At 37.0% G+C, this 144,179-nt stretch overlaps 6 protein-coding genes and 2 long non-coding RNA genes across 8 annotated transcripts; 2 read left to right on the top strand and 6 right to left on the bottom strand.

The window, feature by feature from the left end:
• Window positions 1-1,625: 1,625 nt before the first annotated feature.
• Window positions 1,626-2,051, top strand: LOC115925283. Its single transcript, XM_030988952.1, has one exon. The coding sequence runs from the start codon at window positions 1,626-1,628 to the stop codon at window positions 2,049-2,051; it is 426 nt and encodes a 141-aa protein (XP_030844812.1).
• Window positions 2,052-5,270: 3,219 nt separating this feature from the next.
• On the bottom strand, window positions 5,271-6,455 carry LOC105439169 (ankyrin repeat domain-containing protein 50-like). Its single transcript, XM_011667855.1, has one exon. The coding sequence runs from the start codon at window positions 6,453-6,455 to the stop codon at window positions 5,271-5,273; it is 1,185 nt and encodes a 394-aa protein (XP_011666157.1).
• Window positions 6,456-35,430: 28,975 nt separating this feature from the next.
• Window positions 35,431-53,529, bottom strand: LOC105439167. Its single transcript, XM_030989720.1, has 12 exons — window positions 53,395-53,529; window positions 49,839-49,996; window positions 49,352-49,435; window positions 47,785-47,971; window positions 47,332-47,391; window positions 43,354-43,515; window positions 42,198-42,545; window positions 41,118-41,365; window positions 39,411-39,542; window positions 38,627-38,807; window positions 37,043-37,112; window positions 35,431-36,341 (listed from the first exon to the last, which is right to left on the bottom strand). The coding sequence occupies exons 1-12, from the start codon at window positions 53,507-53,509 to the stop codon at window positions 36,056-36,058; spliced, it is 2,031 nt and encodes a 676-aa protein (XP_030845580.1). The 5' UTR covers window positions 53,510-53,529; the 3' UTR covers window positions 35,431-36,055.
• Window positions 53,530-53,666: 137 nt separating this feature from the next.
• Window positions 53,667-67,709, bottom strand: LOC115925282 (probable serine/threonine-protein kinase roco6). Its single transcript, XM_030988951.1, has 11 exons — window positions 67,692-67,709; window positions 67,051-67,141; window positions 66,053-66,168; window positions 62,698-62,796; window positions 61,046-61,147; window positions 59,880-60,080; window positions 58,363-58,476; window positions 56,737-56,871; window positions 55,415-55,621; window positions 54,169-54,417; window positions 53,667-53,687 (listed from the first exon to the last, which is right to left on the bottom strand). Exons 1-11 carry the CDS (start codon window positions 67,707-67,709, stop codon window positions 53,667-53,669), a joined length of 1,353 nt encoding a protein of 450 aa, XP_030844811.1.
• Window positions 67,710-67,799: 90 nt separating this feature from the next.
• LOC105439166 lies at window positions 67,800-70,879 on the bottom strand. The gene is made up of 3 exons (XR_971181.2): window positions 70,695-70,879; window positions 68,927-69,060; window positions 67,800-67,865 (listed from the first exon to the last, which is right to left on the bottom strand). It is a non-coding gene; the product is annotated as an uncharacterized LOC105439166 (long non-coding RNA).
• Window positions 70,880-75,929: 5,050 nt separating this feature from the next.
• On the top strand, window positions 75,930-78,015 carry LOC105439168. The gene is made up of 2 exons (XM_011667854.2): window positions 75,930-75,952; window positions 76,386-78,015. Exons 1-2 carry the CDS (start codon window positions 75,930-75,932, stop codon window positions 78,013-78,015), a joined length of 1,653 nt encoding a protein of 550 aa, XP_011666156.2.
• A 20,646-nt stretch (window positions 78,016-98,661) lies between these two features.
• On the bottom strand, window positions 98,662-101,739 carry LOC115925577. Its single transcript, XR_004064825.1, has 3 exons — window positions 101,575-101,739; window positions 100,242-100,397; window positions 98,662-99,749 (listed from the first exon to the last, which is right to left on the bottom strand). It is a non-coding gene; the product is annotated as an uncharacterized LOC115925577 (long non-coding RNA).
• An 18,055-nt stretch (window positions 101,740-119,794) lies between these two features.
• LOC753833 (ankyrin repeat domain-containing protein 50-like) lies at window positions 119,795-120,637 on the bottom strand. The gene has a single exon (XM_030988950.1). It carries the CDS (start codon window positions 120,635-120,637, stop codon window positions 119,795-119,797), a length of 843 nt encoding a protein of 280 aa, XP_030844810.1.
• Window positions 120,638-144,179: the final 23,542 nt, after the last annotated feature.

Raw genomic sequence — 144,179 nt, 5'->3', positions numbered from 1 at the left:
TTTTTTCCTTTTCCCTCTCTCTAATGGTATTGTATGTGGCGCGTGTGCTAGTATGACGAAACATTTAAGACTAATCGGTCATTTAGACAAAGGCCTAAAATTAATGGACAAAACTGGCAAATATACCAATCGGCAATTATACAAAATGAACTTTATGGCTGAATGATAATTAGACCAATCGATGATTAGACCATATGATTTTTTTTAACGAAATGGGACTATACGGAAATAAAATAGACCAAACAAAATCAAAGACAAAAGGGAATATAATGCTTGGACCAACACTTGATATTAGAAGAAAATGCAATTGGACCAAATGATTATGAATCAAATTTTCATTGGACCAAAAGGCAGAAAATGTATATATTTGACGTTCTATTAATTTGTTACGGACAAGTTGCTTTTGGCCCGGCCCGTAAATTGACTAGCATGATGACTGGATGTAGACTAAATGAAGTTAGGGAACTGGGTTTTGGACCAAGTGGCATTGGACCAAATGGCGATAAACAATTTATTTTAATACAAATTCGTTCAGTTATAATTAATAAGTATTTAGTAGGATTAATGCTCCTTGGACATATTTATACATCACTGCCTGAAAATCTGCAAGTGCTATTTACTTTTAACAAAAACACTCGTCATAGAGAGAAATTTCATATATTCAAATGTACAAAAAACTTTGTGTCCTTTTCTTTTAAACATACTGCACCTCTTGTCAGGAATGCACTCCCTCAGGAATAATGTCAAACTAGAAATTTTAATGGATTTAAAAGGAAACTCAAATCTTATTTATTAGCGAGTACGTAACCCCTGTATACTATTTTGTGTGATAGAAGAGAATTTCATTTTTTTGGTTTGTTCCTTCTTCACTTATATATATTTGTTTCGTTTTGTATTGTTTTGTTATAGTCCAGTAAACTATTTATGTACATAGTTATCCATTGCAAAAATATTTTAATTCAAACCTTTGGCACAGCCTCGACAAGTTCAAATTTATTTGAACTTTTGCAGTGACCCAAATTCCATTTGATTCTTTTACCTTTAAATGTACTGATCAGTGACATTCTGATGTTTGTATAACTTGAATAAATCTTGAATCTTGAATCATATAGGATTAGGAAAATTTGCTGAATATGGTTTTACACATTCGGGTAAGGAAGGCGGGGTAAAAAGTTCATCCTGTAAAAGAGAAGAAACTATTTACATGGTATTAATCTATGCAGGGAGGTGAAAGAAATGAGTGGAAACTCTTTATTCAAAAGCATTCGTGAGTGCTAATAATGAGATTTGTAACATGGCCACTTGGCTCTGAAGTTCCATACTCCGAACCGCGCTCCTACTGTCGCGAATTTCGGAGGCCAGGCACCAGTTTCATATTTATTACAAAATATTAAATTACGGGCAAAGTTTCGATGTAAATGTAAACTTTATGGATTGTAATGGGAATAGTCCATCAAACAATTTTTCAAATTTAGTACTCCGCCCTTCCTATAATTTGTGTGCCAGAAAACTTGCATTTTTTAACTTTGCGAAGACTGATGGAAGGTATTAAAGCAAAGCATCTGACAGCAGTGGTTACGTTCGTGGATTTTAAGAAGGCCTTTGATTCAATCAATAGGAAGAAGATGTTAGAGATCTTAAGAGCCTATGGAATACCACACACAATAGTTACAGCAGTAGGAGTGATGTACACAGATACCACAGCTCAAGTACGTTCACCAGATGGAGAGACTGACTCCTTTACCATCTTAGCAGGAGTGCTTCAAGGAGATACCTTAGCAACATACCTATTCATCATAGCATTGGACTATGGTCTAAGAATGGCTACTGAAGGGTTCGAGGATCTAGGCTTCACCCTACAGGAAAGGAAAAATAGCAGATATCCTGCTGAAATGATCAAAGATACCGACTTTGCTGATGATATTGCACTAATCTCAGACAATCTGGAAATGGCACAGAAGCTCCAAGAACAAGTGGAGTCTGCAGCAAGCCAAGTCGGTCTACAAATAAACAGTACTAAAGACAGAATTCATGATGTACAACCTTCGTGAAGGCGAGATCTGTACTGCTGACAGGACAAAGCTGAAGCAGGTCCAAGACTTTCAGTACTTTGGCTCGTGGGTTGATCAGTCAAAACAAGATCTGAATATCCGAAAGGCAAAAGCCTGGACGGCTTTGAACAAGCTGACAGCCACTTGGAAATAAACTTCGGTAGAAAACTGAAAGTCCGTTTCTTTAGGGCTTCAGTGGAAACTGTACTGCTCTATGGATCAGAAGCCTAGACATTGACAAGTAGCCTGGCAAAACAACTGGATGGTTGCTATACAAGACTCTTGAGAGCAGCACTAAATGTCAACTGGAGGGACCATATTATGACCAATATTAAACTGTATAGGGACATTACACCGATCTCAGCCAGACTGAGAGACCGTCAACTCCGTTTCAGTGGGAACTGCTGGAGGAGCAAGAGTGAAATCATTTCACAAATGCTCTTCTGGGAGCCCTCAAGGGGCAAACGCACCAGAGGTCGCCCAGCAATGACTTAATACATTGACCAGTTAGAAAAGGATATCTGTCTACCAAGGCAGGAGCTCCCAAAGATCATGGAGAATAGAACTGAATGGAAAAAAGCCTGTCAAATCAGTGCGAGTACGCTCGACCTAGAAGTGCCTCCTTCACCTCCGATAATTTCTCTTTTTAATCTCTGATAAGTGACCCTTTTTACCTCTAATGACTGCCCCTTTTATTTCGACAGGTGCCCCTTTTCCTTTCTAATAAACGCTCCTTTTCCTTCTTATAAGTGCCCCTTCCCTTTATCATAATCACCCCCTTTTCATCACTGATAAGTGCCCCGTATATTTTGACATGTGACTATTTTTCTTTTTAATATAATCTACTTACCCCTGCTCATAAAAGCGCCCTTACACCTCCGATATATTCAAATTTTCTTTTATCATAAGTGCCCCTTTTTATTATCATAAGTGCTTCTTTTTCATATCTGGTCAATGTCTCTTTTGAGGTGCGTTAAGTGCCTCTTTTCACCTGTGGTAATTTCCCTTTTTACAATGATACGTGCCCCTTTCTATTTCTAATAAGGGACCTATCCCCTATTCTCTTCTTATAAATGCCCCTATCAAAATCAGATGGGTGCCCCATTTCCGTCAAGAAATGCCCATTTCCCATTTTCATAAGTGCTCTTTTTCATCCCTGGTGAGTGCTTCATTTTCACCTTTGATAATTACCCTTTGTACTTTGACATGTGCTACTTTTTTCTTCTAATAAGTGTATTAATTCTTCTAATAAGTGTCTTAATTTATCCCTTTCGATAAGTACCCCCTTTCCCTCTCATCATTAAACGTGCCCCTAATTTAAAGCGACTAAGAGCAATTCCCCCCAAAGTTCGCTTGCTACGCCCGTTCGCATTTATAAATCATATAATTGTTTTACTTATCAAAGGTCATTTCAGTCTTCCGTTATGAGAATGTGCCTATAACCCCATTATGATTGTGTTTTTCCTCTTTATAAGATGTAATTTTTCGCACTGCGACCTCACAAATCATATTAAGGGTGCGTTCAATCGATTTTTCGATGCTAGAATCACAAACATGAATCACAAATCAAAACGCCGTTACAAAAAGCAAGGTCACTGCGGTTAGCGTTTAAGCGATTTTTCATCAACGCTGATTCTAGCTCATTTCGAGCCCAGCCACTGAGGATCACACTGCGCAGTTTGAACCAGGAACTTCGGCGCGCGCTTTCTGGAATTGTTTACGGCCGACTGTCAACTGCTGTTTTGAGCATAGATCGCAATAATAAAACAAAGAATGAGAAGGTGATAGAAGGAAGGAAACAAAGAATAATAACATAAGGAAAGACAGAAAGAGAAAGTGATAGAATGCTTAAAACAAAGAATTACATAAAAGGTGATAGAAGGAAAAACAAAGCATAACATAAGAATAGAAGGAAGAAACAAAGAATAACACAAAAAAGAAAGTGATATATAAAAACAAAGAATAACATAAGAGAAGGTAATAGAAGGAAAACAAAACAAAGAATAACATAAGAATATAAGGAAGAAACAAGGAATAACATAAGGAAAGACGGAAAGAGAATGTGAAAAAAAGGAAGGAACAAAGGATAACATAAGGAAGAACAGAAAGAGAAAGTGATAGAATGATTAAAACAAAGAAAAACATAACAGAAGGTGATAGAAGGTAGAAACAAGGAATAACATAAGGAAAGACAGAAAGAGAAAGTCGATAGAATGATTAAAACAAAGAATAACACAAGAGAAGGTGAAAGAAGGAAGAATAAAAAATAACATAAGGAAAGATAGAAAGAGAAAGTGACAGAATGATTAAAATAAAGAATAACATAAGAGAAAGTGATAGAATTATAAAAAAAAGAATAACATAAGAGAAGGTGATAGAAGGAACAAACAAATAATAACATAAGAATAGAAGGAAGAAACAAAGAATAACATAAGGAAAGACAGAAAGAGAAAATGATGGAAGGAAAACAAGGAATAACATAACAGAACAACGCAAATTGCATGAAAAGCAAGCGCGCGTTTTTTGCCCAAACCGGAACAGGCCACGATAATGACGCAATAGAATCATGATTGAGACTACGTTCGTTCAATCGAATTTTAGCGACCGTGATTCTGCAGAATCATGATACAAAACCCATCTTTTTCAGCTTTTCATGTTTGTGTTTTTAAACACATTTATTTTTACGACCGACGAAAAAATCGCTTGAACGCATTGCGTTTTAAACTAAACGTCTTTAGAAACCGTGATTCTAGGGTGAAAAATTGTCGATTAAACGCACCCTTAGTTTCCCCGCTCGCTTCGCTTCCTCGCAAGTGAATATTCAGACATCACACCCAACTGCAAAGTACAATCCTTGGGCAATTCATTGTATGATGTATAAAGAGAAATAAATATTAAAATCATCCCTGATAATGTAATCACAATGTACTCATGTAAACTGGTTGTAGACTAATTGAAGTTGAACGAACTGGCTATAGGACCAAGTGGCATTGGACCAAACGGCAATATATAATTTATTTTGTATACAACTCGTTCAGTTATAGAATCAGGAAAATCAGGAATATATAGTATTGTAATTTGGGTAAGTCGGGGTAAAAAAAAGATTGAAGAACAAAGTATTACATCGCATTAATTTAAATATGGCAATTTACATATTCCTCTAACAAAATGAAGAGGAAAAAACAACTCAAAACTAAGGGTATTATGCCAGTTCTGTCCCTATAAATTCATCCCTTGTTCACATGAAATAGTGATTACTGTTAAAATGCGAATTTTACCTTCAGGTGATGCTTCTTCTTTCTTTTCTTGTTCACTCTGGAGATACCGAACTACATCAAGATGACCATTGCGTGATGCAACAACAAGCGGTGTCTCACCATCATTATTTCCCCTCTTTAACTGTGCTCCTTGCCCGACGAGGTACTGAACTACACCAAGATGACCATTGCTTGATGCAACAAGAAGTGGTGTGGAACCGTCCAGGCCATCGCTATTAACCTGTGCTCCTTGACCACAGAGGTATTTAACTATATCAAGATGACCATCGACTGATGCCCAGTAAAGAGCTGTGAAACCAAATTTCTCACATCTCTCTACCAGTGCCCCTTGACTAACAAGGCATTTAACTATATCAAGAAAACCTTCCATTGATGCCATATGAAGTGATGTTATAGCATCGTCATTCTCAATCTCTACCTGTGCTCCTAGACCAATGAGGTACTCAACTACCTCAATATGACCTGATCTTGATGACATGTGAAGTGCCGTCAAACTACCCTTATCATTAGGCTTATCAATCTGTGCTCCTTTACCAACGAGATACTTAACTACATCAAGATTACCATAGAATGATGCAAGATGAAATGGTGTGGTTTCATTTGTATCACCACTCTCCACCTGTGCTCCTTGACTAATGAGGTACTGAACTACATCAAGAAAACCTTTCTCTGATGCATGATGAAGTGGTCTTCGACCAGCCATATTGCCCCATTCTATCTCTGCTCCTTTACCAACGAGGTAATGAACTACATCAAGATGACCGGAGATTGATGCATTAAGAAGAGCGGTGTTACCACGGTTACTAGGCTTATCAAACTGTGCTCCTTGACCAACGAGATATTGAACTACTTTGATGTGACCATTGTGTGATGCAAAATGAAGTGCTGTTTGACCATCATTACTACACGTGTCAATCTGTGCTCCTTGACCAATGAGATACTTAACTACATCGAGGTGACCATCGCGTGATGCACAGTGAAGAGGTGTCTCATCATCATTATCACGAGTTTCAATCTGTGCTCCTTGACCAACGAGATACACAACCACTTCAAAACGGCCATTACTTGCTGCCGTGAGAAGGGCTTTATCGACCTCAGCAGGCTCATTTACTGCTTTTTCAGCCATGTTTTGCTATGTCCGTGGGCCCAATTCTGAAGCGAATCTTATGGATATTCCTTCGTTCTAGACCTAATATTTCGAGTTTGTCAAAGCATGGTCAAAGTCACCTTTGCGTTCTGTGAATCGCTCCGGGAAGAGACTAAACACATCAGTAAAGTTACCCGCTCTACAGCTTGAGAGGTATATATCTTTCTCTGTTACCCTGCAGTTTAAACTATTCGTAGCTCACTAACGCGTATGCATTGGAAAATACGGCACAGGAATTATTTTAATTTGATAAAGTAATAATTGCGAGCATAATTCAAATGTTATAATGAAATAATCCGTCTGGGACAGTCCTGGCGCTGTCGGTACAAGTTTGATAACTCCACTTTATTCGTCTGATTTCCTTCACATAAACCAACGTGCTCCGGTTCATTCAAATATAACATCAACGATCCCTTGCTTCAAAATGAATTGTAGATTGTCAAATCAGGTCACAAATCAGTGCATAAAATTGTTCGACGATAACACGCTAGGAATTTCTCTCAAAATTTAGCTCTCTGTTTTTTATCGGAAAGTTTACCTTGTGTTTGATGGTATATTACACAAACGTTAAAGCTAATTAATTCATTTGTGTGTGCCTACAGTTTCCTGGAACAAACTAACCGATGGAACACTCATGGCGAAAATGGCGGAGCCGTTTGTGAGAAACGGGCGTTGTTTTGTAAAACGTCATCATGATAGAACGTCACCGTGACCGGTAACCTGACCTCAGCTTTGCTGCAATGTAATGCAGTTTTACCTGAAAAGGGAATAAATGCACGGTTGACCAATTAGAATGAGCCGAAACCAAATAGTCGCAGCGTTATTTGTTGGCATAATATCTATTGATCTTACACACTTGATCGCATACAAATTTTTCATTTGCCCATAATGCGTCAACATAAAAACGAACTGAAATCGCGTCAAACTGTGTGTATTAGTTCGAAGAACGCATACATAGATGTATCATTTACAATAATTATTATTCAATCATCAGTAAATATGACTGTTTGTACCATTCTAATCACAGAATCTTTCCTGAAATCTGCCTCCAAAATAACTGTTCTTATTTCTTGGATTCGCAAGAAAATCACCAGATAGGACAATTTTATAAAAGTTGTTTTGGCATTTACTTGAGCTAATTTGTCTACATTTCTCGATGTAGACTACAGCCCAGGAGACCAGTATTTTTGTTTCTATCTTCCCCTATGTATTTTTTGTTTCATCAGTCTAAAGGGCTGTCGTCGTTTTATATCATCGGCCTCGTGGACCTTTTGATACACTCTCCATTTTTATATGTTCTCATGCATTTTTTTTTGTCGGTCTCGATCGTATATCAAGTTGGGATTCGCGGTCTTGTCAATATTGGTTTCTTGAAGCTTGTGTCATTGTCGGTCCCTGGGGCTGTCGCTCTAGTGAACTGTCAGTTATATATATGTAGTGGTATGACTACAGGTGCTGTACACATATGCAAATATGCACATACATGTACATGTATCTACTAGTTTCTTGAGTGTGTGTGTGTGTGTGTGTGTGTGTGTGCAAATATGCACATATCCACTGCACCTTGTGGAAGCCATGACTTAAACAATGGTAAACACTTCAATGACCAAGCATGGGCAATAGACCAGTTCACGGTTAGCACCTTACTGCAATGACCCCGAATATCCACAGATCTTCAAAACATAAAGAGGTCCCACTTTGTACATTTGCAATAATCACTCCTACAGCGATGGAGGTGCTATAAAATAGCCTTTGTTTCCCATTTTACAAAGAATACTTCCACCTGTGTATTATGGAGTGCATTAATGAATAATGATTACATAACTTTCAAGAGCACGTATCCAATATTTCGTCTCCGTGTATTTCAAAATTTGTTCTGCATTGACCTTTATCTGCTCAAGCTCAGACTGCAACCGTGAACTGGCTTATTGGGCATGAATATAATATAAATAAATGTACATGGCAATGTATGCAGAGAAGGTATGTTGGTTATGTTGGTATGTTAGTAGAGAGACATATGTTTTGATGGGCTCTGAGAAAGGAGGTCTTTAGAGACAATTTAAGAGGCTGTTCACACCGGCAGAGATAGCGCGCGCCAGACCGCGCTATCTCCGCGGTTTGGAAGGTACAACGTCGTTTCGGTCCGCCCAACAGCGAGCCACGGCGAGCCAACACTGGAGCACCTCTTGGGGGTGGTCCACGAGAGATAGCGCGGGCTAGCGCGCGCTAGAAAAAAGGGGGTGCTACGATAGACCGCGCTATCTCATTGCGGTGTGAACAGCCTCTAAGACTCCATGTTGGATTTGGGTGTGTCCCTTGTTTAAGTCTGAACCAATAAAGATGGAACCAAATTGAATCATTAAATTGAATCCTCCGTATTGCTTGGCTCGTTACATGTATATTTTGTTAATGTTGGTGTCGTGGGCTTTCGCACAAGTAGGCTGACCTGAACTGACCGAGGCGATCCTGCGAACACCCGCTGCACCCGGGGTCGGCCTTTAGTGAAGCCTTCACTTTTGTCGGTGTGTTCTTTTAAAACTCACATTACATAGAGTAGGAATATAATGAACAAATGTTTTCTGATACACAGTTTTTAGATATTTTTACTTTGACACAAAGCTTTATTCCCTCCCTCGATGTACGTATCAGCCCCAATCCCTCCTCAGTTCTCAACCGGGTCAATTTGACACAATTTACATCAAAATTTACATCAAAATTCCTGCTGGATGCCTGTCAAAATTGCGTCCTAACATTTGAACTACACCTCATATACTCTACCGCGCTAACACCCTGGCTTATCTACAGCTTCACCAGTCAAAAATTTGAGTAAATTTTGTACGAATCTCCCTGTTTTTCCATTGTCTTCCCGAATTTTCCCCCAAGTATAAACCAACCCGTATTTGCACTCTAAGATGTGCTTCAACAATAAGAACACAAATGAGAACACAAAAGTGGCATGAATCTTTTTTTTTTCGAGGAGGGCGTGGGATTGGGGGAGGGGCGTCTATGGAGGAGGGAATTCATGATCGTAATCAGGCGCCGAGACTTCTCACACAAACACATACACAAGCACACGCACGCAGCCAAAGGTCTATGCTCACGCATAGGCCCGAATTCACAAAGGAGGTTTGTCGATAAACGTCCTTTTGTTTCGCCAAACCTCCTTTGGTTCTTTACAAACCAGGTTTGTAAAAAACGCGTAAAAACGCGTCATACGACGTACGAAAACCAAGGTTTGTCGACAAACCTCCTTTGTGAATTCGGGCCATAGTGTGTAGGCACAATCCATTGTTGGTGTGCGCAACGGTGTCAGCACCCTAAGACTAGTTTTCATATGCATGTACTTATGCGCACACTGACAAACATCATGCATTTGTACATATCCTCCATTTTCTGTACATGTTCTCATGCTTCATTCTGAACTCCGAAAGAATACTTAACAAAAATCAATCAGTCCATCAGTTTGTAACAGAAAAACTGATTAATTTCATCCTGCTGACTCATGGACTTCAAAACAGGTAAACATTTTCATGTTAAGCGTCCATTAATTGAATAATTGTAATGTCGAGAAAAAAAAATGACAATACAGATATAATGATGATGATTTGTAGCAAAGTAGCGCTATGTATTGATGCACCTATTATCATGATTAGCACTCGCAGAAAACACAATTGTAATGGACATAGATTGGAGATTTTGAAGGGGGAAAAACACATTTTTTTAAAGAACTTCTTAACATATTGTTACGGCCCTCCATCCTAGAACGGGTCCTGGATGCTGGAGGACTGGCCTGTCCCTTGCCTCTATTACCGTCATCTGACGAAGAATTTGCCATCCTGAATAATGCGAGCGGTTTCTATTTGGCTTGTAGTTTAGAGGCCCTGACGTGGCTCCGTTTTCCCAAAATATATGAGTGTGGAGATGAGAGGTGTTTTGGATAGCTGGACGTGTATTCTCTATGAGAGGATTATATTACATCAGTCTATGGAGACTCAACTAATTACACGTTATGAAACGATGGATTGTTTAACTGTATACTTTATTAATACAAACATAAGTCAACTTCTCCAACACGTTATCATAGTTAACACCGACACCAATTATTTGTATTAATCTCAACAAGTAGTAAAGGCAGGGATTGCCTTTTGTAGGAACTCTATTTCTCGCTTCCAATCCTTTTCCTTACTTTAGCTCAGCTGGAGCAAAGCGGAGAGTTCGCTATCTGACTAAGACGAGAGCCAGCGTCGAAGTGACGAAACCTGTGCTCGATACCGCAATTTATAGCATCTGAGACCCTCTGAGAGCTGCTTTACGCATGGTGCGTCCGTAATCGCGCTCTGAGCCCTTACGCCCCAAAAGCTTACTGCCCTCTACGTTTTCTGCAAGATAACTACCTGTAACGGGCTGGTCCGTTACACAGCACCCCTCTTCAAGGAATGTGTCCTCACATTGTCACCCTCACATTAATACGAGAGGTTTCAAAAAAATATCTATAATCACTAAAACATATTGAATTAAGCATCGCTGTATTAACCATACTGAGAGTTAGGTCCTCTACTCTTTAAGACTACTGACATGCATATAACAATGAATGCCCTCTATATCTTTCATAATCTCTTTCTATGAAGTTCTCATATAAAAACATGTTCATTCTATGGACATTAACTCTGAATATAACCATTACAGCGAGTGCTTTCTATGCCAATTATTTTCATGAATTTTTGTGCATTATGACACATCCTTGAATTCTCCCAAAAAGATAATGGTGTGGTGTTTTACAAAGAAATGAATAGCTTACACTACGACATAAAAATGATAAAAAAATATATCCATGTATAGATATAAACAATAAGGATGCCTTTTGTTTCCTCCTGAAAGGTTTTGTCTTATTAACAGTTCATCTTTGTTTTTACAGTTAGTTCGTTTCCTGTCCTTCTAGGTATCCCTGGTAATACGAGTGGATACTGTTCCATCTGGCAGGTACAGTGACTCGTATCGATAGGTGATCTTCATCCCTGGTGGAAATGTTCTGTTTTCTGCGTCACCTTACATCCGCCTCCAGCTTGACGCAGGCTTCTAGTGGCTTCGAACAGTTGTTCACCATCTGTTTCCTCCTCCGTCTCAGTGGCGACGTCTTTCCTGTACTAAGGCTCTCTCGTCCTGCAGGTACAGTCTGCATCTCCGTAGTTACAATGCGGAAGCAGGTTGCGGTATTGCCTTCATGGCGACACTGAACTGATCCCCATTTGGTCTCTAGAGTAGCCGTCTTCAAGTCAAGCTTTGCTCCTAACAATAGTAGATTATCCATGCCCAAGACTCCATCGCCGCATACATTAGCGATAATCAAAGTAACCCTTGCCTTTCCCTGGCCTATTGTCACTTCAGTGTGGATCTTGCCGTCCACCTTCATATTTGAGCCGTTTGCAAGCATTATTCTCTCTGTAGTAGGTTCAATAGAAGGCTGCTCTATCAGTTTCACATATCCTGCTTTGGAGATGTATGTATCGGTAGCCCCAGTGTCTACAAGAAAATGTAACTGTTGCCCGGCGATGATAACTGGTATATACATGCCCTTTAATGTTCCTTTGTGCATCTCGCTATTGTGCTTAGATGTGCCTATTGGTTCTGTGGTATTTGTTGTTGTGGGGCTGTCAGATCTTGCTGCATTGGCCGCACCATGCACGTCCCCCTGAGGCGGCCTTTCCTCGTTTGTTGAGACCTGTTGTTGCTGTTGTTCAGTTTGCCTTTGAGCCTCACTCTTCAGCCTTTTTCTGCACTTTTTCTTGATGTGCCCCTTCTTTCCACAGTAGAAGCAACAACCATCAGATACAGCTGATTTCTCCCGTTGCTGCTTTCCATCAGAGTTAGCGGTTTGTTGAGACGCCTGAAAAGCGCCCTTTAATGCCGCCACCGATCCTACAATTTCCTCTTTCAGGCTGATCAGGGTGTTCACCACTTCAGAGGTTGGGTCGGCTGGCTGTTGATCCATTTCCTCTTCCTTTGTCATTCCCCTACAGTACTTTGATGTCCTTCTAGTGCTCATCCTCTGATCTTCAGAATTGTGAAAGGCCTCAGCTACTATAGCTACATGAATCACCTCGTCTAGTGTCTTATCCTGAGAATTAAATATAGCCTCTCTGAGCTTGGGTTTCAGTAGAGCATCCATGAAATGCCCTTTCGCCAATCTCTCTCGTACAGCATAGTCTAACTCTGGATAAGCTAAGGAAGTTAATTCTCTGATGTTTTGCCCTAGCTCTTTGAGTGTTTCGCCCTCACGTCTCTGCCTTTGCTTAAGCTCCAGCAAATGATTTTCGGCTTGTCCGTAATCCGAAAACCTGTTAGCCAGCTTTTTCTTCAGATCATTGAAGCTCATTCTCTGTTTCTGTTCCCGCAGCAATCTCAAAGCCTGCCCTCTCAAACATGATGCCAGAATTTTTCCTGCTTCTTCATCATTCCAGCCGTTCACTGCACGGCAGGATTCAAAGTGCTCGCAGTAGTCGATCCATGAGGTAGACCCATCATATCTGTCAGGCGTAATAGAGATGCCTCTATTCCTTGGTATAGCTGCATGCAATGACTCATCCTTCCGATGTAGCCTCTTTATCCGTTGCTCTTTACTTACTTTCACTGCCTTGCTTGACAGTGAAGAAGTCTGGATCCCTTCTGTATTCAAGGATTCTTCTTGTGACTTTAGTTGTACTTCATCCGAACTTGACGTCACATTACTGGACATTTGCGTGTTGGTACGCCTTTTATGTTTCTTCTTCTTCGACCTTCCGTCGGTAGCCTTTATGTTTGAGAACCCTTGTAATAGCTCCTCAATCCTTGCATTAATTGCCGATATCTGCTGCCTCAATTCGGCGATTTCCATCAAAGCCGTCGCCTTCTGCTTTTTCATACTTGTTGAACGATGTACTCCAGAGTTAATGGAAACTGATTCATCTCTCGAAGTAGAATCACTGCCATCTGTTCCAGTTTTCCTCTCGTCCTCCATCCCACTTCTGACACCAAACGTGTTACGGCCCTCCATCCTAGAACGGGTCCTGGATGCTGGAGGACTGGCCTGTCCCTTGCCTCTATTACCGTCATCTGACGAAGAATTTGCCATCCTGAATAATGCGAGCGGTTTCTATTTGGCTTGTAGTTTAGAGGCCCTGACGTGGCTCCGTTTTCCCAAAATATATGAGTGTGGAGATGAGAGGTGTTTTGGATAGCTGGACGTGTATTCTCTATGAGAGGATTATATTACATCAGTCTATGGAGACTCAACTAATTACACGTTATGAAACGATGGATTGTTTAACTGTATACTTTATTAATACAAACATAAGTCAACTTCTCCAACACGTTATCATAGTTAACACCGACACCAATTATTTGTATTAATCTCAACAAGTAGTAAAGGCAGGGATTGCCTTTTGTAGGAACTCTATTTCTCGCTTCCAATCCTTTTCCTTACTTTAGCTCAGCTGGAGCAAAGCGGAGAGTTCGCTATCTGACTAAGACGAGAGCCAGCGTCGAAGTGACGAAACCTGTGCTCGATACCGCAATTTATAGCATCTGAGACCCTCTGAGAGCTGCTTTACGCATGGTGCGTCCGTAATCGCGCTCTGAGCCCTTACGCCCCAAAAGCTTACTGCCCTCTACGTTTTCTGCAAGATAACTACCTGTAACGGGCTGGTCCGTTACAATATCTTTAATATTTTTGTAGCATTATAAAACAGTTTTTCGTCAGCTATAAGAGCTACCTTTTCGAAATTTGTCACAATTCTCAACTGCTACGGCTTTTTCATCTACAATACCTATTTTACCAGGAACCTATAATATACAAGCACTGCTTTTTAATAGGTTCCTTATATTCTATTTAATGTATTATATCAATTAAGAATTATTGAGACATGCTCATATATACTACATGTATTGTACATTTGTTTATATTTTGTATGTATGTCTATATTTTTTGTAAAATGTGGAACAAATTGAAACTTGAAACTATTTCCAGATGTTAAAATCAGGTCAAACCTTAACATTGTGTTTCAATGTATTATATTATTTACAATAATTGTATTGCACATTTTAAAAAGTTGTGTGTACCCCCAATAGCAAGACGGTAATCTGGATTTAATTTGTATTTTCCTTTTTTTTCACGGGGGGATATTGAACAAACAAAAATTACACATTCAAGATATTTCAGTATGCCACGGTTTGGTTAATAACTTGCAAAGTGGTAAATATCCCATTAATCATTTACATTACAATGTCTATCCCATTGGCGGATCCAGGATGGGTTTTGGGGGTGGAGGGGGTATTAGTATTATAAATCAAATCAAATCAAATTAGTCTAAAAAAAAATATCAAGCAATCAAAATGAATTTTTAAAAAAATACAATAAATGGTCATGAACTCAAATATTAAGTCTTTCCTTCCCCTTTTTCCTAGTTCTCTTATTTTCTGGTTGCAGGGGGGGGGGGAGGGGTGGGCTAGAAGTAGGTGATCCCTGGTCCCTGGATCAGCCACTGGTGTTCATGCATAACGATGAAGAGATATCTTTGTTAACCTGCTATTCAAACCGCCCCACAACAGCAGGCGCGGATCCAGGATTTCTTAGGGGGGGGGGGCCCAAATTTGAAATTATGCGAGCCAAATATTGGTACGTAATATTGACCAGCAGTGACGTAATGCGGGGAGAGGGTGGGTGCAGGGAGGGGCGAGTTCCCCCTCCCTCTTGACGTTTCATTGAATTATTAGAGAAAGAAGACGTTTCGTTGTACCGTTTTCGAAAATAATCCTCGTCTAAATTCAGTTTTTCCCCGCCCGCGCAAAGCGCGGAAGCTTTTGCGATTCATTAAACCATTAGAGAAAAACGACGAATTGTCGTACAGTTCTCGACTCTAAATCCTCGTCTGAATTCAGGCCCCCCCCCCCCCTCCCGCGCGAAGCGCTGAAGCTTTTAAGTTTCATTAAAAGCATTAGAGAAAGAAGACGATTCGTTGTACCGTTCTCGAAAAAAATCCTCGTCTGAATTTAGTTCCCCTCCCCCACTCTAGCGCGAAGCGCGGAAGCTTTTACATTTCATTAAATCATTAGAGAAACAAGACGATTCGTATTACCTTTCTCGACTCTGAATCCTAGTCTGAATTCAGTTTCTCCCCTACCGCACAAAGCGCGGAATTTTTGACGTTTCATAAGATTATGAGAGAAAGAAGATGATTCGCTGTACTGTTCTCGACTCTTAATCCTTGTCTGAATTCAGTTCCCCCCTCCCCTCCTGCGCGAAGCGCGGAAGCTTTTAAGTTTCATTAAACCATTAGAGAAAGGAGACGATTCGTTGTACCGCTCTCGACTCTTAATCCTTGTCTAAATTCGTTCCCCCCCCCCTCCCGCGCGAAGCGCGGAAGCCGGCGGAAGCTTTAAGTTTCATTTAAATCATTAGAGAAAGAAGACGATTCGTTGTACCGTTCTCGAAAATAATTCTCGTCTGAATTTAGTTTTCCCCCCCTCCTGCGCGAAGCGCGGAAGCTTTTAGGTTTTATTAAAATCATTAGAGAAAGAAGACGATCCGTTATACTGTTCTCGATAATAATCCTCGTCTGAATTCAGTTTTTCCCCTTGGACGTTTTATAAGATTGTGAGAGAAAGAAGACGATTCGCTGTACCGTTCTCGACTCTTAATCCTTGTCTGAATTCAGTCCCTCCCCCCCCCCCTCCCCTCCTGCGCGAAGCGCGGAAGCTTTGACGTTTTATTAAATCATTAGAGAAAGAAGACGATGCGTTGTACCTTTCTCTACTCTTAATCCTTGTCTGAATTGCAAAGATGTTATTTGTCTGCTCCTTTTTATTCCTACGCCCTCTTTTTTTCTCTCCTCTCTTTTTTTATTTAGACGGCGATTTTCGGGGACCGCCCCCACAGCCCCCCCCCCCTGGTTACGCGCCTGCGGTCAGATAAACACATTTTGATAACTTGTCCGACCCCAGAAGCTCAGGGGCTATAAATTACGGTCAGATAAGCATTCAGGGGCCCGCCTTAGGGCCCCTGGTGGGGTCGAGGCGGTTGAGCCCCCGGAGGCTCAGGGGTTTTAGACATTAAATTACCGTCAGATGAGCATCTAAGGGCCCGCCTTAGGGCCTTAGGTGGAATCCAGGGGGCAGAGCCCTTAGGATTTTAGGCATTAATTTTAATCACGGTCAGATGAGCATATTTTGATGCCTCATTATTTTTTGACACTGGCAGTTAACTCTTTTTTCTTTCTTGCTCTCTTTCTTTTCTTTTTTTCCCGTTAATATACCTTTTCAAAAAAAAAGTGGGGGGGGGGGGGGCTCGAGGCTCTCGATCCCCGCCGTTCCTCGGGCCCTGACATGTAGGAATCTCAAGAATCACATTTCTTGCCTGGCTGTAAATTTAGGAATTTGTCACATAAAAACTTATAATTTACTAAAAAGTGAGGAAAAATCTCTGAAATTATGTCATTTCAGCATTATTTGTAATTTACCGTTATGGAATTAGAAATAAACCACGTTTAAATTTGATTTCCCACAATCCCCTACCCCTTATCAGTTCGCCAGTATCTCCCCTTTTTCTTTTTTCTTTCCCTTTCCTTCCTTCTCTCTTATTTTTGTGATTGGGGGGGGGGGGGGGCAACAGCCTGGGAGGCAAGGCCCTTTCGGCCCCGATCTTTTTCTTCCCCTTTTCTTTTCTTTTTCCTCTTCTCTCTTTCCCTTTCTCTCCTCTTTCCCTTTCCCTTCTTTTCCTTTCTTCTCTTTCTCTCTTTTTTTTTTTTTTTTTTTTTGCGGGGGGGGGGGGGCAAGGCACGCTCGGCCCCCCCCCCCTGGATCCGCGCCTGCACAACTGCACAACTGCACAACCAGCGAACTGTAATAATAACAAGCAGTGTCTGCATTGCTTTCATGGTAGTTAGGTTCATAGATTGATCCAACGGGGAAACGGAGTTCGCTTTTTTGAATCATGGATTCCAGGGTAAAATTATAATTTTGGTCAAAATAATGTGCCAAAAGTGCTTGGTTGACATTTGATACTCCCTTTTGGAAAACAACTTGTCGTACAGTATTCAAACTTGCTCCGAATATACTCACAAACAGAATAGTTAAAAATTCAAAGTTTATTCAACTGATAAAATATAATGAAACATGTTTACGTCTGAAATGTTTACCTCTGGCGTTTTTACCTGTCCCCTGTGAAATATTTCTTTTACTCCGATCACATTACTCCAAACCGAGACGTTTCATTTTATCAAAGCTATATTTCAAAAATAAGTTAGGGCCATGTTTGGGAATAATTGCAAATAACATTGCAATGTTATTGTATTATGTTTTGCATGGGAAATAAAATCATTTGAATCTTGAATCTAATATTTAAAGTCAGAAATTCAGTTAGTGTACGATATTGACCAATGGGCAATGGTCACCGGAGCATGAGTCATATGCACACGGCTAATTAGGGCATTCCTATCTTTGTAACTAGTCGAATTGTATGAAAGTGAAACAAAATAAGAAAACAGAATGGCGAAAGTTAGAAATCAATCAGCTTTATAATAGGAAAGATATGAATGTTTGACATATGAGATCAGTGTAGCTATGCGATTATCAAATTGGCAATTTTGTCAGTGGATTATTACGTAGTCTTAACAATACTCCCGTTTGTCGTGTACAAAAATATTATTAATTGCTGTTTGTTCTAATTGTTGTCTCCCTTGGGTCACGACTCAAAATATAGGCCTTTTATAGATAGCTTATTATGATAAGTCCTCTAAAAGGAAAAAGACCATCACAAGTCATTCCTTTTTGAGAGATGGATCTATATTTTATGAATGTTGTGTTTCGGAATAAATGAGAAAATTGTCTGGCACTGCATCACAGAGACATTACCGATTCAGAAAATGTTTAAGTTGAGATACGTTAACTGATTACAACTTTCCAAAAGTCAAATCTATGTTAGTTTTTGTTCTATTTTATTCCAATTTTCACTTGTCTGCTTCCCTGATTTTCCTGCTTTCTATGAAAGTTCTTTACTATGAAGGTTGGATTTATATTCATGGACAAACACTAAGGACGCTCTCTTGCGCTCAAAACTTATTTAATGACGACACTAATGTCAGATTGACATGAAAATTATAAACCTTGTGACCCCTACCGTGAGATCAAATTTGCTTCTCTTTGTAAATTGCCTTAATGTGGGATTTTACCGCTCCGCTGAAGTAATACCCGGTGTAATTAATTCAGGCACTATTTGCTATTAATGGAAGAGATGAAAAAAATCGAATGAAATAAAGTCAATTGTCTGGCTTGTGGTCTAAACTTTAACCTAGGAGAGCTTTTGTGGACGAATTGGAAAAAAATGAAAAGAAGAAATATTTTCATCGTTATGCATGAACACTAGAAAGATATCAGTGACGTATCGAGGGGCCGGGGTGCTATATAGTGATATATTCATCACAGCATTCCATAGCACGCTTTACTGAGCACCATTGTATCGAACATGGCATGTACAAATCCCTTTGAGCCAGACTTTGGGGAAAAAAGCCCTGCAAATGTTAAAATCATATGCAAGTAATACCTTAATGAAATGTAAACTATAAAACTCAATGAGTGATAGTTCCCATACGTTTCTTAATAATGGAATTCATTGTAATGAATAAAGATTTCTGCATTTTCAAAAATGGAACTTTTTCAGAAGAGCAAGGCATTTCATCGGAATATAATTTTTCCCTCTCGGATGTTCATATGCATACGGTTAATTAAGGCATTCCTATCTTTGTAACTAGTCCATTTGTATGAAAGCGAAACAAAACAGGAAAAACAGAATGGCGACAGTTACAATCAATCAGCTTAATAATAGGAGAGTTATAAATGTTTGAAATATGAGATCAGTGTAGCTATGCGATTCTCAAATTGGCAATTTTGTCAGTGGATTTTGACGTAGTCATCAACAATACTCCCGTTATTCGTGTACAAACATATCATTAATTGCTGTTTTGTTCTTATTGTCGTCTCCCCTGGGTCACTATTCAAAATATAGGCCTCTTATATATAATATATTATGATAGGTCCTCTAAAAGAAGAAAAAAACAACATCCCGAGTCATTCCTCTTTGAGAGATGAATCTATATTTTATCAATGTTGTGTTTTGGAATAAATGAGAAAATTATCTGGCATTGCATTACAGAGACATTACCGATTCAGAAAATGTTAAGTTCAGATACGTATACTGATTACAACTTTCCAAAAGTCAAATCTCTTTTAGATTTTGTCCGATTTTATTCCAATTTTCACATGTCTGCTTCCCTGATTTTTCTGCTTTCTTTGAAATTTCTTTACTATAAATGTTGGATTCCTACTCATGGACAATACAACAAGGACGCCCTCTTGCGCCTAAAATTACTTTAATGACGACACAAATGTCAGATTGACATGACAAATATAAACCGTGTGACCCCCACCAAGAGATCAAATTTGCTTTCTCTGTGTAAATTGCCTAAATTTGGGCTTTTACCGCTCTGCTGAAGACCTATCAATTCAGGCACTACTTGCTATTGATGGAAGAGAAAAAAGAATCGAATGAAATAATGTCAATTGTCTGGCTTGTAGTCTGAACTTTAATCTAGGAGAGCTTTTGTGGACGAATTGAAAAGCATGTAAAGAAAAATATTTTCATCGTTATGCATATACGTATCTGTAAAGCGCTTTGTGAGGGCCTCCGGTCCTGAAAAGCGCTGTATAAGAACGAGCTATTATTATTATTATTATGAACACTAGAAAGACATCAGTGACGTATCAAGGGGCCGGGGTGCTTTCATGTGATATATTTATCACAGCATTCCATAGCACGCTTTACTGAGCACCATTCACCATTGTATTGAGCATGGCATGTTCAAATCCATTTGAGCCAGATTGTGGAGAAAAAAGCTCTGAAAATGTATTGATCACATTCAAGTTTTACCTGTATAAAATGGAAACTATAATTAAACCCAAGGACTAGGCGTTGTGGCGTGCGCCTGTAATCCAGCTAACAGTGGAAGTTACAAATTGATTCAGCCGAGGACGCAGGTTCGAAACTGAGTCACGTCTTTCGGATGGTGACGTTAAAGGTCGGTCCCAGACGTAAATAATCATATCTGATTGATACACGTCTGTTAAAACCCAATTACACACACACACAACCCAAGGAGTGGTAGTTTCCATACGTTTCTTTAAATAATGAGGGCATTAATTGTTATGGAAAAAAAAAATTATGCATTTTTTCCAGAAATTAAACCTTTTCAGAAGAGCAAGGCATACAGTCAGGTGAATGTTTAGCAAGAATCAAAGTAAGAAGGACAGTAAATATTGATAAAGGGAGACTTATATTCCAATGGGGACATGCAGGCACAACATGACCTAGCGGAATATGTTTCTTTTTATTATTGGATGGGCATCCTTTTCAATAACAAAAGGGACACATTGTCATTGTTCTAATGTGAATAATTGTTTTGGGGGAAAAACTATGGATGTATGCCACTGTCTTCCTAGTTCAGAGTCTGGCCTATTTAATTTTGATTTCCACCACACCATCGCTACCTCCCTGTACTTACTTGCAGCCGAAGATGGCGTGATCATTACATGTGGACGCCCGGCGTGTTATCAGGCTGGGCTGGCGAGCATTATTCTTAGTAGGTCCATGCTTGAATCAAGTGTGAAGGCAATATGGAGAACCGGCCAGATTCTGGACTACTGTCATCTCGGAAATGGGTATTGCTTATTTAACATGCATATCGCCACACAATGGATATCTGTCATGTTCGCATGAGATACCAACTTTTCGCTGTTTTACCCAAATGTGGGACGAAACGGATCTTGACATGCTAATTCCAAATGTTGCTTGTGAAGCGTTTATACGTAATGTAATCGCAGTAAAAGAATCTTGTTTTTACCTAAGGAAAAGCAATAAGCTATTTCTATACAGCTCTATCTTTGCTCACAATAACCGTTTCTTTTCGGGTTTCATTTTTTGGGGGACGCACTATATGTATATATATATATATATATATATATATGTATATATTTAACGCATAATTGTTATGATTGAACTGACGCTATTTGAGAACAGTCTTTGTCATAATCGACTCACAACAGAATATTTTTACAATGCTTTTTATCAAAATGGTGGTTTTGTTGTTACACCAGATCAAACCTTGACTTCCATGAAATTATGTAAATATTATGTACGCTTTATAGGAAAACTACAGAAACTGTCTCACTGCTCTCGTAACAATATGTTTACACTCAGTCTTTCACAATGCATTCTCTCTCATTTTGTACAAGGCTCTAGTCTCCCTCGAACATCAACCACACAAGACCATAATTGATTATAACTAGTAAAAAAGAAAGATGAGTCGATGGATTTCAGTTCCATTCATTAACTTTTATTTTAGGAAGAAAGGCAGCTCAACCTTTAAAGTTGATAATGTTACAGCAAATCGTGCTCTTTAGCCCTTGTCTTAAATTAGACAACAAAGAACAATAATGTATCTATAAAAACCAGGAAGCTTACAGTTGAGAATCGTACTTCGGACAATACAAAGTTAACACAAATATAATCACGTCTCAGGATCTGGGATATACCAGCGCTTCGACAGAAAATGTAGCAATGTCCTCAATATGTCACATCAGACACAAATCATGCGTGATTATTCTTGATTAAACTCATACCATTGTCAACAGTTCACAAGGTAATAATTATACAATGCTGTTCTTTAAACAATGATAATTTGTTTTCACGGCATATCTTGACTTCCATAACATGATCTATTTAATAATGTTCACTTTAGATGTATAGCATTATGAATTGGATATAAATGAGAATTTACACCTCGAAGTCCCTAGGTAACCCACCATATGTTAGCACTAGACTGATAAGTAGAAGGATACGGATACTTGTTTAAATTATATGTAATGTCAACACTTGAAGAAAAACATAGAAACATGCTTAAAAACACGCTTTAAAAGAACTAAAAAAACGATTCTGAGTAAGTGCTCCTAACCTTTCCAGTTTAGAACAATCTAAAATTTCATATTTGAACAAAATACAACGATTTGTGAATAAACTAATTGATGATCATTTGTTTTTACACTGTATAAAACTTTGATGTTCAAGTAGGTATAGCATTGCTCATCGGACATGTCGGATATGCACAGAATAAAATGAGACCATAGAATTATCAAGTATAAACCCATCACCTGTTTGTAAATAAATGGGTAATTAGAAATGTACAATGATAACAAGCACTTATATGACTATCTACAATTTTAACGATTAAATGAAAGATACCGAAAAATGAAACCATGTTTTTAAGGCAAAATATATGTTATAGGTTTGATTAAACCTGAATTATTCTCCTTCTCCGCGATTCTAGTACAGTCTGTGTACAATTTTGTTAAAAGAAAGGAAATTTACAATAATCTACAAATAAGGCACTGTAGTCAATGAGATGATTCTTTGTTTTCAACGTTGCTAGGTGGAACCTCTATGTATTCAGGGAATCTACACGCATTACTAACATGATATGAATAAGACTAGTATTGATACCAAATGAACATAACCATTGTTGCTACTGTTCAATTGTCCATGTGATTTTATTGATCAAGGTGTCAAAATAAAGAAAAGATGACAGGCTGAAACTTGTGCATAACCGAATAAATCAATAATGATGTTGTGATTACATCAATATTTGATACGATAGCAACTACTTAAGTAATATTCACACCTAAGGCAGTTTCAATAGCCTCGTGCGTCACCTATTGAAATGTGACGAACATGACAATGACGTATTAAGCTGATTATGATTTCCATGGGACATACAATGAATTGAATTTTCTAAAGAAGGTTTCGGTTGTGTTATTTATAGCATTGAATGTAGGTGTCCTTGTTGTGACTCACGCTGTACATATGTGATTAGTTATACATAGACAAATTACATAATGAAATTCTGATATGAAATAAACACAACTCCGGTTTATTATAACCTTAATGTGTACAAATATATAACGTAGGCCCTTATTGACAGTTGTAAATCTTCCGCAATACTCACTAGGCGTGTTTATACAATGTAGATAATCAAAAGAGAAGCAAACTTAGAACACTCGTTTTAAAGTTAAGTATACATTATTATTATATATTATCACCTCTCTCTCAAATCAGTTTAGTCTATGTACAATTCAGTCACAAGAAAATAACATTACAAATATTTTGTGAATGATACTAAATTTATGAAAATAGCCCTGTACAGCTTAAGAAGGTATGAAACTGAATCAATTGATATTAAGAATTCGCATGAAGCTAACATTTATATAAAGATACATGTATATAGCAGTGGCAATCAAGAATGAGTGTGAGATCGTGTATAAATACAAGACAATACAAGATCGCAATTTCTTTGTTTAAAAATAGAAATCTGCATTCAATAACGTAATGCAAGATAATTGAATATTACACTAAAAATATATCAACAGATATCAAATTTTCTTTTTAAACACATCGAGAAAACACACATATGTAAAATTTTAATTTTATAATTAACAGGCTTCCTCTTTAACGAACAGGGGGTAATTATCGGGGGGTATTGTCCAGGGGGTAATTTTCCGGGGATAATTATCCTCGGGTTAGCTTTCCGGGGGGGGGGGGGATTTTCCGGGGGATGATTGTCCAGGGAGTAATTGTCCTGATACGTTCTGAACACTTGCAGACCCTACGCACCCATACACATCGTATCCATACACCTACCCCCTGGACACCAACCCCCTGGATAACCACCCTCTAGGACAACTACCCCTTGGACAACTACCCCCGGACAACTACCACCTAGGACAACTAACCCCAGCCAACTACCCCCTAGGATAGTTATAAGGGGGTAGTTTGCCCTAGAGGGTGGTTGTCGTAGGGGGTAGTTGTCTATGGGGTAGTTGTCCGGGGCTAGTTGTCCTAGGGGGTAGTCGTTCTAGAGGGTAGTTGTCTAGGGGTTAGGTGTCCTAGGGGTTAGTTGTCCTAGAGGGTGGTTATCCTAGGGATGGTTGTCCGGGGTGCTTGTCCATAAAAATAGGTGTAAATTACCATTCTTAAAATATATAGATAGTGATTACTCATCGAATTCCTACAACTTATTAAGTTTTCCCAAATGGCAAAATCATTATACAAACGATACCGGTGCCAAATTGTGCACACTGGATATACAATATATACAGTAGTCATACAAAGCGAAATAAGTTTTGCCTTCACCACAATTTAGCCTTAAGCACCCATTCAAGTATTAGTCAGGGCTGTTAGGGCTATATAGGGGTCGTTCGGTGCAGATTCTTCTAAAAGCACCAAATTTGGCCCAGAGGTAGCTTATACCATACTATCACGATTTCTGCCGGGCGCCAAGAAGGGCGCCCTCTGTGACCGCCATAATTGGGCAAATCCAAAATGGCCGCCGTCTGAGTTAAAGGTCAAGCGTTTATCCAAAAGGAAAAGGGCTAATATGATACAAATGTAAATATTTATGGGGTTTGGGGGTATAAGAATCTGATTATGATGTTATTTCATCAATTTGAGGTCTCCTTGGGGCTTTCATACTGGTCATATTGGTCAAATCCAAAATGGCCGCCATCTCATAGTTACAAGTCAAGTGTAGTTATGGAAGGAAATGGGCTAGTTTGTTAAAGTTTATCTGTTTATGGGGTTTGGGGGGTCAGAGAATCTGATTATGATGTTCTTTCATCGATATGAGGTCTCCTTGCTGCTTCCATACTGGTCATATTGGTCAAAAGCAAAATGGCCGCCATCTGAGTTACAGGTCAAGTGTAGTTATGGAAGGAAATGGGCTAGTATGTTAAAGGTTTATCTATTTATGGGGTTTTCGGGGTCAGATAATCTGATTATGAGGTTCTTTCGTCGATTTGAGGTCTCCTTGGGGCTGCCATACTGGTCATATTGGTCAAATTCAAAATGGCCGCCAGGTTTAGTTACAAGTCAAGTGTAGTTATGGCAAGAAATGGGCTAGTATGTTTAAAGTTTATCTATTTATGGGGTTTTCGGGGTCAGAGAATCTGATTATGATGTTCTTTCATCGATTTGAGGCCTCCTTGCTGCTGCTATACTGGTCATATTGGTCAAATCCAAAATGGCCGCCATCTGAGTTACAGGTCAAGTGTAGCTACGAAAGTAAATGGGCTAGTTTGATAAAAGTTAATATATTTATGGGGTTTTCGGGGTCAAAAAAACTGATTATCATGTTCTTTCATCGATTTGAGATCTCCTTGGGGCTGTCATACTGGTCATATTGGTCAAATTCAAAATGGCCGCCGTCTGATAGTTATAGGTCAATAGTAGTCTCAAAAGGAAAAGGGCTAGAATGATAACATTTTATGTATTTGTGGGGTTTTCGGGGCCAGAGAATCTGACTATAATGTTTTTTTTATCGATTTGTTATCACCAATCCTGTCCTACATGATAGGTTACAATGAAGTCCATTTCCTGGTTGAAGAAGATGAGGGAAGATGCGCCAAATTCACACTTGAGTCGGTATAAATCTTGGCCTGCGCCCATACTTTTCATCATTATGTTCTACTAGTCATTGCTGTCAATGTTGATGCTACATCCGCCATCGCATTTGCAGAGAATCGTTTCACTGTTAACCCCGACATGATCTAAACCCGACCAACCTACTGAGTCGCAGACATCCTTCATCAAAACTGTTTCAATTTTTGTCTCCCTTTTCTTCATATTTCTACTCACGTCTTATCTTTGAACTGTCATCATGCCTACTGACGATCACACCCATTCTTCAACTTCCGAAACTTCTGCTTGCCCTTCATCTGTCTCCAATTTTCAAATCAAACTTCCTCCTTTCTGGCACAATGATCCTACTATTTGGCATCACCCGACAGAAAACAAAGTTTGTCTACGTCGTCGCCTTCTTGCAGCCGGAATATGCCCAGGAAATTTGGGACTTACTGATATCTCTTCCTCAAGAACAGCCATTCGTTAAACTGAAAGCCGAATCGATACAAAGGAACTCCACCTCTGAGCAAAAACGCCTTCATCGGGTGCTGATTTATGAGGACTTTGAGAGATCACAAACCCTCCCAGTTACTTCGCAAGTTAAAAAAGTGCTGGGGTGAACAAGTTGGAGGAGAACATTCTGAAACAGCTATTTCTCTAGAGGCTGCTCACAAAATTATGTTCAGCTCATTTTAGCATCAACTGGGGACTCGATGAAGATCAAGAACCTCGCTGATTTAACCCCTCAAAAAATCGTTGTGACAAATTCCCCATCTAACTTTCATCCTGTCGGTCTTCTTTCTCGTCTTCTTCTTCTTCTTCTTCTTCACACCCTACTCTTTTCCTGGAAATGCAGCAAATGAAAGCGCAAATATCACAACAGAAGCAAGACCGTCAAGCGCGAAGCCCCAGCTCACAAGGGGATTGCTATTATCACTTTCTTTTTGTTAGCGAGCCAAGAAATGTACTCCTCCCTGCACTTTCAAATCAACCTCTTCAAACCAGGGATACGACCCAGCCAGCGACTAGAAGCGACAAGTTCGACTGCATGGCACCAGCCCAGAAATTTGCCTTTTCTACATTACGGGTAGGAACCAGGTATTAGATTTCTCGTAGACCATTGAACTGAGGTTAGCGTTCTTCCTCCATCCATGGACCTACTAGGTCCATGCTCCATCCAAATCCTAGAAACATATGCACCCTTCTTCGAAATTTCCCCTGCAAGTATCACTACTTACGGAGACCTAAGCCCGACTCTCGACGTCGGCCTACGTCGAGCTTCCAGGTGGATTTTCATAATTGCCAACATATCCAATCCTATCTTCGGGGCAGACTTTCTCCCTCACTTTGGTTTTCTGGTAGATGGGCGCAATCTCAAGCTCGTCGATTCTACTACTAATCTATCTGTAAGAGGCATCCTTTCTTCTTCTCCTTCTATCAGCCCCATGTCTGTCAAGGCAGACAGTCAAGCTGCTTCCAAATCTCTTCTTGACCAATGTCCAGACCTCACACGCCCAGTCTACAAGGGGGCAAAAATGCTAGAATTAGGCATCGTCCGACCTTTTGGCAGCAGTTCGGCATCCCAACTTGGAGCCCAAGAAAAAACCCGGAGACTGGAGACCAAGCGATGACTACCATGGACTAAATGGGAATACAGTGCCCGATAAATGTCCTATTCCCCATCTCCAAGATTTTACCTCAGCTCTAGCAGGCGATAGAGTTTTCTCCAAACTCGATGTCATCAGAGCGTACCACCAAATTCCAGTCGATCCAGTAGACGTACACAAAACAGCCATCACCACACCCTTTGGGTTACTTGAATTTATGCGCATGCCTTTTGGGCTATGAAATGCCGCACACTTTTGATGATCGAGGTAACCCGTGGGCTACAAGTTGTGTACGCCTACATCGACGACCTCCTCGTCGCGAGTAAGACAGGACATAGGAGGAACATATTCAACACCTCCAACTAGCTACTGTTCTTACGACTCTCGAAATACGTTGTATTCGCTCTCTTACCGTTTTGACATGAACGGACGTGTTTTTTAAAGCGCTCCGTCAAACCGATAGACCGAAAGACCGTGTATTATCCCTCGATATAGCGTGCATATCAGTGTAATTTGTAATTTTAACTACCAGCTCTAAGTGTTCACCTCCGTATGCTGATGTTCTTGGACTTGATTTTTATCTAATCTTTGGATTTTTGGAGACCTGTATATCATCTTTTCGCGATGACTACAACTCGCAGCTTGAAACTGCAAGCTGAAGAGCTTACGAATAGCATAAGGGATGAACTGAACAGAGCCCTGGAGAGTGACACTTTGATAAATAAGCTGGTGAGTGTACTTAAGAAAACTTTGATAGAAGAAATTACACCAATGATTACGAAGAAAGTTTCAGAAAACTTACGCGAATATATTGACTTTGAATTGCAGGCGAGAGACACTCAAATAACTGTTTTAGAAACAAAGATGCAATCGTTATTAGATCAACAGGATGAGTCGGAACAATACTCTAGAAGGAATTCCTTGATATTCAACGGAATAAAAGAGGAATTGAACGAAAACACTAACGAAACTATCATCAAAATGTGTGCCGAGAAGTTAGACATTGCTTTAGATGCCAGAGAAATTGACAGAAGCCATAGATTGGGTCAGAGTAAAGAGAAGAGAAATAGAGGTGTGATTGTAAAGTTCACAAATTACCATGTACGAGAGAAAATCTACAGAAATAGGAGAAAATTGCGTCATTGTCAGGATGAGGCAATCTATATCCATGAAAGTCTGACAAGAAGACGAACGGAGCTTTTCTGGAAGGTGAAAACGAAGTACAGGGAACAGGTTGAGGCATTATGGACCCAAGATGGCCGCATCCTTGCCATATCAAAACAAACGAAAAAGCGAATCACCATGACTACGGAAGGTGACCTACACAAATTGAGCAAAGCTTGAATTAGCCATCATCCTACAAGAATGAACTAAGCGCTCGTCTTAACGCTAAGCTGGTGTGGATGGATCCTCTCCATTATTCAGTTAGCCCCTCCTCTTTTGTTGGAGGAGAGCTTTTTAAGTGGCCCGAAGTTCATGCCTGTGTAATGATGCCAACTTAATTGGAGCTATCGCAATGTGTGTGTATAGACGTAATCTTCTTATCCTGGGTGTATAGCTAGTCTGTGGTTCACGCATCACTAAACCTAGGGAAGAATACAGTGACCCACTCGTCAAGTAACTATGGAACTAATCCGACCAACGAGCTTTACATCTCCGCGGCAATAGGTTTTCTCGGATCGTGAATCGCTCTACGTACAGATAGCTCTCGACGAACGGGTCAGTGCTTCGAATGACAACCACCGATTGAAAATACCGGACAAACTCTCTTTTTCACGCCACTCACCATGCACTGCTATAAGTGAATTAATTCTTTGCAGATACAATGAGACATGGTCTACGATCGATTGATTTCCTTATTCCTAACCGATCTTTTAAAAGTAGATTGAAGAACTCGAACTGACTGTATTTTTTTTTTTTTTTTTTTTTTTTTTATATTAAATAATATTGTATCTTTTTTTTAAAACTGTAATTTGAACTGTTTACGTATGGTCTTTAACGTCTACAATCACCCATGTGCCTGTTGTATGAAACCTGTTAAAAATAATCAAAAGGGATTGAAGTGTACTAAATGTAACCAATGGCTTCACATCATTTGTGCTGGTATTTCCTCCCAAATCTATGATGATCCGTCAGAGGATTTCTTTGGCTGGCAATATAACATTTGTATTCTTAAGGAATTACCTTTCCATAATGAACTGGGTCTTTCCATTAATCCAGAGTTAAATAATGTCCATGTTAAAGCAAATAGCACAAGAATGGACACCTCTAGGGGTTTATACTACCATGAATTGCAAGGTAATGGTCTTAAGATTGCTCAATTAAATGTTAATAGTCTTCTCAAACATATTGAAGAAGTAAGGACATTTGTAAAATCAAATAACATTCAGGTTTTTGCTGTAAATGAAACCAAAATAGATGCATCTATTTATGATGATGAAGTCATGATTGACAATTTTAACTTGTTTCGGAAAGACAGAAATAGACAGGGAGGCGGGGTCGCCATATATCTTCACAAATCTCTACATTTTGAGAAACTAACGCATGAAACTTTAGATGATTTAGAAGCAATTGTAATAAAGGTGTATCTTAAGCTTGCAAACCCCCTTGTCATATCAACTTGGTATAGACCGCCCTCTTCAGACGTTGGAATCTTTAATTTATATGAGCTGTTTCTTAGCTTTATTGACATAACGAACTGTGACACAATTTTAGTAGGAGATGTAAACTGTGACCTACTGGCCAAACCTTTATCGAGTATGAGTAAGAAATATATGGATATCAATGATATGTATTCTCTAGTTCAAGTTAACACAAATGAAGCAACCAGAATTACAAATGCTTCTGCTACATTGATTGATCATCTCTTAACTAATAACTCAAACGTAAAGAGTTATGGAGTACTTCATAATGGAATGAGTGACCATTCTATTAGTTTTTTAATTTGGAATGCCAATGTTTCATCACACCCCAGATTTATTAACTTTAGAAGTTGCAGCAAACTTAATGGTAATGAGTTTAGAAATGATATTCGCAACCAGAAATGGGAGTATATAAATCAGTGCAATTCAATTGATGAAGCTGTTGAATTATGGCAAAATCGGTTGTTACAAGTTGTTGACAAACACATGCCATATCGTTCAAAAAGAATAAGTACTAGGGGCTCTCCGTGGATGAATGCAGGCATTTATAAACTCATGAAAAAGCGTGACAAACTGAAACGGAGAGCGTGTAAACTTAAAGATGAAAAACTCATGTGTGAATATAGAGTACTACGTAATAAAGTTACTACTGATGTAAGACAAGCAAAGAGAAAATACTACTCTGATAAATTTTCACTTTCTAGTGCTAATCCAAAACAGACTTGGAAGACATTAAAATCTATCATTCCAAATAAGAAACGTGACACGCCAATAGTTGCGCTTAATTCAGAAAGTAATGTTGATACTGCTAATCTTTTTTAATACCTTCTTTGCTGAAGTAGGAAGTAATTTAGCAAAAGAAATTCCTGATACGCCTCTCCCTATAGAAAACAATATACCATTAATCAAGAGTTTTGAGTTTACCCTTGTAACCGAAAATGATGTGTTGGGAGTTATAAACAAATTGAAAAATACTAAATCTGTAGGTGTAGATAAAATATCAGTTTTTGTTTTAAAAGCATGTGCTACCGAGATTTCACAGAGTATTGCTAACCTGATCAACCGCTCTTTGTTGAGCGGTAAATTTCCTCAACAATGGAAAAGGTCCAAGATTATCCCAATTCACAAAAGTGGCGATAAGAGCTCTCCTTCAAATTATCGGCCCATCTCGATTTTGCCCTGCGTATCTAAAATACTGGAACGGGTTGTCCAAAGACAAGTTTTGGAGTTTCTACATGAGAACAATATCTTGTCAGCCGCCCAATCTGGTTTAAGGCCACGTCACTCAACTATTACCACTCTCCTAAAAGTAACTGATGACTGGCTTCACGCAACTGATAAGAAAGAGTATACGGGGGTTGTATTTGTGGACTTAAGAAAGGCCTTCGATACCGTGAATTGTGATATTTTTATTAAGAAACTCAATAACATAGGAATTTCTGGCACTCCATGTACATGGTTTAAAAGCTACATGTCAGACAGAGTCAGTAGGACACTTATTAATGCAGAGCTTTCTTTCGAATCAGTTATTGAGTGTGGTGTGCCCCAAGGTTCCCTTCTAGGGCCACTGCTCTTCATCGTATATATAAATGATTTAGTAAAATGTATAAAAACCTGTCAAGTTCAGTTGTATGCTGATGATACTGTTTTAGACTTCTCACATCCTTCTATAGATAGAATTGAATTAGCTTTGAACTCAGACCTAGAAAATATGTATTACTGGATGTGCCAAAACAAATTAAGTGTCAACTGTCAAAAAACAGTTTGTATGCTCATTGGAAGCAACCACATGATATCTAAAAAGAATGTCCTCCGAGTTTCATTGAATGACATCTTCATAGATCAAGTTCATCATGTCAAGTACCTTGGCGTCTTAGTTGATGAAAAGTTAAACTGGAATTTACATATAGACAATATGTTGAAGAAAATTGGTCAAATGGTAGGCTTTCTAGGAAGACTAAGGCGATTCCTAAGTGAATCGGTACTGAAATTAATATATAGCTCACTGATCCTTCCGTATTTTGATTATGGTGATGTTATTTACAGTGCAGCTTTCAGGAAATATACAGATCGCCTTCAAAAATTGCAAAATAGGGCAGGCCGGATTATACTTAAAATAAAACTTGAATCTCATGTCTCTGTTTTGGAAATGCATAACGCTCTTAATTGGCAACTCTTGGACAAAAGAAGAAATCATCATTCCCTTGTTCTTATGTATAAAATAATGAATAATCTAACCCCCGAGTATTTAAGAAATGAATTTGAGTTGAGAACCCATTCCTACCCTTCCCGAATTGGAGCTCAAATAAAATTACCCAAACCGAGAACAAATTACCTCAAAAGATCATTCAAGTATAGAAACGCAAAGGCCTACAACACACTTCCTCCTCATATCAAATCTTCCCCTAGTGTTAATACATTCAAATCTAAGATTGCAGAACTGTTACAGTAGCACATGGTCCCCCTCCTTATTCTGTTATGATTACTTGTTTTGTATGAATTTTTTTTTTTTTTTTTTTTTTATCCCTTTATTTTTATTACTTCTTTTTGTTTTCTTTCTTCAAAATGTATTTACTGTTGTTCATATAATGTATTTATGTTTTGTTTTGTTTATGTAATTGTTCCGGACCCCACGGAAGACCAGCTTTCCCATGTCGGGTTAGCTGAATGTGGGCTATCCATCGTATTTTATGCATTTTTACTATGTTTTTTATACGAAAATAAATACTACTACTACTACTATTCATTAACCCACTTAAGTGTGAATTTGGCGCATCTTCCCTCATCTTCTTCAACCAGGAAATGGACTTCATTGTAGCCTGTCATGTAGGACAGGATTGGTGACACAAAATGGATAAAAGAACATCATAATCAGATTCTCTGACCCCGAAAACCCCATAAATATACAAAATGTTATCATACTAGCCCCCTTCCTGTCGTAACTACTGTTGACCTATAACTATACAGACGGCGGCCATTTTGGATTTGACCAAAATGACCAGTATGGCAGCCCCAAGGAGGCCTCAAATCAATGACAAAACATGAAAATCAGTTTCTCTGACCCTGAAAACCCCATAAATATATAAAATGTTATCATTCTAGCCCTTTTCGTTTTGGAACTACTATTGACCTTAAACTATCAGATGGCGGCCATTTTGAATTTGACCAATATGACCAGTATGACAGCCCCTAGGAGATCTCAAATGGATGAAAGAACATCATAATCAGATTATCTGACCCCGAAAACCCCATAAATATACACAATTTTATCATACTAGCCCCCTTCCTGTCGTAACTACACTTGACTTGTAACTATGAGATGGCGGCCATTTTGGATTTGACCAATATGACCAGTATGTCAGCCCAAAGGAGACCTGAAATCGATGAAAGAACATCATAATGAGATTCTCTGACCCTGAAAACCCCATAAATAGATAAACTTTTAACATACTAGCCCATTTCCTTCCATAACTACACTTGACCTGTAACTCAGATGGCGGCCATTTTGGATTTGACCAATATGACCAGTATGAAAGCTCCAATGAGACCTCAAATCGATGCAATAACATCATAATCAGATTCTCTGACCCCCCAAACCCCATAAATATATGCATTTTTTTTATCATATTAGCCCTTTTCCTTTTGGATCAACGCTTGACCTTTAACTCAGATGGCGGCCATTTTGGATTTGCCCAATATGGCGGTCACAGAGGGCGTCCTTCCTTGCGCCCGGCAGAAATCGTAATAGTATGATATAAGCTACCTCTGGGCCAAATTTGGTGTTTTTAGAAGGATCTGCACCAAAATATCCCTAACAGCCCCGACTATATAGTATTCCTTTATATGACCAAATATCTATGAAATGTACCACTATTGAAAATGTTTAGCTGTTAGCACAAAGATATATCAACTTTTGTCTAATTGGTTGTAATTCCAATACAAACTTTAACATTAACAGTCAATTTGAAACTAAATAGTATTTTGTCAGGTAATCATCCTTATTTTCCTTTTCTCAATGACATCTTCATTTTCGAAATGACCCCCCCCCCCCCCCTTGAGAAAAAAAAATACGTGATTTTTACCTTTTTGGGGGGGGGGTTGGGCATGGTCATGGTTCAGTGACAAAGCAATGACGTCGTAACTGTGAGGCCCCATGATAAAAACCGTGTTAAACACCGTGTCGATATGCTATATTAGTGCCCTTTTGTGGGGCATTAATCCTCATTACTGTCATGTTTGACTTAAGGGCGTAGATCCCCTAGTTTATAAGCATATTAGCATACACATGCCCTTATCAGTCACGCAAAACAAACAATGGCAAATTATTATTCAATACAATCTGAGAATGTATTCTATTATCTAGATCTATTAGGATAAATCATTTTTGAAACATTTCCGTTAATTGGGGTAAAACAAAATATTTCAACTATATGAGCGACAGTGTATTTTCATATGGCATGGTAAAACGTATTTTAAATGTTCATCCATTTTCCGTAGAGGTATCTTCGTCGGATGGTTTGAACACTTAGCTGGAGATGCCAGGGTCTTGGGTTTGATATACCACTGACATACACTTATTACCAAACAATGCATTTTCTTTACATTGCTTCTCTTCTCTCTAGTGAGTAGGATGAGTGAGTTTGTATAGCACTATGAGTGTCTGCAAAATGGCGCCTGACTGGAATGCTCCCTATTGAGTGTAGAATGTGCACACATCGTGTGCAGGCAAGCCTGAATCCGATGTCAGGAGTAATGATATGTCTGTCAAGCGGTTAGACATTGTAGAGGTAATATATGCGACATCAACCCAAAATATCATTCTATTAAAGGTAAAGACCAGTATTGGAAACGCCCCAATTTCAAAAAATGAAATGGAAGCTCTCATTACCAATCATGTGAAAGAATATGTTTTGACTAATACATGATGATAAAAAAATTTGCCGGGAAACCGCCTACTAATTCATATATTTGGTAAATTTGTTTCTCTCATGGTCTGTGAGAGATATAGGGTAGTCCCATATACATCTTTCTGTGTATAGTGCTTGTAACTTTACGAAGAATGGGCCAAATTTCTTATCATTTTGATGACTCCAGAACCTTGCAGATGCTAGATGCTAGATGATCAACCTTTTTTGATCGATTCCACAACGTTTCTTTCACAATGCAATCGCATGGCCATAACTGGTCTTTACCTTTAATAATTAAGAAAGTTGGAATAATGCATACATACAAATTTAGAAAGGTGAATTTGAAATAAATATCATTGTACAATAATCTCACATCATTAAAAAAGTTGTCTGTCATTGCAAGATGCTTTCAATAAAAAATTAAAGTAAATGTAAGTGAGCCTTAAACAATGGATATGCCCAGGGACAACTAACGTCATAATTGGTCAGTTCAGATGACATGCATGATATGAATGGTGAACAACCTGAATTGGGACTAGCAAGCAAATAAACTTGTGTGTAGTTGTTAAAGAAAAGCATGATTATTTACCTGAGGCTGATATATAAAAGATAATAGTGATATTTGCTGACTCTACTTAGGGAATATGAATATGGACAATATCGCCCTTGAAAATCATGTCGCCCTCATCTTACGACTCGGGCAACATTATTCTGTTGCATACGATGTATTCTGATGTCCCTACTCAAGGCCATACGAAAATGGGGAACTTTGAATAAGCTATTTAACCATGCATTGTACTCCCATATTTATACATTAAATACACAAATATAAATATATGTATCTCTCCTTAGATCAATGTAGTCCTCATTGGAGAAGCATATTACTCGCATCTCATGAAATACCAAATAGCTCATCAGCGAGACGAATTTGATTAGCCTTTTTTAGAACACCCTTCAGGGCTTCACACTCTGTGGCCTTGGTTTGCTTTTTGCTCCAGTCTCGAAGCATTGACAGTGTACCCATATACGATACTTCTGAATTCTTCATGTAACGTTGGATATCTTCTGGTTTAAAGCCGAGAGCCTTCCCGAGATCGTCTATTCCTTCAGGCTTGACAACGCTTTGAGCAACAGCCTTCAGCTTTTCGTCGAAGTCTTCCTGTCTACCTGAAATATTCCTAAAATAAATCATATACTTCTAATTGCATGTCCTGACAACAGGAAGGAGGGGGGGGGGGGGGGGGGTTGCAGCAAAAAATCCTATCCAATGGCTACATGTATTTTAAAGCAAACAAGATCGATGTTAAGTCTCCCCAACGGGTAGAGTACAACGAACATTCCTTTTCCACGTCTCTTAATTCGAAATCTTATGGTTTTGATTTCGATATATCACATACATCATTAGTAACAGTGATATTATTATTTTTTTTAATTTGTGAGTGAGTCTCTACTTGTTTTAATTTCACAGCATACTAACAACATTATATATATATATATATATATATATATATGAATATATATATATATTCGATTATAACTATAACATATGTGTGCCCAGTTTCCCCTTATCTTTACTGAATGATTGTTTTTAATTGGTAACTTACTTTGCAACCAAGCAAAAAATATCTAAGGAAATAATGTCCACTCTTATCATAAAGTTCTTGCAGCAATTTGATTTACATTAATCTTGTAATAATTTCTATATTCAATAAAGTTGATTATTGAAAAAACAAAAGGCAAATTTGTTGGGGGAAAACTGCCCCTTGCCCCTCCCTCCTCCAAAGACATTCAGGTTTATACATGCACATATCCTGATCTCAGCCTGAATCTACTAACTATGTTGACAGTATTGAAGGTAAAAGAAATGATCATAACTTACTCTAGAGTTTCAGCTGCACCTCGATGTGATGACTGCAGTGCCTGTGAACTTGATGTACCTTGCAGTTGTTCTGCAATTTCGAGACCCAGAAAAAAGGAACATTGAACTACATGTTTCAGTCATTTCCCTATAATTCTGAGTGCTGAATAAAGTAAACTTCATATTCAACAACAATTTCCTTTTTTAAAGGGAGAACACAATCCTACAAGCATGCATCACCAATATAATTTCTTATATTTGGTATCAGGGCCAATCATTTTATTCGAAACTTCTCCCAGATTGAATTATTTAGCATTTCACTATTCATGGCATTAAGAGTTTGTTTGTGCTGGTATTACATTCTCTAAATTCTCAGAATAAAGAATAATTTGAAATTATATTACCAGAGATCAATGAATCTTCATGGAACTGTAATATTGTATGACTGGACAGTGTTCTAAAAGAGGTCTGAAATAATTTTCCTTTAATGAAATTCCATTTCTCTGGTATGTTACAATCAGCTAAATCAAAATGACAAATCAGCTAAGAAAATAAAAAACATGTTTTAGATGCATTTATACTGTCAATGGAAAATTATTTCCAGTTACATTGACTTTTTGTAGTGATTTAAAGCATGGACATTTCTTTAATGATTATCTATTTTGAGAGACACTGTTTTCATAGTTTTTTTTCTTTGGGACTCACACACATTGTAAACACTGGGACAGTAACTTTATTGTAAATGTTGAATCTCAGTCAAATGTAAGAAATGTGTATTTTGCTGCACTTAAATGGAAATTTAATCTAAAAACACAGCTACAGTTGACAGACCATAACCCTTTAAAAGTTATGGACCATTCATTAAATTAGGATCGATACGAGCCTATCAGACGTAGGAAATTACACCAACAAGAGTCTGATCTCTCCTTACTTCAGCCACCATAAGAGACATTGTGTAGGAAGGCATTTAGGATAGAATTTCACTTTGCTTGTGCGTCAATCAGCTGTAATGCACATCCCTAAATTACATAATTATTACGCATTGGGAATGACTGTACAGAGAAATACAGAGATATACAAATAATGAATATATAATAATATTAACATCTGAATTGCAATTTGTGTAGCGTATTTTATTTATGCCAAACTCATAACGGGACATGGAGATCATATTGTTTCTAGAGATAGTTTCTATAGATAATATAGGCAAATATGTGTCTGATATGGCAATAAATTTGCCACAGTAATGAATACATTTCAGATAAAGATGAGTTCTGGTCATGCAATAAGATTGTGAAATGATCTATCTGGAAGTAAAGATGGATTGTGGAGAACATAGGAATTAGTTGACACTGTCAAGTTTCGAATCATCTACTGGATATATTTAACGGATCTAGCTTGATGAAAAGCGCATGCGCTGCTCACAGAAATGGGTAAAAGGGACTACAAAAACACATGGAATGAATGTTTGGTCCAAACAAGTCAGCTTCTTCTTGTCATATTTTTTATTATGACTTTCTTCCAACCAATATTACAAAAAATAAAAAAATCACCAATTAATTTTTCATCTTCACCAGAACTCAACCTTCACTTTAAACCAAATACCTTGATCTTGTGGAACAGCTTTCTCTCTTTTGTCTTCCAATCGAAATAAGAAATTGACTTCTAGTTTCTCATGTTGTCCTACTTTTAGTGACACTGCAACACTATCAGACTGGTTGGGGAAGTCCAATTCAAAGGGCTCACAGATCATGGTTCCACTCATTAGTTTATCAAAGGAGACAACCTTAACAAATAGATTAATTGCACGGAGCTCATCAAATGAGTACGTTAACAAACTGACCTTAAATTGTTCCTATAGTAATCATCTGCTCATAAAGTTTGTATAAGACATTATTGTCCTGAATTTAGCTCCAACAACATTTAAGAGCAACTCTAGCATTTGGAAGATTACGTAATTCCTACCATTCCAAATTTAGAATCAGATTGTAATTACGTATACAGATCCATACATTTTAAGTATGTGGAAAGATTGATAACCCAAACTGAGAAAACTCTCACAAAACCCGTCGTAAAGCAGTAACATGGCTCTCATTTCAATTAAGCATAATTTCAAAATACTGTTAAGGACCTTTCAGTGCTCTGATTATGAGTCCTAGGCAAAGTATGCACCCTCGAGCAATCTGAAATCAGCTCAGAAAATGCTATTGCAGTATGAACAATGTAAATACGCAAAGTTACAAGTCATACCGGTACGATTTGATACACAGGTGGAACAATACACAATATCATCCGACCATGCATTGGTTTAATGTTCCTATTCAAAATCAGAGCTACCAGAATCTTTAAAAACATAATTTGAAATAAATTTGATTATCTATCTACTTACAGTAGGTCCTCCAATTACTGTCTGCTTTACGTAACAGGTCATTTTGAGATCACCTTCTGCTGTCTGAATAAGAACCTGTAGTTTTTTATGGGCAGGTATGAATTCTTGTTCACCTTCTTCGCTTTTTACCAACTGTTACCAAAGAAAAGAAAACAGACTTATACAGGACTGTATAAATATACAAGGTAAGAGAATATTGACATATCTTAATGAACAGTAATAAAACTCAAAAACATCAATTTAATGATGCATTATATTGGTAAATGGGATCTTTTTCAAAGCTTTAGAACAAGTTTTCACAAAAACTTTTGTCTAAAAGTGCTAAACTTGCAACAGTTGTTATTAAAATAATAAATAGTGAACAATAACATATTAGATATGGAAGCACTCTTAACAAAATTACTTTATTTGGTAATTTTTGATAAAAAATTTGCAATTAAAAACATGAAGGGGTAGTCCACTCAAATATTAATTTTTTGTTTTAGAAGCAGAACAAAAGAACAGGTCACTGAAAGTTTGAGTAAATTCCGATTCAAAATAAGAAAGTTATGATTTTGTGAAGATGTGATCAATCAAACACAAATTGGCAACTCTGTGACGCACTTTGCGAGCCTTCTTCCCATTTGATTTAAATTTCATGAACTGTCATTCTCTTTGTTATTGATGATGGAATATATAATTTTCTATACAGGGGTTTTATAGAAACATCAAAGGAGAAGAAGAACTACTAATGGAGATGTGTATCCCTGGAAGCACTACCTAATTTGACAGGAGCAAGGAGGTTGTCCGCCCCCCGCCCCCCACCACAACAACCTTAAGATAAAGAAATAATAACAGACTTTTGAATTCGCATGAGTGCGCATTATTGTAACGGCATGTTGGCTAAGTGGTTAGAGCGCCCGCCTCATGAACGGGAGGTCGTGGGTTCGAACCCCGGCCGAGTCATACCAACGACTTTTAACAATGGGACCTTCTGCCTTCTAGCTAGGGAAGGGAAGTAATAACTTATTCTTTGTTTTTTAGAGCTTAGATGTTCATACTTGATAATTAGAAAAATCTAAGGTTCGAATGTCCAAACCCAGTGGCCTAACAAATAAGGTCGCATCCTCTTCATCGATTGAGGATAAATGAAAAATAGAGAAGAAAGAGGGGAAGGCATTAAAGGAATATGATCATGATACCTCACTCGATGACTTTCTTCTTTCACATTTCATATAGAGTAACTGTCCCCCCCCCCCCCTCCCCTTCTCTCCCGACAACACCTTAGTGCACCAGTGCTGCATGGATCCATGCTGATCCACTGTTCAAATAAATAAAACAATTAATTTTCCCTTTTCAAACTAACTGTACAATTATTATTATTATGTTTATTATAAATCTTTGGTATGACTCGACCGGGGTTCAAACCCACGACCTCCCGTTCATGAGGCGGGCGCTTTAACCACTGAGCCACCATGTCATTACAACATTGCATGTTCTGAAGGTAGGAACGCTTTTCTGCCGACCTCTAAGGCCGTTGAACACGTTGCGGTGGTGATAAACACTCTATGGTGAAGATTTTACTTCCCGAGTAAAGGCATAGTTGATACTTAATGGGAAATTACAACATTTTTGGAAGTGCTTCCATATTTGCCACGAATATTGACACTTCAGTACATTGTATCAGATTCCTCAACTTCCAAATCAACTGATGAAACAACAATTTACCTCGCTATTTCCTATGATGTCGTCATAGAGGTGTGCATGTAAGATGACAGGTGTCTTCTGCAGGGCTAAGTTCTTTTCTTTAAACGGCTGACAGCACATCTTCTTTTCTCGGAAGAAGAAACTATTGATCCTGAACTTAATGGTCACCCATGAAAAGTGGTTCATCGTCAGTTTGAGTACAGATTTCGTGATAATGCAGCTAGGTGTTCCAGACCTCGACAACATAATACGTTCTTTAACAACTGCATCTATAATCAACAATTTGGTGGTAACAATCTGGAAAATTATGGACTCATTGAAGCGAGGGATAAACATGGTTGTTAAAGTAATTCACTAATAGCAAGCAAATGCCAAGGCCTCTGCATAGAGTAGTTGTGGGTTCATTCGTATTAGCACATTTTTAACCTATACACGTTGTTTACTCCAACATCTTCAGACCAATCTATTGGTGAGGGAAGCGCATGTGAGGCGGGAAAACAGCTGATGGGATTATAGCAATTTATTGTCAAGCTTCATTTCCCCCTTTTCTTTTTCTTTCTTTCTGTTCTTCTATTTTTTCACAATATAAATTATTGGGAGCGTTTTCCTCATACATCCTGTAGCAACGCGTTTTTTTGGGGGGTGCACTTCAAGAGTATGTCTTCTTAAGAGTTTCACTTGAAGTTTGGCCCAATTATTCTTATGCTACCAAATCTCATTATTGACCTTCAGACTCTCGGTTTAAAAATGTGGTCTGAATTTTCCTCTGTCATGCACAGTGGCGATTGCTTTGTTCTGGAAAATGGGATACACACACGACTTCGTCGACTTGATTTTTCACGTGGTGAAATCTAAATTAAATATTCTGAGCAATATGTTAAAATCAACATACATGAAGACCTCAATAATGTTTTGAGTCACTTACGATCAAAAGTGTCAAACGTTTTTTTAATACACCTAGTACTTTTAATGGAAAATGGAGTTACATCTTTTTATTTACCTATTGCTGAGTGTTTCATATATTTACAAAAAAGTTTTCACATTGATAACATTTATGAAATAGCATTGCTACATAATAGGCATAGGCCTACATGTACTTACCGGGTGAGTATTCTCCCTCTCCCGTGTATAAGACTGCCTCCACACTGGAGTATCGTGTAATCACAGCACAGTGAGGTATTGTGTAAGTCACTGGTAACTTCAGAACCAAGTCATCAGGGGCTAAACACTGTACACCAAAGCAGACTGACACCTCGGCTTTGCTGTGGCTAAGATTTGGAGTATCTGTCAGGACACGAAGAGAAATGCCTTGTGGCGCTGTGCTGTCAATTGCACCGGGAGGGATATCAAGTTCAATCCCAAAGGAATCTAGCTGAAGTTTGCCACCTTCAACTCCAACTCTCTTACAACATTCCATCTTGATTGGTTTGTCATTTACTACAGATGGTACTGAAAATCAGAAGAGATATTTCCATTAAATTGTGTAAACTCTCTGCAAACAATAGAATACGTAATTGTACTTCAACTTTCCAGCAAAATATTAAATATAGGTTAAGGAACACCAAAGAGCAATATCACTCTGAAGTACCGGTAAATATTTCATGACAGGTATAAGAGTAAAAGAATAATATTCTTAAACATTTTAAAGTTTTTATCTTTTAAAAGGCAATTTCTTTCAATTTCTTCTTAAATATTGCTTAGTTAAAGATTCTACGTTGTAGAAAGATATAGGCATTTAGATATACAATCTTTGGAATTTAGCAATTTACATGAATGATGTATATGTTTCAACCTAAAGGATTTAGCACAATTACTCTTTACCTATCTGTCATTAAATTTGTTGTAATATAATGAAATATTAATATAAAAGAAAAATATTGTGATTTACCCAGACGTTTTTTCTGCCTTTTGCCGAACAAAACAAAACTTGCTTCTTGCTAGAACCACGCATGGTAGGCCTACTGTCACTAAAACACATCTCTGTTAGAAAGTGTTGTATATTTTAACATAGATTACGCCATCCAGCGTCCAAAGTTTTATATATTTATAAATGAGCTTGTTACTACTCTCGCTCTCATGTCGTCGAATCATGAATACACTAAGTTATCAAATACTTTATTCTTTGTTTCGTGTCTCTGCCATTCCTGTGAATGAAGTGGACATGCAACAACACAAAGCACCAGAGAGAAACATTTATATTTCTTTCCTTACTCTCCAAATCAATTTCTGCTGATATTGTTCAAAGCAAAACATTAACCTGTTTCACGGGGCAGGCTTTCTCTGGCAATGTAATCCTCTGTTTCCTCCTTCTTTTCTTTCTCTTCTTCACCTTCATCCTCCTTTCCTTCTTCCTCAGTGTTCTGGGTGTCTGTCTGTTCTTCATCAACTTGGACCATTGCGCTGGCTTCAACAAGCTCATCTGTAAGATACAATCAGTCAATAATGGACTTAGAATATAGATCTTTTCCTGAGACTAGTAATAATTCAACCACTACATCACGGTTTAATGCCGTCTCGTCTACAACCAGTTCGTCTACCAACCATTAAGTATATTCCCATATGGTCTAGACCTAGCCCGTCTACTATTCACATGGTCTAATAATCACTTCGTTTGGTCTAGTGACGTGATTGAACATTCCCCCCCCCCCCCAAAAAAAAAAAAAGATGATACAAAAATACAAAAATACAAAAATAGAACAAAAAAAAATAATGAAATGATAATAATAATAACAATAAATATATTTTAAAAAATTAAAAAAATAAAACAACAATTATGGAAAGTGTGGATGAAACAGTAGCTGGGTGGAATTACGGTTAATTGGGAACTAATTTATCTATTCATTTCAGCACAAAATTATGCCGATTACTGTTTTTGAATTGTCTGTAGATGTATAGCTGGGGAAATAGCGTTGGATATTGTGTTAATAGCAAAGGTTTCAAGGTTGAAATCACAAACGCAGAATATTTACATTTTGTCTAACAGGCATGTCATATTCTAACGTAATATGTACGAAAACGAGTCGAGCTCTATACTATACATGCTCTATTTCTATTGGAGGGGTGCCATCCAATTTACATTCAACCATTGCATATTATATTGAAACACGCTGCAAACTTCTGGATAAGTATTTTTGTTAATAGTTTCATACAACAGACGGAGTATGTTTGGTCGACATAACGTTCAAATCCATTCTATTCAATGAGGACATGTTTTATTTAATAGTTGGTAAAGTTAAGTCAAGGCACAATAGGGCCTACCTAATCATTACCGACCTGAATAGTTGACAAGGTATTTATCAGTACAGTAATAACAAGTAAATAGCATCTCCCTGGTAATATCTATTTATTATTACTTTTTTGGGGGGAGGGGGTTAAATTATCAAAAAATGCTTTGGGATGATTACATTTGCGTACTTGATGTAATGTAAAGCAGAGAAGACAAATAAATGGAGATAGGAGTGAAAGATAGAAAAAAAATAAGGGGAGAACAGACAGATTTATGAATTTGTTTCCGTTACACTTTTAAAGGGAACATTTACCCAATTTAAAGGGGCAAGGATTACACCCCCTCCCGGCCTGGTCAATCTGCCCACTCAATTTTGACCATCTCGTACAGCGTCTTTCAACCGGCCGGTGCCGCAAGACATATGTAGGGATGCAACGACAGAAATGATGTTATATATTAACAAACATATATATTAATAAAATACCGTCGATTTCATGAACCGCGAGAGGTATGTAATTTCACAAGGATATAACATTTTGTTTTGAAGATAGTAAAGGGTATTTCTTCCTTGCTCGCTTCGCTCTCTGGCAACAGTAGAAACAGGATGATTTCAGGCCGCCAAGTGCCTGAATTTGGGCAACGATCTGCCCGAAAATCCTTATATTTGACAGCAAGATAACAAAAAAGATCTTACATCTTTTCTATCGAAATTACATTTTTACCACGCTCATTTTTTTCACTCACTTGCAACGTTTGGACGATGAGGTGACCGAATTATTTTTTTGTTAATATATATATATATATATATATATATATATATATATATATATTTTTTTTTTTTTTTTTTTTTTTTTGGGGGGGGGGGGGGGGTTACTTAATGCCATCGCGGTGGACGCCTTTGAAACACTTGCAGACCCTATATACACATACATATAGGTGCAAATTACCATTTAGTCCAATCTCCATATGGTCTAACATCATTTCGTCCAACAACATTTGTTTCCATCAACCATTTTGTCCTATAATCATTAATTTTTTCGAAGCGTCATGCGCTTTGACCCACAAAAACAACCCTTAAATGTTTTTCTTTGGATCTCTCTCTTTTCTCATTGCGTGTAGCTTTTATATAACAACATATATTGGTGTGAGCAAAAGACTTGACTGCCTTTTTCTCTCTCTCTCCCTCCCCCCCCCCCCCACTGGGATTAGTCTAATACTTCCAAAAAGGATTTAATTTTGTTATAGATGCACGTTGAATAATCCAAATCTCCAACAAAGTTTATATTTAAGTCCAAATTGATGACGAGTTTGCGAGGGGGGAATGTATAGTAACACACAAATCAGGGCTGTTTTTACAAAACTTGTTATCAATAACTGTTATGAGCTACTGAAATCATGGCATTTTATGTGCTAAGAGCAAAATTGTCTTAGAAATTTTGCATTTGTTATTGATAACAAGTTTTATGAAACAGGGCCCATAATTTATTGTCAGAACATGCTACTTTTTGGCATGAACTATCCCCTCCCCTATCCCCGGATAGAATATATGAATCAAAAAGAACAACGAAAGTTAATCTGAATATAATAAGAGAAAACTGTGGAATTATATAAGAACCTATAGTTGCTACTTGGTTTAAAAGAATTAGTTTAAAAGAAATCCAAACAAAAACAAATCAAAGATCCAAGACTAATCGGTTATTTAGACATAGGCCTAACGGTAATGGATAAAACTGGTAAACGGACCAATCGGCAAATAAAATATACAAAATAAAATTTATGGCCGAATGATGATTATATCAAATGTTGATTAGACCATATGGTTATTAGACAAAATAGTATTAGACGGAATCAAAATCGACCATGGACCTATTACGGATGGACATTCATCGTTTTCTTAACGAATTCATTGTGATTGTCTCCGTCAATGTCATCTCAATAACATTCCGTACATGTTTCGTCACTTTGATCTCATGATGGTCACCGCCAAAAAGCCGGGACAGAATCAAGATAGTGATTTTACACATGTTAATCTACATGCGCAGAAGATAATAACTAGCCTAAATCATGGAAAATAGATGTGCAGTTCTGGCTTATAATCGTAAATTGTTGTTCCGTGTACTGTACATGTATTTTGAAAAACATGTTGATATTACCAGATAGAGGTTGTTTTTGGATTTTTGGGTAGTGATTTAAAATCCGGTTTCCCCCTATTTCCTCATAATATTCCAGAGTTACAAAGCACATGGCTTATAAAGATCATGGTCTTCTAACTGTTTTATAAAAAAGGTCATGGGTGTGTGCGAAAGTATGCGAATCAGTAATCATACATTTCATATCACCAAAATCGTCTGCTTTTCAACTTTGCTGCTACCCATTGGGGATGCTTTCATTTAAGACACACTCTTACAGAGCACACCATCCAAACAAAACCCAAGAGAGGGAAACTGCTCCTTTGTCAATGACCGAAAATGCTTACGCAGTCGTTATTGTTAAAACAGTATTATAAAGATAGGTTTCACTAACCATAAAAGCCACCTAATTGAAATCTGTCACAATTCTCAACAACATTGTATTTTTCATTGATAACGAGTTTTATGAAACAGTGTTCTGGTTCACCCAAAAAAGTGACAGCCGACACGATTCAATTTATTGCCTTCCGTTTTTATTCTGCAACTCAACTCGCTGCTAAACACTTGGAGCAATTGAACACAAGTATGGTGTCTCTGAAAGAACAACACAACGCCATTCTGTCTGCAGAGGATTATACATTCATTGACAGTGTGTATTTAATACTCCTCCTGACACCAAACAGAATAACAGTATTAAAGCCCTATCTTGATTGCCACACAACATGATATTCTATACGAACTTAAATAAAATGGTAAGATACTTATAAGCTGATTGAATGGACGTACACTCCAGATTCAAAATAAGAAAATTAAATCCTACTCCTTACAACATCATTCTAGACAAAAATGATGAGAATGAGAAGATGAAGTGACTACTTACTTGATCTTCTAGGCACCACTTGACTCTTGTTCCATGACTCCACCCCTTCATCACTCATACCTGCATCAAAGTACATGAAGAAATAAATTCAAATTGAAAAGAGTTGAGATCTAGTGGAAAACATCAGAGGGCTGTGGATCCCAAGGCATTGGGTTGAAATCCCTGCCACAGCAATGCTCTCCACTGGCAAGAGATATATCCACATTCTCGGGTTCGTGAGTTTCTTTACACCAATCTAAAGATGTTAGGAAATATAAAGATATTGATTATTTTGTCACGTACAATTAGCGTGTACCTATTCCCCCTCCTGACACCACATCGAATAAGAGTATTCTCCTTCTGAATTGACACAAGACATAATATTATATATTAACTTATATAGTATGGTATGACATTTGTGAGCTTATAGAATAGACACTAAAGATTCAAACTAAGCAATCTGTATAGACATACCAAACTTTGACTTAATTGGAGCCGTACGGATCTTATGTTCTCCACACTTGAGTGACTTTCTCTTGAAGCAGTCTTGAAGCAGTTTCTTCTTACTGCACTTCGGGCACAGAAAGCAGACATCATACTCGATCCTCCTAGACCAGTGCAGAATAAGGTCATCAAGGGTTCTCCTTACAAAGTCCATTACCTGCCGTAAACACACAAACATCACCAAGAGAGATATGTTATTTAATTTTGTGTGTGGCTAATTTAAGCTTAATTAATGTGGATTCAAATTCACATCTCATAATAGACAGATCTCAGTTCGATGAAAATGTCATAAGGATAAAAGTGTCGTAGTCAAGTGGTTTCAGCACTTGACCTGAAATGCAAAGGTCATGGGTCCGATCCTCCAAACGGTACTAATGTCCTTTGGCAAGGCATTAATCTACAATTGTCACTTAATACCCAGGAGTGAAATGGGAACCTGGTAGGATGACGAAAGCATTTGCGTTGGTAATTGCCTAGTTAACATGTTGCCTGCGATTAGTCTACGGAGCCCATATCCTGGCCGTATCCCCTTTTCCGAGGCAGGAGGCGGCCGTGAGGTTTTCGTACGGATTCACGGGTTCCGCAGCCTCTTCGATTTTTGTTTGCAGGAAGTTATACAAATTTGAAAAACAAAATCGTAAGCCCGTAGCTCGTAGATGATGTGAACACAAACATCTTATCCCGTAGCCTCCAGTTACGATGCCCACAAAATCGCACGAAATATCGGAGACCACAAAACCGTACGGCGCCTGGGGCAAATGTAAACTAATGCCTGGATTATATTTGCCCCGAGACATACGATTAATTGGTCTACGATTTTTCGTGCGATTTTTTTTTGGAGGGTATCGTAGGAGGCTATGGGCTACGATGTTTGTGTTAACATTATCTACGAGCATCTTCCCCGCTTGCATTGACCCTCGGGAGCAAGCGGGGCAAATCCGCACAGAGGCTGCTTGGAAATTGTATGGAAATCGTGCAATTTCAGTGCAGTAGCCATGTAGTCTCCGCAGCCTCCGCACGGATATCATACGGAGCACGTGCAGTTCCACCTACCACATGTCTACGGGCTACGGGCTTATGATTTTCAAATTTGTTTAAGTTTTCGTGAAATCGTACAAATATTTCACAGCCGCCGCCTCCTGCCTCCGCGCGGAGGCCGCACGGAAAGGGGATACGGGCAAATTACGGGCTTCGTAGACTAATCGCAGGCCAAATGTAATCCAGGCATTATCATTATTCAAACTATTTGTTTGCAGTCCTGATCCTACTTATGCAAAGTAAACTGTATTTACTTCTTTCTATTATATATACGACACATTCAAAAATTGTTTACCAGTGACAGTTTCAATTATAATTAATTAATCATATGGTTCAGAGACCCTTTTCATATGTTCAGGCAGACTGCAACCAGCTACCAGTTTTCTAATCGCCAAAACAAAATGAACGTCGCATCGTAAATGTCAGATAAATGATATGCGCCTCCATCTCTGTTCATTCCTATTCGTACTAATTGAAACCATCCTGTTGAGCTACCTACCTCTTTGACAGCACTTGAGGCTGGTGGGTGGTGAATATCCCCATCATCATCAGAATCAGCAACCTCTCCTTGGAATACAGTGACCTAACATGTATAGCCACAAATGTTCGAGGGAAACAGATTTATAAATTAATTATATGATGGTGTGTAATTGTGTACAGGTTCCCTAAATTTTGACAGGGTTATTTATACATTAAATATATTTTTTATATTCTGTGTTCGTTTTACCTTCATGATAAATAGTAGTCAAAATTGTGAAGGTTGCACAATGTAATTCTGTCAAAGGAATACCAGCCCTGAAGAGCTTATGGTTCTTTAGGTATTGACAGTACGCTCTGACAGTACGTCTTCAGGAGAATTACTATAACATTGCTCGTTGGAGGCTATTCATTGCCTATGAAGGGATCCGATGCGCGGTCTCCAAAACTTGACATACAATTCAGTATCTCCACCATAACAAAACGTATCACTGACACTTGACTCAGACCTTGATAGTTGCTTCATGAGGGGGTAACATCTCTATTAAGGCATGATGCTCTTCATCAACCATTAGACTGATGTGACGATAGTAAAGATTGACGGGTTCTCCATCTCTTTCACCCATCCATCTAACTGCTCTCGCCATCAACCGATGAAACAGCCCATCTGTGGAAATGACAAAAAAGTGAGATGACCAACACATTATAGCTAGTGATGTTTTGAAAGTCAGCTAAAAAAATGTGTTAGCTGCAATGATACTTCAAGACAATTATATATTTCTGTGAAACAAAACATAAGTTTCTAACAAGATGGATTAAACTCGGACTATCAACAAATTCATAACTATGCCTAGTACACCTGGCCGCCCTGACACGTCCTTTGGCAAGACATTAATCTACATTTGCCACTCTCAACCCAGGTGTTAAATGGTTACCGGTAGGAAGAAATTCCTTGAATTGCTGGGAGCCACCTACAATCAGTAGCCCAGAAAGGCTTGGGTAATATTGGAGCACCTTGCGTGGTGGATATATGAACTCTGAAATTATTCAATATTGATATTTATCATTAAAGCAATAAAAAGAATAGTGTAGACTTATCTGATACAAACAAATTGTAAATAGTCTGTAGATTACCAGCTTTCTACTCAAGTTTGAAGCCAATCCTAACAAGTTTCAAATTCATATGTGAGATAGAGTTCTAGGACACCTACCCCCTGGACATCCATCCCAGTCAAGTACCCTTTTAGGACAACTACCCCCTAGGACAACTACCCCCTAGGGCAACCACCCTCTAGGACGACTACTCCCAGGAGAACTTCCCCCAGACAACTACCCCAGACAACTACCTCCTAGGGCAACTATATATGACAACTACCCCCGGAAAACCACCTCCCGGACAACTACCCCCTAGAACAACTACCCCCGGACAACTACCCCAACCAACTTCCCCTACGACAACCATCCTCTATGACAACTACTCCTTGAAAACTATCCTAGGGGGTAGTAGTAGGTATAGCACACCAAAAATAAGTACAACAAACACATGTTATTTGATGATTGCAAATGATCAAGCTTTATGAAAGCTTCAAAAAATAAAAAAACAGAATTGAAATCGGTCAATGCGTTGTGATTTTATACCATTTTTTTTATATCACAAAATTACCGAAAAACCTGCCAGAAATGGTCAAATTGCCAAAAATGGCAAAATTCGACAAAGTTGACAACTTAATTCAACATTTTTTTGGACACAAATAATAAATTAAATTATCAGACACTAAAATATCATCTTTGTGGTAAAAAATACAAAAAAGAAAATTCATATATCTATTTCCGTTTTAAAAACAGAAGCAAACAAAATAAGTAATGTTTGCCATTTTTGCGAATCTGCAGATATGAAAAAGTTGTGAAAAAAACTAAGTCCGTCTAATTAATATGTGCATATATAATCAAATCAAAACCGAACATGATACATTAATGAAACCTATGTATATCAGACAGGTATGGAAATATTTTTTTTTTAAATAAAAAATAAAAAATGAATATTCATCAAATATGCAAATTAGATCATTTCAGCTAATTATATATATATAGGAAAGTCAAATTGTTCATTTTGTTGGCATTTTTTTAAATCACATATTTATAGATCATATTTACACCAAATATTAACATTAAATTCCAAATATTTTTGCAGTGCCAATGAAATATGGCGATGGAAATTACTTTGATCACCGTTACAGCTATTTCTTCATATGTTTCACAATTTATTCAGAAAAACCGAACAAATGATAAGAATTTGCAGACCTTCAGCTACATCGCAGTATAGTTTTTTTTTTTTTTAATGTCAGATTTGAGGATTTATGACGATTTTCCGAGAAACCATTCAATTCAACAGGCCATATAATTCCACAGAGACTAACTTTCAGAAAAGAAAACAAATTTGGTGATCCCAATACAGTTGTGGCTACCTTGAGTGTAAATAACAAATTGATTTAATCAGTGAAACACATGAGGATATTTCATTTTTGTAGGGGAGTTTTATACATTGAAGTGCATTTTCACCACGCAGAATAACAGTCAATGGGTGATCAGCGAACCATGTCACACATGGCTGAAAAGACAATATTCTAATTAATAATTTAACATATTTTCCACATGCCTATAACAATGAACCTACACAGAATTGTAGTTAAAGGTATGCTTGAAAAATATGTGAAATAAATTTATTTAAATATTGTTCAGTTTTTTTTAAATAAATTTACGAAAATTGCTATTTCTACCACCTGACTGCTGTTGTGTGTGTGTATGTGCATGGGGCAGACTGTGTGCACAGGCAGTGTGGTCACCCTAGTAGAAGTCTGGGAAGTAGTTGTCCGGGAAGTAGTTGTCCTAGATGGTGATTGCCCTAGTGGGTAGTTGACCTCTTAAAAATAGAGCAAGTGGCCACTGTAAACAGGTGATTTTTCTAGATACACAAATATCTCATGAGGGAGACAAAATGCATGGCCATTCTTGACAGGTGGCATTAATAGAAAGGTGGCCACTTAGACAGCTTTGACTTTATACAAACCTTGTTCCAATCTAATTGCAATATAATCCAATCACTTTGAAGCAAACAAGGGCATTAACTCTACGACACATTTTATGTGTTTATATAGCCTACCTGTCTTTAAAAATCTAGCCATCTGATTGGTCGAAATAGGAGTACTGATTTTAGCCATTCCCGTTAATAAACGAATAATACCAGTACCGGTTAATAGTTCATGAGTGAGATTTCCGCAACATTCCGGGTACCGGAAAAATAGTACAATTTTGCTGCGATCCCCATTGGTTTAGGTGTTTAAACTTTGTTTGTGTGAACGCGGATTCCATACAGTGCTTTTCGTCTGCGATTCCCAAATGATTGTAACATTCAGTCATCTTTCTAGCGAAGAATAACAGACAGTATCTCAGATTTTCTGTGATGTTTTAACCAATCTTTACTCAAGAAAAGAATAAGGTAAGAATTATTGGTAGATTTGTTGTGTAAATTCGGTATATAAAAGACGAATCGACTGCTTTAATATTCGAGGACTGGCTGTTGGCTCTCAGACGCGCCGCCCACCCTGGCGCACCTCGGGGTCATGGGAGGATGCAACGTCCACTTGAGCTTATAAAAACAGCCATCCTCTCATAGCAGTCGATCATCCATAGTGATAGGTCAGTTTATGACAGTTTCAGTGACCCAATCAGAATTCTACTTCAAATATCTCTCTTATACCTCGGTCTTGAGCATTTCATATCATTTTGCTCCACATTATGTGATTAAATCATCTAGAAAGTCTTTGCGATGTCTTCCTCTCTTCTTCTTTCCGAGAATACGACCTTCTATGACTCTGATCATCAAGCCATCACCATGTCACAATGTGTGTCCAAGTCATTTCTCCTGCCTCACTCTGATAGTTTGAAGCAGCACCCGCTTTTCTTGAGCTCGATCGAACACCTCTTCATTCGAACTCTGTCCCTCCAAGTCGATATATCTATATAATACCTTTCTGGCTATAAACATAATGGTGAATGTTTCCTCACCTGGTAAGAAGCCCCTGAAGTCCACATAAAAGTCTGTAGATGATTTGATCTGCGCAATCTCTTCTGGGGAGCAATGGGGTGTCAGTCTGGAAGGAACGTAGTAGCGCTTCTTCATTACCTTCTCTGTTTCATTTGATGCCTAACATATACAAATACATCCAAAAACTTAAACTATGAATACAAAACAAAATACACCAAGATACTAAAAGAATACATTTCGAGAAATCCAAGCAAAAAACCAAAGCAATTCATGTTTCACTCATCATTTCATTTCACACATCCCACTCCTGCCACTAAATGGTGGCAAGTTTTACAACAACGTCAACCCATTGAGCAATTTTGATTCCAAATTTCAGAAATAGACATTTTGGTACCATTTGTACAAGTTTTCAAAAATCTACTTAGTACCTATATACATTTCACAGCACAAAACAACTTTTTGAAAGGAACATGTATGGATAGATATATATTTACAATTTGGACATTATTAACCCGTTTTAACCCTGAGTCAATTTCGGAATATATCTATATACAAAAGCTTGTATATATTCCTTGTTTTGCTCCTTTATTATCCGTATATTTCTAGTTACAATATTTTGGGGTTAACATAAAACATGATGTGTAGCTCCTGCGACAAATGCTTCGTGGTAATTTCCTACCTAAACCGAATTCCTAACTTCAATACTGGGCCAAACAATATACCCTAACCCTAACCCTAAATCGAAAACAAAGTTGCAACCATAACCCTAACCCTATATTTTTGATAACATAAACCCGGGGCATTGCTGCGGGAGCACGGGTCGGAGAACCATTTAGCTGGAGATTCACCTCAGTGTCTACATCATAATGTTGCTCTTGCTGGAGTCGTTCTACAGGAGCCTCACAGACGAGATCAAACTTGGTCATGAGCTTGACTAAGGCCTCCTTCTGCTCCAAAAAGCCTTGCCACATATGCTGAATCAACCTATCCTCTAAGATACCATGTTTCCGAAGAGTGGTCCAAGCATCACTCACGATCCCGTCCTGGAATTAAAACACAAGATCAACGTAATGGCAGTTGGAATAACTGTACATATGAGTATAGATTGTTAACCATTACTACATGGTGAAGTGAGAGCTTTGTTACATCAATGTTATAACAGATATGTCCTATCATTTCCATCAATATTCTAAAACTCCGTCTCTCAAGAGACTTCTTTACAGCCGTATCACATATAGGTCATAGTGCCGCAGTTTACCGCAATATGTTTTTAAAGTGTACTGTACTTTTAATGTTCTTTCTTTTAACACATAGATACACTGTGTCTGATTCCGACGAAGGGGGAAATGAAAAGCTTATACAGACATTGTTCATGTCTTAAGCCCTATATTAATCCAGAATACTATTTTAAGTGAAGGTGAAGGTTTCTACCCCTTTCTGCATAGCCCAGGATGGTATATTGACCTGCTTGAAGACATTCTATAGCCGTGTGTCCTACGATATCCCGTAGGACAGACTGCATAGGACCTTAAATATAAACTTTAGTACTGGTAATGTGATTGCATTGTGAAAGAAAAGGTGTGGAAAGGATCATAAACAGTTGATCATGTAGCATATAAGTATTGGTGTGCTCTGCAATGTTCTGGAGTCATCAAAATCATAATAAATTTGACCGAGTCTTGGTAAAGTAATAAGCACTGTACACAGAATTCTATATATGGGACAACACACATGGTGTCGGGGCTAGTACTACCTTGATTTCCTTGTCTTTCTATGCTCATTACTCAGCCAGTATCCATTTTCTTCCAAAGTTGTTTGGCACATGTCATTTATTTGTAATCTTGAACATTCAGTGTGAGTTTCGTTTGATTCTGTGAGAATTAATTTTCTTTTTTTTTACCAGAACTGGAGTTTATCTTTTATTGTGGTACGCAATAGTTTTGTTAATTCTCACTTCCCATTTATTTCGTAGATAAACAAATGCTGCAGCTTACCGCAGCATTCACGATTGAGGGTGTAAAAGAGTAAGGGGTTTCTCACCATCTTTGCAGGATCCAAAATGGTTATGACCTGCTTGAAGACATCAATTAGCCACTGAGGATTCAGGATCACCATGTCTCGTAGGAGAGACTGCTGGTCTTCAATGCCTCCGTAGTAGACTATGTAACCCAAGTCATGGTAGAAGGTCAGCATCGTCAGAAGTTCACGCTCTGATTCCATCCCGAATGGCTGCGTCAGTTTCTTGGTCTGGGAGAAAAAGAAGAAACAAAATAAGGGCTTCAAAATCATCATATGATTGGTGAAAAACATCCCAAATAGTGTATATCAAATAAATAAATAGCATAACAGTTACATGATTTACATTTGAATTACAAAAGGCATATACATAATATAAATATTTATGAAGTATTACTCTTACAGTAGGCAACATGGAGCTTGATTCTTATGCCAAGATTTTAAAGGCACCACATCGTTTAATTAACTGGGCCATTTACTAAATTGAAAGGGTATCATTGATGCCTTTATATTACATATTCCCAACAATCAGGGGAGTTTGAATAAATAAATTAAGTACTGAACTTAAATTTGCTTAAAAATGAAATACATAAAAATAAATTTGTTAGAAAATTCGGTACATAAAATTGGCAAATTTGAAAAAGAAAGTGTTTGGATTTAAAGGGATAGTTGAGTTCTGTTTTCAGACCGCAAATGCCTTCAAAGTGCATGGCTATTGCTCTTATTCTTATCTATGACATTTATAGTGCCCTTTTAGAACCTAAAATTGCTATGAAGGTAGTTTTAGACCCCAAAATGTGTGAATTTTAGCCAATACGATCATACCAATTCAGCTCCACTTTAAACAAGAACACGGTGACCGTTAATTTATTACTTAATGAAAAATAACAATACATGAGCCGGCTAATTGTGGATAATATAAGCAACACGGAAATGCCAACAAAAAAGCCTACATCGGCATCGGCTGAAATACGACGTAAAAAGCGTTATTTCGTTTTTTTCAACGGTTTTTTCTCTTCAAATTTTTCAAAATATCTAATATTTGTGGTGGTACACAAGTATTAGAAATCGTTATATTTCAGCAGTCTCTGAACCGATTTTGATTTTAAAAAAAGATGATTTTGTCATTAAGATATTATGTTATTTCAAATTTGACACTCAGTTTTTCATTATCTCACACAAAACCTATTTTGTGTAGCGCCCTCTGCAGCAGAACTCAACTATCCCTTTAAAAACTTGAATTCCAATTTGAACGACATGTATATACAATTGCTTACTAATTTTCTTAATAATATTCTTTTTAATAATAATCCACTAAATGGCAAGAATGATCGTTGCAGTCCTACCTGATCTAATGACATGAAATTGATGCTATCTGCAGCTAGAGCTTCCTCAAATAAGAGCCATCTAAGCGGAATCTCTTCCCCCATATAAGACTCTTTCATCGCTACTTTCTCAATATGTTTCCTCAATTCGACCAGCTACAAAGGAAAGTAAGTATTTGTTTATGTATTAATTGTAAAACTTTACAACTCGACATGCTGCTCATATATTGTCTGTTTCACAAAGTAAACAGATACTTGCAACATTATAAAAACATGAAAATACAAAAGCTATATCACCTCATAACAATGGTAACAATACACAGCAGTATTACAAAAATATTTAGAAAGGAGATAACTTGTTATCAAAATAATTAAGGCAATGCCATTAAATATTGGACGATAAATTCAAGTGAGCATGTTAAGGAATGTTAAAATTATTACACAAACATGTAACTGTTGAGTCAGAGGGAGGATAATACTTATAGACCGGTTCGTAGAAACAATATGCGCATGATGGGCAGATAAAGGTACAAAATAGTAAAATCCACCGAGACTAATACTGGATACATGCTCACGAAAGTTACGTAATCATTATGCTTATGCTTGCACCTGTGATACATTCTATTGAACAGTGGAGGCAATCCTTTTCAGAGGGCAAATAAAGAATGACCTCCATGGCTTTAGCTGTGATTATTCCAAAGGCACGAAGTGGGATTTATCTATGTTTAAAAGATCTGTGGATATGGGATTATCTGAACCATGTGCTAACTACGAACTGGTCTATAGCATTATGTAGCACATACATGTGGAGAAGAATCGACAATGGAAATGAATAAGTGATATCTATCTTCCACAAGGAATACAAACAAATATATTTGTGCAGTTGTATTATTACCAGAGGCAATTAAAGCATGAAGCTTGTGCCAAGTTTTCTAATAAGAATGACTACAAGTACTATCTAAATCAATGCCAGTTGATTTTACGTAGCAAATATCTATAGTTGGTTTTCGTCAAGTACAGTGGATGAAAACTAATTAATGTCATACCACATGTACTAGGATTTGTCGTGAGCAGTATATTTAAATGAATGAAATATTATTGTTCAGAATAACTTCTAGGGAGCTAGCATGTAATTGAAAGTGCTTTTGGAATATATCATAGAATCATATCATTATTTGAGTGAGGAAATATTTTAGGACAATCATTATAAGACATTGAGATTTCATGTCAAATGGAATAATTAAACATGTCTTAGAGTGAGCAGCTATTATTATGTTTGTAAAAAGTCAGATATTAACAGATGTTTATGTCGGATCTTTGTGTGTGAAGGAGCATCTCGATATATGCCATAGTTTAAAAAATCGGGACTATATTTAAGACAAAAATAAAAGTGAGTTTAAAAGTCCATCACATTTCATCCAAATGACACCAAGCTAAGAAGCAAAGTGTAGATTGTATTTTGTTACAGAACAATCCACTGCATTAGCTTAACTTTTTGAAATTATATATTATTGTTGAAGTGGTACAAACATTTGGAGCAATTTGTGCAGCACTTTGTAACTGCAAGGAAAAGCAACTTTACTGTTTGGATTGGCCGGATTTAATTAGTAATACTCTTTTTCTACAAGGTTACTATTCATGATGTACCTCTTCATCTTTGTCCTCTAAGCTGTTTTCAATGGCATAATACTTGGGGACCACATGGCATTGAAACGGTCTCTCCATGATAGATTCACGGATCTTCCCAAAGGCAGAGCCAATCTAGAAAAGAAATGGGAGTGAAATGAACAGAAAATACACATCTCAGTCGTAATATTAAACATGATAATTTATGCAAACAAAAACATACCGATGTGACTTATTATCTTTTGAGGTCCTCTCTCATTTGTTTGGTAGTGCCGATTTCATGAATGAAAGCAATGAGGCTGTGTAACAAAATATTTGTAATGATTACATCTAGGGCGCACGTATGACTAAACAAAATTGTACATATAAAATAAATATTCGTTTTAACTTATTTCCTTTTAATCAAATATTGCTCAAATTTTCACTAATCCATTTCATTAATAACACCAACATTATATCAGGATGAACCTTTTAAAATAATTTTTCATTCAGAATAAAGTGTAAATCCACATGTTGCAAAGTTAGTTTATATCTAGTAAAGCTGTTCTAATGCCATAGCCCAACTTTACTGCCAAACTGACTACTTACTGAATCCGCATGACCAATGTAATGGCCACAGGGTTAGACAGAAAGAACCGTCTGGTATGGGGAATTGTTTGATAATACTGGCATTGGTCAACCTGACAACGAATCCTGTTGATAAAAAGTCTCGAACTGAAAGTTAATTTAGGAGCCATAGGAAATATATGAAGACGTAAAGAGCGTAGAAGAAAAAAAGTCGTAGCATCTCATAATCATGTCGGTCTGCCAGATGTTGTCTCAGCGGAATAACTGTCGATATCAGAGACTGAAGTTTTCAGTCTAACTCGGGGTATGGTACTTTTTGCTCGTTTTTAGGCGTGGCAGCCGGTAGTCAATAGTCAGTAGTATAGCGATGTTATTGACAGCTAGCCCAGCTGTCAATAACATCGCTATAGTTAGGTGTAGGTGTTGATACCTTTCACTTCGGGTTTTTTCACAGTATATCATTAGCAATTATCTTTTTGTCTTACAAACTGAGTTGTCATTTGGAATATGGTGCGAAACTGTAAAGCTGCCGTCAGTACTGGTCGCACACAACTAAAACCTTCAGAGATATCCCTAAATGAGAAATGTGACTTGGGTAACATTTTCATAAATTCCTACACAGCGCACAACCTGGAAAAAGTTGCTCGATCCGAAGGCAAGAAAAGTTTGAAATCCCTGCACGATTGAAACACCTTTCAGTCTTTCAGAAACGTTTATTGCGCATATATAATGCGTGTACCACACGCATGCTACATGCATATGCACCGTGCAACTAAACGGAAGTATTTTAATTCCCAGAAGTGGCTCGAAATTACATCCAAGAGGCGCATGCACCATTCGGCATCTGGGGGTATTAGCGATAGCAAGAATTGCAGAACCGTCAGGAAGAACAGCTGATGCTGAAAGGAGCTTCCTGTGGTATTCAAAGTTATTAGTTTATTATCAAGATAATGTATATCATAAACCATTACTTTTTCCTTTTTCTCTTTTGCGTTTCCTTGCACACTGTCTCGATGGGTTCCAACGATGAATATTGGTGGAGATTTCTGAGCGGTTTTAGACGTATCCTTATTCCTGACCGAAGAGGGCGCCACAGCATGGGCGAAGATGGAACACAACCAGAAATTGATGAACTCTAGACATGTCAGTTCTGATTTCGCACCTCCTTTGGCCTGTGTTTTAAAAATGTAAACAATTACATATATGACAAGGCCAATGATAAAAGCGCATAGAAACACCATGCTTTGTAATTATTTTAACTGGATAACGCATACATGTCCCATTCCTCATATCCAACATAATTTTAATTTGTGTTTTCGTTGAATGACTTGATTTATTTATCTTCATTAACTCCCAAAATAACTAACAGATTACAGCATGATGATTAAATAATATAATAAAAAACATTATCACATTTATGTTTTACTTTGCAATATTACCATAAAATAATCATGAAGAAGAATTGCACCACAAACTAAGCTTGAAGGGAGGCAATTCTTTATAAACTTTCATAATCTGATATATGGTATTGAGGAAAAATACTTTATACTATACTAACAAAAATATAAATCATTAAAAGATGAGGGGTGAAATATGAGGTGTGTGAGCAGATTTCAGGAGGAGGTGTTTAATTAATCATAAAGAGATATAGCAGTACTCCTTGATTTTAAATTAAAAAAGCATTACCAGCTATTATGATTAGAATCATAGTATCATAAATTGATCGCTTAAATAACATGCCCAAGTGTGGAAGTGATTGGAAGGAAGACTAAGTAGGCAAACGTGTACTGAGATGGACTTTCACACCATACTCTCAAAGGGAAAACAAGTCTAATTTACGACTGATTTAATTGTACCAACAATTTACACATGAATTAATCCCGAAGGAAACAGGTAGTTGATTCTATAATGAAAGAGAGTTGAAATGAAAAAGAGCTATCATGGTATTTATACTTTAAAAAATACATTTAACTCGAGTATAATGATCAATAAGAATATGTAAAACTTTACATATTGAAATGTGGTTTATAAGTTATGTCTAGCAAAAAATAAATAACACTTTCTATCATTCATCACTCCCTCTGTAAAGCATAATTATTTTTTAATAATCAGTATGAAATGAAATTTAAAAAAATACCATTTCATAATATTTGTCTCTGGATTCAGGAGGAACGACTGAATCCAAACTTCTACTGAGATCAAAGACTATCACATAGATGGCTCGCCATGTCAGAAACACCTAAAGGTGGAGGAAATAAAAATGATGCATACGGGTTTAATAACTACCATGCTATGTTCTTTCTATATGCTCCATTATTTCTATAACTATAGGTACCTCGTGTACTGTTTATATACGGAGACATAGGCGAAGGGGATAAACGGAGGCGTGATAGCTCAGTGGTAGGGCAATGGTCTCGTAACCGAGAGGTCCCAGGTTTGAAACCAAGTCGATGCACTAGTGCCCTTTGGTAAGGCATTAATTCTCACTAAAAATGTCCCACGGAAATGATTTATAGCCACCGTGGCGGCTTTAAGTCCCCTGGTTGCTTACTTCCAAGCATACATTTGCTTTCCTTAGCAGTCACTTAATACAAATAAACTAAACGAAACAATAACAATATATTAATATAATGAGCACAATTTAGCATTAAGGGCAAAATGTCTCTAAATTGCAATATCTCTATCCAACCCAAGACAAAGCATTAATTTTCGAAATCACCAATTCTCTGGATTTAACTGACTGATGCAGATCCTCTGGCTCCATATTAATAGCCATTATCAATTTGTGAGTATCTATGTTACAATAAAATACAGATTAACAAACCACTGGCAAACATATTATCAATTCTAAATAACTTCATTAGGATGACAAGCGAACTAGATTATGTTAAACAAGAAAACTAACAGTTATAGTTCTAGAGGTGTTGCTGTTTACAGCACATTTCTGCACTTAATTAGATAGCAAGAAATCAGTGATTATTAACTAATGTCAAGTCTGTTATCCTACATTGGGATGTCATATAAACGAACGAAGAAATCATTTTGACTCTGGACAAGATTGTGCACCTATGACTGGAACACACATTCAAAGGGAAGTCAAACCTGATATCACCTGGGTTTAATAAAACCAAATAAAACCAAACAAATGAGAGAGAGAAAAAATAGTGAAAGTTTAAGAAAATTTCATAAACCTTCATTTCTTAGTTATTGGTGACACAATATATTCAATTCATACAGGGGTTTTATAAAAACATTTGTTCAATTATATTTCGGGGGAATGTATGATTCGAAATTGTCTTAATGGAAAATTTAAATTTTGGAAGTTTTGTTAGTACAAGGCAAGTGGGAGGGGAGCTCGCGAGATTTGTTATAGTGTTTGCAGTTGGTGTTTCACTGACCAGTTTCTCTCATTGTTCTGCTTCTATCAAAACAAACTTAATATCAGGGTTTCTCCTTTCATGCACATGTCTAACACTGATGGTAAAAACCAATATGTAGGCCAACAGCTGTGCATAAAATACATGATTCCATGTGCTCTGAACTAAAGTATTATATTGAGACAATGGAAGAATACTCTAAATTATAAAAAAAAAATAGATATCAACTCTAAAATTGATTAGAACAAAATCACAGGAGAAATATCAAATATTTATGACATGAACACTTTGATGATATATGGGAGACTGCAGTCAATATAATTGTATCCCTTTTTCTTCTTCTAAATACCAGAATCTAACAATACATTACACATTTGCTTTCAAGGCACTAAGGTAGAATATACTTTTTTACCTGATGGGTTGTGTAGTATATGTCGTGTCCGGCAAAGTCCCATATACTTAGTGAGACCCTTTCTTCGCTAGCGCTATCAGTACTGTCTGCTCCTATCTCCTGAGGAATGAAGGGAATGAATACACTTCTACTTGAACCTTCATCGTTACATGATAGTATTTTTTTTTCCAACAACCGTCCCTACTTCTCTGTTATTTATTTTGCATCAGCTCTCTATCCCTTTCTCTATATATGAATAGCTCGGTTCCAGAAGGTACTACACCCATGAATCCAAGTTCTCAGAAAAACATGATGTTTTAATTATCATAGTCAGTCATGTCAGTTTGGAATAATACTTTGGTTGGTTATAATTTTGTATGATACAAGTAAATAACACTCTTTAACAAAATGTAAGTCTGCACAAATATTTGTTATGAATTTATGTTGTTTTTTTAATTTGTGGATGTAGTACCTTTTGGAACCAAAATTGGATGTCGTACTTTTTGGAACCGAAAATCGTGCATTCTTTATGCAAGTTACAATTCATAGATTAAATGGATATATATAGTACTTTTTGGAATCGAACTTATTTTTCAATTCAATTTTTACCTTTTTGTTCAAAATAATCTTTTCGAAGTGTCAGTGTATGAGGCAACCCATTTTTTATAAAAATGGATGTAGTACCTTTTGCAACCGAGCTCTTCATATATTCTTCCCATTCTTCAGACTCACTCCCGTTTCTCCTCACCTCTACAGTCCTTCTGTCTCTTTCACCCTCTGTCTTCTTTTAATCTCTCTTAGTGCTTACACTGTGTGTGCGTGCCTCTCACCCTTTTAATCTGTTATCAATGTTGTTCAATATGCTATGTGTAGTTTAACTTTAATTTCTATACATGTCATTGTCTATATATATATATATATATATACAGACCGTTTACTATCCACAAGGTCTAATAATCATTTTGTCTACTTATCATTTCGTCTTATGACCATTTAGGCTAATTGTCTTTTGGTCTAATGTCCATTTTGGTCTAATAATCATTCAATCAAACATCATAATCATCAACTAATTATTAGACTTTATGGATAGTAGACGAAATGGGCATTAGATGAAATGGGAATTAGATTAGACTAAACAAACAATAGACCAGATGGGTAGTAGACTTATTGAATATTAGACCAAATGGAAATCAGACCCATATTGCTCCGCTTAGTCTCATTTTACAACGCCCCCTATCGTCAGAGCATGATCAGAGTCAGCAGCCTAACACATATGGAAACGTTTGCTTGTATTTGTCTCATAAAAGAATTTGAGCACGAACTGACTTCCACACGGTGTTGAGTGCTCAGGGGTCACAGGCCACTGGCTTCATCGGGCAGGTAGTTCCATTATGTGAATGGGTAAATTAACTATTACAAAATGAGGGGACACATTACATTGTACACTAGGGACACACATTGTTTTTATTGTGCAGAACATACTCTTTTATTGACTTACTTATTGCATGAAACTATAAAACCAAAATGCATTTTGTATTCTAACAATTGGAGTACAAAGAATAATAACAGGTGAATGAAATGCATAAACACCACAAACACCTGGGGAGGAAGCATTCATAAATTTGAATAGATAATATGATAAACGACTCTGATGAAACTATAAAACCAAAATTAAATTTGCGTTCTGGCAATTGGAGTACAAAGAATGATAGCAGGTGAATGAAATGCTTCAACAGCAACACAAACACCTGGGAAGCTAGGAAGCATCCATAAATTTGAATAATTTAGTTCATAAACGACTCCGCATGTGGACGTTTGTTGGAGCAGAAAGCAGTGGATTCTTAACAACACGAACCCATTTAACAGAATGTCGGAACGTAAATTAAATTTGGCGCGGTTGGAAAATGCATCTTTCTGCCCTGCAACTTTAATGGTACGATCCAGTAAATTAAAACAATAAAATGGCTCTTTTTTAAAATTACTCATTAAATAAAACCCAAAACTTTAGTGATATCAGAAAAAATATGTTATATCTTACTAATAATTAAAAAAAGATGTATAAACATTATGAAAGTGTCGCATTTTACGATAAAAGACACCGATTTAGCAAAGATCACGTCATTAATGCGCTTGCATCAGGGAATTCAAGGTCAAAAGGTCAATTCAGACGCTGATGAGTTGTTGGTCGAGCATTTTTGTTTCCTTTATTCCGACAAAATTATACAATCAATCAAAATATGTTTGATACCAGAAGAAAGCTAACGATTAGTATTTTCATTAACCGCTTGCCCCAAAGTCTCTTGACCACAGTGAAACGAGTGAGAGCTTGCGAGAGCGGCCAAAGTGTGATTGAAACTCGCTATTTGCTCTTCTCCAACGCAAAAAGAGACGACATTGTGCTGGATAAATGTATTTTTTCCGACAAAAGTACAGAAAATTTGCATATGGTCTTTTTATATTATACTTTATGAAATGTTACCCGAGTGACATCCAGGCGCCCCAATGCTGGAAACAAACGCACATTTTAGAAAACTTCACTTTTTCATGGAAAAATGCTTATTTGTTCTATGCACGCAAGTCAGATTGAGCGGATGATACAACGTTTCCATATGGTTAGCCTATGGACGTTTTTTTTTAAATCGTTAAAAATTCATTTTTTGTTTAAACGAAAAGCACATCCACCCCGACGTACGTTATCACTAGCTCTTTAATTGGAGCCCTCATGTCTCATTGACTTTTGAAAGTTCACCCACCGTAATTTTTCAAAATAGGTTGCAAGCTCGTCATTGCCTATAATACACATGTGAAACAAGTCTAACTTTGGGCTCAGTTTGCCAGCGATTTGAAGATTATAGGTCGAGCACATGAAACATAAAAAGCATGAATTATCATAGATCACTTCTGCCTATTTCCTTATGTCCATTTCATCCAACCCCCCACCGTAATTTTTCAATTTAGTAAAAGCAAACATTTAGCCGAGGTAAGCAAAAACATGAATATTCATGACACACCATGGACTAAATAAACTTACCGTAGAAATATTTCTTTTAAAGTTAACAAATAAGGTCATGATATACAACACTCACTTTTCTGACATCTAGTGGACCTGGTAAATTCTGTTAGCTGAGCCAAAATACGGTTCGCTGCACTTATGAAGAAACAGACTCATCATATTATGCTAAGTGTTACTATAGTTTGTTTATTATTCTAGGTAGACCCTTTTTGTTATTTGTGGGTCTCCTGTAGTATAGATCATATAAAAAAAAATGGAACAAAGAAGTGGAAGATTCTAGGATAAAACAATGACATTATAGAAAATCTTTTACATACATGCATTATCCCACATAAAACTACAAGGGTCAAAACTGATTTCTACCTTTAGGTGAACCTGTTTCTTAAGCATTCTCTCCACCAGACTTGCTATTTGATTTGGCATATTGTCATCCTCCTTTTTAGCCTTGAGCGCCTCCACCTTATCCAAGACAAATCCTTCTGTAATAAATAGAAGAAATACATATATGTGTTTGTAGGATATATATACATTCATAATTAATCTACATCTGCCACTCTCTGCTCAGGTGTTAATATGTACCAGCATGGACCTTCTATAGCATGTCCCTAGTACCAGAAAGGATGTGGTTGGATTGGCATGTGTGCGTTTGTAAAATAGCACCTGGTCAAAATACTCCCCAGGGGAGTTGTGTGTGTGTGTGCTCTATCATTCTACCACCTAAATAAGGCCTTCAAATGTGAATACTTTTATTACATTTTAAGTGTCAAGTAACGCCTGGCTGGAATGCTCCCCATGGAGTGGAGATTGTGCACACAGTGTGTGCGGGCAAGCACTGAATCCAATGACCGGGGTAATAGTATATTTCTAAAACGCTTTGAGACATTTGTATTAAGCGCTATATAAAAGCTAAATATTATTATTATAATCATTATTATGAGAATATTTCATGTAACTGACATTTTTTTTAATCAGAAATGATTACAGTTTAAATCCATCACTGGATAATAACAACCTCTGTGTAATAACAATTTAAAAGGAGCTTTAACAAGTAAATACTATTTTTTTATCCACTTGAATTGATACTTAATATCTTATGGCAATGAATTAAGGATTAATCGAGGGTTAAGAAGAAAAAAATGGTATATTGAGCAGCATTCAAATTCGTTGAGCAAATTTCTGAGGTTATTAATTTTTTTTTCTTCTGGCAGAATTTAACATCTTCTTCATATTCATAACTCACTACTACATTTACTTTCATAGCGATTTTAATTTGAATTACTTTACATGATAGCCATTCCATTCTCTCTCACTGATTTTCCCTTAAATCAGATATACTATATCTGCATGTAGCTGATAATTACCTGTGTTGGGGTCATGGGCATCCTCTTTGTGTTTTGTATCCAGGCCTCTGCTGCGAGTATTATCGTTGTGTGGATCCAAACTTTCTTGATTCTGTACACAAAAAAAAAACAGTATTAAGATTGGCATCGAGTAGCTTGCACTAGCCGCATCACAATTAGCAACTAGAACTACTTTTGTAAGGGGCTGATGAGATGAATTCACTCTTTATTCGTTTACCTTGTCATTCTAGATTGGTCAAGAGCAATTAATTGTGTCGTTGCATGATTGACAATGTACTTGACATTCCAGATGAAAACAGCTAATGCATGTACTAGGGTTTATGACTAATTGAATGGCTAATACCGAGTTAAATGCAAACTAGTGTTACACTAACGAAATAATCAAAATACTTTATCATGAATGAAATGAATATGCAAAGGAAACAGCGACCTCAATATATTGTACATGCAGTGTTTGTAGTCTCAGATAGCCCATGTAATTATTCTTTGCTTACTACTCAGGTATATTGCTATCAAATTCATTTAGGGCAATTTCCGATATCATTTATTTGTTTGGCTGATCATCATGAATTTAAAACAAATCTTCTGGCTTAACTTGTCTTCTCCATCATAATCATCACTCACTACAGTACTATATTTACTTTTATGAAGATTGTCATTTGGATTAACAAGTACGATATCCATTTCATTCTCTCTTACTGGTTTTCCTCAAATCAGAAAAATAAATACATGTATGGAGATAATAATTACCTGTGATGGGGTCACGATCAGCCTCTTTGCTATGTCATCCGCAAGAGCTTTACTATATTCATCTTCTTTGAAATTAAATCATCATATATCATAATTTAAATTACATGTATATTATTTAAATGAACAATTTGATATGCAAACCTGCCTTTACAGCAAGTTAAACATTACCAGATAGCTAGAAGCGATGTGATGTCATGCAACTCCTTCAATTTTTTTAATATACTCCTTGACTACAATATAATTTTCTTCAAAACTTAAGGCTTAAAAGGATATGTTTTTGGTGACTTCTAACAAAATGCTATCCATAACTCTGAAGGGAGGAGAAGCTTGTGGAAAGAAATTGATTTAAAAAAAGTCTGATTGTACAGGAAGTGGGAAATTTGTTCCAAATACTTTGCAGTCAATCAATCAGTTCGACAATTGGACATTAACATACTCTCTTTAAAAAAAAGAGTGAATTTTCAAAATCACGGACGTTACTCCTCTGGAGAGTGAAAATGTAGTGAAAATAGAGTGAACATTCACTCTTTTCTTCTTAGAGAGCACTCTAAATCAATCGATTTTCACTCCTAAACAAGTGATCACGGACTTCACTCCCAAGAAAGTGAAAATAGAGTGAAAATGCACTCTTTTTTTAAAGAGAGTAGCAGTACAAAAACAGTTATATTGCCATGATATCATAAGGACAATTCAGTTTACTTCTTATATCTATATTACTACTGCAAGAACTATAACTTTTTTGATTGCTATTTCAGGAATCGTTTCAGACAGTAGTAGTGAAAATTATAATAACGATTATAATGATAATAACAATAATAATAGCAAACATAAAATTGTAATGATAATGAAACTAATAACAATAACAATAATGATGATGATAATGATTATAACAAATGACAATAATAATAAGAACAATACAACATAAGAAATTAACCACTATGTGCTCATAAATTGTAATATTAAGATATTAAAATTGAAAAGATACGCTTTAAGTTTTGATTTAAAAGTGTTTTCAGTCCTCCCTTGTCACCCACCAACAGTTTGATGTCAGAATGAAATATATACTTATGGAGAGAATGTCATTTTCTTATAGTAAATTCAAATTATTTTTTAAAGTTCTACTTACCTTTTGTATCTTCATTCCCATGTCCTTTTTTGTGAATTGACCACATTTTCTCGCCAGCCTTAGCAACCTCAATGCAAATTTCACATGCGTTTGTTGTTTCTACACCGTTCGTCATTGCCTCGTTTTGATCAAATCTGAAGTAAATAAAACAAAATGATAATATTAATAATAATAATAATGAAATTAATACAAATTGGAATAATAATTCGAATACAAAATTTAAAAGTTAATAACAATTATGTTAATGATATTGATATATACTCACTTATATTCCGAAGCACAAAAGTAAAACTGACACGCATAGTATTCAAAACGTTCAAGAAGCTAAATTCAGACATATCCGAGTACAATTAACAGAATCCGATAAATACATTATGAATTTTAAATGTTTCGAAGTTAAAATCACATAATCTATGTAAATCTCAAATTGTTGAATAATGTGAATTCAATTGTGACAACATGTGTGACGTAATTGGGGATTAACATGTCGTCTAATTAACCATTTTTTAATTGAATCGAATTTCATATTGGCAAATTAAAACTCATTTATTTTGTACCACAATGGTGAAGTTACCGTACACGACATCTGTTTGTCTAGTTTTTCCGATTTCCTTCAAAGTAACTTGCTATAAACTGATTTGTACCAAAATAATTTGTTTAACTGTTTAAGGGGTTAGGCTCGACTAGCACATGTGCTAGTATCTGGCCCCTTTTACCAACCAATAGTTTCTCTTCCTGTATTATGTAACTATTGTATAAAATGTATGTATGAAATGTATTGCTGTTGGTAAATAAATCAAATCAAAATCAAATAAAGATCAGATAGCCCCTTAAAATACACATGTAAATCATTTAGATCTTTTTGTTTACTTCGTATACACTCTAGAAGTTTTATTTTTAAAGTAAATCTTTATTTCCTTCAAAACAAAAACAAAAACACATTGTGACGTCTTTACAACATAAACTGATGTCCTCCAATAAACAAACATAACATTTGACATACATGTAGATATTTATCATCAAGTCCAATTGTTGGATAAAAGATTACAAATATTTCAAATGTTTGAAATGTTTACAAGTTCTTATTCTTTATTTTCTCGGTTTTGTCTTGTTAAAAAAATATATTGCTACATGTGTTAACGATTTTTAATAATTTCAATTTTTTTCAATAATAGAAAGAAGCGGGACAAATTTTTACATTTTGATTCCAACAGTTAATTATTGTGCACAGTGTTGTGATGAGTCATCTCACTTCTGCCTTAGGTGATCAACATGTTATATGAGTATACACATCGCAGCACGTTTATAAACATTGTAGACATAGTGGTATACACATAATAGTCATCACATTATTGTAGACATAATTTGCACATTCACAAATTTGATCACAAACGACCGAAGTGTATAATACATGTACATTTTCCTGATTAAAAAAGATTATATAACCAACAAAGAAAAAATAAGAGATAAATTCGATTAAAAAAAGGAAAACTTATCACAAAGGGAATTATTTTCCTTATCAAGAAGTCAGAATAAACAAGATCAAAATCATCTTGCTATGACCCTTTATTATGTTGGACAAAGATTTCATGTATCCAAACAGAACATTTTAAGTCAACATGACTGGTAATAAAGTTGTTTATTTTTGTTGTCAAGTGAATGAAAAAACATAATACAGAGACAGATAATCAAGGAACATTAAAGAGAGAGAGAGAGAGAGAGAGAGATAGAGGTTTTAAAGAGATAAAGGGGGTAATCAAGAGATTACCTTTGTCCTGTAAGAGTTTTCTTTAGACTTGTCTTTCCAACACGTTCTTGTCCAACAAGCATCAGGCGAGTTCGAAAAACTTTCTTCGTGCCAGCTTGAGCTGCTTCGGCATACGCTCGCCGTGCTCTCAGCCCCCGAGCGAGAATCTCGGGGGGTGCCGAAAGACCACCGAAGGAAATATCATCCTGATTGGTCCCCGGGTCATGTGTGAGAGATGTCACTTGGTCATCCTTTCCCTCATTATTATCAGTATCATCTGTAATAATGAAGATCAATAATAACAAAACAAATACGTCAGGATAAAGACACAAATTTGGCGTGCCACAGGAAGCAAAACTATTCTTAACTATAACAAAAACATGATAAAAGCAAGAACAACACCACAAACAAATTTAAGCTAACAGAAACAGAACAAAACATATACACAAACCTGCTTCTTTAGCATTCAGACCGCTACCGAGAGTAGTATCGCTGTGTGGTTCCAAACTTTCTTGGTCCTATGCATAAAATAAACCAGTATTAATATTGTCATCGAGAAGCTTGCACTAGCCGCATCACAATTAGCAACTAGAACTACATTTGTCAGGGGCTGATGAGATTAATTCACTTTTTTCTGTTTACACTATCATTCTAGACTGGTCTAGAGCAATATATTGTGTCGTTGCATGATTGACTATGTACTTGACATTCCAGATGCAAAAAGCTAATGCATGTACTAGGGTTTATGACTAATTGAATGGCTAATACCGAGTTAAATGCAAACTAGTGTTACACTAATGAAATAATCAAAATACATAATCATGAATGAAATGCATATGCAAAGGAAACAGCGACCTCAATATATTGTACATGCAGTGTTTGTAGTCTCAGATAGCCCATATGATTATTCTTTGCTAACTACTCAAGTATATTGCTTTCAAATTCATTGAGCGCAATTTCTGATAGCATTTATTTGTTTGGCTGATCATCATGAACTTAAAACAAATCTTCTGGCTTAACTTGTCTTCTCCATCATAATCATCACTCACTACTATATTTACTTTTATGAAGATTGTCATTTGGATTAACAAGTACGATATCCATTTCATTCTCTCTTACTGGTTTTCCTCAAATCAGAAAAATAAATACATGTATGGATATAATAATTACCTGTGGTGGGGTCACCCTCTTTGCTTCTTCATCCGCAAGAGCTTTACTATATTCATCCTCTGTGAAAGTAAATCATCATATATCATAGTAGACTATCGCATCATATATTACATTGCAATATACGAGTTTATGACTCTCTATAAAAAATTACCCTTATAGGACAATTACCCCCTAGGACAACCAACGACCACCACTCCGAGGAAACCCCCCTTCCTGTTCATTAAAGGGGAAGTCTATCCTGATTTAGTTGGGTTTTTTAAGTATAATTTTTTTTCGGAGGGTACTTGTCCACGGTGGGGAGGGGGGGGGGGGGGGGGAAGCTGCACCCTATAAAGTGCAAAAGTGCACCTCATGGGTGCAGACATTTGCTACAATAGCAGCACCCCATAGTTGATTATAATATTTATGTATAAATTAAACATGCTAAGATGTGCAAATTAGAAGATATATATTCAAATCAACTCTAAAATAAAATAACAATGACTTAGTATTACATATTCACAACGAAAGTTCCAATCACATGTGAGAGTGTACAACATTAATGTTCAATAGCTAAGACGGATAGTATGCAAATACCTGTGAGGTGAAGCCTAGTAAGAAGGTATTCTATAACAAAGTGAAGGATCAACTTGGGAATGTAAAGCATGAAGGAGAAATGATGATAACAAAAGCAAGAGGGAGCAATGTTAGTGAGTGTAATTCTGAGAGGCTATGGTACAGTGAACACAGGCTTGGAGAAAATTAAACATTTAGTAAAAAACATTAACCCTGATCACTGGATGTAAACAGAATCTAATAGTGTACAAAATAGTTCACCACATTATTATTATTATTATTATTATATTGAGTATGTTGTCCTTGTTGTTATTAATATTATAATCATTATCATCATCATTTTGTATTATCACACCACTTCCCCCTTCTATCTCTCTCTCTCTCTCACCTTCTCCTCCAAGCCACCTTTCCCCGTGTGGAAAAATTATTTGCAGCTGATTATTTTAAGGCAACACTATTCCACCCTAGAAACGCGGTTTTCAAAGACGTTTAGTTTAAAACACGGTTGCGTTTTAGCGATTTCAAGCGGTTTTCCGTCTGTCGTAAAAATAAACGTGTTTCAAACACAAACATGAAACGCTGAAAAAAAAGCGTTTTGTATCCTGATTCTGCAGAATCAGGGCCTACATGCCTACATTTTAAAAAATTTCTTTGAACGCAACGGAGAGTTCAATCATGGTTCTATCGCTCTATATCTATTCTTCCTGGATGGGCTTGAAATGAGCAAGAATCAGCGTTGATGGGAAATCGTTTGAACCATCTCCCGCAGTAACCGTGTTTTGAAACGGCGTTTTGATTTGTGATTCATGTTTGTGATTCTAGCTTTAAAAAATCACTTGAACGCACCCTTAAACTAATCAGCCTTAGATACAATTCACACACAGACATTTTCGGTGCGGTCGTTCGAGATTCACTGTATTCTTTGGTCTTCAGCAGAAAAGAAAGAGGACAAGTTCATTATCATCAATCTTGCACCAAAATAGTCAACAAGACAAAGTTCTATCACAAAAGCGCAGATACTCTGTAGAAATAGTAATTAATTCAGTTTACCATCTCAATAGAAGAATACCTCTGATTCTAGCTTCAAAAATCACTTGAACGCACCCTTAAACTAATCAGCCTTAGATATAATTCACACACATACATTTTTGATGCGGTCGTTCGAGATTGATATAACCTTGTCATTGGCAAAGCTTAGTCTTTACAAAGAGACTATTATTTACCACATTTTTCACATTCATTTAAACTGTTTGGTGAGATAATGAAAAAAAGAGTGTAAAAACATACAATTTAAATAACAAAATAATCTTCTTGGTGTCAAGTACAACATTTTTAGGAGTAATTGTAGATACAAAAAAATAGTAATCTTGGAACCACTATATAAATCATCTTTGTAACACTTTATCTAGAAATATTAGTGTTTTATTCAGATTGAATTTCTTACTTCAAACTGTTTTGAAAGTGTTATATCATGCCCTCATTTCTTTCAATTTAAATTATTTCAATATTGTTTGGGGTTTCACTTCTGAAAGAAATATTGAACGAATTTATAAATTACAGAAACGTGCGATTTGCCTTATTACACACTCTTTAAAAAAAAATCTATCTCACACTCTACCATTATTTTAAAAAAAAATGCAAATCCTACCTATCCATGATAAATTAACCTTAAATACTACAATTTGCATGTTGCACCTGTCTAATAGACTTTTTTCTAAGATGTATGATGAATATTTTACTTTGAATTGTTCCATTAATAATTACAATACTAGAAATGCTCAAAATATCCAACTCCCTTTAAACCGCATATCAAGTACTTAGAATTCATTTTTTTTACAATGGACCAATTATTTGGGATAACCTGCCAATTAGTCTAAAAAATAGTAAGACCGTAAACAGTTCAAACGATTAGTTAAACAACACCTACTGAATCATAAATGATAATATTTTGTTGATGTTTCCTTATCTTTTTTAAAATCTAAATTGTGATGGTTTCGTTATGTTTTTGTTAAGTGTTTCCTGTGATATTTTTTTGATATTTTCTTACAATGTATAATATGTTATGTATATACTTGTTATTTGTTAAGGGGTCATTTTCAACAAGCCAAGTGAGTGTTTTTATTATACCGCCACTGTTTCAGTGATCGATATGAATTCTTTTTATTAAGTCGATCAAGTAGATTGATTATATTTATGTTTAGCGCCATCTAGAGGCTACTAAATTCGTGTGAAGAAATGGCACCCTGTTTGATATCCAGTGGATAAAATCTGTTGATATTGGAGGCATCCTTGTGTAATATGGATGTTAGATGCACTTAAGAAGGCAGAATGAAGGTATGTAATGATGATATTTGATGAACGTTGTATATAAATGCTGTAATGATGCGATATTCTATGATTAAGTACCTTTCATTCGCACCTAACTCGCTGTGTACATTACATGGATGTAACTTACATTGAACAGTAGCCGAGACGGTCGACTCACATACCAAATGTTATTGTTATGTAATGTACACTACGACATGCGATTGAAAGGTACACGTATGCAAGAATGTAAACAAAGATTCGCCTAGTTTGAGTTAATGTACAAAGATGAGTACTTGGGGTCCATAATATGAGAAAGTTGTCATATGATTTATACAAGTTTATATTGATAATTAATAGATGGTTTAGTTAAAAAGATACATGCTGTAATTATGAACAGAAGTGATACAAAGGATGTATGTCAGAAGTCTGACTTAGTTCAATTAAGCATACATGTACTGGTAGTAACAAACAGTTAGAATTGTATTTAGTTTATATGCAGTACAAGTTAATGTGTGAGATCAGGAAAAGAGCTAAAACAAAGGTTAAAACAAGGGGTTAATTAGCTGTAAGGTGCCTATTATTGATAAGAGTCACCAGGTTTTCTCTAAGCATATGTATATTCATGAACAATTGATTTATGATCCGTTTAATCTATTTTCATTTGTGCAGTTTTTACGGAGCATTTGGAGCAACGAGAGTATTGTAACAATAAAGAAACGACCAATAAACAAAGTCAAAGATGCTTCCGCTACAGCCACTATCATTCATATGTATATATTTGTGATTTGTAAATGTTTTTAAAGTGGAAATAAATTGAATTCTGAATTTGAATTTGTTTAATCAAAATTGGTTCAGAGACGGCTGAAATATCTATAAATATAACAATTTCTAATATTTGTGGGGCACCTAAAATATTCGATAATTTTAAATCAGTCGTTGAAAAAGCGAGATAGCGCCCTTTACGTTCTATCCGTTTTTTTACATGAAGTAGCTACCCATGATCACTGTTAAACATATTAATCATATCGAAAATAATATCGCTAGTGATATTCGTTTGTCTCGCAATGTGGTCAATAAGGAATCTAAAAGTTCACGACGTTTCGTACGCATCTGCAATACTTCGTCTGGTGATAATAACTACTGTAAGCAAGGGTCTTTTATACTCTACGGGAGGACCGGCGGAGCGGTACATAATTCGATCGATAATTGGAACAATAACGCACAATGCCCATAGGTCGACGCACACGGTGATCGACCAATCACCAGGCCGCTGGATTCGGCCGCTGGTTCGGCTAATGCACCAGGCCTATTGGCCGAGGCATACAGTACTCGACCAATCAACGAGCCGCTGGCTCGGACCGTCTGCTGAATGGAATCGACCGGTGTTGGCTGGCAGGACGGCGAGTGTCATGGCGGCGTATAGATTCGTCCGCATCCAAATTTCGGGGATATCGATCCCGTTGTCTCTGTTGAAATTATTAGGATTGAGACGGATATTGATAGCTTCTTTTACCCTCCGTGTATACCAATGCCGTTCCTGGGAAAGGCACTGGACCCCGTCCCAGTCTGGTTGATGCTGGTTATCCCAAGCATGTTCGGCTACGGCTGAGTTGTCAGTTCGACGGAGTCTGACGTCCCTCTTATATGCTCAGTGATTCTTTTTTTTTATCGGACGGGCAGTTTCACCGATGTAGGATCTACCACATCCTTTACGAGGGATGTTGTAAAGGATGTTGGCTCGGCCAACCTATCTTCTAGAACGATCACTTCTTCGGAAGAAGAGATTCTTAAGAAAGGCCTCGGCTTCGCCGTCTCCCCTAGACGGATTCCAGCTACCGAAATAATTGCGAAAGTTGAGACAGCGGTCAAGTATCTTGATGCGGAGTCGGCCGCCCGCAGAGATGTAGACAACATCCTACAAAAAGCACGCTCCCCTAAACACAACATTTCGAAAGAAATGCACACCGCTCTCAAAACTTTGAAGGCTGATGATAGTATTACTATTCTTCCAGCCGACAAAGGTCGTGCCACAATCATTCTAGACACCCCAATATACCATGAGAAATTGACCGACTTATTGGAGTCTGGTCCGTATCGTGTATTAAAGAAAGATCCCACAGATCGCTTGGCTCGCAAGCTTACCAACACCTTGCTGAACCTAAAGAAAAACAATGTGATGCATGAACCGACCTATCGTAGACTGAAACCCACACAAAAGCAACCTCCTAGAATATACGGGTTACCCAAGATACACAAACCCACAGTACCATTACGACCTATAGTTTCATGCATAGGCTCCTTTGCCTATAACCTCTCAAAGTACCTAGCTGAAATTCTTTCTCCGCTCACCGGTTTGACTGAATATACGATTCCCAATTCGAGTGGTTTTGCAGAGTTCATAGCAGAGCAAACCATCGGTACTCAAGAACGCATGGTTTCGTTTGACGTAGTTTCACTTTTCACCAATGTACCGATTGAGGGCGCATGCAATGCTACATTGCAACGCTTACAATCAGACAGCAATTTATCTACCCGTACCGCACTCTCACCGGAACAACTCACTCAACTCCTCGAGTTTGTTCTACGATCCACATATTTTCTGTATAAAGGTTCATACTATGAACAGACAGAAGGGGCAGCCATGGGCAGTCCAGTCTCGGCTGTCGTGGCCAACCTATACATGGAGAGTTTCGAAGAAGAAGCGTTGGACACATGTCCCCTCGCTTGCTTGCCTCGTGTTTGGAAGAGATACGTAGATGACACCTTCATCATAGTTCCCATCTCTGAAAAAGATAAGCTGCTTAAACACATGAATAGCCTTGAACCAACCATCCAGTTCACATCAGAGATAGAGTGTGAAGGGAAGATAGCATTCTTAGACACTCTAGTTCATAGACACGACAACCATAGGCTCTCCACCTCAGTCTATAGGAAGCCTACCCACACAAACCAGTACATAGCGTTTGACTCTCACCATCCCATATCGGTGAAGAGAGGTCTAGTGAAATGTCTATTTCACAGAGCTTCACGCATTGTGACAAGTCCACAACAGCCATGCAAAGAACGGACCCGTGTTCGCAGTGCCCTGAGTCTCAACGGTTACCCACGCCGTTTTATACACAATACCAAGAATAGATCGTCGGAACCCAGGTATCAGAAGGTATACAAGACTTTTACAGTCTTGCCGTACATTGATGGGGTCTCCCAACAAGCGCCGCCTAGAGAGCCATGGCATTCGAACGGTTTTCAGATCAGATACCACCCTACGTCAACAACTTACACGCCCCAAGGATCCAATTCCTCCACATAGACGGGACGGCATTGTGTACAACATCCCTTGTAAAGGATGTGATAGATCCTACATCGGTGAAACTGCCCGTCCGATAAAAGAAAGAATCACTGAGCATAAGAGGGACGTCAGACTCCGTCGAACTGACAACTCAGCCGTAGCCGAACATTTCAACAGAGACAACGGGATCGATATCCCCGAATTTTGGATGCGGACGATACGCCGCCATGACACTCGCCGTCCTGCCAGCCAACACCTGTCGATTCCATTCAGCAGACGATCCGAGCCAGCGGCTCGTTGATTGGTCGAGTACCGTATGCGTCGGCCAATAGGCCTGGTGCATTAGCCGAACCAGCGGCCGAATCCAGCGGCCTGGTGATTGGTCGATCACCGTGTGCGTCGACCAATAGGCATTGTGCGTTATTGTTCCAATTATCGATCGAATTATGGACCGCTCCGCCGGTCCTCCTGTAGAGTATTAAAGACCCTTGCTTACAGTAGTTTTTCACAGGCTCTCTCAATCCGGTCAACTTTTCGGGAAAAATTTCATATCTTCACTGGAAAATTATACTTTTCTTCTGGAAGTTGGTTTCATTGCATATATGTTCAGGATATTGGATCCATAAGCGTGGTGAATTGGATTATACAGAATAAGGTAGGCAAACAAAATCTGGGCTTTCTATACGCACCCTCTAACACACACGCACGGCGGGATTTGATTTTCCCGCCTCCCCCTAACACCCAATCATGTCGACTTCCGCTCCGGAGGTCGACAGTTTCAACCTGGACGAGGAGTTTCGGACAGTCACGTATGGCAAGAAACGCCAAAATAAACGAAAACGTGAAGGAAGTCTGACTGTAAAATCTATCTCCCTCAGAACGGACTCCTCGACCAGTTCAGATTCAGACACCTGACTACAAAACCCCCTCCTCTAACCGCACCACTTCCATCCATACTAGCACCCAACTGTTGAAAACCCTGATAGTCCCAATAGATAAGACCAAATCCTTAAAGAACGTAACCCCTAAAGCAATAGCTACATCAATCAAAGAATGTGTGGGCCAATCACCCATGATTGAGTTTATCAAACACACGTACTCCGGAATTCTTGTTCAGTGCAAGACCCCAAAACAACATCGAAACCTTAACCAAATCCAATCAATCGGTAAAATTCCAGTTAAAGTACAAGAGAAGATCGTGGGTGTAAAAGGAGTCATTTCAGGGATCCCGGTAGACATGACAGAGAAAGAGATAGAACAAGAGCTGAAATGCCAAAAAGTAATAGCAGTTAAAAGAATCATGAAGAAAAGAAAAGAAAACAAAGGAAATGAAAACGAAACAAATCTGCAGCCAGAGTACTTTCCGACAAGAAGTGTCATTTTGACTTTTAACTCAGAACTTCCAGAAAAGGTTTTCTATGTTTTTTCAGACATTCAGAGTCTCGTTATATATCCCACTCGTTCCCAGGTGTTACAGATGCCAAATGTTTGGTCATGGCATTGCTCATTGTAGATCGAAGTTGAGATGCGTCCGCTGTGGAGATCCCCACACTTTCGAACAATGCCAAAGAAAAGAAAATCCAAAATGTGTAAATTGTGGAGAAGCCCACTCCGCTGCCTATAATGGCTGCAAAGAAGCTAAAAAGGCAAAACAGGTCCAGCAATTCAAATGCGAAAACAAACTAACTTACGCACAAGCCTCGAAGGCATGGAACGAAAAACAACGTCATGATCAAAATTCCAACCCTATCCCAGAACCCATTCAAAAGAGCGCTCAACAACAGAGTGCACATCAACCCCAAACAAACAAAGAGTCTCCCCCCAATTACGAACCCCTACCAAAGTTTCAAGTGCTCCACATTATGAACAACCATCCAAAGTTCCCTCTTCCTTATACTCCCAAGATCAAAATCAATCAAACAGAAATACAAAACTCGCGGGGAACGCAAATTTAACAAATACTTATGTCAGAAATGGAAACGCCTCAACATCAGAACGAAATGAACAAATATTGCACTCTATTGTACAATTGATAATGATTTTTGAAAAAGATAAAAGAGAAGTTGATATTATTGAGCTGGTTAAAGTAGCAGCGGAAAGACTACTTTACAAAAGATTGCATCACGAGCAGTATGATGGGTGCAGTTAGTTATTTAACAACAATAGCTGTGCTTTCCATTCTCCAATGGAACGCACAAGGCATGTCCGCACATGGACATGAGCTCTTAAAATTTGTAGACTGTAATAATAGAACAAATAAAATAATTCATTTAATCTGTATCCAAGAGACTTGGTTCAATGACACTAGGAACTTAACCCTTCCAGGCTATACTTGTATCCCCCCAAACAGAAAATCCCAATATCGAGGTGGATGTGCTTTTTATGTTCATGACTCTATCCAATACAGTCACTCCTCTAGAGATGAGACAGATTTAGAATTACAATCCATAGAATTATACGTAGCTGATTCTATTTATCGAGTTGTGAATTTGTATAACCCATGCAAACAACTAAACCAAATTATCATGCAAGAACTTCAAAAAAGCATCCAAGAATACGATAAATATATCATCGTAGGAGACTTTAACTCACACAATACTTTATGGGGGAGTGAAAAAACGGACCCCAATGGCAAGATCATTGAAAACTTCATAAACGAAAAAAATATGGTTTTATTAAATGATGGGTCCGGAACAAAAATGGATCCGAAGAACGCAAAAGTATCAGTTTTAGATCTATCTATTACGTCCTCCCTCTTATCTGGCAAATGCGAGTGGCGCGCTTTACAAAACAAATTTGGAAGCGATCATTACCCAATCTCTATTCATATCATACTAGATAAAAAGCACAACGATAATAAACAAGACGAAATGGAAGATATCAGATGGTCCTTTCGGAACATGAACTGGACACTTTTCTCGGTAGAGTGTGAAAAAATGTTTCATCGGGAAAACGAAAAAAATGTAAGTGAAGACCCAACAGAGTTATATCTACACTTTATCAGTACGATCACCGAGGTTATTCAGAAAACCTATCCAAAAAAAGGTAAACGACAACGAAAACCCATCCCTTGGTGGAATAAGGAGTGCTCAGATAAAATAAAGGAGAGAAATAGAGCTAAAAAGAAACTAAATAGAACAATATCGATTGAGAATTTAAACGACTTTTTGAAGAAGAAGGCAGAGACGCAGAAATTCCTTCGTCAATGTGAACAACTATACTGGAACAACTTCTGCCAGAAACTTAATCGATTTGTCCCGGAATCTAACATCTGGAAATGCATTAAAAGATTGAATGGCATACAAACCAAAACAAAAAGAATTCCAGTACTGAAAGACAAAGAAAGGATTATGCAGTCGGACCAAGACAAAGCGGAGTTACTTGGAGGTTTCTTTCATACAATTTTTACTACAGAAGCGCCAAAATCAACAGAAAAAACCCGAAGTTGGCAGCCGAATCAGGAAATAATGGATAATACATTAAAGGAAAGTAAAGTACATACTCTGAATGGGGCATTCGGACTAGCAGAATTCAATAGAGCCATCGAAAAGAAAAAAAATTCTGCTCCTGGAAAAGACAGAATACCGTATTCAGTTTACCAAAACGTGCCCCTTGTGGCGAGAGAGTACGTACTACATTTCATTAATTTAATCTGGGAATCCAACCAAATCCCACCCCAACTTAAACACGCGATAATGGTCCCAGTCCTAAAACAGAACGGAAACGATGATTAAAACAAGACTTGATTGGTTTTTAGAGAAGCATGAGATATTACCTACTTTTATGAGTGGGTTCAGAAGAGGCCGTAGTATAACAGACAATATAGTAAATCTTGAAAACGATGTCCAGAAGAGTATAAATAATAAAGAGCATACTTTAGCCGTTTTCTTAGACATAAATAAGGCATATGATACAGTATGGATAGAAGGCCTAATTCACAAACTAGGAAATATAGGTATTCAAGGAAACATGCTTAGATTTCTTCACAACTTTTTAAAAGACCGCACTTATCAGGTACGCGTTGGTAGACAACTATCGCACGAGTTCAAGATGGAGAGAGGTCTCCCGCAAGGTAGCATACTGAGTCCCACACTCTTTAACATAATGCTCAACGATATCCCAACAGACCCTTCGATAAAAATATCCTTGTATGCCGATGATTGCGCGATATGGATCTCACGCAGCAATATTCCTTTCATTACCAAAAAAATACAAAATTATATTGATGACCTACATAGCTGGTTTACGTCCTGGGGTCTCCAACTGTCCCTAAAAAAGACTGTTCCCCTACTTTTCACCAAAAGTACCAAAAACCATGAGATAAACCTCACTTTAAACAAAATACCACTAAAATGTGAAAATACACACCGATTCCTAGGTATATTATTTGACAAAAAACTTACCTGGACCCAACATATAGAGTATATATCCACCAGATGCAAGAGAAAGTTAAATATTTTAAGATGTTTAACTGGTACGTCATGGGGCAGTTCATCTAAGTCCTTAATAATGGTTTATAGAGCTTATATTCGCCCCCTTTTGGACTTCGGGTGTGAAGCCTACGACAGTGCATCGGAAAACGTAAAGAAGGTGTTAGATTCGATTCAATACCAATCCTTAAGGATATGTGCAGGTGCCCTACCGGTAACTTCACTAGCGTCTCTCCAAGTAGAAATGGGAGAAGCCCCATTAGATCTTAGGAGACAACAACTAGCCCTAAAATATAAGCACAGCATAGAACAGCAACCTAAGCATCCAGTTTTTCCAAGTTTACAACCTTGTTGGCAGTATCAGTATATGAAAGGAAAACAGTGCAACAAACCGTTTGGTTATCGAACAGAAAACTCTAACAAACACCTTTCTGTAGAAAAATTAAAACCCCTAAACTTCCCCCCATGGTTACTAACGGAGCCTGTTATATCAATTGAATTGGCTAGTCAGATAAACAAATCTGATAATCCACTACTTTTGCAACAGAGAAGTTTAGAAATAATAAACACAAAATGGTTCAACCAACTTCACATATTCACAGATGGGTCCAAACTTCCTAAAGAAGGACGTTGTTCTGCAGCTTTCTATGTTCCTTACTTCGCGTGTAAACAATCAAAGAGATTGTCTGACGGAACATCCTCATATAGAGCTGAGCTGGCGGGGATAATGCTGGCCCTCAATTGGTTACACCAGTTAGATACTTTATATGTAGGATCAGTTATATTCAGCGACTCATTAAGTGCCTTAGTAGCAATAAAGAACAAAAAAGAAGAGAATTTTATTTCAGAAATACTTGTAAGCTTATCCCACCTTAAATTAAAAAATATAAATGTTAGCTTTGAATGGATTCCTTCCCACTGTGGAATAACGGGAAATGAATGTGCGGATTTTCATGCTAAGGCAGCCCTCAGCAAACACATTGAAATAACAAACAGCCTTAATATCTCAGAAGTGAACAGCATTTTAGAGAGGCATTTTACCGAGCTGTGGCAATTAAGATGGCAGGTTTCTCCAAATACACATTACAAAACAATCCAAAAATCGGTTGCACAAACCTTCAATTGCAAACTGGAGCGAGCAAAAGAAAAGATAATACGTCGTTTACGACTTGGACACATTGGACTTAACGCGGATCTAGGCCGAATGGGAATACATCCAACTGGACACTGTAACTCGTGTCGAGAAGTAGAAACCACTGAACACTTTATAGCAAAGTGCCCGAAATACTTAATTGAAAGATCCATGCTACTCGCTGAAACAGATTGTATAAATCCCGACGATATTTTAAGGCTCTTAAATTCATCAGAAGCTAACATTCAAAACGCTTTATACCGTTTCGTTCTAAGAACGAAACGTTTCAACTAACCCAAAATAATCGAGCATTTTTTTTTTTTTTTTTTTTTTTGCACCACCACTCACAAAAGCCCACATTTTGTTTGTTTCCCCTAAAAAGTTTAATTATCCAATGCAACATGTATTATAAACACCACTCTATCACAAAATTGTTTTTCTTTTGATCGAAGATTCATTAAAGTCTGCGAGGTCGCTCAAAGCCAATTTCCCCGGAAAAGTACCCTCTTGATTTTATAATTGTTGATCAATTCCTTTCTTCTTTCGAGTTTCCAGATTATTTATGTATCCCAAAGGGAGCCCCCTGTCTACACCCGAGAGACAGGACGGTGTCTGGACGGTGTCTTAGAACGGACAGGACTACGCGGTAACCTACAGGATACAAAAATCTACATTTTGTCGTACTTTATTTTATTTATTTATTTTTTTTTCTTCATCTATTTTCTCTTTCATTTCATTTTAAGGGGGAAAAAAAAGAATAAGAAAAAAAGAGAGAAGCCTATATTTAAATTATATTTTTGATACTCTTATTTAAAAAAAAAAAGAGAAAGAAAGAAATTAATATTAAAAAGAAAGGCGTTGGTGATAATAGTCAGGTTTTGACTGATTGCCATTACAACAAAAAACAACAACAACAACTAGTTATTATCACCAGACGAAGTATTGCAGATGCGTATGAAACGTCGTGAACTTTTATATTCCTTATTGACCACATTGCGAGACAAACGAATATCACTAGCGATATTATTTTCGATACTATATCCGCAATGAGTAATATATTTAGCATTATATTAATCATACCTTCATGTCGTGCGTTTTTCCTCTGCTCTTGTTCGCTCTCGAGATACTGAACTACATCAAGATGACCTTTGCGGGATGCAATATGAAGTGGTGTCTCACCAGCATTATCGCCCCATTCAACCTGTGCTCCTTGATTAACGAGGCACTTAACAACATGAAGATGACCTTGATGCGATGCCAAGTAAAGAGGTGTTTTACCATTGAAATTAAGCACATTAATCTTTGCTTTTTTACCAACGAGATATTGAACTACTTCAAGACGACCCAAGAATGATGCAATATGAAGTGGTGTCTCACCATCATTATTGCCGCTCTCGACCTGTGCTCCTTGATCAACGAGGTACTGAACTATGTCAAGATTACCATTGCCTGATGCAATATGAAGTGGCCTATGACCGTCAATATTACCCTTCTCAACCTGTGCTCTTTGATCGACGAGATACTGAACCACGTCAAGATGACCATTGGCTGATGCATTGAACAGAGGTGTAAAACCCTCTTTACCACACGTATCAATCTGTGCTCCTTCACCAACGAGATACTTAACTACATCTACACGGCCATGTAAAGCTGCCACAGCAAGGGATTTATCGACCTCAGTAGGCTCATTTGCTGCTCTGTCAGCCATGTTTTGTTCTGTCTGTGGACCCAGCCGTGAAGCGAATCTTATGGATATCTCTTCGTTCTAGACCTTATATATTGTGTATGTCAAAGTCATCTTTTCGTTCTGTAAATCGTTCTTGGAAGAGAATAAGTACGTCAATGTAGTCACCCGCGTTACAGCCTGAGACTGAGAGGTATAGATCTTCCTCTGTTACCCTGCAGGTTTACACTTTTCGAAGCCTACTAATGCTTATTATGTGCATTATTACGGCAAATGAATGATTTTAATTTAATAAAGTGATACTTGCAAGCATAATCTCGGACAGGCCTTGGCCTGCTAGTACAATTTTGATGTCTCCACTTTATTCGTCCTAATAAAACCAACGTGTTCCGGTCTGTCCCAATACATTGAAGGTCTGTTGCTTCAAAATGAAATTGTAAATTGTCAATTCGGTTCTTAGATCAGTGCATAAAATTGTTCCACAATAAATCGCTGGGACTTCTTGTTAACGGACAAAACAGTCATAGAGAAAATGGCAGATCCTTTTGTGCGAAACGGGCGTTGTTTTGAAAAACATCGAAGAGATAGTACGTCATCACGACCTTATGTAGGCTACGATGGAATGCAATCCAGAAGTACATGAAAAGAGAATATATGCATGGTTGACTATTTAGAATGAGCCGAATCAGCTAGTCGCAGCAATATTTATCGACATAATTTGTATTGAGTTTACCCTCTTGATCGCACAAGGTTTTTCTTGGTCCCATGATACATCAACATAATGTATGAATGTAAACTGAAGGTTGCTTCAAACTCTCTGTATTAATTCGAATAACGCAAGAATAAATGTATCATACTATACACACACAGATTCTTTTTCAATCATCGGAAAATGACTATTAGTGCTATTTTAATTTCTAAACACAATACCTCTTCTGAAATCTGCCCCCAAAATTACTGTACATTTTTCTTGGAAATGCAACAAGTTCACCACATAGGACCGTTTTATCAAAGAAGTTTTTTCATTTACTTGAGCTAATTTATCTGCATCTCTCGATGTAGGCTTCAGCCCAAGGAGACCGGAATTTTTAAATAAATCTTCCTCTATGTTTTTCTTTGTTTCGTTGGTCTAACCGGCTGTAGGTGTCTATTACCGTTAACCTCGTTGACCTTTCAAAACTTTCTCCATTTCTATATTTCCTTATGCATTTCTTTCTTTTGTCGGTCTCGATCTGGTCTAATGGTAAGTCGCGGTCTTGTGAACCTTAGCTTTTGGTCTCTTGAAGCTAACTTTGTCATTGTCCGCCCCTTGGGCGGTCGCTCTAGTGGACCGTCAGTTAAGAATTTCTTTTGTTAATATCGGTCTCGAGGGCTCTCTGACAAATACATTACATAGAGTAGGGAATAAAATGAACGAATGCTTTCTGATACCTAGTTGTAGATATTTTGACTTCCAAACAAAACTTTACTCCATCCATGAAGGAAAGTACTGTTTGACTTGCTTTCAATTCCACGTGTATTTCCCCAAGCAACGAAACAGTATTTAGACTGTATGATGTGACGAATGTGAACTCAAATGCTCAGTGGAATAAATTCTTTTCTGAGAAAGGGTGTAGGAGGGGGGGTGGGGTGCTGGGGAAGAGAGAATGATCGTAATCAGGCGCCGAGACTTCTCGCGCAAACACCTACAAAAGCACACACACGCAGCCAAAGTTGGAGTGCGTAACGGCGTCTGTACTCTAAGACTAGTTTTCACATGTACTTACGCAGAGACTGGCACACATTATGAATTTGTATATACACTAAATTTAGTAATTTCATCTTGCTGACTCGTTAACTCATGTTAAGCCTCCAATATTTAGATAATGGTAATGTCCCAAATAATGACAATACGGTTATAATGATGATGATGATGATTAGTAATAAAGTATATCCATGTATTGATGTACCTCTTCTCATGATTGGCACACGCGGAAAACACAATTGAGATAGATTTGATTTGAGATTAAATTTTTAGACTTATCTTAAAGGGATCGTTTAACAACTTTAAATCTGAGATACACGGTCCTACGTGTTATCAGTGTCTGTGATATGGTGAAATATTGAAGCCCTAAAAAATTGCGCTTCAAAATGATCAAGAAGTGCCTCAAAAAAGTAAAATTATTTAAGTAACCGGTTTTACCATACTCGTTTTCCCCAATAGACTGCAGTGTTATGAAAACCGTGTGGCAAACGGTTTTCAAAATTTGTAATTCCAATCATGAATATCTTGATAATCAGACAGGCGATCGGCTTGTAAAAGTCACGGGGCTCCTGACTGACCTAGATGTTTATAATTATCATTGCAGCATGAGCTAAGTCCAGAATTTTGTTTCAGAATCTGAGACAAAGTTACCGGATCCCTTTAAAGGAATGACTACATGCATGTACATACTAACCCACTCGATGATCCAGCGAATTCCATTTACCTCAACTGAGAACCATTCACGCCCGAAATACTTTTGTCTTACCGGTCCTAAGCTTTAGAACAAACTAGACAATAACATTGAAGGCGCAACTATAGTCTCGTCTCATTTATAAGCAAATTAAGAAAATAACTCTAAGATTCATACAATACACTATAGATTTGTATATCCTATTTGTTTGCACATATATCTGTACTTTTGATAGCGCGGCATTAATGTCCTTTATTTAGACCCCCTGTTATTTCGTCACTCTCTTTCTTCTTGAATGATCTTTCTCTTCTTGAAATGTAAAGTCTTCGTCTAGTCGCCTTCCTTGGTAGCGTCTTTTCTCTGTTACTTTCTTGGTACACGAACCTCATTGTACTGTATTAGTTCTTTCTTGCCAATTTACAGACGTTATATATTGAGTTTTTGTAGTATTTACAATTAATTTATTAGAGATCAACCATGACTTTACTTTCAATAATTCATCATTAAAATCAAGAATCAAATTATGAATATTGTTATCGGTTCAAAAGATACTGGTATGATCGGCATATAAAATATATTCCAACTTTTGAGATGATGCACAAATAACGTTCATATAATTGAGAAATAAAGTGGACTTGATTAGAATTAATGAAATATATTATAATTAATATTGGCCACTTGAAGCTTAGGATCTGGAGAGGCGACACCTCTGAGTGCTACTGTCTTAGAGCAGCCGCAGCAGCCAGCCTGCTGGGGGTTCGGTGGCTTCAGCTAAGCCCACCAGAGTTGGACGACGGCAGCAGGTTTAGCCTGTATATTGTGAAACTGAGTGTGGCATTTTCTTGCGTTTCTAGCTTGTACCAGAATTTTCTGTACTGGACATGGGCTGCTTCTGTCTTCCAATTGTTCTCGTCACCAGTAAAAGTGTAATTTAATTATAACCATTTCTCTTTTGCATTAATTCAATTAAGCAATTTGTCAGAGACATTAATTAATGGAGAAATAAGATAAGCCTGGATGACGATTATATAAAGGCTCTTTTGACCTGAAGTCTTTAATTGTAGATCATTTAATGATTATAGTCTTGCATATATAATACTATCTTTGTCAGAAAAAAAAGGAATGTTTCTTATTTCAAAATGGATGCTCTTTAGTACAATCTTTTTGTTGCGTGTTATATGATATTAAAAATGTGAAGATAGTTTTTATAACACTAGAATATGAAGTTAACGTTTGCACTTGTATCATTCTTGGAATATTTAGGGTTGTTATAGCAGCATAAAGAGGACGATTGTATTTTTTAAAAGGATAGGAAGTTTTTATGCCTTGGTATTTTATTATTGTAGATGGTGTTAACTTTTGGGTTAACCATGGCGTAAACTTCGATGTTTAACCAGGATGTAAACCACGGTGTAATCTATGGCGTGTACAATGATGTAAAGTCGACGTAATTCCCACGTGCACTCCAATACCCGAGGTGTCGAGTGTGCAATAGTCCGGCCGAACTTCGAAGACTTCGACCAAATTACGCGTCAACGAGTTGACTTCGGTGTTCATCACCACCTCAAGTTCTTCAGACCAGGTTCCATATGTAAGTAGAATTAAACAATTGAACTGAAAGAACTTTTGGACTGAATCTTCAATCTTGAAGAATTACTCTCCCAAAAGCGTGAACGCTGTCCCGGAGAGGGCTGAAACTTAAACTAAAGCAATGAACTGTTAATTTCAATGCATATGAAAGTTGCTATTGTGATATGCTATTCATGGTAGGAAGCTAGGTAGTTTGCAGTACTAGGTTGTTTTGCAAGCAAGATAGAACTTGTGTATCATTTGAATGCTTGAACTGTTATTGAATATTATGCTCTGTATTGAACGCCAACATTGATATTTCTGTACCGTGACCATGCAAATATTATTTGGAGACTGGAATTAAACTTAATTCCCCTAAAATATTGTGTCACTTGCTACTTTGTCTGAGTTATGTATATAAGCAGTTGTCACTGGACCAACAAGCTAACGCACCCTCCCCTTTGTTGTGCCAAATATGATAGCAACTAATAACGAACAATTAATCTAAAGTAATTTCAATAGCCTTGTGCGTCACCTATTGACGTGGGAGCATGACAATGACGTATTAAGTAAACATGATTTCCATGGGACATACAATAGAGTATTGAAATTGTCTTTTAGTTGAAATTTCGATAACAAAATTGCGGTTATGTTATTTATAGAATTGAATCTGTATTTCTTTGTTGTGACTCACGCTGTACATATGCACATTCATTTGTTAGACATTGCTGCATGGAAATCTACAGTGTGAGTCAAAAAAAAGTTTACACCTAGAAAATTGCTAATTATCTTAAAAATCATCGATAAACAGTAAATTATTAAACAACTTATGAAAGAATGTTTTATCCCGAATCATTTGGTATCATTTTTGTGTGGTACGTGTTCACGCTTGGATGAACAGGAGGCATTGTTTGCGTGGGTGCAAAATTCGACTTGCGCCAAAGTTGCTTATGTTATGTTTGAATAAAACAATTGGGATTCGGGTATTAATTCGGTCTTTGGATATCCAAATAACATCCCTAACAAAATTAATCATGCCACACTTATCAAATATCGAATATCAAATATCAACGAACATTTTGTGAGCGCGTGTGAGTGTGTGTGACTTTCCTACTGCAAAAAGCATTATGCAGTGCATTTCATTTGATACATTCAAATTCATTATCTCACTGCGCTAATCTACATACTGTAGGCATCACTTTGGCGCAAGTCGATTTTTGCACTCTCGTAAACATTCCCCCTGTCCACACACAACATGTTCCGTGATTAGGCGTGATTAGTTATACCGTTTCGGGATAGTTATACAGTTACGCGATAGTTTTACGATGAAATTGTGTGTGTGGACGCTCACTAACGATACGTCGTATAACGAAACGCAGGTTTGGGCATCGTTTCGAACTAGAACTCAATAAAGAATCACGCCTAATCACGCCTAATCACGGAAGGTGTTGTGTGTGGACGTAACTAGTGTAACTAGTGTAACTTACTGGGCGGGGCTTAACGTGACCTCGCGCGAAAGGAGACCTGACCTCTCATTTCCGCTTCTATTTCATGACCGCAGTAGCAAACTGCGCACCTATACGACATTTCGTTGTAGAGTTTCAGGATTACTTTCTTCTGTGTGTGGACATCCTGGAATTTATACGATGATTCTTTATACGACGTTTCGTTATAGAGTTTCGGGATAAATTGTTTTGTGTGTGGACACGCTGAACGTCTCCTGTTCATCCAAGCGTGAACACATACCACACAAAAGTGATACCAAATGATTTGGGATAAAACACTCTTTCATAAGATGTATGTTAATTTACTGTTCATAGATGATTTAAAACAATTAGCAATTTTCTAGGTGTAAACTTTTTGTTGACTCACACGGTATTGCAACTCTAATTAGATATGTATAGAAAAAATGGCATCATGCAATTATGAATTACGTTTACGGAATAAACTCATCACTTGTTTGTCATAAATTAAATCCGTAAATATAAAGGCCTACAAACACTAACTAAAAAATTATCTTTCAAACTAAATAATAATGTGACTAGAACTATCATATCTCTTTTTAAAACCATTTTAGAATAGTCTACTTGGTCTATGTACATTTTTGGCACAATATAAAACATTTACAATAATGCACTGTATTGTTCACTTGCTTTTACAGTCATAATTATTTTTTATTTCCAAATATGTCTACATGTAAAGTTAATAGGTAGGCCCTTATTAAAAGTTTAACATCTACCGCAATGCTCACTCCTTTTAAACTAAATTTTAAATGCTGATTAAATATTATCACCCTCTCTCAAATCGATATAGTCTATGAACAATTAAATCACAAGAAACGTAAACATTACAAATACTTTCGAAAAATCAACTTCATTGTTTTTTTGTTTACATTTTATTTCTGCGTTCATAACGTATTGCAGAATAATTGAATCAGGGTTGTTTGATTTAAATCATGTCGATTTAAATCATGATTTAAATCGCGATTTAAATCACTTGATTTTTTTCAAAAAAATCACTGATTTAAATCAACTTTTATGAAAAAAATTAGTTTTCTCTATTTTCTCTTCTTCTTAACAGATACTTTCAATGTAATCATTTTCATTTCTGTTCCACATGCTTTAGAGATACTTTAAAAGAATGATACACCCTCATGGAGTCTGATTTAACACCACTGTTTTATTTTCAAATTGTAAAACAAGCAAAACTGATGAAAACAACAAGTTTCTAACGAAGTAATGATAAATAACTCTCTGTATGTACACCAAACTGTTAAATCTTCAATAAAATAATATATAAAATCTACAAAGGTGCTCAAAGTCCACAACTTGGATACTTTTACAAAACAGCTGAACTACTTGTATGTACCTCCTTCTTGTTACTATTAATACCCATTCTTTCAATTACTTAAGTTGAAGGCATATGTGTACATTTGATAAGAATTACATGTATATTTGCATGCTTGTGTATTTTCTTATCAATACCCATACATTCAATTACACAATTTCAAAGTACACATGTATACTTAATAAGTAAGAATTTAAAAATGGGGAAGTTGCTGGGCAAGTGTTACTGTATGCAGCAATACAACTGCTGTGCTTGCTTGTTCATGTAATAGTTTGAAAAAACAGCACATCAATGATGTGGTGGACAGTGGTGCTTATCCTGCATCTTGCAACGAAATTTATTGAAGTTTTATTTGGAACTGAGGTTACACTGTAATGAAAACATAAAATGTGTATTTTGTTACAAGCATATCAGGAAGTGCCTATTGCAAATCTGGTTAAATATTACATTCAAATTAGATGTTAACGTACAGTTGTGACTTGCGAATGCTTTGTATACCAGATGTAGCTCTAGAGTTGCAAACCCTATTTCTGTGGAAACAAGTCTTAATATGATAAAGCTTTACAATGGCTTAAAGGCATTGGTTAACATTGTGTTCAGTTTTAAAAATCTGAGTTGCATGTTCTCACGTGTATGCTAACATGTCTATGGGAATATAGAAATGAAACAGAGCAAAAAATGCTTTAAAGTGTTATCATTTAGAGAAGCACTCCAAAAAAGTAAAAAAAAACAAAAAAAACTTATCACCCCATGACTACTTTGTAGGAATTATTTTCTTAGGCTAAAATAAACACGATTGTCATAGATGTCTTGATAGTGAATATATGTGACTTTCATTTTTTTTTTTTTTTTTTTTGCATTTTTGGTTGTACATGTATTTTCATTCATATAAACATAATCAGACAGATTAGTCCTTTCAGTGTTAGATTTCTTTTTTAAATTGGTCTTAAACCACAATGTTAACCAGTTTTCCATGGTGTGTTTTCATCCGCTTCACAATCCCCATCAACTCAAAACCACATAGTTTGCACTTTGCTCTGCATCCAGTTGCAGATTTTGATGGCAGTTTCTCAAAAAAGTACCAAATGGGGTCTGATTTTCTTCCAGACATGATGCTTATTCATGCATCACAAAAGCTGCAAAACCCTTTGTGTATTAGCTATTACCAGCTGTTAGTTGGGAAGTCCCCCATGTGATAGTTCTAGGAAATATTCCTAGCTAAAATCCCCCATGTGATAATTCTAGGAAATATTCCCAGCTAGAATTCCCAAGGGCAGTATAGGAACCCTAACAGGCCTTTAATAATGTCAATTTTGTTGGAAATTCTCAAGTTCTTTGAGTACTTCATGCATTGGAGTAACACTTCGGATGTTTTGAACTGACTGATATAAAAATTTCAAGAGTTTAAATGTATACATAATACATCACATTACTTGGGCTTCGATAAAATGTCCCTCTCTATAATGCAAATAAATAAAAAATAAATAAAAAAAATTACCTGTATATAAGTGGATTATTGTGTCAAATAGTACAATACACAATGTTCAAAAGACTACTTGACCACTATTATTGGTGTAAAACAGTTTAAATATAGTCTAAATCTTGTTAAGTGTGACCATTATTTTTCGTTGGAAAAAAATCAAAAAAATCTGATTTAGATCATAAAAATCCGATTTAAATCAAAAAAATCAACAACCCTGAATTGAATATTACATTAACAATTATATTTCCAGACATTAACAAACAATTTTTAAACACGTAAAAAAAAATCACATATGTGAAATTCCATGTTTATTTTTTTCAATTAACAGTATTTGTGAATGCAGGAGACCGCCTACATCATTCAATTTCCTTAGCCTCGTCCATTACCTCCAGAAATATGTGAACATTAAAATGACGTATTACGTACTCCGAACATTATTTCTGTAGGATATGCATTATGGGTAGAGCAACGTCGATCTGGCGCTGCTCAGTGGCTGCCGGGCTCACGATCAATTGGGCAAAAAGAATTTCCGTTTCGGTTTAGTAAAATTTAGAGTGGACTATTAGGCTATTATTATTATTATTATTAGGTGGTCTGTCGATGACAGATCACCTATTGATTTCGTTAGAATTTTCTTTCATTTCTTTATTCTTTATTCTTTATTTATTTTTATTTCTTCCGTACACTTTTTTTGTGTATACGTTTACTCGAAATCGACTAGGTCAATTTCCTTCAAATTTCTGTTAGTTATTAGGCCCTATAATATCAAGTTCACAAAACCTGTTTCAAGTTCATGGGGTCATCGTGACGTCATCCAGGCGCCATTTTGTAAAAATCAGGTCATTATCATATCTCAATAACAAGTAATCGAAAATAAACCATATTAAGTATACATCAACTTCAGGTCAAAGGTCAACTAAAAATGTCAACAAAATCCGTGCGCGCACCTCGACGCGCACGTACGCGCGCATCAAAATTTTAAAATGCTCAAATTCATTCCAATTTTTTTTTGCACACGTTTCAGGCCATTGTAAGCATTTCACAATTTTCAGTCCGTACGTGTCCCCGCGCGCGTTGCGCGCGCTCACAGCGCGCGGAAAAAATCAAATTCAAATTGTTTACATGATTTAGATTCCTTTTTTTTTATATCATGGTTGGAAAAAGCATGAGTTAGAGATATGATTTCATGTCTCATTTTACCCTCAATTAACTCATGACGTCATCATAATGGCCTCCAAACTCAAAATTTTAATTTGCATATTATGACGTCAGCAGATTTTTGGAAAATTGATTGTATATCTGTAAATATTGATCATTTTTTTTTCAAATTTTGATATGTTCTACCTGAGAATATTCTTTACAAAGGTAGTCGTCACGATATTTCATTTTGACAATGGTATCATGGCGTATTTTTGCGATTAAAGGAGGCATGTCAATTTTTTACATTTTGCGTGTATTCTCTATGGGACATGACTTTTTCTCAAAACTGGATTCTACATTCTCGTCTTTCGCGAGCATTATCTCCGTCGTTTTATCTTTGTTTACGCTGAGCTTTAAGTATGTTGTAGCTGAGACAATAAGCTATCACAAATGTGCACTTTATTTTTCGATCAGATGCCGAGATCATGCTCATATTTCACTTACAAAGTGGAATTTAAGAATTCCATTTTCCGTTTGCGTGCACGTTTGTGTTCGTAATGGTCGTACGCAACCTATAATCGCCTTTTTTGTCTATCATAGTATTGCCCATTTTATTCCGAACAATTTGATACCATGTTTATCTCTTTATGACCATTAATAACGAAATGAGCGTCCGTTCAAGGTAAATGTCCGTTCGAACCCTCAATTAACTCATGACGTCATCAAGATGGCCTCCGTTCAAGGTAAATGTCCGTGCGTGCGAGCTCTTGTAATACATAGCATATATGGGAAAAACATGCCTATACAAAATCCATTGTAGCTCTTTAGGATGCAAGATGACCCCAATTTTGTTTTTATATCTTGATAAAGTATGAGTCGGAATATGATTTCATGTCTCATTTGACCCTCAATTAACTCATGACGTCATCATAATGGCCTCCGAACTCAAAATTTCAATTTGTATATTATGACGTCATCATATTTTTGGAAAATTGATTGTATCTCTGTAAATATTGATCAATTTTCATCCAAATTTTGATATGTTTTAGCTGAGACAATTCTCTACAGATGCAGTTTCACGATATTTCATTTTTGACAATGGCATCATGGCTTATTTTTGCGATTAAAGGAGGCATGTCAATTGTTTATATTTTGCGTGTATTCTCTATGGGACATGACTTTTTCTGAAAACTGGATTCTACATTCCCGTCTTTCACGAGCAATATCTCCGTCGTCTTAGCTTCGTTTTCGCTGAGCATTGAGTATGTTGTAGCTGAGACAGTAAGCTATCACAATTGTGACATTTATTTGTCAATCAGATGCCAGGATCATGCTCATATTTCACTTGCAAAGTGAGATTTGAGAATTTCATTTTCCGTTTACGTGTAATCGCTATGGGAAATGTTTTGGTATATCGGTAACGCACTTGACTTCCAAACTCGAGGTCCGTGGTTCGAGTCCGGGCGTCTCCAACAATCTTTTTTTTCTTTTTGACCTTTCACTGTACTCCTTTGAATATTAAAACACGTAGAATCGCAAATCGCGTAATAAACAGCCTTATTTACTTTATTATTTCCCTATTTTCACTTGATCCATTACTTTTTGCGCGTAATTTTTCTCAAATCTGGAATCTACATTCCTATCTTCTGTGAGCAATATCAACATTATTTCTGCTTGGATTATGTTGATTTTCGAGTATGTTGTAGCTGAGACTATATGCTATCTAAATGATCTCCCATTTTTTTCAATTAGATGTCATCATGGTCTGTTGATGATGATCATCAACATCATCATGATCATGATCATCATCATCATCGTCATCACCATTACTATCAAGATCATCATCATCATGATCATCATCATCATCGTCATCACCATTACTATCAAGATCATCATCATCATGATCATCATCATGATCATCATTGTTTACATGTCTATATAACTTGAAGGCAGACCATATTATTCGTCCTCGTGACGAATTAAATTCTAGTTATGATTATTATTATTATTATTAGGCTAATGCAAGTGCAATCGAGTTGAATTGTGTAAGGTAGTTACGATCTTGTTTGAAATGTGTCAATTAAAATCATAAATAAATAAATCTATCAATCATTGATTTTTCTTTTTAACCGGTTGTTTTGTATATTATATGAACATAAGACCTCAACGTATTGCCCCTCTCTGTGTTTGTTTGAGATACTTAACTACATTACGATGGCCATTGCGTTGTGCAACCTAAAGTGGTGTCTTATTAGCATTATTGACCCTCTTAACATGGGCTCCTTCACCAACGAGGTGCAAACTACGTTAAGATGACCTCCGGATGATGCCAACTGAAGCGATCCACGGCGAGACGGCCCGGTGGCCAAAGCCGCCCCGCCTAGTACCGACTCAGAAAATGTTAAAGTATAACTTTAGTTCTTGAAGTGTAGAAAACGAAGATAAATCAGAGTCACTAAAACAAATTCTTGATTGGAGTTGAAGATTTATTAAAATAAACGTAGAATTAATGAATCAAGAAGTTCATGTTTTGGGGCTGGGCAACCCAATTGAAGCAAATTAGCAACTCATTGTCGGTATCGTAACGGAAAAGAGGTCCCGCTCCAGAGATGCAACTCGGTTTTTATATCCCCCCGAACTGACACGCCTCGTCCTCCCAAAAATTGAGGCGTGTCACACAGACGCTTTGCGTAATATCAATCCACCCATAATTGGTTTCCGTATTAAAAGGTCCTATATTTCTTGGCGAATTTACCCCCAGCGGATATAAGGCGCTCCGGATGATCCGCATCTCTATTTCTCACATACTTCTTTCACGCACCCACCTGTGTCTCTTACATTCTAATCTTTCAAACAAGAGATGCAAATCACCCGGAGACCCAACAACCCTGGAAATTAATTCAATGAATATAAAAAGGGATAAATGTTGCTATGTCCGTCCACACTAGCGAGCCCACATGCTTCTGGCTATTACACACCTGTAATCCTCACTTTCCCTCTCATACTATTTCGATAGTGTGAACAGACCCGGCAACAAGGAAAAACCCTTCCAATTGTAATACAAATCTATTTCCCAAATTTGCCTAATTAAATTTAAGTCAACTGTGGCGACACGCCCAGCGACACCTAATCCAATCGGCCAATCGGAACAGGTGTTAAAATAGCATACAAGGAATTCACCATGTATGTTTGTAAAAATAGTTCTAGCGAAATCTACCAGGAATTTGCCTTGTACATGTACGTCAATGAACCTTTTGAGGAAAACGTAAACACGAGAATATCCATATCATTACAAACTCCCCTTCTGAAACGATCTGTCGAAATGAAATATTGTGTACTACATAATATAAGCCTACTACATTCACAAGCAAAAGAAAATCATTCATGGCCTTATTATTTTGACAAGTGATGTGATATTATGGTAACTAAAGAGTGTGCTGTTCATCAATAAATGTAACTTGATAGTACAGTGTATTATGACAAATTTCAATTTCCTCCTGACATTTGATAAACAAATGAAATATGGTCCATATTTTAAAAGGTTTGAATTTAGAAATGAAATAGATTTCATAATTACGAAAAATAAATAGGGTGCGTAATTCTGGAATCGAAAAAGGGGCGTTAATAACGATATTAAAATAGGGTTAATATTTCCGCAAATGAAATGGTATTATTTTGAATATAAAATAGGATTCATTATATTGACGGTTCGTAATTCCAAAAAGGATAAAGGGTTCTATTTGCATTTTCAGAATAATAAACTTTTGGAAGTATATTGAGCCCTATTTAATTTTCGGAATTATGAACCATATTCCATTTTTGGAATTATGAATCCTAGTTCATTTTCAGAATTAAGAACCCTACTTCATTTGTAGAATTATGAATCCTTGAACATATAAAATTATGAACCCTCAGAAAACGACATAACAGTTCAAAGATTTCCCATTTATATGAATACATGTAGGCCATTGTCGTATTGTAATTATCAAATTTAATGAATAGGTCCTCGTTAAGTGCCTCATTACCAATTATTAAATTCACCTTTTACCAATAAATGTATTTAAATAGTCAGAATGCAAATTGAATACATTATGTGTTGCCCTACCTAACAACACATGTTTGCATTTCGCATTCTGACTATTGAAATACAATTATTCTTAACAGGTGAACAAAATAATTTGTTCCGCGGCACTTTGATTTGGTTTTATAACGAAAATTGCCTCATCACATTATGTTACATAGGGCTTACCCTTTACACTTTTAAAGAGAAATCCAACCTTAACAGACAACTATACTTTTAAAAAATACCACATTAAATCTGACACAAAATAAGGTGGTTATGGATTGTTGAAAGCTGTGATCACTAAACCTATGGGCATTTTAAATTGGCTGAATCGTTAATGTACGTCACTATGATGAGCTGCAGGACTACTTTCCCATTTATTTCAAGACACAATTTTTTTAATTTTTTGGCGGTTCACGTGCCATACCTTAACAAGTCTTAAGTGCTTAAGATTGGAATAGATTTGTATTGCATTTACCTCACTCAATTTTTCTCTATTACCAATTTATATAATTTGCCACAGGTTTTAGGAATTGACATTTCGATACGAAGGGGGTGGGGGTGAGCACGAGACTGATCTACTACATAAGCATTATGAAACAGGTCTACGTCATAAATAGTAATAACAAATAAACGCAAATACCAAGATCTTTTACCCAAAGGGTAAAAATGTAGGCCTACATGTATGTTTGTAAACCCTGTAATTCATCAAAATGGCAAGTGACATGAATGGGCATTTCAGTTCTACAGCTAAGCTATTCAGGTTCGTGGCTATAACTCACTCCCCCCCCCCCCCCATCTCTCTCTCCCTCTCTCTGTATCTCTATAATGAAGGGGAAAGTAACCTCTGTGTGTGTAGACCTCATTTTGGAAATATTCCTCTTCAGCTGGGACTCATGGTTTAGATTTTGGGTGGAATCTCCTGTATAATGCAAGTGCTGCTTGATCCAGGGTACATGCACGCAAAGAATTCTAATGCATCAATAGAGCAAAAAGAAAGGAAAACAAGTTAAGAAAAACGTTTATACATTTTAAAACTAGAACGTAAACAATGAATTAAATAATAAATTCTGTCTGAAAAGTACTAAATAAAATAATCTCTCATTGCTTACAAACATAATATAAACATGCCTTTGCATTTTAAAAGTTTGTTGGCAATGCAAACATGATTCAGGATTTGTTTGTAAATAATTATCAATACAAATTCTAGTTTGGTGATAAAAGAAGAATCAAAGCTCCATTGCTGAGGGAAAAGAACACTGTTCGAAACTCACAAAATATGGTCGGTTATTGCAACATACCTGCAGGTTTTAGTGATCTGAAATTAATTGAATTATATATATATGAAACTCATTTTATTCGAATGAAATGAATAATTCTTGATGTCTAATTAATCAGTGTCATGATCATGGAAGAATGAAAAATATATGTACAGAAATAATACAAGTACATCTGCCCAATTACCGATAAAGGCTTCAACTGTGTCATGAGGCTGCTACGCTGCTGAATGCTGATCCAGAAGGTTGAGAGAAAGTAGCATTTTCTGCATGGTCTCACGTCAATATACTGTTGCCACAATGTGTTTGAATCCACTGTTTGGCGAAAGATGTCAACAGATGCCTACAATTAATAAGAAAATAAATGTAGGCCTACTTTAATCTTCTTACTTCGTACAGCCTGTGGGTAAAGAATTTTGTTTACCATTTACGGTTCTAGCCGTTTATTTCCAGATAAGGGCTTCTGTATATATTGTGCGAACACACCATAAATAGATTAAAGCCCCCTCCCCCGCTTGTCTCGAAATTAGGGTGCGTTGAGAACGGAGTACCGCCTTAACACACCCTTTCGGGATAAGCACGGGGGGTGAGTTATAGCCACGAACCTGAATAGCTGAATGTAAGGTGCGTTGACTAGTGCGTTGGGTGCGAAAGGGTGCGTTGACTAGTGTTTTAAATCAGTAGTTTAAAACAGAATTTAAGGAATATAAATCTTAAGTCGTTTAAATTGAAATACATGTAATCAAAATTTTAAAAAGACAAGAAAATTATATAAAATTAAAACTACTGTAGTCTTGCAGATCAGGCGTTTATGCTTCTCATGCAGCACTTTATTTATTTAAAAAAAGAATAAAGCACTCAATTCTCAAAATTGACATGGTTTACAGCAGAGTTAAAGTGACTCGGTAACATTGCCTCAGATTCTGAAACAAAATCCTGGATTAAGCTCATGCTGCAATCATAATTATAGGCCTAAACCTTTAGGTCAGTAAAAAATCCCATGACGTTTAATACAAGCCAATCGCCTGTCTGATTATCAAGATTATGATTGGAATTCGAAATTTCAAAAAACCGTTTTCCCCAACGGTTTTATAACACTACAGTCTATTGGGAAAAATGAGTATGGTAAAACCGGTCACTCAAAAGTCAAAGATTTTTACTTTTTGAGGCACTTCATCATTCATGATCATTTTGAAGCGAAATTTTTCAGGGCTTCAATATTACACCATATCACTGACACTGCATGATACGTAGGGCCATGCATCTCAGATTTAACATTGTTAAACGATGCCTTTAAAGCCATGTGTAGGTGAATGCACAAACTTTGCTTTGAATGATGATTCCATCAAGATCTAACATGAAAATAGTTAGATGGGACAATACAATACATTTCTCATCTTGGCGGCAGGCGTTGAAAGCACTCCTACTTCTACTAGTTCACAATCATACATTACTACGTTTCAAAACAGAAAACAGTTACTGCACATATTGCAAATAAATTAGGTAAATCTAAAACTTACCCATATTGAAGAATAGCAGGGGAAAACAAAGTAATAAAAGGATTTGTCTCTGCTCTGGCTCCTGTAGCTGTTGATAGGAATGGCTGTCTTGCTGTCTTGTGTGTGTCTCATACGGCATGCATGGCAGCTGGCTGGTTGTACGCACACACTGCATGCCTTGACACACAGTACGTACAGTGCTATAGTGTAGCACAGAGGGATGCCATGCTGTATGTACCCGTTCAAAAAAGGCGGGAGTCGCATTTGCATTTGGGGGTTTTGGGGCTTGTAGTCTTGATCAATATTGCAGACCTTATAGGGCATGTCAAGATGTTACACAATCTGTAAAATAAAACTATTAATATAATGACTAATGCAATTTGAGAGTTTTTCACCCCTAGCTGTTTTGGGCTTAAATAAAAAATAAAAAAAGTTAGATTGATCAAGAGGCGGTGCTAGAATGATCATATACTGGTTTCTAATATTAATTTTGTTTCAACTGGTTTCAGAACCACTGAGCTCGATATATCTGCTGGTTTGTAAAGGTTTCTAATGGTTTGACTTAGAATGTGCACCCATGTTAAAACCATTAGATCTATTGGATTCTACTGGTCTTCAAAACCATTAGGCTCTATTGGTTTGTTAAAGTTTCTAATGGTTTGACTTAGAATGTTTACACCCATGTTAAAACCATTAGATCTATTGGATTCTACTGGTCTTCAAAACCATTAGGCTCTACTGGTTTGTAAAGGTTTATATAATGGTTTGACTTAGGATTTTTTCACCCATGTTCAAACCATTAGATCTTCCTGGTTTCTATTGGTTTCTACGGGTCTTCAAAACCATTAGGCTCTACTGGTTTGCAAAGGTTTCTAATGGTTTGACTTAGGATTTTTGTCACCCATGTTCAAACCATTAGATCTTAATGGTTTCTATTGGTTTCTACGGGTCTTCAAAACCATTAGGCTCTACTGGTTTGTTAAGGTTTCTAATGGTTTGACTTAGGATTTTTTCACTCATGTTCAAACCATTAGATCTTAATGGTTTCTATTGGTTTCTACTGGTCTTCAAAACCATTAGGCTCTACTGGTTTGTTAAGGTTTCTAATGGTTTGACTTAGGATTTTTTCACCCATGTTCAAACCATTAGATCTTCCTGGTTTCTATTGGTTTCTACGGGTCTTCAAAACCATTAGGCTCTACTGGTTTGTAAAGGTTTCTAATGGTTTGACTTAGGATTTTTTCACTCATGTTCAAACCATTAGATCTTAATGGTTTCTATTGGTTTCAACTGGTTTTTAAAACCATTAGGCTCTACTGGTTTGTTAAGGATTCTAATGGTTTGACTTAGGATTTTTACACCCATGTTCAAACCATTAGATCTTACTGGTTTCTATTGGTTTCTACTGGTCTTCAAACCATTAATTAACCATGGTTTGTAAAGGTTTATACTGGTTTTACTTCACAGTTCCTCCTGAAACCATTATGACTCTACTGGTTTCTGGAAAACCAGTATAACCATTAGAATGTCTCTACTGGTTTCTACTGGTTTCTACTGGAATTTCGACCTGGGTCCCATAAGATCGCAACAAAAAAAAAGAAATTCTCGTCATATATACGTTCCCCTCCAAGTCACACACACGTACATGGCTGCCCAGCCCTAAAACATTTACAATAACTTCATATACATCATATAAAGCCAACATGGCTTCCAAATTACAATATGTAAACACACATATCAAACTGTTAATCCAACTCACAAAAATACCCACTAGTTCAAACATACTTAGAAATATCACCCCCCCCCCCCCATTAATGACACCCTTTGCATATTAAAACAGCATGTCATTATTTTGCAAGTAAATGCACAACCTTAATGCAATAGTCAATTAAACAAACCCTCAAACTCCAAAATTTTCCTTTTTTTCCTCCTCTCTTCATCCACATAATTAACCAATTATGTGGTCCTGCCTAAAGAGGCAATAACAAAATTAAAATTTTAATCCAAAACCTATTATAAATTCCTCGAGTGTCCTATTCCTGCATGGTTAACAAAAACGCCCAAATTTCCCTACAGCAGACTATGAAACCTACTACTATCATGTCTCCAACTACTTGTAATTGCAATGACGACCTTCGTCATTGCCTTGTTTTCGTTCACATTCTGCCCCATTAATATTTAGGTGGTCTGTTATCAACAGACCACCTATTGATTTCGTCAGAATTTTCTTTCTTCTTTATTATTATTTCTTTATTTTTATTTATTTCTTCACTTTTTTGTGTGTCGGATAACGTAAGACTGGTTATGTCAATTTCTTTTAATTTTGGCACAGGCATAAGTCATTGTAATGAGACGTGACAGGAACATTTTCAAGGTCATTAGGTTATCGTGACGTCATCCAGGCGCCATTTTGTGAAATCACGTTATCCATCATATCTTCATGATGCATCAGCAAAGGTCATTCATATTCATATCACATATACTTCAAGTCAAAGGTCAACAGGTCATGTTATCAAAGGTCACATAAAGGTCATGACGCGCGCGTACGTGCGCGTCAAAATTTTAAGTGGCTCAAAATCACTTAACTATTAAACGAGAGTACGAATCAGGTCATTTTAAGCATTTCAAAATTTTCCGTCCGTACGTGTCCCCGCGCGCGTTGTGCGCGCTCACAGCGCGCGGAAAAGGTCAAATTCAAATTGTTTACATGATTTGGATTCCTCTTAACGTAATTGACAATTTACATTAATTTCAGTCACTCTTCATATTTCATAAGGCCGTGAGCGTGCGTCAAAGTTAAAAATCCGCGCGTACTGCTATGGGCAATATAATGCAAATTTGATCAAAAACATGCCATTTTAAAAATCGAAATAGCTCTTCAGATAGTCCATTGACCCCCAATTTTTATATCATGGTTAGAGAAAGCATGAGTTGGAGAAATGATTTCATACCACCCTGACTCGTAACAAAGTGAAATAAAGTCATCATATTGGCATCTAAACATCTGATGACGTCATTTTTGTCTTTGTTTATTTGAGATTATCTCACTTATCGGTGATCGATCTTCTCCCAGATTTTAATATGTTGTAGCTGAGATAATTCTCTATCAGAAATATGTCATTTATTTTTCATTTAGATGACGTCATCATAGTTAAATATTAGATTAAATGCGACAATGCATAATTTGTCATATTTGCGTGTTATGTCTATTGGAGGTCACTTTTTTCAAAACATGAATCTGCATGACAATGTGTTTTGACCAGTATCTTGGTTGTTATTCAACAGTTTTCTCCCAAATTTTAGTATGTTGTAGCTGAGACTATTTGCTATCTAAATATTTCCTCATTTTTTTCAATCAGATGTCAGGATCATGCTCATACTCATCATCGTCATCATCATCATCAATATCATCATCATCATCATCATCATCATCAATGTCACCATCATCATCATCATCATGTTCTGAAGATGATGATCATCAACATCATCATCATGATCATAATCATTATCATCATCATTAACATTATCGTTTTTATCATCATATAACATTATCATTATCATGATCATCATCACCTTTACTATCATGATCATCATCATGTTCATCATGATCATCATTGTTTACATGTCAATATAACTTCTCCCATTCTCAAATCTATCATAAGACTTAGACAGACCACCTTATTCGTCTTTGTGACGAATTAAATTTCTAGTCTTGTTTTCCTTATCGTCCAAAAATCCCATTCGTTTTGCACATGGTGCTTGTGATTCCTAGTTAGGTGCTTTCCTTATGCCCTTTTCCTTTCAAATTTCGTAGGCATCATCTCTAGCATCTCATCCAGGTCACTACATTCTTCGATTTTTGAAATCACTTATGCATAACCGTCCAGGCGCCATTTTGTCCGTTTCTGGTCCATTTTAAGGCCTTTCTTTCTTCCTTCCTATCTCCACTATCCTAGATCCTACAAATTTCTAACAAATTCCTCTAGATAGTCTGAGAGATTTTCTTTCATCTGCGACGTATGACTTGACCTTCAAAATGCCATCTTCGTACTCAAAATTCAAATCTGAAACCGACTCCGTCAAAAATCTCTCAAATTCTTGAAAAATGGACCCCTAAAAATCTAAAACTGCCATAACTTTCTCATATAAATTCCGTTTTGTATTTAAATCTCACAGTATCCTTATCTCATAATTGCACAAAGCCTTGCCAAATTTCATGCTCCAATGGCTATGCGAAACATAAATAGCGCCCTCTAAAGTTCTGGGAATTGGCTTTCTTTCTGTGGCCGTATCTCCATTATGGCTTGGCAAACCCGTACCCTTTTTTGGATTTAGATACTTGAAGATATGCCCTTTCCAGCCATACACAAAATTATATACCCTAACACTGAGCGACTTTGCGAAAAATGCGCTCCAAATTCGCCATTTTCAAGAAAATTGAGAAATAACTTCAACTTGCTCTAAATTGACGATCTTTATACCTACATCAATGAAACTTGGCAGACATATGTATCCATATACGTGACAACTGTCTGCCAAGTTTGGTAAAATTCAAATATGTCAGCGCAAAGTTATCGCCAAAAATGATGAATTTACCATGCATTACGTAATAGCGCGTTTAATGCGTGCAATACATTGCGCGGAGTTAACAATGGTGTCAAACTGACCGCAATGAAATGCCCTTTCGAATGATACCAAGTATAGTATATGTTCACGCAGAAAATTGTGAATAAATTGCAATTGAACAAAAGTCACTACACGAATTCCGCCGAGTTTCCGCCCGAATCTAACACGTATCGGCCATGACGTCATTTTTTCAGACTGCTTTTCCCCCCTTAAACGTCCTTTTTTTTTCCTTGAAAATTTGCAGTGACATGCCGAGTTCCAATACGCAGGGCACCTCATGGCCGGATTTTTGAAATTGGTCAAGGGGGCTATTTAAGACGCCATTTTGTCCTATAAATGTATTTTACATCACGTGTTTCGATAGGATTATTATAGACAAAAAGAGAGTGGTTTACAATAACAACCATGAAATTCTCTTTCTAATGATACCAAATACGGCCCATAAAGAGACATAAAGAGAGAGAGAAAAAACAATTTAACTCCGGTCATAATACAGATCCTGTACGTTTTCCGCCCATGCATTACACGTCTATGGGGCATATCGGGTTCACGCTTTTGGCCCCCAGAACGATGTTTATTGCAATGACGAACATGCACCAAATCCCATTGGTTTTTGCACGCAGTGCTTGCGAGTCCTTTCTAGGTTCTTTCCCCTATCCCAATTTCTTTCAAACTTCATAGACATAGTAACTACCATCCCTTCAAGGTCACTGTTGAGGCCTTTCTTTCGCCCTACCTATCTCCAATATCACAGAAGATACAGACTTCGTTCAAATTGCTGTGGATAGTCCGAGAGAAGCTCTATCGTTTGACACGTAGAAACATGGCGTCATTGCACGCACATCGTTGTGACACGATTGCATTTCTAGTTATAGCCTGAAACTGTTTGCAAAGCTTAGGGAAGTGTCACAACCCCGGCGGCCAGAGCCGGATACCCCAGACCTCCTCCAACCGGTTGTTGGGACTTCTCCTGCCACTTGTAAACATCCATATGTAATCAGAAACTACTTAAAAATTGAAATATACTAGTGAAAATACATGCACCTTCTCCGAACACCGGAATAGACAACGATACGTGTAACTGGAAAAATATAAACATTTGTAATATGCAGACCTGTGGAATATACAACCAATGTCAACACGCAATTAGGCAAAAATCACCATAACCATAAATGACCCCAATTACAAATCACCACAATTACATCCAAAAATTGTTTCGACAAAAACTAGAAATCCGACGGAGCGTACGCCGATACAACTCTGTCCCCCGGGGAGTGAGGTGCACCCCATCAATGATAAGATGGGGTGCGTGTGGGAGCAAACGATGCTCCCACACCCACACAAAGTCCCGGTGGAAGGAACCATCCGAACATGACTCATAAAATCATAAAATCATAAAATCAGGACGGGTGCCCAGCCCTAAAACAGTAAAAGTTTGATAATTAAAATTATTAACTCTCCAATTTGATGTAAACGACTAATTACCGTGATAATTAACCGTCAATATTACGGTCCCTTCAATAATTGCCTCAATTTCTCAATTTGCCTTAAATTTTATCAAAATACAAAGTCTCTCAAAAAAATACGAAATATCCGACTGTACATAGAATATCTCAAAATATGTAGATAATCAGCGCAAAACTGATTTTGGTAAATTAAAAGGGTTAGAATGTCTACCCTTAGTTTGTCTTTGCGACCTTCTTGGGATGGAACCATCCTGATTCCCTGGAACATTAACATTATCATCTCTGGCTCGCCCTGCTACATCCTCCCCTACTGGATCTATACCTACTTTATCAAAATTAGGAACCAACATATACTCTCCCATGTATTTATCTTGTTGTTTACGAGGACATACTTTATCATGTACATGTACATCAGTGAAATGACATCCTACCAACACATTCTTACGTAAACATTGAGGAAGTAAAACTTGGAATATCTCCCCAAATACAGGGTCTAGCACTCTTCTTACTAACAAACCATCTTTCAATGAAAGGCGAGACCAATGAGTCAACCATGATTTAACATTATCAGGTTCTGAAGGATGTTTGAAGTATTCATCACCGGGTGCCCAATTTTGGGACCACCGCTCCCATACAAACTTCAGTTCGGGGTCTTCTTTCTGCATTTGGATTAACTGATCTTTTGTGTAAGATGGAAATATGCCAGAAGAGCTAGGCTCTGCAAACGACTGTTGGTCAGGATTGTCACTATGCACATGTACAGGGGAACTACAAGTATTTAATTGTACTTTAACAGATGAGGATTGAACACAATTAGCAATAACATCTTCGATATCCTCTTCCGATACATCTGTAAATATGGGATATCGACTTAATGCATCTGCACAACGATTCTGAATACCAGACTTAAATTTAACATTAAAATTGAATGGGGCTAATTGCGCAACCCATCTCATCTCAGTGGCTCCTAACTTAGCAGTCTGAAGATGAGCCAAAGGGTTATTCCATTAACGATTCACCCTCCTTCTGATTACGATCGTAAAAGGCCTGTTGCAGAGACTGTACAGTCTGTGTCTTACCAAAGTGGTTCTGCAAAATAGTAACTATTTGATTTGTATCTAGTGTTTCAGAATAACATCGTAACTCTTTACGTGCCGGCCCCTCCAAATGAGCCTTGATCACACTGACCTTTTGGGTCTCTGAAATTTGTGACTGTTCACAATATAGGTCAACCTCTTCTAACCAATCTTCTAATAACATACCACCCTGCCCTGAAAATCTATCTAACCTAGCGGTTGTCCTACCAGTAGGTGTAATCCGGATACCCTGTAGGGCTTCGGTAAAACCCGTTACCAAATCTTTAACTAACTCTTCAGCCATAATTATTATTATCTATTGTAAATATTATTAAGTAATTAGTCTAATATGAACATTAAGGCAAGGGATGCAACCTCGGTTACCATATATAGCATAAAACCACTAAATACTGCTTACCTTAATTTTTGGAAGAGATGTATACTAGGCGAGCCAGAGTGAAACCAGAACCATATTCTTAGTTACCATATGTTATGAAAAAACCACACCTTCACTACTGTTCTCGTTTACAAGGATTATATAAATTTACCAGTCAATTAATGAATTATGCCGTCAGATAATACACTAAATGTTCTGAGTAATATGGTATACATCAAAAGACGTATCTAATTGTATATAATGCCATACGCAACAAGGCATAGAATTAATTATCATATATAGATAAAGTGTTCTAAGTTCAAGACATACCAGAGATGTCAATCCGCTGCCTGCATCCGTCACCCTCAGAAATACTCCCTCCTAGTGATGTCTGAACACGCCTTAGATCGTCGTAAATACACAGTCTTGCAGACCCTCTCGATGGCGATGATGTTGTGTCACGTCGATGTAGTTGACTGTAAGACTTCACGTCTACGGAGATCACAGGACGAACCGTTAGGCTACGCAGAAAACCCGTAGACCAGCTACGAGACCAGCTGAACGTACCTAGTTTCCCGGCACCGCGGCCTTCTAATTCACCGGAACGATGCAAGCATGCAACACCGAAGGCATGTGCCGCCGACCATGAATGAAGTGACGATATCACCTCCCCGCTGACACAAGCAGCGAGCCCCTTCAAGATGACGCCCACGCAGCCCTAAAGTACTACCGTTTTCCCAGCATAAATGAATCACCAGCTACGCTTCCACCGTCGCTTCGTCGCGCTGTAGCTCTGCGGAAATAAGCTCCTGGGCCCCCTCGTCAGGAAACCACCAGCAGAAGAAAATTTCACTCCTCTCAATACTCTTCGATGCTGAGCGGCCAACAATAAAAAAAAGTTAGTTCGAAGCCCAGGGGTTCTTGGACTCCGTCCTCGTGACAACCCCAACAGATCCACATATAACTAGTTGACGGATGTGAGCTAAAAAAATCTCTGCAGCTCTCCGCTGACGTCGCTAATATATCTTGAAGTTCAATGGTAATGGTTGAAGTAATAAACAAGTGTCTGACCCCATCCGTACGCTACCAATTGAAGCGATCCACGGCGAGACGGCCCGGTGGCCAAAGCCGCCCCGCCTAGTACCGACTCAGAAAATGTTAAAGTATAACTTTAGTTCTTGAAGTGTAGAAAACGAAGATAAATCAGAGTCACTAAAACAAATTCTTGATTGGAGTTGAAGATTTATTAAAATAAACGTAGAATTAATAAATCACGAAGTTCATGTTTTGGGGCTGGGCAACCCAATTGAAGCAAATTAGCAACTCATGTCGGTATCGTAACGGAAAAGAGGTCCCGCTCCAGAGACGCAACTCGGTTTTTATATCCCCCCGAACTGACACGCCTCGTCCTCCCAAAAATTGAGGCGTGTCTTACAGACGCTTTGCGTAATATCAATCCACCCATAATTGGTTTCCGTATTAAAAGGTCCTATATTTCTTGGCGAATTTACCCCCAGCGGATATAAGGCGCTCCGGATGATCCGCATCTCTATTTCTCACATACTTCTTTCACGCACCCACCTGTGTCTCTGACATTCTAATCTTTCAAACAAGAGATGCAAATCACCCAGAGACCCAACAACCCTGGAAATTAATTCAATGAATATAAAAAGGGATAAATGTTGCTATGTCCGTCCACACTAGCGAGCCCACATGCTTCTGGCTATTACACACCTGTAATCCTCACTTCCCCTCTCATACTATTTCGATAGTGTGAACAGACCCGGCAACAAGGAAAAACCCTTCCAATTGTAATACAAATCTATTTCCCAAATTTGCCTAATTAAATTTAAGTCAACTGTGGCGACACGCCCAGCGACACCTAATCCAATCGGCCAATCGGAACAGGTGTTAAAATAGCATACAAGGAATTCACCATGTATGTTTGTAAAAATAGTTCTAGCGAAATCTACCAGGAATTTGCCTTGTACATGTACGTCAATGAACCTTTTGAGGAAAACGTAAACACGAGAATATCCATATCATTAAAGAGTACCATCTTTACCACATGTATCAATTTGTGCTCCTCTACCAAGGAAATGCTGAACTAGCGCATAGCTACCATTTTAAGCTCCCATAAGTATAGTGCTTTATCGACATCAATATGCTTATTCGCTGCTCATCTAGTCATGTTTTGATATGTTTGTGGACCCGATTGTGAAGCAAATCTTATAGATATTTCTTCGTTCAAGATTTTATATATTTAAAGCCTGAAAGTTATATATCTTTCTCTTTTACCCTGAAGTTTTAAACTCTTCGAAGCCTACTTACGATCATGCATTATTACGGCAGAGGAATACTCTAATTTAATAGAGTAAAGCAACGATCTCTTGCTTACAAATTAATTGTAGATTTTCAAATCAGTTTACAAATCAGTGCATAATTTTTTTTTTCTAAGGTTATTGGAACACAGTAAATCTCTATATTCCTTCCGGTACCAAAATATAATGATTTGGTAACCAAATATGTCTATGGTACCCACAATTTTTTTTTTTGAGGACCCAAAAGTAAACTAAGTGATTTAGGAGCATGGAGGACATTGTGAAGTGTGTTTTAGTGAAGGTATTTGTCAAATCAACCGATATTACATAATTGTGTGGCACCTGACCACCCCCCTCCCTCTCCCGGAGCTATAAAGCTATTTATAACGGACCAATAATGAAGTGTTTGGGAAATCATGTACTTAACTTACTGACAAATTGAAACATATGCTTTATGTTGTATTGAACTCAATGATGAGAGTCATGGTTAATAACTGTAGGCGCCTTAGACTTTTATTAAACAGTTTAAGGTCTTTTGTCTACATTTAATCGTAAATCTGGGCCCACCGAAGGGTACGTTTTTTCGCCTAAATATTGTAGTGATCATTATATATTATTGGATGGCTTTTCGAGCTTTGACAATATTGAACGAGTCGGAGACGAGTCAAGTATTATCATAGTGAGAGCAATATATTCTCGTATCACAAGTAAACAAAGCCATACAATATTGTTATTACTATCTATATCAGGCCAAGGAGGTGATAAAGAAGGAGTGGAAACTATTGTAATTTATTCAAACGCAGGCGTGAATTCTAAAGCGTAACAATGGGATGTGTAACATTCCACTTGGCTTTGAAGTTCCATACTCCGAGCCGCTCTTCCACTGCGGGGAATTTCGGAGGCCAGTTTCACATTTATTACATAATATTTCATTTCCGGCAAAATTTTAGTTTAAATTATAAACTTTTATCAAGAGCATACATTAAAAAACTGCCATTGCATCACGTCCATCTAACTTTTCACTTCATCCTCACTCCCTACAATACTCTGACTGTCATGTTACCCAGACTCTACCTCATTCATGGATATTCAGAAGGTTTCAGATTGAATATTTTATATTCCACGTATCGTTAATCACTGTGGTGTACTACAGACGGACATCCATATTATTACCACATGTGCCGGTTATTTGTAATTTACCCCAAGTATTCATTCAAAATCATGGTGTAACTTAACAAATGATTTTGATCATTGGGCCCTACATTTAAATCACGACCGTTCTTATACAGATTTGAAGAAAACGTTTCATCATCAAGGGACTGAATCGCTGGAATTCAACATTCCGAAGGCCCTTATTCAGCAGTTGATTGCTTCACAAAGTGCCTATCAGGGATAAGTTACCGCATGCATACTTGCACAGTTGAACCTCATATCCTACATAAAATCACATTCGACCAAGCAATACTTGTAAACAATAACAATTTCACATTACTACCACTCTTTCTATTCCAAGGCTAGCTGGTAAACTCGATCATTAAAGGTAATATAAAGTTTTGGTATGGGGTCATGAATTTGGTTCAAATGAACATATTGGACGCATATGCGGTCCTACAATATTCAGTGATCGTTGTTGTGGTTGAAATCGAGTCTAAAATTATGAAATTGTAAGTAATAAACTTTTAATGGTGTTTAGCTCCCTCTCTACCGATTAGTTGTTCCCGTTCGGAAATTATATATCACAACTACATATTCTGAGATTTTCATGGTCGCAGCTACCATTGTACGACCGTAGGCGCTTTTTGAAATTTATCAAAATTTACCGGAAGCACCGGTAAATGTTTATATCAAATTTTTCTCGAAAGCAGAAGTAGTTTAGGGTCTATATTTGGTTAGTGCTTATAATATATCCACAGGGGCCTCCAAATATATCAAACATTTTAAAGAATTATTATCCACCCAATTTTCAAAATTTCCCAAAACTTTGTATTACCTAATAATATTTCCAATTGGGTATACATATTATTGACGATGATCAAGACTCAAAGACCAACTATAATAATTACATCAAACCCACGTGAGATTCACTTTAGCCACTGCCATGCATGTATTATGGTTTAGAACACTTGATATTAGACAAAAAAGCAATTCGACCGAATGATAATGGACCAAATATTTATGGGACCAAAATGCAAGAAATATATAGATTGGACGAAACGGCCATTTTACTAATTTGTTACAGACAAGTGAATTTGGGCTCTGCCGGTAAATTGATTAGCATGATGATCGGCTGAAACGTTTGGTTGACCATGTATAGCGGGTATATCGGGTTTATCCATGTAAACTGGATGTAGACTAAATGAAGTTGGGCGAACTGGGTATTGGACCAAATGGAATTTGACCAAACGGCAATACATAGTTTATTTTCATTAAAATTCGTTCCGTTACAGGATCAGGAAAATTCGATGATTTTGGTTTCACAATGTGGGTAAGGGGAGATGAAAAGTTCATAATTTAAAGGATTGAAAGAACAAAAACATCGTATTAATTTATATAGGAAAATTAGAGAATGAAGCAGATTTACAACATGTATTGGATGTTGTAAAAGTCAAAAGTAAAAGAGTTTGATCTAAGCATGAATGTCAAACAAAATAAGTCAATGATTTGTAGTAGAACGGAGGATAAACATAGGATATGTTTGAAACTCGATGGACATATCATCTAGCAGGTCAGTAATTGCATCTACTTAGGACATAATATCACAGATGATGCCAGATGCGAAGCAGAGATAAAAAGAAGATTAGAAATTGCTCGGAATACATTTCTGGCAATGAAAGGCTTATTCACATATAGAAAGGTGAAATTTGCGCTTAGGTCGAGACTAGTAAACGGTTATGTATGGTCTGTCCTATTGTATGGAGCAGAGACATGGACAATAAGCAAGACCATGGAAAATAGAAAAACATCTATTGAAATGTGGATTTACAAAAGAATGATGAAAATATCATAGAAACAATGAAGACCAGCAAAGAGATATTGCACATGGCAGGGCGTAAACAAATTGCACTAGTATGATTAGTTAAGGAGAGCAAAATCAAATACTTTGGTCATTCTAAAAGGCACCAAAGCCTCTAAAGGATGTATTGGAGGGAATAGTGGAAGGAACTAGATCGAGAGGGAGACCCAGAATCAACTGGAAGAGAATGACAAGAACTGGAATTGACTAAAACTGCAAGAGTGCACCAGAATGGCAGAAGATAGAGTGACATGTACAAATGTTGCAATCAACCTCCGAACCGGAAGAAGATAGATGAGATACAGACATTTTAACAAACACCTCGGACAAAAAGTAAAGGATAAAAACAGCTTAATGGGACAGTTGAGTTTTTGTTATAATAATAATAATAATAACTAGACTTTAATTCGTCACTTAGACGAATTAGGTGATACGTATGATAATGGTTTACATAACGAATAATGCAATATACGATATATTATTTTATAAAATGCTTCTCCCATTATGATCTATTCATATGTCAAGATTAAATTGTGTCTCCTTGATCATCATGGATATAGGGAAGATAGATTGAAACAATATATGACCTTTGACCCTGTGCAGTAACCAGTTACACATTTGACTCTAATTTACATCATGAAGAACACCTTTTGACGATTTTTATCTTATTCAAAGAAATGAAAATGTAATTGATAAATGATTATCATCATTATGATAATGATGATCATGATGATCATGATCATGATCATAAGCGCGATCATGACATCTTATTGAAAAAAAAGAGGGTTGATTTAGATAGCATATAGTCTCAGCTACAACATACTCAAAAATCAACAAAATCCAAGCCGAAATAACGGCGATATTGCTCGCAAAAGACAGGAATGTAGAATCCAGATTTGAAAAAAAAAGTCATCTCCCATAGGGATTACACGCAAAAAGTAATGGATTAAGTGAAAATAGGGTAACAATAAAGTAAATAGGGTTGTTTATTACATTATTTGCGATTCTACGTGTTTAAATAATCAAAGTTGATGGTTCAGTGAAAGGTCAACAAGAAAAAAAAAGTTAAGAAAAAAGATTGTTGGAGACACCCGGACTCGAACCATGGATCTCGAGGATGGAAGTCAAGTGCGTTACCGATATACCAAAACATTTCCCATAGCGATTACAGGTAAACGGAAAAAGGAAATTCTCAAATCCCACTTTGCAAGTAAAATATGAGCATGATCCCGGCATCTGATCGAAAAATGAAAGGCACACGTGTGATAGATTATTGTCTCAGCTACAACATATCCGAAGCTCAGCAAAAATTAAGCTAAGACAACGGAGATTTTGCTCGTGAAAGACAGGAGTGTAGAATCCAGTTTTGAGAAAAAGTCATGTCCCATAGAGAATACACGCAAAATGTGAAAAATTGACATGCCTCCTTTTATTGCAAAAATACGCCATGATGCCTTTGTCAAAATGAAAAATTGTGAACACTTTTTTTGTAGAAAATTATTTCAGCTAAAACATATCAAATTTTGAAAGAAAATTAATCAATATTTACAGAGATACAATCAATTTTCCAAAATTATGCTAACGTCATAATATGCAAATTAAAATTTTGAGTTTGGAGGCCATTATGATGACGTCATGAGTTAATTGAGGGTCAAATGAGACATGAAATCATATTTCCGACTCATAATCTATCTAAATATGAAAAAATATTGGGAGTTTCTATCTATTCTGAAGAGTTACAAAGATTTTTGTATAGGCATGTTTTTGCTCATGTATTGTGGATAAAGATAACGCAGGTCCGCGCGCGCTGTCAACTTTGACGGACGCTCATTGCGTTATTAAAGGGTTAACAAGTTATCAAAATGCTTGTAAAAATTTTCCAAATATGATGATAGAGAAATTTCGTCGATTCTATGTTGCAAAATGCTAAAACGCGCGAAAATGCGCGCGCATGCGCGTGTGCGTAATTTTTTTTATCAAATGCTCCATATGTCCCATAGAGAATACACGCAAAATGTGAAAAATTGACATGCCTCCTTTAATCGCAAAAATACGCCTTGATGCCTTAGTCAAAATGAAAAATTGTGGCAACTATACTTGTAGCAAATTGTCTCAGCTAGAACATATCAAAATTTAAAAGAAAATTGATCAATATTTACAGAGATACAATTAATTTTCCAAAAATATGCTGACGTCATAATATGCAAATTGAAATGTTGAGTTTGGAGGCCATTATGATGACATCATGAGTTAATTGAGGGTCAAATGAGACATGAAATCATATCTCCAACTCATAATCTATCTAAATATGAAAACATATTGGGAGTTCCCATCCATTCTGAACAGTTACAATGAATTTTGTATAGGCATGTTTTTGCCAATGTATGGTGGATAAAGATAACGCAGATCTGCGCGTGCTGTCAACTTTGACGGACGCTCATTGCGTTATTAAAAGGTGAACAAGTTATCAAAATGCTTGGAAAAATGTACCAAATATAATGACAGAAAAAATTCGGCGATTCTATATTGCAAAATGCCAGTACGCGCGAAAATGCGCGCGCATGCGCGTGTGCGTAATTTTTTTATCAAATGCTCCATATGGCCTGAAACGGATGTAAAAAAAAATTGGGATGATTTGGAGCATTTTAATTTTTTTCACGCGCGTAAACGCGCGGACATAAGCGTACGCGCATTTTTGCGCGCATTTATTGACTTGAAATTGACCGGACGGATATTGAGTTTAATCATGATAAATATGAATGAAAAATGGCTTTCCTTTATGAAGATATGATCATAAGTTGATTTTCACAAAATGGCGCCTGGATGACGTCACGATGACCTTGACTGTCTGAAAAGTCACACAGTTCTAAGTTAGACTAAGATCTATCATCATTGAAAGTTTCATGATAATGGCTTTATTCAGTCTTGAGATATCCTGCGAACAAATTCGAGGAAGAATAATAAAAATAAATAATAATAATAATAAAGAAAAATCTTGACGAAATCAAAAGGTGATACGTTGACTTCGTTACGTATCACCTAATAACAAAATTGTAAACTGATAGAGCGGACACACCGTCCAGGGACGCTCATGATGCGATAGGGGGGGGGGGAGATGAGCACTTTTTTTCTTCTTCTCATTCCCCCCCCCCCCCCCGACACTTGAAAAGAAAGTGCCAACCAATATTACGGGGGTGGGGAGGATTGGGGGAAGCACTACAAAAAAAAAAAATCATTTTGGCCCAGACATTACCAACAAAATGTTTTGCTTTGTTTTTTTGTTGTTGCCAGCCCAAGGGGGGAGTTTAGCCCCCTAACCCCCCCCCCCCCCGTAAATCCGCCCCGGATAACTATAATAACAATACACGGGCCGGCTTGTTTGTGCGTAGTAGGGACTTTAGATTTACACGACGAGAACGTGGACCGCCACGTGTGTACAGTTGCGTACGCAGGATTTTTTCAAGTTTTTTTTTTTAATCGGGCCCAAAGTTTCGCAACGACACAGTCAGCCGCTAAATAAGCGGTGGGGGGGGGGGGGGGGGGGGGGGGTAAGCGGACAGGGGGGGGGGGTAAGAGGACACTTTTTTGGGGGGGGGGGGGTCTCGAAATTTGAAAATTTGAAATTTTCTTCCGTTGGGGGGGGGGGGGTTCCAAAAAAACATACACAAAACATACATATTAAACAAACTCAAGGGGGGGGGGTTAACCCCAACCCCCCCCCCCCTGCGTACGCGCCTGCGTGTGTATAATATGACGTCCTTTTAAGGCACTGCCGGGCAGCACGGCCCAGTGCCGTAAAGGGGCATGTTCCCGCCAGTGTAGTTATCGCTGCTCTAGTCATCGCCATCTTGGTTCCGAAGGTCGACTTCTAATTTGCATACAGCTGTCAATCAAAGTACGCGCGGCTTGGCCTGCCTTCGCCAAGCCAGCTGATTGCTGCCGATCGCGACGTCACAAAAGTGGGCGGAAACAGCAGCCGAATCTTAGAGCCGAACTGCGATTGGTATTACTTCGGCACATGTATGCGATAATCGGCATTGTCCGGGCATTCGGAACATGCCATCTGCGTAAGAGCCGTATTCTGTTGATGTCAATAGGCAGCTAGCACCGTCCGCCAGCGGGTACGTATTTTGAACGCCCTCTGGAATACGGGGAACATGCCTTTAACACAATGTCACACGCGGCAGTCCACGCTCTCCTCGTGTAAATATAAAAGTCCCTATTAATACCAACACGAAAAATCCAACATTGGCGTTGGCTGGAATTGAACGTATAAAGCGCTATCATATTTGTTCAAAGGCTGGTTCAGAATTATCGAATATTTGTGGGGCTTTACAAATATTAGAAATGTTAATAGGCCTACAACCTTCTCTGAACCGATTTCGATCAAACAAAGATGAATTTATTATTCAAATTGTATGCTCTTTCGAATTTTAAATTGAGTTTTTCATTAGCTCTTAACAAACAAAACAAAATTGTGTAGCGCCCTCTATACCAAAATCCAACTTTCCTTTTAAAACTTAACCCTAAAACGGCCGGGCTATTTGAGGTATTAGTACGGCCGGGGGGGGCATTATGGCCCCCCCCCTTAAGATCTCGGCCGCGAAGCGGCTGATTGCCGCGAAAATTTGCACGCATGTCAAGTGAAGTGTATAGAATAATATGATGATTTCAATTTTTTGAAATATTCATTCATTTGCATATTTATGGTAATTTATGCAAATAAAGTCATAAAAATCACATTTTTACCCATAAATCTTATATTATTCATATTTAAGCATTCTTTTTCACTACATATATTCATTAGACCATTTTGAATAATAATACGAAAACAAAATTTGGAAGAGCCAGCTTATTCCTTATGTTATCCCTTGTTTTGATAATTTCTCATGTATTTCATTGTTTTTTAAATTATGTATTTCATTGTTTTTGTTGTTTTATTTCATTTCTTACTACAATTCAACTATTTTGACTCCCAAAACAACCACCTAAACTTTAAACAAGACCCAATAACCCATGTTTGATCTGTTTTTAGGAAAAATGACTTTTCCATATGTTTTGTACAAAAATTACGAAAATGAGCGATTTTCGGGCTGACATGCAAAGACAAAAGGTCACGTGACCTTGCAACCGTAGGTCCGATTTTCAAAAAAATTCTTTTAAAAGTTGTGCAATACTCGAAAGAAAAAAGTCAGCGAGCGGCGGGGCGCCATCCATATGCGTTCCCGAGCAATCAAAAAAATCGTGGAGGGGGGGGGGGCCATAATGCCCCCCCCCCGGCCTTATTAGGGTTAAGCATTATGACAGTTCGGTCCCTATACAAATATCGCTATTTAACATGGTATAGACGCCTAGGATCACAGTTAAATGTGAATCATACCTTCAGATCGTTCGTCTTTCCTCAGCTTTTGTTGTTTCTCGAGATACTCAACTACCTTACGATGACCATGGCCTGTTGCAAGAAGAAGTGGTGTGTGACCAGCATTATCGCTCCTCTCAATCTCTGCTCCTTGACTAACGAGGTACTGAACTACATCAAGATGATCATTGCCTGATGCAGCATGAATTGGTGTATCACCATGATTATCGCAATTCTCAATCAGTGCCCCTTGACCAACGAGATACTGAACTACATGAAGACGACCTTTTAGTGATGCACCATAAATAGGTGTCTTACCATCAACATCAGGCTTATTAATTTTTGCTCCTTCACTTATGAGATACTTAACGACATCAAGATGACCTTTGGCTGATGCAATAATAAGTGATGTCGAACCTTTATTATCAACCTTCTCAACCTGTGCTCCTTGAACAACGAGGTACTGGACTACGTGAAGATGACCTTGACTTGATGCCGAGTAAAGAGCTGTATTACCATCCCCATCAAGCTTATCAGTCTCAGCTTTGTTACCAACGAGACATTGAACTACATCAAGAAAACCCCAGGATGATGCAAAATGAAGTGGTGTCGAACCATCAATATTGCCCTTATCAACATCTGCTCCTTGATCAACGAGGTACTGAACTACCTCAAGATAACGATTACTTGATGCATATAAAAGAGGTGTATTACCTTCTTCATCATACTTGTCAATGTGTGTTCCTTGACCAATGAGATACTGAACCTCATTAACATCTCCATTTGCAGCTGCCAGGTGAAGGGCGCTATAGGCACCGGTAAGCTCATTTGCTGCTCTTTCAGCCATATTTTGATATGTCTGTGGACCCAACTGTGAACAAATCTTATAGATATTTCTTCGTTCTAGACCATATCGTGTTTGTGAAAGTTACCTTTGAGTTCAGTAAATCGTTCTTGGAAGAGACTAGACACATCAATGAAGTTACCCGCTCTGCAGCCTTTTCTTTCTCTGTTATCCTGCAGGTTTAAACAATTCGTAGCCTCCTAATTGATATGCATTATTACGGCAGAGGAATGCTTCTGATTTAATGAAGAAATACTTGCGAGCATAATTAAAATGTTATGATCAAAGAATCCGTCTCGGATGGTCCTGGCCCTGTCAGTACAAGTTTGATATATCCACTTTATTCGTCTGGTTTCCGTCACATATACCAACGTGCTCCGTTCCATTCAAATATAACATTAACAATATCTTGCTTCAAAATGAATTGTAGATTGTCAAAGCAAATCACAAATCAGTGCATAAAATTGTTCCACGATAAAACGCTCATAATTTTTCTTAAAATTTAGCCTCTCTGCTTTTATCCGAAGAATTTACATTGTGTTTGATAGTATAGTACACAAAGCTAAGAATTAAATAATTCATTTGTGTCTGTACACAGTTCCCGATCAAACTTAATTGATTGAACAGTCATGGAGAAAATGGCGAATCCTTTTGTAAGAAACAGGCGTTGTTTTGTAGAAAATCATCATGATAGTACGTCATCATGACCTCATCACCTTGATGGAATGTAATGCATGAAAAGAGAAGATATGCATGGTTGACTTTTTAGAATGAGCCGAAACCAGCTAGTCGCAGTGATATTTACCTACACCATTTCTATTGAGCTCACCCACTTGATCGCACAAGTTGATCATTTTCCATTGATACGTCAACATACTGATTAAATCCAATTAAAAATCAATTTACATTTTCGGTATTAGTTCAAATAACGCAAGAATGGATGTATCATTCACAATTATATACCTCACTTAAGTAATCCAGCCATCTGATTGGTCGAAATTGCATTCATAAACTTCAACTGTTCCTGTAAAATTCCCGGTAACCATGGTTAAAACATTTAATATTTTTAATAACCATGGTTATTAAAAAAATAGGTCAGCCTCCATGGTTACCCCATAGGTTTACATGTTAAAAAATGGTTTGAGCGATCGAGGATACCGTATGTGTGCGAAGGATTGGTCGGTAATTTCAATACAATTGAATCTCGATCGATCTTACCGACAATTTTATCTTGCATTGTTGACATGAAGACGAAAATAAACTTCCAAAAACAAAAAAACAACATCTGCCGATAGATCTTGATCTAAGTTCGTGCCAATATGCATTGCAAAAGTAAAAGAAGGGTGCTTTTGCGAAGCATTCATCACGCCGAAGCCGGTTTCAATCCATTTTAATGTATATATTGTACAAAACTGCCAAGCATTTTAACAGCGCGCGATGGCCGAGTGGTGTAAGGCGTTGGTTTAAGATGCATCTCTCTCTCTCTGTTGTTGTTGTCCCTCCGCTTTTCGGAGATCAGCGAGTATATCGCATTCGAAGTAGTAGGCTGCTGTAAATATGTTATAAAATCCTTAGTTGGAGGGTATGGAGTGCAGGCGATGGGCATGAATTTTGTAAAGATAGTGAAGTGTCATCTTTAAAATAGAATCATTGACAGTGGAGGGAAGGTATGGATCATATGGCAAGAGAATAGCGCAAGTCAGATGGGAAGGGTCCTGGGTGTTGAGCAGTGGTGTATTTGGTGCAGAGTCGAGGACATTATGCAGGAGTCTACTGGCTCTGTCGATAAGGTCTTCCAGAAGGTTGACAGTAGTCGAGCAGGAAGCCACAACGTGAACTACGGTATCCTCCTCAAGATTGCAGAGAGGACACTTTGTGTTGGTTGCTTTCTTAATCTTGGTAAGACGGGTTCGGGTGAGGTAGGTTGATGTGAGAAGCTGTGCTCTTATGGTCAGTGCCTGTCTGATTATTGTTGATGGTGGGTCCTTGGGGTAGAGGTTCCTTGGGTTGATGGATTTGCCATGCCAGAATGCGAGGGACGACTTGGTGGCAGCTCCTTCCTGTGTATTATCCTCGACTGCAAGAGTTCGACTCTCACCTTCGACAAAAAAAAAAATTGTTTATTTTTTAATTTTTAGTCTATTTTTTTTCGGCATATAAAAGTATTAATGACTGCTTTAATATTCGAGAAATAATTGTTTTTATACGCTCTCGGGAAGGTTACAATTGGGCTATTCCCCTCGGCACGCCTCGGGTAATAGCACAATTCTAACCTTCCCTTGAGCGTATAAAAACAACTATTTCTCTCAAAGCAGTCATTAATACTATACTATTATTATTCTATAATCGGAAAATATGACTGTTAGTGCAATTTTGTTTTCTAAACACATAATCTTTCCTAAAATCTGCTTCCAGATTTACCGTACTTTATTTCTTGAATACGCAAGAAATTCGGCACATAGGACAATTTTATCAAAGTTCTTCTGGCATTTACTTGAGCTAATTTGTCTACATTTCTCGATATAGGCTACAGCCCACGAGACCGGCATTTGTTCTAGCCCACGCACACAGCCAAAAGTCTACGTTCACGCATTGTATGGAGACACAATCCATTGTTGGAGTGCGTAACGGTGTCTGCACTTTAAGACTAGTTTCCGAACGTATGCGTGTATTTTAATACGCGAACACTGACACACATCATGAATTCGTACATAACTCAATGTTCTGTACATGTTTTCATGCTTCATTCTGAACTCCGAGAGAATACTAGACAAAAATCAATCAGTCCATCAGTTTGTAACAGTAAGCTATGACTCATTAACTTGGAAACATGTAAAAAAGAAATAATTTTGTTTTAGCCCCCATTATTTGAATACTGATAATATCGCAACAAAAATAATGATGACACAGATATAATGATAATGATGGTGACTAATCACAAGTGGATCCATGTATTGATGCACCTTGGAAGGGTATTTTAGTAAGTTCATCCAATATTACATCTTTTGGGGGCACCTGAGCCCCCCACCCCCCCCCCCCCCCCCCCCTCTGAAGCTATTCATAATGGCTCAATATTAAATGTATGGGAAAACATTTATTTCACTAACTGTAATATTAAAACATATGCTATATGTTGTGTTGAAGTAATTGATGAGGATTATGGATCTTACACTGTAGGTACGTTCAACTTTTATCTAAAATGTTTAACGTCTCTTTTCTTGATTACATCGTAAATCTGGGTCCATCGAAGGGTTCATAGTTTTGCTTGAATAATGAAGTGATCAACAATAATGCACTTATCCTTCATTATATAATTTCTTTCATTTTTTTAATTTTCTTTTTTTCGAAAAATAGCTCGTAACATAGAGAGAATTACAAAATACGTTTCTAGAAACAGTAATGTTTTACGTACATCTCAGTGAATAGAAATTTAAAATTAGGAGCTTAACATTATATTATTCACTTCTTATGACCTTCAATGTTATTTTTGTAAAGTAGTAGAGCATGTTAAAAGTAAAAGTATGCTTGTTTATTACATGCCCGAAAATTGAGTTAAAGTGTTAAATGAGTAGATCATACAAAGGAGAGAACATTTGATCAAACGAACAAACAAAATGTTGTCACACGCACACACACACACACACACACACACATAAACAACATCAAAGTGGGATGGGGGTGGACAGTTGTTCTCTCCTTCCATCCCCTCAAAAAAGTAAGGAAGTCAATGGAAAGCGCTATATGGTGTTGAAAAAGAGAGACAGAAGAGAATGAGTGTAGAGGAAAGGGAATTTAAGAAAATTTAAGAAACTGAAAATGTTCTGATTACATGCAAGCATGACTTCAATAAAACGAAAAATGATCTTTTGTTTTCACACCATAATCAAACATTGACTTCCATGAAATTATGTAAACAATTATGTACGCTTTAGAATAACTGTTATGGAAACTGTCTCACTGCTTTCGTAAATACATGTTCACACTCAGTCTCTCTCAATGTTTGCTCTCTAATTTTGTACGAGGCTCTAGTCTCCCTCGTACATCAACCACACAAGACCACCAGTGATTATAACAGAAAATATGAGTCGATGGATTTCAGTTCCAATCATTAACTTGTATTTCAGGAAGAAAGGTACCTCTCAGGAAATGGAATATACCAGCGTTATTTTGTTGTATTAAACTCATACCATTTTAGAACACTCTATATCATTTAATTACAAGAGAATAATTTTCTTAAATAAATGATAATCTATTTTCGCAGCATATTTTGACTTCCATGAAATGAACTTTTTAATAATGTACGCTTTTAGGAATTATTATGTTAAGATGATAGCAGTGTGAATTGGATACGAATAAGAATTTACACCTTAAAATCCCTAAGTATAGAAAGAGAACTAACCCATAATTGACTAGCACGAGACTGATAAGTATGAATATATAAATACTTGTTTCAATCGTATTTAAAGGAAACCAAAACCTTCATACTAAGTTACTTTTATTGTTAAGTTTAAGATATTTGAATAAAATCAGTGAAAATCTGAACAATATCGGGCAAGGAATAAGGAAGGTAAAGCTGATTGAAATGACTAGTCACTAGAGGGCGATATTCAATTTGATGACATCATTTTGTGGACAACTCTCCATGGGTGGTATTCTCGAAAGCGGACTAACTTTAGTCCATGGTTTAATCCTCCGACTAAGTATGGAATGCCAAGTGTCCATAAAAATATTTTTTTTTAATAATTTAATCTGTCACTAAATTCAAATAAAATGTAATAACATAATTAATTAACAACGATATAACTATGAAATAATTATGTTATCATGGAAATTGAGGGACATATCAAATTATTCCAAAATATATTCATATGGAAACTTGGCATTTTATACTTAGTCGGAGAATTAAACCATGGACTAAAGTTAGTCCACTTTCGAGAATACCACCCCATGCCTTTTGTACATCAAATTTCACAATTTTTTCGTTTTCTTCGTATTTATTTATGTTCTTGATCCGACTTCATAACATGTGAAGTAGAATATCATTTTGCATTCTATACCTTGCTTTCAAGAGAATATCTCAATGACAAGAAAGAAGGGAAAACATGAAATTTGATGTACAAAAGGCATGGAGAGTTGTCCACAAATGATGTCATCAAATTGAATTTCGCCCTCTAGTGACTAGTCATTTAAAAAAGCTTTATAAACTTCCTTATTCCTTGCCCAAGTTACTTTCATTATTATTATATGAGTTCATTCAATTGGAATGAAGACCATTCAAATAAATCTCGGGTTGAGCATTTATTTCTTTAAAAACTTGGGCAGAGTCAAAAGAGACTTGCTACTGTTCAGCTGTCCATGTAATTTCATTGATCCAGGTATCAAAATAAAGAAAAGATGACGGGCTGCAATTTGTGCATTACCGACTAAATCTATAATTATGTTGTGATTGCATCAATATTTAATACGATAGCAACTACTTAAGAAAATATTAACCCAAGGCTACTCCAATAGCCTTGTGCGTCACCTATTGAACAGTGCGAACATGGCAATGAAGTATTAAGTCAACATGATTTCCATGGGACATACAATAGGGTATTGAAATTCTCTTTGAGTTGAATTTTCTAAAATAGTTGCGGTCGTGTTATTTATAGAATTGAATCTGTGTTTCCTTGTTGTGACTCACGCTGTACATATGTCAATTTATTTGTTAGATATTGCTGCATAGAAATCTATATCAACTCTGATTAGATATGTATAGCAAAATGTCATAATGAAATTATGAATTATGGATACGGAATAAGCCGGTTTGTCATACAATTAATGTGTAAAAATAGGCATATAGAAACTATACAATGTAAAGAACTGAAGTGAAAATGTAAGGAAAAGGGGAAATAATAGAATATTAGAATAGTCTACATGGTATATGTACAATTCAGTCAGAAGATAAAACATTTACAATACGTTATGAATAAGGCACTGTATTGATAATTTGCTTTCACAGTCAAATATATTTTGATTTCTAAATATGTCTACATGTAAACGTTGTTAAGTAGGCCCCTATTGAGAGTTGTAAATCTTCCGCAATGCTCACTAGGCGTGTTTATACGATGTAGATATACAAAGTAGAAGCAAACTTAGAACACTCCTTTTAAACTTAAGTATACATTCTTATTATATATTATCACCCCTCTTTCAAATCAGTTTAGTCTATGTACAATTCAGTCACAAGAAAATAACATTACAAATATTTTGTGAATGATACTTAATTTATGAAAATAGCCCTGTTCAGCTTAAGAAGGTATGAAACTGATTCAAATTGGTATTAAGAATTTGCATAAAGCTAACATTTATATAAAGATACATGTATATAGCAGTGGCAATCAATAATGAGTATGAGATCGTGTATATGAATACGAGACAATACAAGATCGCAATTCATTTGTTTGTTTGTTTAAAAATAAAAATCTGCATTCAATAACGTAATGCAAAATAATTGAATATTACACTAAAATATATTAACAGATATTAAAATTTCTTTTAAACACATCGAGAAAACACACATATGTGAAATTTTAATTTTACAATTAACAGGCTTCCCCTTTAACGAACAGGGGGTAATTATCGGGGGAATTGTCCAGGGGGTAATTTTTCGGGGATAATGATCCTCGGGGGTAGCTTTCCGGGGGGATTTTCCGGGGGATGATTGTCCAGGGAATAATTGTCCTGATACGCTCTAAACACTTGCAGACCCTATGCACCCATACACATCGTATCCAGACACCTACCCCCTGGACATCAACCCCCTGGATGACCACCCTCTAGGACAATTACCCCTTGGATAACTACCCCCGGACAACTACCACCTAGGACAACTACCCCCCAGCCAACTACCCCCTAGGATAGTTATTAGGGGGTAGTTTGCCCTAGAGGGTGGTTGTCGTAGGGGGTAGTTGTCTGTGGGGTAGTTGTCCGGGGTAGTTGTCCGGGGGTAGTTGTCCTAGGGGGTAGTTGTCTGGGAGTAGTTTTCCGGGGGTAGTTGTCCTAGAGAGTAGTCGTCCTAGAGGATGGTTTCCTAGGGGGTAGTTGTCCTAGGGGTAGTTGCCCTAGAGGGTGGTTATCCTAGGGATGGTTGTCCGGGGTGGTTGTCCAGGGGGTACGTATATACAAATAGAATCAAATTACCAATCGTACAATATATAGATAGTGATTACTCATCGAATTCCTACAACTTGGTGGCCCGCATTCACAAAGGAGGTTTGTCGACAAACCTCCTTTTGTTATTTACAAACCAGGTTTGTAAAAAAACGCGTCAAAACGCGTCATATGACGTACATAAACTTCGGTTTGTCGACAAACCTCCTTTGTGAATTCGGGCCATTAAGTTTTCCCAAATGGCAAAATCATTATACAAACTATACCGGTGCCAAATTGTGCACACTAGATATACAATATATACAGTAGTCATACAAAGCGAAACAAGTTTTGCCTTCACCACAATTTAGCCTTAAGCACCCATTCTAGTATAGTATTCCTTTATATGACCAAATATTTATGAAATGTACCATTATTGAAAACTTCAGCTGTTAGCACAAAGATATATCAACTTTTGTCTCATTGGTTTTAATTCCAATACAAAAGCACAACTTTAACATTAACAGTCAATTTGAAATCAAATACTCTTTTGTCAAGTATTCATCCTTATTTTCCTTTTCTCAATGACATCTGATTTTCGAAATGACATCCTAGCAAGTTATATACATTCATTCAAAACCTTCAACTTTATCTCATAAATCACTGTTTTCTTTAAACTCCTAAGTGTCAAAGAAAACAACTTACTTTTCGCCAGGAAACTTAGGTTGATCACAATACTAGGGCGAAACTCAGAACACGGCCCTTATTACATAATATTGGCAAACTGTGACATGATACACTGTGTGCATGATATGTAGACTGCTAGATCAGGCAGATTTCCATCTGCGTGTCCCACTGTACCTAGCACGAATACTTATATTGAAATATATCTCATAACATTATATTGATAAGGATGGATACAAAGTCGTCTAGAGTTTTTGCAATTTAAGTTTGAGCGTTGATATCTCTCTTGTTAAGCAATGTTTATTTCCATTTACAATGATGCTCCATCTTGAGGTATTACGTAATCATGAAATGCGCAGTACACCTGAATATGGGGCCAAGTCAAAAGTCACAAAAGTGAAATGTTGCACAATTTATTGTCAACAGTGAATGCTGCATGTGTTTGGAGGATAGACTGTGTTTTAAATGATAATTTCTGAAACGGTCTATTCAAACACATACCATCTTTAAAAAGAAAAAATATATATATATTGTACTTCATGAATGACATCCTCGTACAAATCATTCAAAACATGTTTTCAAAGTATAGGATAATAAACCATTGGCATTCATAGACGGACGCATCAATATATCATTATCAATAGCCTGAAGAAGCCTGGTCGGCAAAATAATATTTTACCTATTAAGCAGAGGGCCAGAGTCAGGAAAGAGTTTTGCTTGCCACTACCTCACACCTTCTTTATTCGAAATATTTTGGCATAATACACACAGTATTTTAGAGGACTTTTTTAATTAGTAGCAGTCACCCCCGATTCAAAGGAGACGTCCTTGAAACCATATGAAATGGTATTATTTATAAGGAATTCTCGGATCACCCTGAGTTTGGTTTTCTATGAAAAGTATTTATTACGACGGAATTAGAAATTGATGACATCACAATAATATATTTTTGTTTTAATTGAATTATATCACAAACATTATTTTTCATATATAATTATACAAATCTGGGTGGTTTTTTTTTCTCGAATCGTTTAAGGGTAGTACTAGAACAATTTGTATACCTCATTTTAGAAATCTAGCCATCCGATTGGTCGATAGCGGAGTCGTGATTTTAGCCATACTCGCCTACCAGTCAATATTCTTTAAAAAATGCCCTCATGCTGCGATCCCCATTGGGTTAAGTGTTAACATTTTCTTTGTGCGAACGCGGATACCATGCAGGCGGCCTTTTTTCTGCGATTCCCAAATTATTGTAAGATTAAGTCATCTTCCCAGCGAAGATTAACAGACAGTGTCTCTGATTTTCTGTTATCTTTACTCAAGAAAAGGTTAAGGTGAGAATTCTTGGTATATTTGTGTGTCAATTCGGTATATAAAAGATATAATGACTGCCTTAATACTCGAGGGATATTTGTTTTTATAGGCTCTCGTGGACGTTACATCCTGTCATCACCACTTGGCAAGCCTTTGGGTGATAACAGGTTGTAACATCCCCTTGAGCCTTTACAAAAAATCATCCCTCTCATAGCAGTCATTATATCTATAATTTGTTTGGAAAGGAGAGTTTATATCTCTTTTCAGTGAAAATTAAAGCAACCCAAGGTTATAGATATGATTTCAACAAACACAAAATATGTGTATTAGTGTATTATGTACATGTTTGGTGTGTTTAAATCGAATTGTAAAGATACATTCTAAATCATTAAGGGGTTAATGTTATTTGATGGATATCCAAAATGACTTTAACTTGACATCAATAAAATTACATGGAGTTATGGTATCTTGTTGAATATAAATTGTGATCCAAAATCTTGTTTGTATTATTTTGTTTTGATACCCCCCCCCCCCAGTATAGTGTTTTGGTTTTATGGCGTTATCTCCTCCGTCGCAGAACATAAACTTCTCAGAATTATATGCCTAGTTTATGCGTTTATGAGTGTTTGTGTGTGTGTTGACCACATTTTCCCAACATGGCTCACTTTTTATTGATGTTAATTACAGTAAACAATTAAACCGCCCAATTCCGCTTCTCTCAGAACTTGATGTAAGTCAGCCACACTGCGGGTTGATTTATTCATCCATTTACTCAAGCATTCCCTCGTTGCCTTCTCATAGTCGTTTCCATACTTTACCACAATGGCCTTGGCCTGGTTGTGCTTGATTCCTAGTTTTTCGCTAAAAGTGTCGTAGTCGCCGGTCGGAATTCGTCTTGCCAACTTATTTAGCATTTCGTCGCTCACTTCCCTGTTAAGATATATATAAACAAATATATATATATGAATAGAGAAGTAAAGATCGTAAAGTTATAAAACCTACGTTTTGTTATGGGACTGTATGTTACCGAATTCAGTTTCAATGCAGTTAAATTTTAGTATTATTTATAAATCATGTGCAATGTTATCATTGATTATTTCGTTTTGCCACACTAGGCACCTTAGTTTTCTTAAGTTTAAATACCACGGTTGCAAGGACTTTGACAATTTCAAATCCATATTGTCTATAGGAATTGTAACTTTCTCGTAATCCAAAGTTCGTAGATGATACTCTTGGTATAAGATTCCGATAAACGTGTATATCGCACGACGTGTGCGCAGCTTAAAACTGTTACTCATTGTATGACACCATAATAAACAATAATATTTATCATTTCCCTTATTTTATGGCACATTCTCGATATTCTGAAAAAGTGATTGGGTGAAAATGATTTAAAATCTGTAGTCAATCCAAACTATGAATAATTTTCGTATACCATTTAATTGGAACAGGATAAATTTAGTTTCTATCACCATTCCCCCAAATCAAATACACTTTATTTCTACATTGAAGCTATAAATGAAATTACTTTCCGTATCTTCAAATTGTATTAAATGAATAAAAATACAGTTGTATTAATACTAATATGTTACTCATGAAATAAATATGAATATGAATACTATTACAAGAGTAAAATGTATATCTCTTAATTTCTTGAAGAGGGAGATCCATCCTGATATTAAGTTGGTTTTAATAAAAGTATAACACTGATTAAAACAAGTTATACTGTTTAGGGAAAGTTTGACCAATATCCGATTAAAAAAATAGGAAATGTATGAGTTCCTGGAGTTCATATCAGTGAAACAAATTGGGAACACTGTAACGGATTTTTGAGCTCCTCTCCTTTTACCTCAGTCCAGAAATATTTCATAAACTTTCATTTTAGTGGTTATTAATGACGGAATAGATTTGTTTCATACAGGGGTTGCATAAGAACATATTTGCAATAATCATACTTAGAATAAATGTATCATTGAAAATTTTCTTGAGGCAAAATATATATTTTTGAAGTTTTTTTTGAAAGGGCAAATGGGAGGGGAGCTCGCAAGATACGTCACGAATTTGCGAAAATTGCATTTTATTGATCGCACCTTCCAATTGTTTTTCTTTCTTATTTTCAATCAGTTTTGCTCAAACTTTGTATTAATTTGTTTCTTCCTCTTACCCAGAATCAGAATCGGAATCGGAATTGGATCCTGTGAAAAGGGAAAAGGATACCTATTAAGAAAGGAAAAGGGGCACCTATCACAATAGGAGCCAATCGGAGGTAAAAATGGTAATCCATGATAAAGGGGGAGGCGGCACTGATAAGAAAGAAAAAGGGGCACTTATCTGAAGTAAAAATGGGCACATTTTAGTAATTGGGGGTCACTATGCCCCAGCCCCTACCCAACAACCTCCCACATCCTCCTACCCGCCACAGTCTCTCATACGTCACTTACCGAGAAATACCAAATACGGAAATATTGAGTATTGAGAGCGTTAGTGCTGCGGCTGGGACTCGACCCTCAAACCATGTGATTCACAACCCGGTGACGGACCCACTATAGACCACGCACCTCTCAACATGCGTTGCCCCTTTCCCTCCCCGCACATACGTTGTCATGAAATACTTACTACAGTAACTAATCTAGTACTACACTATCAAAAGGAACAATACAAAACAAAATTACATTCGATACATTGCGTTCCAACGGGGGAATGAACAAAGGCACACTCCTGTCTTACTATTTTATTTACTCTACACTCCCGTTCATTGAGCTTCAACTCTGTAAATATCGTTTTTACGTTGGAAAATTATCAAGTCTTTGCAGGGGCGGACCAAGAATGGTCAGAAAGGGGATGAGAAATGTTTGTCGACATTAATTTGTACATGATATTTCTTAGAATCAAACCGACTGCCCCTTCCCCCGGCTTTCCTAATTGCTCTTCATTTCTCGGGAAAGATTCAGCTTATTTTCATCACCTAATAGCACATAACCATAACCAGAATGTGAACTAAATATAACCATAGTTTATAGTATAAAACATGTTATAGTATTCAAAAATGAACCGCGGTAAATTCGAATTTTCAAAAACCGTTTTCCCCATGGTTTTTATTACACTACAGTCTATTGGCCAAAATGAGTATAATGGTAAAAACCGGTCACTCAAAGAATTCTACTTTCATGAAGCACTTCATGATATTTTTAAAGCGCAATTTGTTTAGGGCTTCAATATTACACCATATCACAGAGACTGATAAGACGTAGGACCATGCATATCAGATTTGTAAAAGTGGTAACATTGCAGGCGCGGATTCAGGATTTCTTAGGAGAGGGGGCCCATTTTTATTTATTTTTTTTGCTCCCGAAAATTTGAAAATCGCGCCGGCCGGCCGAAAAATCGCTCAGTGGGGGGAGGGGGGGGGGGGGGGGTGTAATGTAATATAATGTAATGTAATGTAATAACGCCCACAAAGGTAATAACACTTTACCCACAAATGTAATAACACCCACAAATGTAATAACACTTTACCCACAAATGTAATAATTTCACCCACAAATGTAATAATTTTAAATCGCCCACAAATGTAATAATGACTTTACCCACAAATGTAAAAAAATTTGAAGTGATATTTTGTCGAATTTGTTCAAAACTAATACCCTGTAATAAAGCATGGGTATAGCGCAGTCTTTACTCCAGACCCGGTTATTTCAAAAAATTAAAAAATCTTCAAAACTAAGACCCCATAATCCTTTTCCTGTGGAATAACATGAGAATCGAGCGTAGTCTTTCCTCCAGACACGGTTATTCAAAAGTAAAAAAAAAAAGAAAAAAAAAAAAGAAAAACTTTTAAACTAAGACCCCACCATCTTCTAAACTAAGACCCGGTAATAAAGCATGGGTTTAGAGCGTAGTTTTTCTTCCAGACCCGGTTATTTCAAAACTTTTTAAAAATCTTCAAAACTAAGACCCCATCATCTTATTCCTGTGGAAGAGCATGAGTATTGAGCGTAGTCTTTTCTCCAGACGCGGTTATTCAAAAGTTTAAAAAAAATCAAATCAAAACAAAACAAAACAAAGAAAAAACCTTTTAAACTAAGACCCCTCCATCTTCCAAATTAAGATCCGGTAATCAATTCAGACTTGTTCTTGTTTATATAGCTGCTTGAGTGTTTCAGAAGTAGGGAAAACTGTAATATAAATGTGTTTTGTTTGTATTTGCCTTTGAATAAATTTCGTTCTCATGAATTCACACCGTGTACCGCGTACCAATTGGTAGTCTTCAGTATAAGTAATTGATACGTTCATCACATGAAGAAAGGTAATTCATTCACGCACTCATGAAAATATAACATCGCAATGTCACTTATAGCGTACATATATATATATATATATTATGTTACACATCGTGAACATTTTTCATAATCACATGCATAAAATAATCAGCGTCAATATTTAAATACATTTAAGGTCACTCATTCGATTACTTTTTTTTTCTACGAACATTGAATTCCAGGATATTTGTGGGCGTTAGAATATTTACATGATTAAAATAAATCGTCGACGGTCAAAGAACCACCGAATCGGTCCCTCCTCTGCGTGTTATATATATATGGACCATTTCGACTGATTTGTCAGTTCGTGTGACCGCCGACCAATCATTTATTTGTGACGTGTTGTATCCACATATGTAATAATGTAATTTATTTTTAAATGAAAAAAAAAGAGAAATAAGATGGTGGGTCTTAGTTTCGAAGATTTGTTTAAATTTCTATTTCTTTTGAAATAACCGGGTCTGGAGGAAAGACTATGCTCTATACCCATGCTATTCTACAGGAATACACCAGTTTACAGTTGTATCAGTGCGCATGCGCAGACAGTTGACCTCGGGTCATTGGCCCCAAAATTGGGGCCAATAACCTCTGACCTCTGGTATTTAAGCGTAAATTAAAATTGCGCCCATGCAAATGATGATGTGCGCGCACAACGCAGCGCGCATGCAGTGATGTCATCATTATTTGCATGGGCGCAATCTTAATTTACGCATAAATACATGACTCCTAGGTCATTAGCTTTGTTTAAAATGGCGCACACAACTGTAAACTGGTGTATGAGATGGTGAGGTCTTAGTTTGAAGATTTTTCTTCTTTTTTTAAATAACCGAGTCTGAAGTAAAGACTACGCTCTAATCCCATGCTTTATTACCGGGTCTTAATTTGGAAGATGGAGGGGTCTTAGTTTAAAAGGTTTTTTCTTTGTTTTGTTTTGTTTTGTTTTGATTTTAAAAAAAAAACTTTTGAATAACCGGGTCTGGAGGAAAGACTACGCTCAAAATTCATGTTCTTCCACAGAAATAAGATGATGGGGTCTTATTTTTGAAGATTTTTAAAAAGTTTTGAAATAACCGGGTCCGGAAGAAAGACTACGCTCTAACCCCATGCTTTTTTACCGGGTCTTAGTTAAAAGTTTTTTTTTTTTAATACTTTTGAATAACCGTGTCTGGAGGAAAGACTACGCTCGATTCTCATGTTATTCCACAGAAAAAGGATTATGGGGTCTTAGATTTGAAGATGTTTTAATTTTTGAAATAACCGGGTCTGGAGTAAAGACTGCGCGCTATACCCATGCTTTATTACAGGGTTTTAGTTTTGAACAAATTCGACAAAATATCACTTCAAATTTATTACATTTGTGGGTAAAGTCATTATTACATTTGTGGGTGATTCGAAATTATCACATTTGTGGGTAAAGTGATTATTACATTTATGGGTGAAATTATTACATTTGTGGGTAAAGTGTTATTACATTTATGGGTGAAATTATTACATTTGTGGGTAAAGTGATTATTACATTTATGGGTGAAATTATCACATTTGTGGGTAAAGTGTTATTACATTTGTGGGTGAAATTATCACATTTGTGGGTAAAGTGATTATTACATTTATGGGTGAAATTATTACATTTGTGGGTAAAGTGTTATTACATTTGTGGGTGTAACATGGGGGGGGGGGCAACATTACCCGAGAGTCAATCAAATCAACGAATTTACCATCAATAGAAACTTTTATGCAACGAAACCCAGGTATACGTACTAGAGAATTCCACACGGAATGTTTGTCCTTCGTCACAATGGGGGTAGAAGTTGAACCTAAAATCTACATCGTCATCGCCGGTCGCTCTCACTAAGAAACTAAAAATGTTTCGATCCAATCTGTAGATATCATCTAGCGATACGGTCTGTCAAATGAGAACACACAAAACAAAATAAGAACACAAACACAGGAAAGACTTTCAAGAAATCAGCCAAAGAGTGATTTGAATAGCCTATTGCATAGCGTTCGGATTACTTTTGTTGGATGTAATTTTCCAAATTAATAAAGTTTATGACATTACAGTACATTGATTTCCATGAATCCTTTGGAATCGCGTTGAACCAAAAAACAGAATCAATAACAATAAAGGTCAACAATTCATATGTTATTACACAGTTGCCCGATTCTCTTGTTTTGGCCAAGATGAAGGCAAAGATTTGTTCGTATGACATGATATTTTCGTGTGAAATGACATTTGTATTGCATTGTATGACATTAATATGAGGGGAAATGAATGGACAACAATTATGGAGCAACATAAAATAATACAAAGGAGTAAGAATTAAGAATACCACGTTTGTTGTGATAATAATAATAATAATTCTGCTTTTATATAGTGATTAATACATCTAAGATGTCTCCAAGCGCTTTACAGATATACTATAACACCGGTCATTGGATTTAATACTTGCCCGCACACACTTTGTGCACAATCTCCACTCCCTTGGGAGCATTCCAGCCAGATGTTACTTGACGCTCAGAACTGTTTGACCAAAAATGACGGTCGCATCCTACCGGGTACCCATTTATAACCTTGGTGGAGAGTAGCAAGTTCATTCAGGTTAATATCTTATCTTATCTTATCTTATCTTACCAATGGATATTAGTGCCGCGTCGGCATTTTCAACCATTCGTTCGGAAATAAGCGGGTGTATAAATTGTTCATGTACCCTTTGGTTCTCGGGGACATGACCTCCTTCGACCTCGCATGTGATCTTCAGTTCGCCTTTCTCCCAATGCACGAACATTGTCTTTGTTGGGGCCATCTTGCGGTAACTAAGCCTTTCTTCCTCGGTTTCGATGAGCTAATTATAAGAAGAAATTATAATCATAATAAATATAAAGTGGGGGGAAAAGGAAGAAGCGGTGAATCTGCTTGTATTTCTATCATCAATTTTCCTGAGGTTCTTTGTTTGTTTATTTATTTAAATGCGGTGATTAAAAAACATGGTTTCACATAAAATAGAAAATTAAACAATAACAATACATGAGATTAAGAATAAATTAATGTAAAGAAAAAGGGAAAGAGATGATGGCGGTTGAGACATTTCTGTGAAAAGCTTTTACGTCAATATAGAGCTTTTTGAAGTTAATAATAATAAATCCGAATGTAAAAGCGCTTGATTTGGAATAACTGTCTCTAAAAGCTTAACGGATAGGGCTAATTGATTTGAAATCCCATTTAACAGAGTTGGGTCATATACATTCATGTATAATATATATATGTGTGTGTATATAGATGACCTGTTAATCCATATATATACCGTGTTAAAAAGGTTCGTTCCGCCCCTATCTGCCAACTCAACTGCTCATATGACTACTTTAGTAATAGCGCAATATGTTACAAACCGAATGTACATATACTGGATGAATACTAATGCATCCAGGCTGCAGAAATTGACCTCACGTTTTGCCAGGGTGAGATACGAGGTCAAATATTGAAATAGAGGAATGTAAAGGTATGTGAACCTCAGACATTTAAAAATGGCGGCCAACAAGAACAACAGTAGCTTGGAGAAGGAAAAAAAACTGACCAGAAAATTTGATAGACATTAACCCCATAGGTAAACTATGGTCTATTATGAAAGAAAAAGTATTTGAAAGTCAATACTGCAAAACAATAACTCAACTTAAAGAGGGGATCCGGCGAGTATGGAAAAAGCCTAGACATGAATAAGGACCTTCTTGAGTCATAAGTGGACGATAACTGGACCAAGCGTGTTTCAAAAGTGATCGACCACCAAGGAGAGATAAATGTCAAACAAATTGGGAAGTGATATCTCTACTAATGCTTATAAATGAGAAAATTAACACAATAATCTGAAATTCATGGTGCAAATTAACTTTTTATACACAATAAAACGCTTTTCTGTAGGGGGGGGGGGGCGGAACGAACCTATTGAACACCGTATATATATATATATATATATATATATATATATATACATATATATATATATATATAACGCAAATAGTTCCATGGCAGCAATATAGGTATGGATGAAAAAAATACCTCTGTCATACCTCTGCACAAAGAGGCGAGGGGCTGTATTCAGGTTCCCTTCCCATAATAATTATAAACATGATCAAAGATGTGTTGGTCTTTGATTGGTTGAGAGCTCTTTACGTTTAAGGTTGCTCTGAAAAAGTACTATTTGGGAGTACTGGTTAAAACGACGGGCCTTGGTGTCTCCAATAGTACTATTGGAGTTACCTCTTGCCCATAATTTAACCAGAATCTCTCAGGACAGTGTGTATTTGTATCCTACTACTACTTATGGTATTCATAATATATAATGAGTGAGCGAGGGCGAGGGAAAAGTAGGCAACATGAAGTGGACAAAACAAGATAAAAGTTTAAAGAAAATTAGTAAAGCAATCCCATTCTACACCTTTAAATTACGACCTAAATTTGTCTAAATCAATAAAATATCGCCAAATTACTCACATCTCCAAGACCAGGAGTATCATTATACAGACGTAAATGGCAGTATTGCGGTCGGAGGCGACTCATTATTTTTGGAAGGTAGGGCGTAGAAGCGACACGTTTCCCAATGAAGTAGTCGGAAATGACCATGTACATTTCATAAATTGTGAAATGGTTAAAATAGACTTCGAGGTCAGTTTCTTTTACTACACATCTAGGTGTTCCAGTTGATGACAGTTCTTTCTTTGTGACTGCAAAGGTATGGAAGATGTACGTGGAGAAAGAGAGGGAGAGGTTTTAGAGAAGTTGGACATGAAGAAGAAGAAAAAAAACACCCATTATCATTAAATCATCATTCATACAAAATAAATGGACCATATTGCAGTGTATTCCCGCTACGTAACGTTTACAAATATGTTCACAGTATGTATCACAGGCAATTACGGTGTGTTATCATTGTCTCAATAATAATGTTCTTATTGTGTCCACATTTTGTTTACATTGACTGTATACGCATTGTATCATTAATGTCTCCACATTGTTTTCTTGTTGGTTCCAAGCTTTGTTTTCACTCTCTTGACAATGTAAATGTTTCCAAACGTTGTGTGTGCAGAGAGGGTTCCCATTGTTTCTAACCCGTTTGATATCATCCCCATGATTTTCTTATTAAACAAAATGTGTTATTTCGGCATCAGTGGAACAGAATTATCATGGTTTGTATGTACGTTAATGACATATGATTTAGCCTTTCAAATACTAATATTTTTTGTACGCAGATGACACTACCACTTTCTCCTCTAGTTACGGAGTACAAGCTGTTCAAACCCAGTTACAAAACGACATACTTGTTTTATGTGAATGGTTCAATGAAAAAGGAAAGACAAAACTAAAGTTATGTTATTTTCAAGCCGAAGGAAGAATAATCCAGACAAATTACAGATAAAAATGAAAAGTAAACTTATAGAAAAGAAAAGATTTAAAGCGACTACATGAATGTCAAAACAAATATTGTCGTTTAGTTATTAGATGCAGTATTAGACGCCTGTACAATCTATGTTAAATTCTTTAAGGTTGCAATCCGTCAAACACAGATTGGAATACAATTATCAAGTACGTATGTATACAATCCTGAATAATCTTGCTCCTGTTCATCTAAAACAAGCTCTACCTCAAAGTGCTATAACCCGTATCCCACGACATCAGTTTCAATGCACCAACTGTACCTTGCCAAACCCAAAACCGATTTAAAAATCAGACCTTCTCGTATACAGCAGCAAAGTTATTCAACTCACTACCCATACTTATGCCTAGTTCACACCGACGCCGAATGTCGCGCTTTAAATCGGCGATCAATTCGGCGTCATTTTTTCAAAAAAATCTCACGATCTCCTGAGATATGCCGAATTGATGGCGTATTAAATCGGCGGCAAAGCGTAACAAAGCTTAATTAAAGCGAAAGACCGTAATAGAGCGTGAGAAAGCTTTGAGCAATTCGGGACATTCGGCAAGAGCGCCAAAAATTTAAACTCTGTTAAGCTTTCCTACGCTTTGAGCAAAACTTCGATAAGCTTTGTGACGCTTTGATAAGCTTTAATACGCTCTCCCCGCTTTACGCAATTCGTGACAGATCGCCTCAAAATTTTAAACAGTAAGGTTCATTTTTATGTAAAGGGTGCAAACTCTTATTTTGCACCCTTTTTTGCACCCTTTTTTCTTAGAGTGTGTGATAAAATATAGGTATTACACTCACCTATAGTATCGCCATGTGTGATGTGCATGGTGACTTTTGCCTTGGATGGGTCTGTTAACACTGCACAATGAGGGATGACCAACTTTATGGGCATCTCAAAAGTGGTCCCCGAAGGTTCACACACTACACCAGGGGAGACAATAGCTTCATTCTCGGCGAAAAGGACACTTGACGGATTTTGCAGAACCTGGGAGTAATGGCAAATAAAACGGGTACTTGAGATTAAGTATCATAAGTATTTCCATTCAATCTTAATCTCTTTTGAGTACGCTAATCTAAATAATTAAGTGCCCAAAGCAAGCAAAACATAAATAAAGACAAATACTATAATAATAATAATATAATAATATTTCGTGTTTATATAGCGCTCAATACATCGATCCAACGATGTGCCTAAGCGCTTTACAGATATATTATTACCCCGTTCACCGGATTCAGGCTTACCCGCACACAATGTATGCACATTTTCCACTCCCTGGGGAGCATTCCAGCCAGTCGCCATTTTATAAGCGCACACTTGCTCGTTCAACCATATGAACTTTAACATCCTATCGGGTACCAATTTAACACCTGGGTGGAGAGTAGCGAGTGCAGGTTAATATCTTGCCTAAGGATATTAGTGCCTTGTCGGGATTCGAACCCTTGACCTTCGCATATCCAGTCAAGCGCCTTAAACCACTCGACCACGGCACAATAGATGGGTACTACAGCGAAACATAGGAACGAAAACAGATATCATTAAAACTGTATTATGTCTTGCCCTCATCAGAGTAAATTGCAAAAATGAACATAATGATTGTTGTTGTTGAAATTTGAAGGCGCTCTTAATAAAGCGTTGAAGAAAATGTTAGCCACAAAGTAAGCATTATTATTGCAAGTCAAAATGAGTCCCAGTTTATTGTTTTCTTTCGGCATGGAATATCCGGTTCTAGTCGTGGGTTTACCTGTAGGGTAATTCTAAAACTCATCTTGTAGAGCCCAGATGAGTGTGAAGAGAGAGAGAGAGAGAGAGAAATGAAGGGGGGGGGGGTGACCTTCCATTTATGCTTTTAGAGCGTCCAGCAAGGCTACGCCATGCATTTAGGGTAATTCTACAATCGTCTTGTAGAGCCCAGCTAGGTTTAAAGAGAGAGAGAGAGAGAGAGAGAGAGAGAGAGAGAAAGAGAGAGAGAAAGAGAGACAAACGGAGAGGAAGAGAGGGGAAGGGTGGGGGAGAATCTTACGAATTACCTTTAAAGTAATCTTACACTCCTTTTGCAGTGCCAAAGCGGGTATGCAAAGTTTGATTCCATGGTGTGGTAGTTGGATGGTACCCCCTCTTGAAGGGTGAATCGTCTTACTTGCCACGTCCGTTCCTGGATATTGATAAGTGTAACATTCACCATAAAATAGTTTGCTCTGTTTGATAGGGGTTTTTATGTCCGAAAATTATAATCAAAATATGAGCTTATAGGTAATACAGAGTTTTGGTAAATTTTGAAAATTGAGGGGATAGTGATTCTTTACAATCTTTATATATTTGGATGTCCCCCGAGGGTGTTTTATAAGCACTAGAAAATTTAGCCCCTAGAACACTTCTGCTTTCGAACAAAATTGAATATAACATTTTATTTAAGAGCCTACGGCCGTACAATGTTGACTGCGGTCATGTTTATCTTAGAATATGTAGTTTTGATATATAATTTCCAAACGGGAATAGCTAATCGGTCGATTTTAGTCAAGAAACAGCTTAATTAATATTTTGACCTTGGGAAGGAGCTATTCAACATAAAGAGTTTATTATTTACAATTTCATAACTGTAGACTCGATTTCAACCGCGACAACGGTCATTGAATATTGTAGGATCGCTTATGCTTCCAATCGTATCCAGACACATACTCCCCTCCCCGAACATCCACCCCCGGATAACTACCCCTAGTCAACTACCCCCTAGGACAACTCCCCTCTAGGAAAGTTTTCCGGGGTAGTTTTTCTAGAGGATGGTTGTCGTAGGGGGTAATCGTCCTAGAGGGTAATTGTCCTAGGGGGTAGTTGACCTAGGTTGTAGTTGACTGGGAGTGGTTATCCGGGGGGTGGATGTCTTTAAATTAAACTTCACTTGCAATCTGATCATCGGTACAAGTATTATCTACGGTTTGTTGGCATGTTTTAGTCGAGAAGTGTTCAAATTTGTGAATTTAGGTCAATATTTGCATTGTGGGTACGGTTATTAAAAAAATGGATGCAGTTCCCCATACATTAATATTGGTGTTGGTTATAATTATGTGGCAGTGACAAATGTGGCCATTTGGTATTACCGAATCCGCTGCAAATTCAATAACACATTAAACACAACAATTTAATTTCTTCAAATCAGAGTTTTTGAGCTTTATCATATAGGGTTACTTTGGAACGGCAGGAATTAATATATTACTCGGACTCTTAAGCTCATACTAGTCGTCATGGTCTTACCCTGCATTTGCAAGAGTCCGAGTCTAAACAAGAAAACTGACTAAAGTGAATGTAAACTCTGACTAGTATATGTTTGATTTGTGTTGTTAGCTTTGAATTAGAATGTTATTCTGTCCATGTCTCAACAAATATGCAACATGAACTTTACTTTTATTTTAAATAACTAAAAAGGAACTTGATCAAAATCATGATTATACAATGCTTGATAAAAATATAAGCTGTGATCGGTAGCTGAAAAAGCTGAACTTGAAATCACCTTTTATAAAGGTGAAGATTAATCTTAGCCTAAGGCTTTGTGATTTTTTATTTTTGGTTCATAATGAACTGAGTTTGCATTTTTAGGTTATTTCCAACATGAAATGGCATATGGGGTCGCTACAGCTATATAGCGAGGAGGCTATACGGTCGGACCGGGCAGGACCAGGCTTCTAGCTCCGGTGATTGAATGGATTCCTGTGCTGCGATATGAAATTGAACTTGAATTTTATTGGAACATCTTTTGGTCCCTGGGGGGGGGGGGGGGCAAATAAAGGCTTAAAAGAGCAAAAAGTATAAGAATAAACAAACCATGAAGATAAAAGCAACAGTTACAATATATTTTACGAGATATATACAAATATCACTAAGGGTTCCAGGAAAATTACCCCCACCCTGAAAATTACCTCTTGAACAGTCCCCCCCCCCCCCAAAAAAAAAAAATAAATAAATAAAAAAATAAAAATAAAAAAAAGATAAAAATAAATAAATAAATAAATAAATAAATAAAATAAAATAAAATAAAATAAAAATAAAACAAAATAAAACAAAATAATAATAATAATAATAATAAAATAAAAAAAATAATCTACTTTTATTAAAACCAACTTATTATCAGGGTAGACTTCCCATTTAATTACCGGGGGGGGGGCAGTGTAATTTTCGCCATAGCGTACTGAGAGAGATAGTTGTTACACGCTCACACGTACTCGATCAAAGCTATATTATTGGAGTTCCAAATAGTTCCCTCCCCCGTACAATAATATGGAATTACTTCAGTCAGTGTTCCATGGCATGAACTTATGGATTGTGCTTTAATTTTGGGGAAAATAATAAAATCATCTTTTGCAATAGAAGTGCGATCATGGATGACAAAACACTGGCGAGCTTTGAAAAACATGTCAAATACAACTTTGCCGAAATTTGTGATAATAATGTTCACCAGTTACTTTGATAACAATTAATTATGATTTGATTTAATTGGAATGGAGACTATTCAAATAAATACTGGGTAGAGCATCCATTTCACTGAAAACTTGGGCAGTGTCAAACTATCTTAGTCTTTAAAAACATGAATACACTTCTTCTTATTAATATTCCAGCCTAATATTTTCAGCAAATCTCTATGTTGATCAAAAAAATGATAACAACCATCCATTTTCACAGATCTCACG

The sequence above is a fragment of the Strongylocentrotus purpuratus genome, unplaced genomic scaffold (genome assembly GCF_000002235.5).
Source record: "Strongylocentrotus purpuratus isolate Spur 01 unplaced genomic scaffold, Spur_5.0 spur5_scaffold_18, whole genome shotgun sequence".
Lineage (NCBI taxonomy): Eukaryota > Metazoa > Echinodermata > Echinoidea > Camarodonta > Strongylocentrotidae > Strongylocentrotus > Strongylocentrotus purpuratus.
The sequence above is the reverse complement of the archived record's forward strand: the minus strand, read 5'-3'. Positions and strand labels throughout refer to the sequence as shown.

What these genes read in the sequence shown, in the direction of transcription:
- LOC115925283 (XM_030988952.1), top strand. Translation starts at nt 1,626, where the DNA reads ATGTTAGAGATCTTAAGAGCCTATGGAATACCACACACAATAGTTACA.
- LOC105439169 (XM_011667855.1), bottom strand. Translation starts at nt 6,455, where the DNA reads ATGGCTGAAAAAGCAGTAAATGAGCCTGCTGAGGTCGATAAAGCCCTT.
- LOC105439167 (XM_030989720.1), bottom strand. Translation starts at nt 53,509, where the DNA reads ATGAAGAAGCGCTACTACGTTCCTTCCAGACTGACACCCCATTGCTCC. An exon ending in CTCATGAAGCAACTATCAAG is followed by an intron (nt 49,436 to 49,838) that starts GTCTGAGTCAAG and finishes TATACATGTTAG; the next exon opens with GTCACTGTATTCCAAGGAGA. An exon ending in AGTGGTGCCTAGAAGATCAA is followed by an intron (nt 43,516 to 47,331) that starts GTAAGTAGTCAC and finishes TGTATCTTACAG; the next exon opens with ATGAGCTTGTTGAAGCCAGC.
- LOC115925282 (XM_030988951.1), bottom strand. An exon ending in AGAAACAGGTTCACCTAAAG is followed by an intron (nt 62,797 to 66,052) that starts GTAGAAATCAGT and finishes TTCATTCCTCAG; the next exon opens with GAGATAGGAGCAGACAGTAC. An exon ending in ATTTCATGTCATTAGATCAG is followed by an intron (nt 55,622 to 56,736) that starts GTAGGACTGCAA and finishes TTTTTCTCCCAG; the next exon opens with ACCAAGAAACTGACGCAGCC.
- LOC105439168 (XM_011667854.2), top strand. Translation starts at nt 75,930, where the DNA reads ATGCCCATAGGTCGACGCACACG. An exon ending in CCCATAGGTCGACGCACACG is followed by an intron (nt 75,953 to 76,385) that starts GTGATCGACCAA and finishes TCGGACGGGCAG; the next exon opens with TTTCACCGATGTAGGATCTA.
- LOC753833 (XM_030988950.1), bottom strand. Translation starts at nt 120,637, where the DNA reads ATGGCTGAAAGAGCAGCAAATGAGCTTACCGGTGCCTATAGCGCCCTT.